Source organism: Tachyglossus aculeatus, chromosome 7 (assembly GCF_015852505.1).
Source record: "Tachyglossus aculeatus isolate mTacAcu1 chromosome 7, mTacAcu1.pri, whole genome shotgun sequence".
Taxonomy (NCBI): domain Eukaryota; kingdom Metazoa; phylum Chordata; class Mammalia; order Monotremata; family Tachyglossidae; genus Tachyglossus; species Tachyglossus aculeatus.
Genome location: NC_052072.1, coordinates 45,504,457 through 45,622,075, shown reverse-complemented (window position 1 = coordinate 45,622,075; position 117,619 = coordinate 45,504,457). Strand labels below are relative to the sequence as shown.

Here is a 117,619-nt window from a genome sequence, read left to right as displayed (position 1 = left end):
GCGCTTAGAACAGCGCTTGGCACATAGTAAGCGCTTAACAAATGCCATCATTGTTATTTATGATTCCGGCCGTGGAGGGGAGGTGCTGGGGAACTACAACTCCCAGAGGTCCCCGCGGCTCCGCGCAGGCGCACGAGGGAGGGGGGTCCTTCGGGCTCGGCGCTCTCGGGCGGAGCCTCCTGATTGGCCGACGCCCACCGAGGCCGGGCTTCTGATTGGCCGGCGGGGATACGGCCAAGACTTCCGGAAGGGGGAGCGCAGCATCATGGCGGCGGAAGGGGGTTCGGGCCAGCAACAGCCGCAGGAGATGATGGAGGGTGAGTGGGCCACGACAGGCCGGGACAGGGAGGAAAGGCACATCATCCACATACCCACTTACCCACCCATCCAACCATCCACCCTGGAGGGCTCCCCGAGCTCTGGGTGAACAGCTGCTGCCACAGGACCAGTCCTGGCCAGGGCCCCTCAGGGGGGCAGGGATTGGATCCCAGAGGCCTCTCGGCTTCGGGGGGCCGTGAGCATCACCATGGTCGTCACCATGGTGATGATCATGGTGATCGTCGTGGTGATGATGATTGGGAGAAGCAGCGTGATGGTGCTGATCATTGGGATCATCATGATGATCATCATGGTGATGGTGATTTGGAGAAGCAGCGTGATGGGGGTGATCATGGGGATCATCATGATGATGATGGTGAGCATGATGGTCGTCATGGTGATGATGATTTGGAGAAGCAGCGTGATGGGGGTGACCGTGGGGATCATCATGATGATCATCGTGGTGATGGTGATTTGGAGAAGCAGCGTGATGGTGGGGATCATCATGATGATCATGGTGATGATGATGATCGTGAGCATGATGGTCGTCATGGTGATGATGATTTGGAGAAGCAGCGTGATGGGGGTGATCATGGTGATCATCATGGTGGTGATGATGATCGTGAGCATGATGATCGTCGTGGTGATAATTTGGAGAAGCAGCGTGATGGTGGTGATCATGGGGATCATCATGGTTATGATGATCGTGAGCATGATGATTGTCATGGTGATGGTGATCATCATGGTGATGATGATTTGGAGAAGCAGCGTGATGGTGGTGATCATGGTGATGATGATGATCATGAGCATGATGATCATCGTGGTGATGATGATCATCATGGTGATGATGATTTGGAGAAGCAGCATGATCATGGTGATCATCATGATGATCATCATGGTGATGATGATTTGGAGAAGCAGCGTGATGGTGGTGATCATCATGGTGATGATGATGATCGTGAGCATGATGGTCATCATGGTGATGGTGATTTGGAGAAGCAGCGTGATGGTGGTGATCATGGGGATCATCATCGTGATCATCATGGTGATGATGATGATGATCGTGAGCATGATGATCATCATGGTGATGATTTGGAGAAGCAGCGTGATGGTGGTGATCATGGGGATCATCTTGATGATCATCATGGTGATGATGATCATGAGCATGATGATCATCGTGGTGATGGTGATCATCATGGTGATGATGATTTGGAGAAGCAGCGTGATGATGATGGTATGTGCTAAGCGCTTATTATGTGCCAAGCACTGTTGGCACTAAGCGCCTGGGGAGATTCAAGGTAATTAGGTGGTCCCCCATGGGGCTCACCATCTTCATCCCCATTTTACAGAAGAGGGAACTGAGGCCCAGAGAAGTCAAGCGACTTGCCCGAAGTCACCCAGCTGATCAGTGAGGGGGCCAGGATTGGAACCCACGACCTCTGTCTCGCAAGTCTGAGCTCTTTCCACTAAGCCACGGCCATCACCGCCTTTGCTCCGGCTGGGTGGCCCCGGGCCCAGCAGGCATCAGCAGGAAAATGCCATTTATTAAGCGCCTATTAGGTGCCAAGTACCGGTCAAACCCCTGGGGGAGATACAAGGTGATCAGGTTGTCCCACGTGGGGCTTGCAGTCTCAACCCTCCATTTTCCAGACATTAATAATGCTAATAATGGCATTTGTTAAGCGCTTACTATGTACCAAGCCCTGTTCTAAGCACTGGGGTAGATACAAGGTGATCAGTTTGTCCCGTGTGGGGCTCGCCGTCTCAACCCCCCCATTTTCCAGGTAATAATAATAATAATAATAATGGCATTTGTTAAGTGCTTACTATGTGCCAAACACTGGTCGAAGTGCTGGGGTAGATACAAGGTGATCTGGTTGTCCCACGTGGGGCTGGCGGTCTCAACCCCCATTTTCCAGATAATAATAATAATAATAATGGCATTTGTTAAGCACTTACTATGTGCCAATTACCGTTCTAAGCTCTGGGGTTGATACAAGTTACCTTGTTGTCCCATGTGGGGCTCACAGTCGTAATCCCCATTTTACAGATGAAGCAGCCGAGGCACAGAGAAGTTAAGCAGCTTGCCCAAGGTCTCACAGCAGACAAGAGGCAGAGGAGGGATTCGAACCCCCATCCTTTGACTCTCAAGCCCGGGCTCTTGCCACTAAGCCACGCTGCTTAGGGTTGAGTCTGTTCCAGTCGTTTTGGATGCTTCAGGATAAGCTTTCTGAAAAATGAAGTCTTGAGGAAAAATTTGAAAAGAAAGTCAGAATTATCACAGTTTTACGAAAAAAATCTGTCACCCCCAGAACATCCTGATCTGGATTTTTATTCAAATTCGTACTTTGCCATGTCTTATTTGTCAAAAGACCTGGTTTCTTCAGGCACACATTTTTGAGGAACTACCTTTGGCAGCCTTCTTTTCAAAGTTCAGATTTTAGTGCTGTATGTTTGTTTTTAGCACTCGTGTAATTTTTTTTTCCCTCGGCATCCTTGTCATTTACATATCTTTTAATCCAGTTGACAGGCGAATTGAGTCGGAAGAGTCAGGAGATGAAGAGGGGAAGAAGCATGGAGCTGGCTTAGTAGCAGACCTCAGTCAACAGAGTCTGAAAGATGAACAAAATGGAGAAAACCCAGCAGGTATCATCAAAATAAACGTTTATAAATTCATTGAGGGAAAGTGGACGTGCATGGGTGTGTAATGGATTTCCTGTTAGTGTAGTTGAATTCATGTTCTATATTGCCATCCTCTTTGATTTGTTATTTGATTAACTTTTAAAGCAAAGTACCTGCAACGTGTCTGTTTTTAGATGCTTAAAATCTGGCTTTAAACATTTTTATGGAATCCCTTGTAACGGGTCACTGAATTCCCCCCCCCCCACCCCACATTATCCTTTTGACTTGCCTCTTTAAGATGCTAATTTGCTTGCAACATTTTTGAACTTCCTGATCCAGCATGATTGACAAGAATGAAATGAAATGATTTAAACATTTTTATGGAATCCCTTGTAACGGGCCACTGAATTGCCCCTGCCCCCACCACAAAATTATCCTTTTGACTTGCCTGTTTAAGATGCTAATTTGTTTGCAACATTGTTGAACTTCCCGATCCAGCATGATTGACTAGAATGAAATGAAATAATTTAAACGTTTTTATGGGATCCCTTCTAACGAGCCACTGAATTGTCCCCCCACCACCACCACCAAATTATCCTTTTGACTTGCCTCTTTAAGATGCTAATTTGTTTGCAACATTGTTGAACTTCCCGATCCAGCATGATTGACTAGAATGAAATGAAATGATTTAAACATTTTTATGGAATCCCTTGTAACGAGCCACTGAATTGTCCCCCCACCACCACCACGAAATTATCCTTTTGACTTGCCTCTTTAAGATGCTAATTTGCTTGCAACATTTTTGAACTTCCTGATCCAGCATGATTGACAAGAATGAAATGAAATGATTTAAACATTTTTATGGAATCCCTTGTAACGGGCCACTGAATTGCCCCCCACCACAAAATTATCCTTTTGACTTGCCTCTTTAAGATGCTAATTTGCTTGCAACATTGTTGAACTTCCTGATCCAGCATGATTGACTAGAATTAAATGAAATGATTTTTTTTTCCGGAACTCTAAAGGGCCAACATCTATAGTGGCAGAGTTTTGTCCCAAGGAACCATGCATTTTGTAATCAATCAGTTCTATTTATTGAGCACTTAGTGTGTGCAGAGCTCTGCGCTCAGCACTTGGAAGAGTACAATATAAAAGAGTTGCAGACATGTTCCACACCCACAAGGAGTTTACAGTCTAAAGGAGTCAGACATTACAATAAATTATGGCTACGTCCATAAGTTCTCTAGGGTTGAAGGTGGGGTCAACATAGGGTGCAAATCCAAGAACAAGGGTGATGCCAAAGGGAGAGGGAATTGGGGGAGTGAGGGGTTAGTCAGGGAAGGCCTCTTGGAAGAGACGTGATTTTAATAAGGCTTTGAAGGTGGGCAGAGCGATCGTATGTACGACAAAGAGGAGGACGGCATTTCAGGCCAGAATCAGAAGGTGAGCGAGGCATCGGCGGTGAGATAGACGAGATTGTGTACAGCGAGCAGGCCAGTGTTAGAGGCAATTTGTACTTTTGAAGCGCTTAGTAGAGTGTTCTGCACACAGTAAGCGCTCAATAAATACGATTGAATGAATGAATGAATGAGTGAAGTGAGCCTGCTGGTTGTAGTAAGACATCGAAGAAGTAAGATAGGATGGGGCAAGTGATTGTGTGCTTTAAAGCCAATAGTTAGGAGTATCTGTTTGAAGGGAAGGTGGGATGGGCAACCACTGAAGCTTCTTGAGGATTGAGGAAACATGGACTGAACGGTGGGGTTCTTTGAGAAAAATGATCCGGGAGACAGTGTGGGGAGAGACAGGAGGCGGGAAGATCAGCAAGGGGGCCGATGCGGTAATCAAGGCTGGTTAGTAGAAGTGATGGGTAGCAGCAGTTTGGATGGAGAGGAAAAGGCAGATTTTAACAGTGTGGTGAAGGTAGAACCGATAGGATTTGGTGACAGATTGATTATGTGGGTTGAAAGAGAGAGATGAGTCAAGGATAATTCCAAGGTACAGGCTTGTGAGGCAGGGAAGATGTTTGCGCTGCCTACAGCAATGGGAAAGTCAGGGGGAGGGCAGAGATTGGGTGGGAAGATGAGTAGTTCTGTTTGGGACATTTTAAGTGTTCACGGAACATCGAAGTAATCGATCTATGGTATTTATCTATCGCTAACTGTGTGCAGAGCGCTCTACTAAGCCCTAGGGAGAGTACACTACAACGGAGTTGGTAGACAAATTCCCTGACATGACGAGTTCACAGTGTAGAGGGGGAGGGATGTCCCGAAGGCAGGAGGAAATACGAGACTGCAGAGAAGGAAAAACGATCAGGCCTGGAGATTAAGATTTGGGGACCATCTGCATAGAGGATGGTAGTTGGAAGCCATGGGAGCGAAAGAGTTCTCCAAGGGAGAGGGTGTAGATAGAGAATAGAAAGGGACACAGAACTGAGAATAAAGGGCGGGAGGCAGAGGAGGAGCCCGCAAAAGAGCCTGTGAATGAGCGACCCGAGAGATAGGAGGAGAACCAATAGAGGACAGTGGCAGTGAAGCCGAGGTTGGATAATATTTCCAGGAGAAGGGGGTCCTCAACAGTGTCAAAGGCAACTGAAAGGCCCAGGAAGATTAGGATGGAGTAGAGGCCGTTGGATTTGGCAAGAGGGAGATCATTGGTGACCTTTGAGCGGGCAGTTTCTATAGCGCGGAAGGGGCAGAAGCCAGATTGGAGGGGGTCGAAGAGAGAATCGGAGGAGGTTTCATTCATTCATTCATTCATTCAATCGTATTTATTGAGCGCTTACTGTGTGCAGAGCACTGTACTAAGTACAAGTTGGCAACATATAGAGACGGTCCCTACCCAACAGCGGGCTCAAAGGCTAGAAGGGGGAGACAGACAACAAAACAAAACATATTAACAAAATAAAATAAATAGAATAAATATGTACAAGTAAAATAAATAGAGTTCATTCATTCATTCAGCATTTCAGAGAGTACATTACCGGATCAGTGTGTTCCCTTTTTCAATCGAGTGGGTTAAAGGTCCTGTTTGGGAGCCAAGAATACTTCTTCAGGAAACTTTTAATGATGAAAACATATTCTCGTATCTGGGTTGCCTTAGTTCAAAAAAAGATGGGTTAGAAAAGGAGAATTTCCAACCGCTGGTTTGGGGGTTGATTTTTTCGTAAATTATCCTCATCACCCAGAATAGACTGGTAGCTCTAGCAAACCAATTTTAATACAGGGGATGATTAAAAAACCATACTAATTCATTTTGAAACTTATGCGGTAAGAATTTGTGTGTCAAGTGATGTATGGTGATGGCATGCAAGCTTTTATTAATGCCCTTTACGTGGGAAAAAGCTTAATAATTCACGGCTTCGCCCGTAAGGAGGAAAATGACTTTCTCAGATGAGTGGATTAAAGGATTTAACTTCTTGATGCAGGTAGGCATTTCTGGTTCTGATACTTTCAAAAACCTGATCTTTTCCGTTCTTCCATTTAAAATGAGTTTCAAATGCCATCAAACACATTAGTTCAAGAGGGGAGTTTTCTTAATAGCACTGAAGCTCTCTTCTCCAAGTTTCTGTACACAGTAAGCACTTAATAAATACTCAGCGCTAAGAACAGTGCATTGCACATCAACTGCAGCTCTCTTCTCCACGTTTCTGTACACAATAAGCACTTAATAAATACTAAGCGCTAAGAACAGTGCATTGCACTTAGTAAACACTTAATAAATGCCATCCTTATTATTATTATCATTACTATTACTTCTTTTACTACAGGAAAATACCTCTACTGCTCATGTAGCTTATTTGACTTGCATGTACTTAAGAGACAGATATAGAGTATTGGATTTCATAGACTGAATGCTGTGGTCACTGTTGAGACCACCGCTACAGCATTTGAAAATTAGGTAGATAATGATAAATGGTTCTTTCGAAGCTCGAGAAGCAGCGTGGCTCAGTGGAAAGAGCCCGGGCTTTGGAGTCCGAGGTCATGGGTTCAAATCCCGGCTCTGCCAACGGTCAGCCGTGTGACTTTGGGCAAGTCGCTTCGCTTCTCTGTGCCTCAGTTCCCTCCTCTGTAAAATGGGGATGAAAACTGTGAGCCCCCCATGGGCCAACCTGATCACCTTGTAACCTCCCCAGCGCTTAGAACAGTGCATTGCACATAGTAAGCACTTAACAAATACCATCATCATCCCAGACAATGACCGTGCGAGCATCGGTCCCAATCATAAAAAATTGGGTGGGGGCAAGAACCCGTGCGAAGGAATGGAACATTCACGAGAAGCAGCGTGGCTCAGTGGAAAAGAGCCCGGGCTTTGGAGTCAGAGGTCATGGGTTCAAATCCCGGCTCCACCACTTGTCAGCTGTGTGACTTTGGGCAAGTCACTTAACTTCTCTGTGCCGCAGTTCCCTCATCTGTAAAATGGGGATGAAGACTGTGAGCCCCACGTGGGACAACCTCATCACCTTGTATCCCCCCAGCGCTTAGAACAGTGCTTTGCACATAGTAAGGGCTTAATAAATGCCATCAAAAAAAACAAAACAAAACCATAGTGCAGTTGATTTGTCACCGAGCCACTCGCTTTCTCTCGTCCCTAATGATAATCGTGGTATTCTTTAAGTGCCTACTAAGTGCTAAGCACCGCCCTAAGCAGTGGGGTGGGTGCAAGATAATCAGGTCTCACGTAGGGCCCCTGTTAGTAGGAGGGAGCCAAGGAATTGAATTCGCATTTTGCAGTTGAGAGGACTGAAGCACGGAGAAACGAAGCGACTTGGCCAGAGGCACAGAGCAGGGAAGTGGCGGAAGCCGGGACTCGAACCCAGGTCTTCTGACCCCCCGGCACGTGCTCTTTCCACGAGGCCACGCTGCTTCCCTGCCAGTCCCGTTGGGGCACAGAGGACAGCAAGCGAGGAGGCAGGTAGGGGTGCATAATAATAATAATAATAATAATGGCATTTGTTAAGCGCTTGCTATGTGCAGAGCACTGTTCTAAGCGCTGGGGGTGGATACAAGGTGATCAAGTTGTCCCACATGGGGCTCACAGTCTTAATCCCCATTTTACAGATGAGGTAGCTGAGGCTCAGAGAAGTTAAGTGACTTGCCCAAGGTCACACAGCAGCCATGTGGCGGAGCTGGGATTCGAACCCATGACCTCTGACTCCAAAGCCCGTGCTCTTCTCCACTGAGCCAGGCTGCTCCTCTAATATTGCCAAGGGCATGCCATGGGAAGCAGCATAATAATAATAATAATGATGGCATTTATTAAGCGCTTACTATGTGCAAAGCACTGTTCTAAGCACTGGGCTAGTGGATAGAGCACGGGCTTGGGAGATAGAAGGAGCTGGTTTCTAATCCCAGCTCCGCCACTTGTCTGCCGTATGACCTTGGGCAAGTCACGTCATTTCTCTGCACCTCAGTGACCTCATCTGTAAAATGGGGATTAAGACTGTGAGCCCCACGTGGGACAGGGACTGTGTCCAACCTGATTAGCATGTGGTGACCACACCAAACTTATTGGGTGGCTGTAACTTCAGGAAAAAAAAAATTTTCCAAAACGGGAAAGAAAAGGGGAATTGGAAGGTGGCTGTTGACATCCCACCAGAAACGTGGTGAAGTTGTTTATCTGACTTGTAGAGAAATTGAGGAGCGACTTGTTCGAAGCCCATAAAATCTTTCTTAATGCCAAGTCTAAAAATAAATTAAAAAATGGCCTAGGCCAAACTTTCTAGTCTTCAGACTGAGATTTTTTTTGCGTGTTTTCTGGTGGGTCGAGAGAGAATGAAAAGAAAAATAAAATGCACTTACAGGATATGGAGCTTTGTCACTCGTAAAGTTTTGTCCTGTTAACCTTTTCAGTCAATTAAAAGTACTATGTATATATGTATGTTTGTACATATTTATTACTCTATTTATTTATTTTACTTGTACATATCTATCCTATTTATTTTATTTTGTTAGTATGTTTGGTTTTGTTCTCTGTCTCCCCCTTTTAGACTGTGAGCCCACTGTTGGGTAGGGACTGTCTCTATATGTTGCCAATTTGTACTTCCCAAGCGCTTAGTACAGTGCTCTGCACACAGTAAGCGCTCAATAAATACGATTGATGATGATGATGATGATGATTAAGTACTTAACCTACTGCTTTTAGTGTAACTGTCCTTGTCTTTTGTGTGGTGTATTTTGATGTTTCATCTCTCCTTACATGTCTGTGGCCTGTACCCTCTTCCTGCCTTATATTCTTTGATTGCGAACCTCTCGAGGGCCGAGAACGCTACCTAACTCTCACCTGTGTATTCTTTCCCAGCGCTTAGGTTAGTGCTGTGAACATAGCGTGCGCTTAATATGTACTCTTACTGGTCTGTGTGAAGCACTGTAGTAAGTACTGGGAAGAACACATGGGTGGCTTCAGACACATGAGGCTCATGAAGCTGTAAATCAAACTGACAGATAATAATAATAATAATGTTGGCATCTGTTAAGCGCTTACCATGTGCAAAGCACTGTATAATACACGTCCAGCGTATAGGCGATGGGGAGGCAGTGTGGCCTGGTGGAAAGAGAAAGCCTGGAAATCAGGGGACCTGGGTTCGTATCCCAGCTTCGCCACCTCTCTGCTTTAGTCATCACCTCCACCCAGCCCCACAGCACTTATGTAGTTATCCAATTTATTTATTTCTATTCTTGCCTGCCTCTCTTTCTCTAGACTAGAAGCTCGATGTGGGCAAGGAACGTGTCTGTTACATTCTTGTACTCTCCCAAGCGCCTAGCACAGTGTGCTCTGCACCACAGTGTGTGTTCAGTAAATAGGATTGACTGACTTCCTTTCTCTGTGCCTCAGTTTCCACATGAGCAAACTAGGGATGAAATACCTGTTCTTCCTTCCCCTTAGATTGTGAACTCCATGTGGGACAGGGACTGTGTCTGACCTGGCTATTTCGTAGCTACCCCAGAACTTAGAAGAGTGCCTGGCATGTAGTAAGCCCTTGAATGAGGTGAGAAGCAGCGTGGCTCAGTGGAAAAGAGCCCGGGCTTTGGAGTCAGAGGTCATGGGTTCAAATCCCGGCTCCGCCAATTGTCAGCTGTGTGACTTTGGGCTAAGTCACTTCACTTTTAGACTGTGAGCCCACTGTTGGGTAGGGACTGTCTCTATATGTTGCCAACTTGTACTTCCCAAGCGCTTAGTACAGTGCCCTGCACACAGTAAGCGCTCAATAAATACGATTGATTGATTGATTGATTGATTCACTTCTCCGGGCCTCAGTTCCCTCATCTGGAAAATGGGGATTAAGACTGTGAGCCCCCCGTGGGACAACTTGATCACCTTGTAACCTCCCCAGCCCTTAGGACAGTGCTTTGCACATAGTAAGCGCTTAATAAATGCCATTATTATTAAATACCACAACTATTATTATTATCGTTATTATTACTGCTACTATTGAAATGTTGGCTGTGTAGTGCTCTGAGCTCTAATCGTTATTCTATCACTTGAGATGCTCTGCATTCTTGAATAAACTCTCCTTTCACTATTTCTTTCTCGTGTGAGTTATTTGCAAAGCATTTCAAACAGCTTGGAAAGCATTCTGTCCTATAGAAATACCAAATAGATCAATCAGTGGACTATATTGAGCGCTTTGTGTGTGCAGAATACTGTACTAAGCGCTTGGGAGAGAACAGTACAACAGATTCCCTGCCCACAGGGAGCTTACAGTCTAGAGGGAGAAAATGTTGAGGGTGGGGAGAATATCAGGAGCTTGGTTTTGCGTAGACAACATGGGGTCGCATCATGGAGGACTCTCAATTTTGGGGTTTTACGTTAAGCAGTGCTAGGGATAATCAAGTGGCAGCTCCTGTTATTTCAACTGAGTCCTTTCAGGGGTGCAAGCCAAACCAGAAATTTGAAAATAAACTGGTAATAATAATAATAGTCGTGGTATTTGTTAAGCGCTTTCTGTGTGCCAGGTGCTATACTAAACACCGGGATGGATACAAGCAAATCGGTGTGGACATAGTCCTTGTCCCAAGTGGGGCTCACATTCTCAGTCCCCATTCTACAGATGAGGTAAGTGAGGCACAGAGAAATGAAATGAGTAGCCCAAGGTCACACAGCAAACAAATGGCAGAGCCAGGATCGGAACCCAGGACCTTCTGATTCCCAGGCCCGTGCTCTATCCACTGTGCCATGCTGCTCCTACTGTGGGGTTCGCCTGCTTCATAAAATCCGAATGTGTTTCCAGAAATATACTTTCCTAGATCCGTATTTCTAAATATACACTTTCCCAAGCGGGAAAGCTCTGTAAATCATTCAGCAGGTCGTTTGGTCACATCTGTTAAACTGCGTCTCATTTGGCTTCGTTCTGTGCCATGGGGAAACGCTGGTGAATGTCGGGATGTTTTCCAAAGTAATAGAAGGCGGGACCTAGAACATCTAATAAGCTCAACATGGTTCACAATGGAGTTTTCCTTGGGACTGTAGAATCGGGCTGCTGTGTTAATCTGTCAGAAGCCACATTTTCTGGAGAGAGTTACCCTTACCTTTGTGGGGTGGAGAATTCAGGGAAGCTGATGAAAATATCCCCTGTCAGGGTCGCACCTGGAGAGTTTCCAGTCCTCAACCAGTCTCGACTACGGGAGGTTCACAATGGAGTTTTCCTTGGGAGCGTAGAATCGGGCTCCTGTGTTATCTGTCAGTTAGAAGCCACATTTTCTGGAGAGAGTTACCCTTACCTTTGTGGGGTGGAGAATTCAGGGAAGCTGATGAAAATATCCCCTGTCAGGGTCGCGCCTGGAGAGTTTCCAGTCCTCAACCAGTCTCGACTACGGGAGGGTCACAATGGAGTTTTCCTTGGGAGTGTAGAATTGGGCTCCTGTGTTAATCAGTTATAAACCACATTTTCTGGAGAGAGTTACCCTTACCTTTGTGGGGTGGAGACTTCAGGGAGGCTGATGAAAATATCCCCTCTCAGGGTCGCACCAGGAGAGTTTCCAGTCCTCAACCAGTCTCGACTACGGGAGGGTCACAATGGAGTTTTCCTTGGGAGCGTAGAATCGGGCTCCTGTGTTAATCTGTCAGTTAGAAGCCACATTTTCTGGAGAGAGTTACCCTTACCTTTGTGGGGTGGAGCATTCAGGGAGGCTGATGAAAATATCCCCTCTCAGGGTCGCACCTGGAGAGTTTCCAGTCCTCTACAGAGGCATATCCATTCCATTCCTAGCTTGGGAAGTGGAAAGTGAGTGAAAGGCAATCTGCTACAAGCCAAAGCTCACCTGTGCTGGGCAGTGGCGGCATGGGAGAGAGTCGAGGGCAGAGACTCCAGGTTACTACGCGGAAGGCGGCGATGGGAAACCACTTCCATATTTTGACCAAGAAAACTCTATGGATCCACTACCAGAACGATTGCAGGTGGAGGTGGCGCGTTCTGGGACAGATGTGTCCTTGGAGTCGCTGTGGGTCCGCGACAACTCTGTAGCATAAGACGAGATAAAACAAGATGGAAATATGGGGATGGTTCATTTACTCTATCATATTTATCGAGTGCTGACTGTGTGCAAAGCAATATAGTAAACACTTGGGAGAGTACGATATAACAACAGACAGACACATTCCCTGCCCACAGTGAGTTTACAGTGTAGGGGGGGGAGACAGACATTGATATAAATAACTGATTAACTGGTGATTTCTGGGAAGATCAGCCAATCAGTAGTATTTATTTTTCAAGAGGCCTTCCCCAGTTAATTTCTAATCATTCCACTTTATATCCCCCAACTCCCACGTCAACCCTTAGGGAGTCACAACCCCATTGGCATTTATTCACTCTAATTTCCTCACATCTGTAATTTACTTGAATATCTGTTCCCCTCATTAGATTATACAGTCCTAGAGAGCAGAGGTCATGTGTGCTAATTCTGTCTCATTCTCCCAAGAGTATAGTGCTGTGCTGTTCACACAGGTGCTCAACAATTACTACTGATAGATTTGTATTGAGTGCCCACCATGGGCAAAAAGTTAAGGCTGATTCCTATTCTGTTCCTGATTTATATATCCAGATACGCAAAGAAAGTTCATGCTAAAATGTGTAGAGTTCAGCAGTATCAAATCTCCCTATCCTCTTTCCCTTGTCTAGTTAATTAACCTCCTGTTATCAAAAGAATACTTTCTGGGTTTGGGGGTTTTTATATATATATATATGTATATATATATGAACATTATCGCCTTGTTACAGGAGAACGAGAACAGCCAGTGGACATGGAAACCATTAGTCTGGATGGAGAAGCTGAGGTAATGCTAGCCTATCCATGCCCTTCCCTGGAAGACAGAGAAGTGGCTAGCTGTCTTAGTTAATGGAGAATCACCTAGTCTTAAATAAGTGGACTATATCTTGTTGAAAAGTCCAAATGAATGCATGATATCACTGAAAATTGTGGGCCAGAAATTAACTCAGAGTTGTTGGGTTGTCTTGCACTCCGCCACTAATTGAAATCTCATTTTTCTCTTTAACCCGCTGGAATTTTAAAATAAGCGCAAAGGCGTTTAAATCTGAGATTCTTGAGTTAGACAGTTGGATTAATATTAAGCATTACCTTTGGCTCAAAATATCTTTTGGTGCCCCTGAACTTTTCGAAAAATTGTTCAGAGCAGTAATTGGGGAAGGCTATAAGAGTCCCTAATTGGTACAGTTTTGAATTTGAGGGAAAATGAAATGTATAGCTTCCCTCTATGAAATACTCCAGCCAGAATTAGGCAGTCTTGCTTGAGTAAAATACTCCTTCAACTTTGAGTGGCGTGCTCAAGGGATTTGAGACTAAAAAAACAGTTCTTTGTAACAACCTCAATTTGAGTGTCAAGTTTACGGCGGCCCATTTGAAGCGAACAGAACAAACTGTTCTACGGCTGATGGAATAAGAACATTTCACTGTAGATCTCAAGCCCCAACTCCCTCCACCCAGCAGCCTTGTACCCATCGAGATGCAGGAGGCTGCTGAGAGAAGGCGATGGCCTTTTTAACTGCCATCCACTCCGAGGGCCTGTAATCTTCCAGGCATGGGCGAGAAAAGCCCTTTAAAATGAATCTCCGAGCCCAAGTTTCTTTGAAACCAAGCTAGGGTTTTTTTTATTATTATTATTGTTATCATTCCTTTCAGGATGTTGATCTAAATCATTACCGAATCGGAAAGATCGAGGGGTTTGAAGTGCTGAAGAAAGTAAAGGTGAGATGGGGGTGAGTGGGGCATTTAGAACAAGAGCGTACTTTGTCACACTCCTCTTCTAGACCCTACCACGTGAAGCTGGCTGTGTCGCATACACTTGCATTTCACCATCAGAAGCAGGTTCTTTTAGCTTGGGCAAGCAAAACGCCTGCCACAAGTTAAAGTAAAAACAAACTCTTACAGACATTTAGGTCATCATCATCATCAATCATATTTATTGAGCGCTTACTGTGTGCAGAGCAGTGTACTAAGCGCTTGGGAAGTACAAGTTGGCAACATATAGAGACAGTCCCTACCCAACAGTGGGCTCACAGTCTAAAAAGTGTATTCTTCAAACTCCAGCCCGTAGGGGATTCTTTCTGTGATAGGGAATGTGGGATTCTTCCTTTGATTTCAAGGGCAGGGATTGTGACTGCTCACCGTACTGTACTCTCCCATGCCTCGAGTACAGTGTTCTGCACAAAATAAATGCTCCGTGAGCACTAGTGATGACGGATTGATGACAGGACGCCACAGCCGTCCATCCTGTTCTCCCTCCTACTTAGACCGTGAACCTCCTGTGGGACAGGGACTGTATCCAGACTGATAATCTGGATCCACCCCAGTCCTTAGTACAGTGCTCGGCACATAGTAAGCGCCTAACAAATACCACAGTTATTACCCACCCACCAGGAGCAGTCGGCCTGTCCTTCACGAGGCAGGTTTGCCCCCAGGTTAGCGTACCTTGGCTGCAGCCTCTCCCCTGTTCCGGAAGGCGTCTTCAACACCAGTTTGTTGCGTTCACTCCCCACTGCTTCTCAGAGCCTCTTTCCACTTTCCTTGAATGAAGGCGGAGACTCTTTGGCGCCAAAGCAACGTGGCCTCTGTTTGGGAGGCAGAAAGGCCTGGGTTCTAGTCCTGGCTCTGCCACCTGTCTGCTGTGTGACCTTGGGCAAGTCACTTAGCTTCTCTGACCTCAGTAACCTCATCTCTAAAACGGGGATTAAGACTGAGAGCCGCACATGGGACGTGGACTGTGTCTGACCCGATTGCCCTGTATAATAATAATAATAATAATGGCATTTGTTAAGCGCTTACTATGTGCAAAGCACTGTTCTAAGCGCTGGGGGGGGAATACAATGTGATCAAGGTGTCCCACGTGGGGCTCACAGTCTTAATCCCCATTTTTACAGATGAGGTAACTGAGGCTCAGAGAAGTTAAGTGCTTGCCCAAGGTCACACAGCAGACTTGTGGTGGAGTCAGGATTCGAACCCATGACCTCTGACTCCAAAGCCCGTGCTCTTTCCACTGAGCCACACTATCTACCCCAGCGCTTAGGACAGTGCCCAGCACATAGTAAGCGCTTAATACCTTTTTTTTTTATTGTGGAAGCAGCGTGGCTCAGTGGAAAGAGCCCGGGCTTTGGATTCAGAGGTCATGGGTTCAAATCCCAGCTCTGCCACTTGTCAGCTGGGTGACTTTGGGCAAGTCACTTAACTTCCCTGGGCCTCAGTTCCCTCATCTGTAAAATGGGGATTAAGACTGTGAGCCCCCCGTGAGACAATCTGATCACCTTGTAAACTCCCCAGCGCTTAGAACAGTGCTTTGCACATAGTAAGCACTTAATAAGTACCATCATCATTATTATTATTATTATTCTCTGGGCCTCAGTTCCCTCATCTGTAAAATGGGGATTAAGACTGTGAGCCCCCCGTGGGGCAACCTGATCACCTTGTAAACTCCCCAGCGCTTAGAACAGTGCTTTGCACATAGTAAGCGCTTAATAAGTGCCATCATTATCATTATTATTATTATTATTCTCTGGGCTTCAGTTCCCTCATCTGTAAAATGGGGATTAAGACTGTGAGCCCCCCATGGGACAACCTGATCACCTTGTAAACTCCCCAGCGCTTAGAACAGTGCTTTGCTTAATAAATGCGCTTAATAAATGCCATCATTATTATAAAAAGAGAAAGCACGGCACACCATAGTGCTGGCACAAATGGTGTCATCCTGCCGCTCACCCTTTCACTCAATCATTTGTGTTCCTCTCACCTCTGTCAATTTTCTTGTTCCCCTCCCCCAGACCCTGTGTCTCCGTCAGAACTTAATTAAATGTATTGAGAACTTGGAACAGCTACAGAGCCTTCGAGAGCTGGATCTGTACGACAACCAAATCAAGAAGATTGAGAACTTAGAGGCGCTGACAGAGCTGGAGTGAGTCATGAGAAAGGAGGGAAGTCCTGGGATTGGGCTGGGAAAATCAGCTAACCTTTCCGGAGAACTGCCCCGTAAAAAATGACGCACGTTTAGGGCGAGCCACCCTCCCGTGTCCCTAAATCACCAAACCTTTCCCGCCGAGGCCTCCTCGGGGACAAGCCGGGGTTTGTCTGCATTCCTGGACTAGTCTTATTCTTCTAGAAAGTATTAACCAAATATCACTCCGATAAGAAAAGAGCAGGCTGGTCGTGGAGACCCGGCTGTCGTGAGCGGCAGGCTGCATAGCCGGCCTGTTTCATCCTTTAAGAGGCTGAGAGGCAGAGCCCCCCCCATTGCAAGAATAGATTCTGATGTAAATTGGAAATGAAAAAGAAATGTTTAGTATTTACAAATTAGTATATCTGCCCGTTTTTGTGACACTTAGCACAAAGTTTAGTCTCTTCTAACCTCTAAAAAAATCAGCCCTGTTAGGCAGCAGCTTTGTGCTTGTCAATAAACTGTCATTCCCTCCTACACCTCCCATTTCCTTTGGCTTCTTTTCTTGCTGCTTCGAATTCAGGAAGTCTGTTTTCATGTTAAAAGAAAAAAAAAAAAGAAAATCTTCTTTTTTATGCCAGGATCCTAGACATTTCTTTTAACCTGCTGAGACACATTGAGGGCCTTGACCAGCTCAGCCAGCTGAAAAAACTCTTCCTGGTCAACAATAAAATCAACAAAATTGAAAACATAAGTAACCTCCAACAACTCCAGATGTTAGAACTGGGATCCAATCGAATCCGGGTAAGTACTGACTTTACGTGGCGGGACACATGAAGCCTCTCTTCTTACCTGATGGAAGCCTTTAAAGGGCACTGAGGACAGTCTTTTGGAGAGGTGTAGCATTGCCTATTTAAAGAAAAACTGGTAAAAGTGCAGTGAAAGAGACGTGTTAGAGGAGAAATACATTCCCCCAAAATTAAGGCTTTTATTTCTACTCCATTTTGAGTCTCAGTAAGTCCACTCCAACTGGTAAATTGAATTTCTTGGAAAAATAAGGGCTGCTTTCACCAGACTAAGGAAACACCCAACAAAAACAGAAGTGTTTGTGTCTGTATTTTTTATTTATTGGTATTTTGAGAGTACAAGCTGAGGGCAGGACTCATGTAATTTATATTTTCAATTGCCTGCCCTGCACCTTGACTACTCTTAAGTGATTTCCTGATAGAGAATCCAGAAAGTTCCTTTTCTTTTTTTTTTTTTGAAAAACAGTGTTAATCTTGTGTAAGTAGACCTACTGTTCAGTGGTAGGAAAACTGAGACCCACAAAACTGGGTACAGCAAGATGAAGTTAGCGCCTTCCTCTGAAGCATCCCAGAACTCAGCTCCCCTGAAGAGTGGGCTTGAAGGGGAGCCAGAGTCTGTCCACGACCCATCAGTCAATCAATCTTGTGTACGGATACTTACATAAGTGCTGGCGGGGTGGAGGGAGGAACCAAAGTGACCAATGTGGTCAGCAGTTTTATGGTTCCACAATGTTCTCCAGGGCTATAAATCTCACCAATAAAGTCAGCCCAGGGATCATCAAACCAAAGATAAAAAGGTCCCCACAAAGAAACAGAACCATCAACAGGATATCCACAGGCAGCAAGATCAGCTGCACTGATGCCTTCAATCTGGAGCCATTTAATAAGTACCAAGTTGCAATCAGGCTATGAAACCAACCGGCTGTTCCATCATTTATCATTTTATTTAAGGATTGCATCTTCTCTGAACCAGAACCTCCTGACAGAGTAGGGATAAATTATTCAAATTGCAGTGGAAAAAAAAAAACTAAAAATGAATCACGCTGATTTTTTTAGAAAACATTCAAATAATTCAATGACTCCTTTTCCCTCCACCCCTGACTGAATGTATACTTGAACTGAAATAGGTATTTGCTAATTAAAAATCGTATCTATCTCTTCACCTTCCTACTCCTGTTTTATTTTTTGTGATATCTGTTAAGTGCTTACTGTGGATCAAGCACTGTCCCAAGTGTGGGGAAATCAAACAAGTCAGACACATTCCCCGTCCCACACGGAGCTCACAGTCTTAACTTAGGAGAGAGAACAGGCCTCGAGTCCCCATTTTGCCGTTGAGGAAACAGAGGCATAAAGAAGTTGAGTGACTTGCCGGAGGCGACCCAACAGGTGACGGGCAGAGCTGGATTAGAACTCAGGTTCTCTGATTCCCAGGGCCGTGCTCTTTTCACTAGGCCACGCTGCTTCTCCTGTGCAACTTCGTTGTTTTCTCATGAAGTGACAACAGCAGCAGACTCACAGGTACTAAAAGTTATGTCTTCCACTGAGAGATTCTACCACCTTTGAAAACTAAGGGTAAAACTAAGGCTAAAGATTGTTAGCTCCTCTTCTTCTGTAGGCCTTAAAAATCCATCTAAATAACATAAGTTTCTTCACAGTATCCCTGCAGGAGGTAGCCAGGTATTTCCAACCTTGCAGAGGGCTGGCACATTGTGGAACAGTGGCAGCAATAGGACTAGACTTCAGAAGCTTCTCATTTCTACTTCAGTGCCATAAAAAAGGATCATGTTGTGTTGACTTTTCCGGTAACGGTCCCATAATTTTTAGTGTCCCTGGTAAGACCAAAATCTATACATTCCCATATGCGTTTCCTTTTATGGGGCAATTGAACTCTATTTTTGATCTGTATCTCTGGAATGCAGATGTCTTTAAGAGAACTATATAATTTAGGTAGTCACCCAAGATCAGTAGCACTTTGTGCCAGGAGAATAGTAAGTAGTATTCGTTTTGTACCTGTTTTTATATGGGTATACTCCCGGGCAGGGAGACCAGACTTGTAAAATACTTTTCTAGGTTGGTTACTATTTTATACAGTTGCACTGAAATGGAAACACATTGTGGGCTGGGAGGAATTTGCTATTTATTCAGCCCTTTCTGTAGCCATATTTGTTTTCAAAAGAAATATTAGGTTAAGAGGAAATGATTTTATTTCCCCGGAACCCAAAATTGCCCGAGTTACCAGGGTGTCTCCAGCCCGTACATGTCCACGAGATCATTTTTTCTGCTGCATTGCCAGAGCTAATATCAGGACCGAGGGGCTCGGCAGCGAGACTTGATATACTCAGTGTTCTTCCGATTCAGAGCAAAAACAGGGACATTTGCTAGGAAAGCAACTCAGCACTTGTCAACTTGTTAAAATCATTTCCGACCTCACTTTTATTCAAGTTTTCTGTAAAGAAGCTGTGCATTCCACTTCAGACAGCCTTACAACAAAAACACTTTGAAACCACATAATCCAAATATGTCTGAGCTCTAAGCCTGTGTAAAGTACTTGAAAGCAGGCAGACTGCAGAACGAGGAAAATAGTCATCAAGTATGCCTTGCATAGTGCTTCCTTTAATAGTGCTGCTTTGAAGTTTTTGAGGGAGAAGGGAGAGAAGAATGAGGTTTTAAATCAGACATCATTTTTCTAGACGCGTCGTAGAATCTCGTCAAGTGTTTCACCTCGAAGCCTTTTTTAACTGCTGTATTCAAACCCGTTTGACCGGATGCCCAGAATGTAAAATCCTCCCTTCCCTGACACCCTCCTCATCCATATAGAGCTACACCAAAACATCTAATGTGTTTTTGCTTCTTTACCAGGGCATGTCATCTTCTCTGACATTCTGGATGCACCATCAGAGATAAATTAATTAGATGGACTCTCTGAAGTGGATCTAGTTCACTCTTCAGTTGCCACCTTTCATTCGAGGGTTTGCTCAGCCACATTATTTAACGTATTCTGAAATGATTTAAAGACTGCTGTGGCCTAAGTGAAAAGAGCCCTGGATTGAATGCCAGATGACCTGGATTCTGTTCCCGGGTCTTCCGTTGACACCGTGACCTTCAGCAAGTTCCTTGAACTTTATCCGTCCCCGGAATTGTCCCCAAAATTGTCAGTAGTCATTCCAAAGTCCTAGACGTTCCGTAGAGCAAAATGTATGAACAATTAAGGGGATTGGACATTTCTCATTGTCTTTAGTTCTTGCTATTTCTTGGTAGTTTCAGGTTTCTGTTGAGTTCCAAACTATTCATAGTCGTAGCGTACTTATTAAGCGCTTACTGTGTGTCAAGCACTGTTCTAAGTGCTGGGATCGGCACATATTAATCAGGTGAGATACGGTCCCTGTCCCACGCGGGCGTCCGCAGCCTAAGTAGGAGGGAGAGCAGGCACTGAGGCCCCATTTTGCAGATGGGGAACCTGAGGCACAGAGAAGTCAAGTGACCTGCCAAGTTCACACAGCAGGCAACTGACCTGAGTAAGGATTAGAATCCAGGTCCTCTGACCCCCAAGCCCGTGCTCTTTCCATTTAGGTCATGCTGCACCTCTTATAACAGCAACCGCTAAATGGCTGAAAGCACCGAGCGTTAATAAACCTGCTTTGTTCCTTTTACAGGCAATTGAAAATATCGATACACTGGCTAACCTTGACAGTTTGTTCTTGGGAAAGAACAAAATCACCAAACTCCAGAACCTGGATGCCTTGACCAACCTGACAGTGCTCAGTATGCAGGTACTAATTCTATAATGAACTCCCCAGTCCACCCTGAACCCCTTCGAAGGAAATAACGTGGCCAGCGTAAGGCCCACGACTCATAAAGGCCTGATCTGGGCAAGAACCAACAAGGATTTTTCACCTCTGAAGAGTCTCAGCCAAACCATCAGTGATATTAATTGAGTTCCCGATTTTTTCAGAGCACTGCTCTTGGGAGATAGAACCGAAACAGTAAACATGATTCATCCCCTCCAGAAGCTCACAACCTAGCAGAGGAGGCGGGTGAATGTGAAGTTATGAGCCTAACTGCGGTGTCTGTGTGGAGGGGGCGGAGGGTGTCCCAGGGGATAGAGGCTCAAGAGGTGAAATCCAGGAAGGCCTCCTGGAGAAGATGGGATTGAGAGTGTGGGCCCCAGATGGGACAGGGACTCTGTCCAACCTGATTAACATATAGTAAGTGCTTACTTCTCAAGCACTTAGTACAGTGCTCTGCACACAGTAAGTGCTCAATAAATACGATTGAATGAATGAATGAATGAATAATGATGGTATTTGTTAAGTGCTTACTATGTGCAAAGCACTGTTCTAAGCGCTTGGGGGATACAAGGTGATCAGGTTGTCCCACGTGGGGCTCACAGTCTTAATCCCCATTTTACAGATGAGGTAACTGAGGCCCAGAGAAGTTAAGTGACTTGCCCAAAGTCATACAGCTGACAACTGGCGGAGCTGAGATTTGAACCCATGACCTCTGAGAGAGACCATTATTATTGTAATAATAACAATTTTTACATGGGAAGCAGCATGGCTCAGTGGAAAGAGCCCGGGCTTTGGAGTCAGCGGTCATGGGTTCAAATCCCGGCTCCGCCACTTGCCAGCTGTGTGACTTCGGGCAAGTCACGTCACTTCTCTGGGCCTCAGTTCCCTCATCTGGAAAATGGGGATGAAGACCGTGAGCCCCACATGGGACAACCTGATCACCTTGTAACCTCCCCAGAGCTTAGAACAGTGCTTTGCACATAGTAAGCGCCTAATAAATACCATCATCATCATTATTATTATTACTACTATAGTTCCTCCTTGTCTTCAAATGAAATTTCCGTTATTTGTGGGGTATTTTTTCTTTTTAGACTGTGAGCCCACTGTTGGGTAGGGACTGTCTCTATATGTTGCCAACTTGTACTTCCCAAGCGCTTAGTACAGTGCTCTGCACACAGTAAGTGCTCAATAAATACGATTGATTGATTGATTATGGCACTATTCAATTAAAGCCAACCAATTATTCTTCAATAGCAGGTGGAAAACCATTCGTCCTCCTCTGTCGGCAGTGTTAAACTCACCATCCAGCCACTGTGACAAAAGCTTCCGTATACTGACATAATAGGGGTCGGAATTCAACCCACATTCTTCCTGCATCTCTACTAGGGCTGATCCTCTGCTTTTCTTGTGATTTCAGAGTAACCGACTTACCAAGATCGAAGGCCTACAGAGTCTGGTGAACTTGCGTGAGTTATACCTCAGTCACAACGGCATAGAGGTCATCGAGGGACTGGAGAATAACGTAAGATTCTCAAGAGATCCTTAGAGATGGCTGTGTGGTGCTTGAATTGGAGTCGTAACACTATTTCTGTATAAAATACTTTCCTATTCTCCCTTAAAGATTCTTATTAGAAATATTGAATGTCTTGCAAAGTATACGGCTTTCCTCTCTGTTAGCAAGCACGTGTTTGTGGCCCGTGCTCTCTCTCTGTCACTGAATCCCTGTCGGTATGACTTTTAGATGGGTGAAATTTAAGTGGTCCCCCTGAGCAAAGACACAATTTGTAGCACATTTTAGCTGGTAATTAGGGAAGTGTTCGCAGCAAATGCGGCGAGATTCCTTTCCCAGAAGTTCACTCCCAAAATGCCCTTGAACTAGTCGTGAGGTTTCTTCTCTGGAGGTAACAAGTATAGTTAATCAAAGTCAGCCTGAACTCTAAGGCGAAAGTAGTATATCTTGCCCCGGAATTGATCTGCATTGTAAAACTTTTGAATTTCTAAAGTCCGTGAGAAGGTGAGTTGATGGTATGTAACTAGAGCGAGGTGACCAAACCTCATTTACCAGAGAACCCCAATCCAAAAACCTAATGTAGGCGAGAGCCTCCAGTTGAGCTGCGGGTTGGCGGTGAACAGATATTCCCAGGTTGGGAAGGTCGGGAATGGCAAGTGGCGATGAGCAAGGGGCATTTAGGGGCAGGGCTGAGCGCCACCGCTATCTTCAGCCTGACCCTCGTGGGCAAGGATGCCACTCCAGCTAAAGCAGTGATACCCCGCAGCCCGCCGCTGCCGCAGGATCATCTCTAAACCAGAACAGCCATCAATCAATCAATCAATCAATCGTATTTATTGAGCGCTTACTTTGTGCAGGGCACTGTACTAAGCGCTTGGGAAGTACAAGTCGGCAACATATAGAGACAGCCCCTACCCAACAGTGGGCTCACAGTCTAAAAGGGGGAGACAAAGAACAAAACCAAACATACTAACAAAATAAAATAAATAGAAATTATAGAATAAATAGAATAAATTCATCCCACGAATGAACGAATTCCGGCTAACTCCAAAGCATGGGTTCGCTAGCTTTCGGCACCAAGTGTCCAGCAAATAAAGCAGAGCTCACAAGACGCGGTTTGACCACCCCTGAATTGGAGGGATAGTTTCCATTTTGAACGATCATACAGTTGGGAGGTATTGCAGGCCGCCTCTCCTTCCCCGTAACTTCTGCCCTTCCTACTCCAAAACGCACTGGTTTACGCCCCTCTTTAAGGTCATTCTAGCTCTTTTCCCCCAAATCCCTGCTCCTACATCGCCTCCACAGACCACTTCCGCTGACCCTCCTGTTCACCAGTCAGCTGTTTAAGCAGGGATCAAGCTGTTGATGGAGGTATTTTACAAACAGTTCAGCGTTCCCCTTGAAGTAACCTCCTCACTGGGCCTCGTTCTCGCCTGTCCCACCATCGACCCCCGGCCCACGTCCTTCCCCTGGCCTGGAATGCCCTCCCTCCACACATCCAAACTAAATCCCTTCCTCCCTTCAAAGCCCTACTGAGAGCTCACCTCCTCCAGGAGACCTTCCCAGACTGAGTCCCCTTTTTCCTCTCCTCCTCCCCATCTCCCCCCGCAACTCCTTCCCCTCCCCACGGCACCTGTATATGTTTATACAGATTTATTATTCTATTTATTTTACTCGTACATATTTACTATTCTATTTATTTTGTTAATGATGTGCATCTAGCTTTACTTCTATTTATTCTGACGACTTGACACCCGTCCACGTGTTTTGTTTTGTTGTCTATATCCCCCTCCTAGACTGTGAGCCCGTTGTTGGGTAGGGACCGTCTCTATATGTTGTTCACTTGTTTTACAAGTGAACAACTTGTACTTCCCAAGCGCTTAGTACAGTGCTCTGCACACAGTAAGCACTCAAGAAATACGATTGAATGAAAGCAGCAAAACTGCCGTTGGCTGGGGAGACCGCAGGGGCACCCCTTGACTTCGGCATTACTGCTGAATGGGGTTTTAGGCTAGGGACCCTCATTCATTCATTCAGTCGTATTTATTGAGCGCTTACTGTGTGCAGAGCACTGTACTAAGCGCTTGGGAAGTACAAGCTGGCGACATATAGAGGCGGTCCCTACCCAACGGGCTCACACTCTAGAAGGGGGAGACAACAAAACAAAACATGTGGACAGGTGTCAAGTCATCACAATAAACTTGCCCACACTCATAAGTCCCAGAGAGGTTCTGGAGCACTCGGGGTGGGTCTGACTCAATCAATCAATCGTATTTATTGAGCGCTTACGGGGTGCAGAGCACTGGACTAAGCGCTTGGAAAGTACAATTCAGCAACGAATAGAGACAATCCCTACCCAACAACGAGCTCACAGTCTAGAAGCAGCGTGGCTCAGTGGAACGAGCCCGGGCTTTGGAGTCAGAGTTCATGGGTTCAAATCCCGGCTCCTCCTATTGTCAGCTGTGGGACTTTGGGCAAGTCACTTCACTTCTCTAGGCCTCAGTTACCTCATCTGTAAAATGGGGATTAAGATTGTGAGCCCCACGTGGGACAACCTTGATCACCTTGTAACCTCCCCAGCGCTTAGAACAGTACTTTGCACATAGTAAGCGCTTAGTAAATGCCATCATTATTATTATTATTAGAAGGGGGGGAGACGGACATCAAAACAAGTAAACAGTCATTGATAGCATCAACATAAATAAATAGAATCATAATAATAATGGTGGCATTTATTAAGCGCTTACTATGTGCAAAGCACTGTTCTAAGCGCTGAGGAGGTTACAAGGTGATCAAGTTGTCCCACGGGGGGCTCACACTCTTCATCCCCATTTTATAGATGAGGTAACTGAGGCCCAGAGAAGCGAAGTGACTGGCCCAAAGTCACACAGCCGACAGTTGGCGGGGCCGGGGTTTGAACCCATGACCTCTGACTCCAAAGCCCGGACTCTTTCCACTGAGCTACGCTGAATCATATATATATACACATACATACATATATATATATATATATATATATATATATATATATATATATATAGTATATATATGAGATATATATATGAGATATATATATATATATATATACACACATACAAATATATATATATATATATACACATATATATATATGTACGTATATACACACAGAGAATTAACCCCAAGCCTGGTCCAGGAAGGGTCCCAGACTGAATCGACCTTCTCTAAAGTCCGGGACCAAAATGATTCTTCTTCCCAGATTGTTCCATAGAGCAGGGCTGTCTCGGGAGTTACCAAGGATGCAGCTTTTTCAGTTTAATGCACATTCAGAGCTGGAAAACCGCATTTGGCTAAGGAAAGCAAAACGATAAAAACAGCCTGATATGAGCCTGCCCCCTAAAGGGCAACGGCGGTGTGTCCCCATTCATTCATTCATTCATTCATTCATTCAGTCGTATTTATTGAGCGCTTACTGTGTGCAGAGCACTGTACTAAGCACTTGGTGAAGTACAAGTCGGCAACATCTAGAGACGGTCCCTACCCAACAGCGGGCTCACAGTCTAGAAGGGGGAGACAGAGAACAAAACAAAACATGGAGACGGGTGTCAAAATGGTCAGAACAAAAAGATGAAAGGCCTCTTGGAGGAGATTTATTCATTCATTCATTCATTCAATCGTATTTATTGAGCGCTTACTGTGTGCAGAGCACTGGAGTAAGGGTTTGGGAGGTACAAGTCGGCAACATAGAGAGACGGTCCCTACCCAACAGTGGGCTCACGGTCTAGAAGGGGGAGACGGACAACAAAACAAAACATGGAGACGGGTGTCAAAATGGTCAGAATAAATAGATGAAAGGCCTCTTGGAGGAGATTCATTCATTCATTCAATCGTATTTATTGAGCGCCTACTGTGTGCAGAGCACTGGACTAAGCGCTTGGGAAATACAAGTCGGCGCCATAGACAGACGGTCCCTACCCAACAGTGGGCTCACAGTCTAGAAGGGGGAGACAGACAACAAAACAAACCATATTAACAAAAATAAAATAAATAGAATAGATATGTACAAATAAAATAGAGTAATAAATATGTACAAACATATATGCATGTATACAGGTGCTGTGGGGAGGGGAAGGAGGTAAGGCGGGGGGATTGGGAGAGGGAGGAGGGGGAGAGGAAGGAGGGGGCTCAGTCTGGGAAATATAATATATGATTTAAAGATATGTGCATAAGTGTTTATTATTACTGCTTTTATTATTATTATTATTATTATTCCAAGGCTTATTGTTGAGCTCCTGTGGCCACCTTACAGGGTAGCAGACCCCTAGGCTACCTCTAGTCCCATGAGAAGCAGCATGGCATAGTGGATAGAGCACGGTCTTGGGAATCAGAAGGTCATGAGTTCTAATCCCGGCTCCACCACTTGTCTGCTGTGTGACCTTGGGCAGGTCACTTCACTTCCGTGGGCCTCAGTGACCTCATCTGTAAAAATGGGGATTAAGACCGTGAACCCCCCAAGGGACAGCCTGATCACCTTGTAACCTCCCCAGCGCTTAGAGCAGTGCCTTGCACATAGGAAGCGCTTAATAAATGCCGTTATTATTATTCTTCTCTGGGCATCAGTTACCTCATCTGTAAAATGGGAATTGCGACTGTGAGCCCCATGTGGGACAGGGACTGTTTCAACCTGATTTCTTGTGTCATCCACCCTAGCACTTAGTACAGTTCCTGGCACACAGTAAGCACTTAAGAAATACCACAATTATCCCTTCTAAGCTGTGAGCCCGTTGTTGGGTAGGGATTGTCTCTATTTATTGCCGAATTGTACTTCCCAAGTGCTTAGTACAGTGCTCTGCACACAGTAAGTCCTCAATAAATATGATTGAATGATTGAATTGGGGTCAGGGCAGGCCCAGCGATAATGGAACAAGCCCCCGTAGGATTTGTCCCGACTTTTCAAACCCAAGTGAAGCTTTAAATTGTGGGTAATCACTGTGTTTGCTCAAAGCAGCTTTTGTCTTTGATGCTAGGCTTGTTCATTATATTATAATTGCCGCATTTCATGCCGGGGTGATTCTCAAGACCATTTTGGACAGCCCTGAAGTGCTTTTCGAATCCTGCTACCCAAATCACACTGAGGGGTTGCTTAGAGGCAACCTTAGTTTGTAGGTCAAGGGAAATGAAGAGCTTTTTGAAATCAGTAGCTCCGAAGCGTGGATTTTTTTTGTGTCGTTGTAAAAAATTCTCCCCAAAAGTTTGAAAGATTTTTGAGCCGTAAAATTGGTTTCTTTTTTGATTCTGGGAAGATATCCAGGTGAGGTAATTAATGAGGGACTTTTGTTTCTAATAATATGTTTAGAGACTTTTCTTCCACAACATTTACAGTTCTCCAGCAAATCTAGAAGCTTGTATTCCCTAAGCCGAATACCTAGTACCTCACTAGTCGGTTATATGCACTAGTCAAATGTGTAGATATAGGTGGTAATGCCTTCACAGTCGACAGTTTGGAGGGAATAGGTATAAAATGTTGGCTTTGAAGAGGTAATCCAACTAAAAATGCCCTTCTTTATTTTAGAACAAACTCACAATGCTGGACATCGCATCTAATAGGATCAAAAAGATTGAAAACGTCAACCATCTAATAGAGCTGCAAGAATTCTGGGTAAGCCTAGGACTTTCTGGAACTGAGATTTTCGACCGAGACCGGCCGTGCTGAATAAAAGTTAAAACAAGTGATCGTGGATCTGGCTGAGGGCTCCCCTTCTTCAGACCCAGCCTTGATTAATCTGACCTCTGTTGAGATTTTGAGAGAAACTTTTCATGGTCTTTGGGTGGTTCGTTGTTTTAGGTTTCCGTAGGTGGTAAGGTTGCTAATCTCAGGCAACATTATAAAGAGCCAGTAAAATAAAAGGACGAATTACGAGATTTGAAATCCATGTACGTAAAATATTGTGGTTTGGGATGACAGATAGAGAAGGGAATCATTACATTTTGCAAAGAGTTCAGACCAGTGGACTCTCACAACTTTAGTGGAACTGATGGTGAGACCCAGGGGTAAGCAAACCAACCTAGTTCCGTTCAGGAAATCTAATCAAAGAAAGGTAGCAGACACATTAGCAGCCCATGGAGACCGACACAAGCTCAGTTCAATCCCTTAAGAGTCCCATAATATATGTCAAATCATTTTTTGTGAGCATGAATTCTGTCTTCAGTCCGAAGTGCTGTACATTTTCCGGGGGCTTGGGGCGGGCCGCTGACTGAAATATTTATTCACAAAGCATTTATGCGGAAGTTGGCTTTAACAGTAGAAAGTAAATCAAATGAAATTTAAATCTTGGCCACTGACTGAAATATTTATTCACAGAGCATTTATGTGGAAGGTTGGCTTTAACAGTAGAAAGTAAATCAAATGAAATGTAAATCTTGGTCTAGAATCTATCTTTTTAAGTCTTTTCAAACCTTGAATCAGGTGGTTACTGTGCTCGGTTCCTTTGTGACTGACCAAGAGAGAACGCTACAGATGAGTCCTCATAGACTGGCTAATGTGTGGGAGAGAGAACTGTGGGCAGGGGCCATGAAGAACTCCTAGGTGATTGAGGGGTGAAGAGGAATACCAGTTCCCTAAGGATTTCTGATGCATTAGCTAAAAAGGTCACACCACTGGAGTTGTGAGCCATCTTGATCTCGATTGCCGTGCTCTGGCCTTAGTCCTATAAACAAAGCAAATTCCGCTAATTCCTTAATTTTCTCCTCCTTCCTGCCCCCTTACATTGTGCCAGTCCACCCCTCCAAAGACGACCACTGAAGCCCATCACCGTATTTTGAAAAAGCATTCACTAGGAATCGCTATTGCGAAAGTGATATAGCACGCTTTAAAGAGTAAATGTCGTGTTTGTCGATTGATGTAGGAATCATGATTCCAGAGGCTAACGGTGGTGTGAGCCTTCAGACTTAAGCCAAGGGCCTTAATGTAAGCTCAAAGTTAATATCACCGCAGAGGTCCATAATGGCCAAAGGGGTGTTGACCAGCAAAGAATCAGAGATGTTTCTTTTTTCCCCAGGATCTTTCCCTTCCTTTTATCCAAGGCCTCGTACAAGGGACACAAGCGAAAAGCGAGGGGCTCATGTAACTGATTTGGGTGGAGAGTGATGTTCCGATCAAGACCTGCTTCAGGCCTATAGCGAGGAATTGCTGCTAGTGGAGACATTTTGGAAAGAGAAAGAACCGTCCCTGTTGGAGGACTCGTAACATATTCATACGCACGATTGCTTCCACCACAAAATTCTCTCTACCCGTTCCCCACCCTCTTTTTTAAGGGAAAATAAAAGATTATTTTTGTAAGCAGGGATAGTGGTGTATGTCAGAGTAGAAAAGGGGGTAGAGTCAGAATGAATGTCATGGGGAGAGGCTCGCGGCATAAAGTTTTCTGTTTTGAAACACATACGATGGGGTAAGAAGAGGAACGGCAGGTGAGATTTTCTGTTTTGAAACACATATGATGAGGTAAGAAGAGGAACAGCAGGGGAGGGATGTTTCAAAGTTCACAGAGTGCTTCATTGCACGCAACACTTGGAAGAGTACAATAGTGGTAAGAGCCACAATCACAGGTGCCTTTTTACCTTTCTCTCCCCTCTCTTCTTTTTTTTCCCCCTCTTCCTTTTTGTTCAGCTCCCCTTATCGCTAGACTTAATTCCCGATGAAATAACCCTTCCCCTGTTTTGGGTTTGCAAAAGTAGAGGAGTTTTTGTAAATAGAAAACGCTTAAATACTGTGTGTCTAGCACCGTTAATTGGGTTTGGAACAGTCCTCGCCCCACGTGGGGCTCACAGTCTAAGTGCAAGTTTGCGTAAATACGATATTTCATCCCGTTGGCCAGAAACGGGGAAGGAAGGCAGAGTGATGTTAAAAGACGGTGGCGTTGGTGATAGCTAATAGGTTTTGTCTCGGTAAGAAGTGGAGGTTCTAAACTGATTTCCATGAGGCTCTAATCCTAGGGACCAACCGTAAAAACTGAGAAGGGGGTATTTTGAAAGTCAGAAGTGTTGGCAGTAATAATTATGGTACTTGTTAAGCGCTTCCTTTGTGCCAGGCACTGTTTTAAGCAGTGGGGTAGATACAAGTCAGTAAGGCTGGACACAGTCCCTGTCCCATATTAGGCTTGCACTCTTAATTCCCATTGTTTACAGAAGAGGTGATTGAGGCACAGAAAAGTTGTGACATGCCCAAGGTCATGCAGCAGCAAGTGGTGAAGTCAGGATTAGAACTCGTGACTCTCATTCCCAGTCCCGTGCTCTATCCGTTACACGAGAAGCAGCGTGGCTCAATGGAAAGAGCCCGGGCTTTGGAGTCAGAGGTCATGGGTTCAAATTCTGGCTCTGCCAGTTGTCAGCTGTGTGACTTTGGGCAAGTCATTTAACTTCTCTGTGCCTCAGTTACCTCATCTGTAATATGGGGATTAAGACTGTGAGCCCCCCGTGGGACAACCTGATCACCTTGTAACCTCCCCAGCGCTTAGAACAGTGCTTTGCACATAGTAAGCGCTTAATAAATGCCATTATTATTATATGTCTACCTCCCGGTGAATTGGATAAAGTGCATGTAATATAGCCAAGAAGGAAATTATTGACATTTGGCGTTTCTGTCAATTCTGTCTTTGATTTGGAGTTTGCCCTTATTTTAGTGTAGCGTAGCGACCAGTGTCCCTGGAGTGTGCTGAACATTTTTCTTGGGACAGTTTTAGGAAACAAGTCCTACTTAAAAAAAGTAAATGGCTCCATAAGCTTTCTGATTCTAGTCTAAGGGTGACTTTGATGCTATATATACATAATAAGGGCTTTCCAAGTAAGTATAACCCAGCTGCTAATCATGTGATTTTAATTATAATTATATTATATATACTACATATAGTATAGTTATACTATATATAGTATAGTTATGTAAAATTATATTATGCACCTGTATATATGTTTGTACAGATTTATTACTCTGTTTTACTTGTACATATTTACTATTCTATTTATTTTACTTTGTTAATGTTTTGTTGTCTTTCTCCCCCTTCTAGACTGTAAGCCCGTTGTTGGGTAGGGACCATCTCTATATGTTGCCAACTTGTACTTCCCAAGCGCTTAGTCCAGTGCTCTGCACACAGTAAGCGCTCAATAAATACGATTGAAGGAATGAATGAATGAATGATCCTAGGATTTTTTTGGCAACAGCTAACTTCCATGCGTTCTGAGTCTGTTTTAAGGTTCTGTTTTCTTTAACCTGGTTTCTCCGGTGTGGGCCCTTCACAGATGAACGACAATCTTATTGAGAGCTGGAGTGACCTCGATGAGCTCAAGGGAGCCAAGAACCTGGAAACAGTCTACCTGGAGAGAAACCCGCTGCAGAAGGACCCCCAATACCGGCGGAAAATCATGCTGGCCCTTCCCACAGTCCGGCAGATTGATGCCACCTTCGTTCGGTTCTGAATGCCCCTGGATCCTCCCCACTCCGAAGCAACGTCCCAACTACGTTTTTTTTAATATCGCTCCTGAGGTCTTCAGTACGGCAACAGTCACCGATCGAACGGCCGATGAAAAAAAACAAAACACTGAATGGTAAAAACGAAATGTGTATAATGCACACATTGTTTTTGAGATGTTATTATTATTATTAATAAATCTTACAACGTGATACTTCCAAGTCGTGACGTCCCTTGTTCCAGAGGGGCGCTTGAGCAACAAAGCCTGGCCATGGTATACTGCATTATTTAGCGTCGGTTCTAATTAGGGCATCCTGTCCTTTCCAGGTCAATCAATCAATCAATCGTATTTATTGAGCGCTTACTGTGTGCAGAGCACTGTACTAAGTGCTTGGGAAGTACAAGTTGGCAACATATAGAGACAGTCCCTACCCAACAGTGGGCTCACAGTCTAAAAGGGGGAGACAGATCATTTCCATCCTAGAGAACCAGAGTTAGTCCTCGTGTTTGCAGAGGGTATCACCTTGGGGGTAACTGCATTCATGACTTACATATTATGTGTAAGTCTTCACCCCCTCTAGACTGTAAGCGCATCGTGGGCAGGGAATACGTCCGCTATACCGTACTCCCCCAAGCATTTAGTTCAGTACCAAATGCTCAATAAATACGATTGATTGATTGGTCCCCCATAGGCAAACTGTATGGGGTGGTGGAAAGTGGGAGGCAGGTAAGATGAAGAGCAAAGGACTAGATCCCCGACTGTCTCAATGAACCGGTAGGATCTCACTTTATTTTCAGTTTCACCTCATTAGTCAGTCACCCGCTGATATTTGGTAGAACTGTGAGCCCACTGTTGGGTAGGGACTGTCTCTATACGTTGCCAGCTTCCCAAGCGCTTAGTACAGTGCTCTGCACACAGTAAGCGCTCAATAGATACGATTGATTGATTGGTAGGGTTCTCGCTGTGGCTTCTTGTCAGGTCCGAAGTGGGAAATCTTGGGCATCAAACTTTTCTTGCTTCTCATTTATGCTTGCCGATTGGTTCAAGAACACCTGTGATTGACAGCTGATACGGTAGTTTGCCCAGAAGTGCTGGCGGCTGAGCCCTTCCCTCTTCCACCCTTCCTCCCATCCACCTGGGCTCTGGGGATTGCCCGGATCGGGGAACGTAACGGCCAGAGGGAAAGCCAAAGAGGTCAACGGGTCAACCTAAGTGGCAGGGATCCTGCGGACAGACTGGCAGTAATGGCCTTTGTGTCTGAGGCTGGGGCCCCAAGACCACCCACCCACTGATCCCAGAGCTCGAGCCTGGGCTGTTCAATGAGCTGGTAGCTTATCCCCTGGCCAAATTCAATTGCCAATCAAAATCCATGGCAACAGAGACCCATTAAGACATCTTCATGCTTTGGGGCATTTTTGTTCAGAGTTAATTACACAACACAAGATTCCTGGTCAAAAATGAATCATATTAGGTGTAATTTTTCCATTTATCCTTCTATTTATTTATTTATTTATCTATTTATTTATTTTACTTGTACGTATCTATTCTATTTATTTTATTTTGTTAGTATGCGTGGTTTTGTTCTCTGTCTCCCCCTTCTAGACTGTGAGCCCACTGTTGGGTAGGGACTGTCTCTATAAGTTGCCAACTTGGACTTCCCAAGTGCTTAGTACAGTGCTCTGCACACAGTAAGCGCTCAATAAATACGATTGATTGATTGATTGATTCTGGTCTGTGGGGACAGATCCCTTGTTTAAATACTGCATTACCAAAGCTAAATTAAGGTGGAATTCCTTAAATGCAAAATAGCCTCTATAAATCAAGGAGTAATAACATCAGCACTTACAGTGCGCAAAGCACTTTTCCAAGCACTGGAGCGAAATGTGTGGATAATTGATTAGGCCACGGTCCCAGGTGTACAAGAGACTCACCACCTCAAAGGGGACTGAGGGGAACAGACACGAAAAAAAGGAAAACTTTACTGACTCCTGAGCCTGTATTTTGTCTCTGTTGTCCTAATACGACCACATTGTGCCTCCGATTACAAGCTAATGATGCTTTAAATGTTTAATAATGAAGACCCTGGCTTTGGGGACACAGATATTGCCTCCCTCTTCATTGAGCACTCAGAGCGGTCATTAATCAAACTGAAAGTGAATGAACAGCCGCTGTTTCCCGGTTGCTTGGACTTGCCCTGGTGCAGTCTCACTATTTTCAGTGTTAGTTTAAGGATGAATGAAGTATTCCTTTGAAGTCTTTGGTATAAGTCTGCTGAATAATAATTGTAGTATTTAATAACAATAATAATAATGATGGCATTTATTAAGCTCTTACTACGTGCCAAGCACCGTTCTAAGCACTGGGGAGGATACAAGGTGATCAGGTTGTCCCACGTGGGGCTCACAGTCTTCATCCCCATTTTACAGATGAAGGAACTGAGGCCCAGAGAAGTGAAGTGACTTGCCCAAAGTCACACAACCAATAATAATAATGATGGCATTTATTAAGCGCTTACTATGTGCAAAGCACTGTTCTAATCACTGGGGAGGTTACAAGGTGATCAGGTTGTCTCACGGGGGGCTCACAGTCTTAATCCCCATTTCACAGATGAGGTAACTGAGGCCCAGAGAAGTTATTATTATTATTAAGGCCCAGGGTGGGCGGATGGGAGGGCACGAGGAGGAAGTGGAGGGTGGCACACATGAGGCGGAGTATGTCTGTGTGTGTGTATGTTGTGCCTCAGTTACCTCATCTGTAAAATGGGGGTTAAGACTGTGAGCCCCACGTGGGACAACCTGATCACCTTGTAACCTCCCCAGCGCTCAGAACAGTGCTTTGCAAATAATAAGTGCTTAATAAATGCCATTACTATTATTATTATTGTGACTTGCCCAAAGTCACACAGCTGACAATTGGCGGAGCCGGTATTTGAACCCATGACCTCTGACTCCAAAGCCCGTGCTCTTTCCACTGAGCCACACTGCTTCTCAATAATAATAATAATAATAAGTGCTTTAAGCACTTATTACATACCAAGCACTGTATTAACCACTGTGGTAGATAAAAACTAATCATGTCAGACACAGTCCCTGTCCCACATGGGCTCACGATCTTAAGTAGGTGGGAGAACAGATATTGAATCCCCATTTTATAGATGAAGAAATAGAGGCAAAGGAAGTTACGTGACTTGTTCATTCATTCAATCGTATTTATTGAGCGCTTATTGTGTGCAGAGCACTGGACTAAGCGCTTGGGAGGTACAAGTTGGCAACGTATAGAGATGGTCCCTACCCAGCAGTGGGCTCACAGTCTAGAAGGCCTGTTGTCAGAGGCCACACAACAGGCAAGTGTCAGAGTCAGGATTAGAATTCAGATCCTTTGATTCACTTAGAGAAGCAGCGTGGCTCAGTGGAAAGAGCCCGGGCTTTGGAGTCAGAGGTCATGGGTTCAAATCCTGGCTCTGCCAATTGTCAGCTGCGTGACTTTGGGCAAGTCACTTCACTTCTCTGTGCCTCAGTTACCTCATCTGTAACATGGGGATTAAGACTGTGAGCCCCCTGTGGGACAAACTGATTGCCTTGTAACCTCCCCAGAGCTTAGAACAGTGCTTTGCACATAGTAAGTGCTTAATAAATACCATTATTATTATTATTATTATTCCCGGGCCCATGTTCTCCCATTAGGCCGCACTGCTTCTCCTGGAAGATCCATAATCAATCAATCAATCATATTTATTGAGCACTTACTGTGTGCAGAGCACTGTACTAAGCGCTTGGGAAGTCCAAGTTGGCAACATCTAGAGACAGTCCCTACCCAACAGTGGGCTCACAGTCTAAAAGGGGGAGACAGAGAACAAAACCAAACATACTAACAAAATAAAATAAATAGAATAGATATGTACAAGTAAAATAAATAAATCAATAGAGTAATAAATATGTACAAACACCTAAGTATGTTGTGGAAGCAAAAGTGTCTCCTGACACAACTGCCTTATTCTCCCTCTGAAGGAAGCATTGCAGGAGCCTTTGAAATGGCAAGATTTTTGGGATCTAATTGAGTGTCTGTGGTGAAACACCCAGCCCAAGGAGGTGACCGAATGACTTTACACTGAGAACAGTGGATAGCTGGGACAGATTCCCCTCCAATCAATCAATCAATCAATCGTATTTATTGAGCACTTACTGTGTGCAGAGCACTGTACTAAGCGCTTGGGAAGTACAAGTTGGCAACAACCAACTCCACCAACTTCAGTGCATGTAGTAGAGAGCCAGAGTCTGGATTTTTTTTTTCATTGTATTTAAGTGTCCGTCAATTATACTTATGGAGCGCTTACTGTGTGCCGAGCACTGTACTAAGCGCTTGGGAGAGTACAATATACAGTGCTCGGCACACAGTAAGCGCTCAATAAATACGACTGAATGAATGAATGAACAATATAACAGATGTGTCAAGCATATTCTGAGTGCTGGGATAGATCAAGCAATTAATCAATAGTTCGATTGAGAAGCAGCGTGGCTCAGTGGAAAGAGTCCGGGCAATGGAGTCAGAGGTCATGGGTTCAAATCCCTGCTCCGCCAACTGTCAGCTGTGTGACTTTGGGCAAGTCACTTCACTTCTCTGGGCCTCAGTGACCTCATCTGGAAAAGGGGGATTAAGACTGTGATCCCCCATGGCACAACCTGATCGCCTTGTAACCTCCCCAGTGCTTAGAACAGTGCTTTGCACATAGTGAGTGCTTAATAAATGCCATCATTATTATTATTATTATTATTATTAATCAATCATCAATGAGCCTTTACTATGTGCAGAGCCCTGCAGTAAATGCTTCACAGAGTACAATACCACAGAATTAGCAGATCCATGGCCCTGCCCACAAAACGTTTACAAGCTAGAGGGGGAGATAGACAAAATATAAATAAATAATTTCTAATACAAGTTTATCAGGTTGGACACAGTCCCAGTCTTGCTTCGATAGTTAATTTGCCCCTGGCTCCTCCAGCCAGCCCGGTAGTTTCCTCCAAGATCCATTCATTGTCATCTGCTTAATTTCAGCCTAGGTGGGAAAGGAATGTAGCTCTCAGCTGGCATGTGGAGATCATTAGTAGTGATAGTAATAGTATTTATTAAGAGCTTACTATGCGCAGAGCACTGTATTAAGTGCTGGGAAACAAGCAGCGTGGCTAAATGGAAAAGCACAGACTTGGGAGTCAGAGGTCATTTCTAATCCCTGCTCTGCCACTTGCCTGCTGTGTGACTTTGGGCAAGTCACTTAACTTCTCTGTGCCTCGGTTCCCTCATCTGTATGATGGGGATTAATAATAATAATGGTATTTATTAAGTACGTACTATGTGCCTAGCGCCATTCTAAGCACTGGACAGTGAGCCCCACATGGGACAACCTGATTACCTTGTATCTACCCCAGTGCTTAGAACAGTGCTTGGCACATAGTAAGTGCTTAGCAAATACCCTCATTATTATTATTATACGATAAATAAATAAATACGATTATTTAAATAAATAAATACGATTATTTAAATAAATAATTTATTTAAATAAATAAATACGATTTATTATTATTATTATTATACATGACCCGCTCTTCTAGACTGTGAGCCCGCTGTTGGGTAGGGACCATCTCTATATGTTGTCAACTTGTACTTCCCAAGCGCTTAGTACAGTGCTCTGCACACAGTAAGCGCTCAATAAATACAACAATGATTGAAAGAACCATATCCCTCGGGGACTCACAATCTAGATAAAAGCGTGTGTGGGGTAAGGTATCAAACAGTGCTATTTGAATCATTGAATCTGGGGTATGTCTGCATTAGTAAATCACTTTCCTCCACCTGCTTCCCCCCATTTAGATTGCAATCAGTTGTATTTTATTGTAAGCTCCTTGAAGACAGAAATTATCCATTACATGTATTGCACTCTTCCAAGTACTTAGTTCTCTGCACCACGAACGGCAATGCTCAATAAATAAGATTGATAGTGATCGATGATGGACAGCCATAAATCCGTGCATCCATGATATGCTAGTCCCCATTAGCAGGACCTAAAATAAATCAAGTCCTTGGGACTAAGAGAAATTAATTATTCCCTACTTTTCCTTTCTATTTTTTTTTTGTGGGTTCCATGGTTTCCTTAGCTAATTATGGGGGAACTCAATATATTTGCTTTAGGGTTTCGTGGTTCCCTTCACTAGTCACGAAGGAACTCAATAGATTTGCTTCAGGATTTTCTTCCAGAGGTAAGAGGAAGAACCAAGAAGAAGGGAAATTATGAGAATTATGAGGTATGCCTAGGCAGCAAGGCCAAACAAGTCACTCACCACGGGAGTCCTGTACCGGCTATTGGAGTTCAAATCTGGGGAACTACATTCCAGGGAAGTCCAACAGCTGGGACAACACTTGGGCTGCAAACAGTAATAAGAACTTTTTTCCTGTCCTAGTATTATCTTACCTTTGACCTTTAAAACTGATTAGTAGCAAGAGACCTGGATTAAGGGCCAATCAGAGACTCAAAATTGTGCTCAGATGGCGTGGGTTTTCGTAATGACATGAATTTGGGAGTGCAAAGTCATTCCCCTTTCAAGTGGGTTCAGGATGAAAACACCCATCTCCGAAGAAGAAAGAACTAAGATAAAAACCAAGGGAGGTCCTGGCATCCCTGCTTATCCTTCAAATGGACTGGGAACATAAAAAGATATATGCAGTTCAAGGAGACGGACCAATTGAAGAAAGCAAATGATCAAATTCCCCATTTCCTCAAAGGCCTCCCAAGCAGCATGGCCTAGTGGATAGCATACGGGCCCAGGAGTCAGAAGGACCTGGGTTCTAGTCCCATCTCCGCCCCTTATCTGTTGTGTGACCTTGGACAAGTCACTTCACTTCTCTGGGCTTCAGTTACCTCATCTGTAAAATGGGGATTGAGACTGTGAGCCCCATGTGGGGCATGGACGGAGTCCAGTCTGATTACCTTGTATCTACCCCAGTGATTAATACAGCGCCTGGCACGTAGTAAGCACTGAACAAATACTATAATTTTTTTTTTTTTAAAAAAGGCATAAAATAGAAAGGATGGGAAAAACTTCTTGACGATTACAGTTGGGCTATCCTAGCAGGAGCTCTTGAGGATGGTTGTGAGCGGTCTTTTCCTAGTATCTTTAGAATAAGGTAGATTGCCAAATGCCAACTTTCCCACTCGATGGTCCACAGATTATATCACAAAACACCAATCCAACATCAGAAAAACAGCAGGTCTAACTACCCTCACCTCTCAATACCAGGCACCTCTCTTCAGAAGCCAAGTTCTTTCTCAATTAGTGAATGTTTTAAAAGCATCTGTGAGACAAGGACAGTCCACAAGTTGTTGTCATCCTAGATGTTGGTAACCTACTGAGATTATCAACTGGAAAAATCCCTTCAAATTTGTGTTCCAAGCTGAGAATGTTTAATTGGTCAAGTATGATTCCCCAGTTAGGCACAGGTTTAGCTAAAATCCTGTGGAGAAACAGTTTGCTCCTCATACTCCCCAACTTTTTAAAACTGGTACCTTAAATTCATTAGGTCTGAAACTAAATTCTTCATTTCTCCACCCCAATCTACTCCTTCTCCTAACCTTCTCATGTCTCTGAAGCCTGCCTTCCACCATCTTCTCTTGTCTTTGAGCTTTCCCATTCAGTCTCTGGCTAAATCCTGTCATTTTTTCTTCACGGCATTCCCTGGATCAGCCCAATCCTCTCTGTCCATAAGGCTAACATTATCCTGATCAAGATACTCATCATATCCTGAGTAGATTATTATGTGAGTCTCCTCACTGGTCTCCAGACTCTTCCCTCTTCATTGCTGCCCACATCATTTTCCCAAAAACAGTGTTCTGCACAAGTCTTCCCACCCCTCAAAAACCTTCAGATCTTACACATTCATCACCACATAAAGAGAAACTTCTTACCTTTGTCTTTAAGACCCTTCAGCTGTTCTCTTTCTCCTACTTATCCACTCTCTTCTTTCAGGACAACGCAGCTCTCACTCGGCAGCCCTCTCAAAATAACTTATGGTGACATCTTCATCTCTCCCAACTCTGGCCCTTTTCTCATCAATCAATTAAGCAATAAATAAATCCTATTTATTGAGAGCTTACTATGTGCAGAACACTGTACTAAGCACTTGGGAAAGTACAATATAACAGAGTTGGTAGCCATGTTCCTTCCTGTAACTCCGCCCTCTGCATACAAATTCATCAGACCAGGACAGCTCTTCCCAACTTCAAAGTCCTTCTGAAATCCCACTTCCTCTAGGGAACTTTTCCAGATTAATTTTTCTTCTCCTTTGGTCCCTCCCTCCGCACCTATAAACTCACATCCACTCATAGCATTTCTGTTCAGAGAAGCTTACACACTCTGCCATGTTAACGCTCTCATCCGCAAACCGATTTTCAGTTCTCTTCTTCTTTCTGCTTGTAATTGATTTTCCATCTGTCTTTCCTAATGGAAGCGTAGCTTTACCAGGCCAGGGATTGTGTTTTCTAACTCCTGTGTTCTCTCAACTTCTTAGATCAATGCTCTGCGTATAACAGATACTCAATAATAATAACTAGACTGTGAGCCCGCTGTTGGGTAGGGACCGTCTCTATATGTTACCTGCTTGTACTTCCCAAGTGCTTAATACAGTGCTCTGCACACAGTAAGTGCTCAATGAATACGATTGAATGAATGGATAATTGTGGTGTTTGTTAAACTCTTAGTTAAGTGACCTTGGGCAAGTCACAACTTCTCTGTGCCTCGGTACCCTCATCTGTAAAATGGGGATTAAAAAGCTGTTTTCCCTCCTACTGAGACTGTGAGCCCCATGTGTGACAGATTATCCTACCTGATTATCTGTCCCAGTGCTGAGTATCCTGCTCAATAAAATGCTAATGATTGATTTTAAGTATTTTAAAACCTTTATACCAAGCTGGGCAGATAAACCAGAATTCTGAATTTGCAAGTCTCCTTCCTTTCCTTCTCTCTTCCTTCCCCTGTTTTTAATTACTGCCAGTATTCTCTCTAAAACACCTTCACCCTTATCCTGTTCCTCAAAGACATGGTTGTAGTTCCTGAAACGTGTGGCCGTTTAAGGGTTCTTGCTACAGGGTGTTATGCTCCTCAGAGGAAAGGTGCTGAGAAATTAAAATTGATCGACCAATAAATACATTTATTTATGCAAGGTCTGATCCTTATTTCTCTGAGAGCATGAGCATACCAATTGACATTTCTGTGTTTGTATAAGCAGAAGTTAAATGTGGTTGCTTTCAGTTGCCCAAAGACATACACACACACCCCTATCTCAAATAAAGGTAGAACTGTCTCCAGCCCATTAGAATAGGCCACCTCAGACACTGGTTGATGCTCCCTGAATTTTCAGTTTCCCTTTATCCTTTCTCCTCAGGGAAATTAACTTCCTGTAGTGAGGCAAGAAAGAAGAAATGAAGTGTCTTTGGATTCTGGTCCTTTGAGAAGACAGGGGAGAAAGAAAGAGACAGACAGACAGAGAAGCCTGGATTCTTTTTTTCCTTCTCTTGGAGATTTACAGGATTAGCTCGACAAATGCAGATTGGGTGGGGCTGGCAGTAGGATCTTTGGTTTGGACAAACTGGACCCAAAAGATCCAGTAACATCACTGAGGTCACTGCATCAGGTAAGAGAACAAATTAAGCTTTTGGGGTGAAGAAAGGGTTTGGGAGAAGGTGTCAGCCCCAGGAAACTCTAGCTTGGGCCCAGAATTGAGCAAACTGAGCTCCACATCAAAGAACCCCCACCCCCAGCCAAGCCTCACATCGCCGAGATTAGCGGTTCTCCTTTTTTCTTATATTGAGTCAATCAATCAATCAATCAATTGTATTTATTGAGTGCTTACTGTGTGCAGAGCACTGTACTAAGCGCTTATAGCGGGTTTGGAAATGTTCTTGGCTGGTAGAAGCGCTGAATGAAACCTGTGTGAAGTGAGGGGAGTCAATTTGCAGCAAGTGACCAGGATTGAATCTGGTCTCCAGAACCTTCATTTATAACACGCTGCTACTCCGGAAATCTCTCATTACAGTATAAAGCTTTAGGATCAAATCCCGGTCAACATTCTGATGAGATTCCTATCCCGTAAATTTACCAGAGGAAGCACCTGACAGCAGCCACTTATAGGCTGAGAATCTATCTTCTCCAAGGATAAAATTTCTGTCTCTCTCATTTCTCCTCACCTACCTACCTGTTTCTGTCTCTCGTCATCCCCTTAAGACAGAGATCTGGAAATTTTGGGTTCCAGTGGAATTTGTGCTCTACTAAGAGATGTGAAAGGTCAAAGCGTCTCTCGGGAGCATTTCTGCCCTGGATACGTTTGACTTGAGGAGAAATCTTTCAGCAGTGGCTGCTACTAGTCTGTCTCTGATCTTTGTCATAATTATTAAAGCAAACTGCCAGAAAACAGCATGAGGTGCCTAGCTCAGGAAGCAAATTTTCTTCCTATTTGGTGAAGAACACTATATTAAAGCATTTAGAAGAGGACAATAATCAATCAGTGGTATTTATCAAGTGCAGAGCGCTATACTAAGTGCTTGGGAGAGCACAACAGAATTAGCAGACACCTTCCTTGCCCGTTAACGAGCCTGCAGTCTAGAGGGGAAGACAGATATTAACATGAATGATAAGTAATTAATAATATATAACACAATTTAAAGATATGTACACCAGTGCTGTGAAGTTGGGGTGAATATCAAAGGTCACAGATCTAAGTGCATAATAATAATAATAATAATGATGGTATTTGTTAAGCACTTACTATGTGCAAAGCACTGTTCTAATTGCTGGCAGAGATGACACAGAGGTGGGAGCGAGCTGAGGAAAAGAGGACTTTATCGGGGAAGGCCTCTCCGAGAAGGTGTGACCTTAGTAATGCTTTGAAGGTGGAAAAAGTGGAGGTCTGACGTATATGGCGGGGGGGACTGGGCTCCAGGCTAGCAGGAGGATGTGAGAAAGGGGTTGGCGGTGAGATAGACTAGATTGGGGCCCTAGAGAGTAAACTGGCACTAGAGGAGCCGAGTGTGCAGGCTGGGCCGCAGCAGGACATCAGTGAGGTGAGGTAGGATCATCATCATCATCATCAATCGTATTTATTGAGCACTTACTATGTGCAGAGCACTGTACTAAGCACTTGGGAAGTACAAATTAGCAACATATAGAGACAGTCCCTACCCAACAGTGGGCTCACAGTCTAAAAGGGGGAGACAGAGAACAAAACCAAACATACTAACAAAATAAAATAAATAGAATAGATATGTACAAGTAAAATAAATAAATAAATAAATAAATAAATAAATAAATATGTATAGGATGCGGCAAACTGATTGAGTGCTTTAAACTCATCAATGATAAGGAGTTTCTGTTGATGCGAAGGTGGAGGGGCAGCCCTTGGAGGTTCTTGAAGAGCGGGTGGACATGAACTGAACGTTTTCATTGATAAATGTTTTTGTTGTTGAAGGAGCCGCATGGCTTACTGGAAAGAGCATGAGCTTGGAAGTCAGAGTCGAGGGTTCTAATCCTGGTTTCGCCACTTGTCAGCTGTGTGACTTGGGGCAAGTCACTTAACTTCTCTGGGCTTCGGTTACCTCACCTGTATAATCATCATCGTCATCATAAATGATCCGTGGAACAGCGTGAAGTATGGATTGTGAGCCTGTTGTCGGGTAGGCGCCGTCTCTATATGTTGCCGACTTGTACTTCCCAAGCGCTTAGTACAGAGCTCTGCATACAGTAAACGCTCAATAAATATGATTGATTGAATGAATGAATGAATGGATTGGAGTGGGAGAGAAAAGAGGTCAGGAGGTCAGTGAGGAGGCAGATACAGTAGTCCAGATCAATCAATCAATCATATTTATTGAACACTTACTGTGTGCAGAGCACTGTACTAAGCACTTGGGAAGTACAAGTTGGATGGGATAGGATAAGGGCTTGGGGCAGACTGGTAGCAGTTTGGAGGGAGAGGAAAGACTGAATTTTAGCAATGTTGTGACGATGATGATGATGGCATTTGTTAAGCGCTTACTATGTGCCAAGCACTGTTCTAAGAGCTGGGGTAGATACAAGGTAATCCGGTTGTCCCATGTGGGACTCACAGTCTTAATCCCCATTTTACAGATGAGGTCACTGAGGCACAGAGAAGTTAAGTGACTTGCCCAAAGTCACACAGCTGATAAATGGCGGAGCTAGGATTAGAACCCATGATCTCCGACTCCCAAACCCGGGCTCTATCCATTAAGCCATGCTGCTTCTGATTGCGAAGGTAGAACCGACAGGATTTGGTGACAATATAGGTAAGGACATAATTCCTGTCCTCAGGGCACTTCCAAGGACAGCGATTCATTCATTCATTCAATCGTATTTATTGAGTGCTTACTGTGTGCAGAGCACTGTACTAAGCGCTTGGGAAGTACAAGGTGGCAACATATAGAGACGGTCCCTACCCAACAGTGGGCTCACAGTCTAGAAGATATCAACGCCCCATTCCACAGATGGGCATGTAACATTGTCACTTTCACCCAGCCAGTAGCAGAGTCAAGCCTAGCTGTTCAAGCTCCCAGGGTTGAACATAGTTGAATGATTTCATCATCATCATCAATTGTATTTATTGAGCGCTTACTGTGTGCAGAGCACTGTACTAAGCACTTGGGAAGTACACGTCGGCAACATATAGAGACAGTCCCTACTGCATCCCCTCAACTGGCAAGAAGAAGGATTCCCAGGCTCTCCACACATGGCAAGCATGGCTCCTGCAGCCCTGGGAACTCACACTCCACTGACTTGCTCCTCCTTTGCAGATCTCCTTCTGATGTAATGAAAGAGAAAGATGCTACGGAAAAAGACCGGCGACGATAGCACTCTCCTGATTAATGATGAACGAAAGAATAGTAACGGGGGTTACTATGGAAGTGCTAATGCAAACTCCTTTGAGTGCTCAGAGGTAGGAAATGTGAGACACACAAGCAATAATACTGGTCAAGAGTAATAATGACAATGGTATTTGTAAAGCGTTTACTATGTGCCACACGCTGTTCTAAGTGCTGGAGTAGATAGAAGGTAATCAGATTGTCCCCCGTGGAGCTCAAAGTCTTAATCCCCAATTTACAGATGAGGTAACTGAGGCACAGAGAAGTAAAGCAACTTGCCCAAGGTCACACAGCAAGACGAGTGGCAAGGCAGGGTGTAGAACTCATGTCCTCTGAATCCCAAGCCTGTGCTCTTGTCACTAGGCCACGCTGTGTGTCTGTCTCTCTCTCTCTCTTTCTATATATAGATATATATGACAGGCTAGAGAAAGGTGGTCCTTTCAGCTGTCCCCATTTTGCAGATGAGATAACTGAGACACAGATAAGTTAAGTGACTTGTCCTAGGTCATACAGTAGACAAGTGGTAGACTCAAGATTAGAATCCAGGTCTCTTGACTTCCAGTCTTGGGTTCTTTACACTGGACCACCCTGTCTTTCCATTCTCTCTTTCTTGCCTTTTTTCCCTTCTGTCCTCATCCTCTGTGCTCAGACAATTGCCCCCACTGTCTGATTTATTTTGAGCTCCAAAATTATGATCCCTTTAACTGGGTGGGGAGGAGAGATAGGCTAGGCCCATCCCAAAGCCCACCTGAGACAGATTCCCTTTGAACTAGAGAATTTAGTGATGCATTTGCTGACTTGATAAATTGACCTTAATTCATTCATTCATTCATTCGTATTTATTGAGCACTTACTGTGTGCAAAGCACTGTACTAAGAGCTTGGGAAGTCCAAGTTGGCAACATATAGAGACAGTCCCTACCCAACAGCAAGCTCACAGTCTAGAAGGGGGAGACAGACAACAAAACAAAACATGTGGACAGGTGTCAAGTCAACAGTGCTTGGCACATCGAAAGCACTTGTAAATAGCATAATTATTATTAAACGATTAAGTACAAAATACTCCTGTGGGACGGGGACTCTAACTACCTTATGTCTACCCCAGTACTTAAAGCAGTACTTGACACATAGTAAGGATTTAACTACCATGAAAAACCCTCTCAGATTCTACCCAATTCTACTTACTATACTTGGTAAACTGCTTAAACATGTCAGTCACTTGAGGTTTAAAGGTGATACTATATAAAAGAAAGTGAAAGTACTCACTGACCTTAGTGTGATATCTACCTCCTGCTAGGTAACGTTTAGTGCCAATTAGTTTAATACAGTGTTATTTAAAACCAACTGAAAACATTTTAGAAAATAAAGCATGGCTTTTTGCCCCAGAGGAGAATGCTTTCTTTTTCTCTCCCTTTCTCCCTTCCTTCCCTACTCTTTCTCCCTCTTCCTTCATCTACTTTCTAGACTGTGAGCCCACTGTTGGGTAGGAATTGTCTCTATATGGTGCCAACTTGTACTTCCCAAGCGCTTAGTACAGTGCTCTGCACACAGTAAGTGCTCAATAAATACGATTGATGATGATGATGATGATGATATAGTACGCGCTTAACAAAAACCATTGTTATTATTCTCCTTCCCCTTTCCACACTGTTCATCAAGGCTGTGTCTTGTGGGATGTCTTATTTTAGGGACACTGATGAAATTCTCTTTTCGGTTATCTGTTTTCCTTCCAGCTGAACAAACACAGGAAAGAAGTCAGTGACGCAGGCAGTAGAGTGGACTCCTTCAGTAGAGGAAACGCCAAGCAAGGTGAGATGGCAGCTTGTCCCGGCTTCCACATGGTCACACCCTTGTTGATTTTTAAGGTGGGGGTTGGGTGGAATGGATGGTGGGGCGAGGTAAGTAGATTCATGCATTCAATCACATTTATTGAGCGCTTACTGTGTGCAGAGCACTGTACTAAGCGCTTGGGAAGTACACGTTGGCAACATATAAAGACGGTCACTACCCAACAGTGGGCTCACAGTCTAGATAATAAGGGATATGCTAAGGCTGTCCTAAAGGAGTCCTCCTTTATACTGAAAGTTTCACTTCAGGTAAACAGAACCGAGGGTCCTTTAGGCTCTGAGCCCCATGAGCGATAGGGGCTGTATCTGATTATCTTGTCTCCCCCTCTAGATTTCCACCCCATCCTTCTAGACTGTGAGCGGGGATTGTCTCTGTTGCCGAACTGTACTTTCCAAGTGATTGGTAAAGCGTTCTACACATAGTAAGCACTCAATAAATATGATTGAATGAATGTAAACTCGTTGTGGGCAGGGAATGGGTGTGTTATATTGTACTCTCCCAAGTACTTACTGGGTGCAGAGCATTGTACTAAGTGCTCAATAAATGACTGATTGACTGATGTCCTGCCTCTGGCCAGGAACATCCTCCCTCTTTATATCCGACAATTCCTCTCCCCCACTTTAAAGCCTTATTGATGGCACATCTCTTCCAAGAAGCCTTCCCTGACTAAGCCCTCTTTTCCCTATCTCCCACTCCCTTCTGCCCTTCTGTGTCATCCTGACTTTCTCCCTTGATTCATCCCCCCTCCTCAGCACTTTTATGTACATATCTGAAATGTACTTATTTATACTGTCAGTCAATCATTCACTGAGTGCTTACTGTGTGTGTGGAGCACTGTACTTACTAATCGCTTGGGAGAGTACAATATAATAATAAAGCAGACACATTCCCTGCCCACAAGGAGCTTACAGTCTATGAGGGGGAGACAGACAGTGTGTATTCTTCTGTAATTAGACTATAAACTATGGATATAACACAGGCCTGGGAGTTAGAAGGATCTGGTTTCTAATCTCAGCTCTGACACTTGTCTGCTGTGTGGCCTTGGGCAAGTCTGAGCCCCAGACTGAGCCCCCTTTTTCCTCTCCTCCCCCCCATCCCCCCCCCACCTCCTTCCCCTCCCCACAGAACCTGTATATATGTTTGTACAGATTTATCACTCTATTTTACTTGTCCATATTTACTATTCTATTTATTTTGTCAATGATGTGCATCTAGCTTCAATTCTATTTGTTCTGACGACTTGACACCTGTCCACATGTTTTGTTGTCCGTCTCCTCCTTCTAGACTGTGAGCCCGTGGTTGGGTAGGGACCGTCTCTATATTTTGCCGACTTGTCCTTCCCAAGCACTTAGTACGGTGCTCTGCACACAGTAAGCGCTTAATAAATACGATCGAATGAATGAAAGTCACAACTTCTTTGGACCTCACTCATCCGTAAAATAGGGAGTAAGAATGTGATCCCCATGTGGAACAGGGATTGGGTCCAACCTGATTGGGGTGTATCTACCACAGTACTTAGAACAGTGCTTGGCACATAGTAAGTGTTTAATATGTACTTTTATTATAAACTGTATTGTACTCTCCCAAGCACTTAATACAGTGATCTGCATAGAATAAGCACTCGATAAATACCAATGATTGATTCAGTTGTGTCTGGGTCAATACCGCACTTGCCCTTTTCTCCCATCCATTTCTGGGCCTGGAAGGGGGTAACACACGCTTTGCAATGTGGACATGGAGGAAACGACTCTTTGATATACTTTAGTGTGGCTTCCAACTGCAGACAGCAGCTGGGGGCAGTTTGTTTCAATTCACCAAGGTACTTTCAACCAACACTTCCTGACCAAGAAATTAGACAGATATTTTTAAAGAGAATCCTAAACCTAGCGCAGCAATTTTTTTTTGCTCCTATCTGACCAACAGGAGGGAACCCAATTCCCTAAAGGAAAGGAACAGCTAAATGTGGAGACTCATATGTGTAGCAGATGATGATGATTCTCAGGAACAGAAAGCACAACAACAAACAGTTTGGTGCAAGTCAACCAGTCAGTGTACATCGAGTTCCACATTATGATCTGCCTGTATTGGGCTTTTTGGTTTTCCCATTAAGTAGACCTTTGGAAAACTTTGTGCCTTTTGTCCATTTCCCCTTTATTCCATTTTGTAGCTGATCTCACTGATGTTCCTTCCAGGCTAAAATTGAATTGTCCACTTTGTAAAAACTCTGACATCCTCACACCTCGGGGTTGACTTTCAAATTTGCATCTGACATCTCAACTTTCCTCTAAAGTCTTCATTGACATTAACAATGGAATCCATTGGACTCCCAACTGCACTTTCATTTCCCGAAAAACTCCGACACAGGCACACTGCATTTAAAATATTCACCCACTGAGTGACCCCCTCCCTCATTTTCACCTGCCTCCTCCATAACCCGAGAACCAGTGTTCTCACTGGGCGGCATCCCTGTCCACATGCTTTGTTTTGTTGTCTGTCTCCCCCTTCTAGACTGTGAGCCCTTTGTTGGGGTGACCGTCTCTATATGTTGCCAACTTGTACCTCCCAAGCGCTTAGTACAGAGTTCTGCACACAATAAGCGCTCAATAGACATGATTGAATGAATGAATCCCTAAACGCCGCTCAGAGCTCACCCTCTTCTCTTCCTGCTCCTTTGATATACTTGGGTGACCGTTTTTGGATAAAGAGGAAAATATACTCCCAGATCCAGATGGAAAAATGCTCCTGCAGGTTTTAGTCGCAGACCCGCCCTTTCTGAAAGTGGTATATGGAATCAGAATGGGATTTCAGAAAATGTGTTAATGACGTACTTTTCCCAGACACCACTAATATCAGCTGAACTCTGGCTCTTCTTCTCAAGTTCGAGAACAGGGCCGGAATTGATTAGGGATTTCCTAACACAAAGACAGCCGAGATTGTAGAGGGAAAGGGTGTGTGTTTTGGGGGGGAAATCTGGTCTTTATTCTTTATTTTGGTTCTTGATTTTTGTTCTTACTTTGCCCACTGGGTGGGAGTGTGGTTAGCTGCACCAACCTTGGTTAAATTTCAGTGTTGCTGACCACCTAAAACAAGAGCCTCGTCTCAGTTGGAAAAGCACCGCAATTGAGTCTTTTTCCTAGTAAGGAGGATGCTCAGCTCCCTCAGAAGTTCATTCATTCATTCAATCATATTTATTGAGAACTTACTGTGTGCAGAGCACTGTACTAAGCGCTTGGGAAATGTTAGCCCAACGAGAGAGCAAACACAAAGGATGGAGGAAATGAGGTTTGAAGAGAGGTCCTCCCTGCTCCATCACCACGGAATAACCGTTCGGGGCCTCCGCTTACCGGTTTCTGCCTCAGAAGGGACAGGCGATTGGGGAAAAAGAGTGGCCAGTTTTCTACCAGTTTGGCTTTTGACGGGTCTGCCCCCTCTCCAGTACCGGTAAGGGACCAGATTTGGTGTGTGGATTTTTTGTTTGTTTCGTTATTCCCAGTGTCAAGCCTCCTCTTCTGTGGCTCCTTCGGTCTAGTTCCACAGTCAAGAGGTGGGGCTTTTGAGGAGATTGCAAAGGCTTTGGAGCAAGCGGGATGTTTGGGAATGCCCATGGAAAGATGTGGTAGAATTGCACAAAGTGGACAAATTCTTGCAAAATAAGTGCATCCAGAGCGTCACGCAGGATGTCACAGGCAACTGCTTGTTTGGTATTCGTAGGGTGTGGGTAACCACCCTATTGAGAAATTTTGCACCTATCCTGCCCTCCCACCATACCTCATCTTACCTCAGTCTCACATCAGGTTGGGTAATAATAATTGTGGTATTTAAGCACTTACTACAGGCCAACGACTGTACCCTGGAGACTTAGATACAAAATAATCAGGTCCCACATGAGACTCACAGTTTTCGAATAGGAAGGAGCTAGGTACTGAATCCCCATTTTGCAGATGAGGCACTGAGAAGTTGAATGACGTGCCCAGCATCACACAGCAGGTAAGTGGCAGAGCCATGCTCTTTCCATTATGGCTCGCTGCTTCCCTGTTGGTATCAGTTCTTATTTTTTTCACTCCTGTGGTGGTAAAAAGTTTGAGTTTTTGCAGGTAAGAAAAATACAAAGGTCAGACCCTTGTTTCCCTAAGTCTAGTAGGGGTAATTTCAATTACTGAAGCAACCTTCACTGAACTGAAATGAATATAAAGGAACTAGCTTTCTTTGCAAAATTCTAAAGGTAAGTCATCCATTTTAGAGTACCACATAAAGAAATTATTTCTTTTCGAGCTTCCATAATGCTTAAGTAATTCATAGTACGGTATTTAAAAAAAATAGTTTCTGCTCCTGTGTGTTAGAGATAAAGGACTGAGTAACTGCAATAAACAAGAGTTGATATCTTTTTTTTTTTCCTCTCATAAGTCACTGGTTATCCCAAGAGGAATTTTTTTTAAAATGGTATTTAAGTGCTTACTATGTTCCAGGTACTGTACTAAACGCTGAGGTAGATAAAAAAAACTAAACAGGTTGGACACAGCCCATGTCCCGCATGAGGCTCATGATCTTAATCCCCATTTTACAGAAGAGGGAACTGAGACCCAGAGAAGTTGTGACTTGCCCAAGTTCACACAGCAGTCAGGTGACAGAGCCAGGAATCAAAGCCCTTCCGTCTCCCAGGCTTGTGCTGTATTCAGTAGACCATACTGCGTCTCCTCAGGTACTCCGGTACCTTCCTTTTCTACTCAGTCAGAAAATATTAAATAATATTAAAGATAGTATTAAGTGCTTACTCTGTGCAAAGAAGTATACTGATTTTAAAATAGACAAGGTTCCCGGCCTTCAAGTGGCTACTAGTCTAAGAATAAATAAGAGTTGTGGGGTAGGGAGTTTTGATGGCAGGCACACAAGAAAGATGAAACAGAAAACAACATAGAAAGACAAAGATTCACGCTTCTCACTGCGCAAAGCAGTCACAATGGCCACTGCCTCAAGAACCCCAATGCCCTAAGGATTACAAAAAGTCTGGGGCCAGTTTGTCTTTAATCTGCCATGGTGAAGAAAGTAGAATGATTCCCAGTGTCATGGGAAAAGTTGGCAGCAGGAAAGCTGGAGTTTGCTTTTTGTCCTTATCCTACTATGGGGGAGAGAACAGGGTGGCACCTAATGTCAAGATGCTTCAGCTACAAAATCAATGAATTGACTAAGGCAAGAATCTTCTAATTTACCTCCTTCCTCATTCAGCCTGTGAAAGTAAAGCCCTCCCTCCAACATTGAGAGGATTTAAAGGGATTTCCACCTGTTCCCCCCTCCTCAGCAAACTCTCTCTCTCTCTGTCTCTCTCTCAGGTTTTTTCTGTAGTTGTCTCCAATTTCTGTTTCTAGAAGCACAGAGATTATTAGCAGCATGGCTCAGTGGAAAGAGCCCGGGCTTGGGAGTCAGAGGTCGTGGGTTCTAATCCCGGCTCCCCCACATGTCTGCTGTATGATCTTGGGCAAGTCACTTCACTTCTCTGAGCCTCAGTTCCCTCATCTGTAAAAGGGGGATTAAGACTGTGAGCCCCACGTGGGACAACCTGATCACCTTGTATCCCCCCAGCGCTTAGAGCAGTGCTTTGTACATAGTAAGCACTTAACAAATGTCATTATTAGTATTAGTATTAGTGTGTGCTTCAAATGTCTGCATGATCCTGGAAGGAAAATATTTCAAAGTTCCCATGAAGTTTGTGTTTAGTTATTTCTCCTAAAACTGCTGGGAGAAAGGGCTGTAGGAGTCTCCTGTTTAAGCTAAAATTCAAAGCATTTTGCCGGAAACTGCAGATGCACTAGAACTCAAGTCTCCTTCTTTCTCCCTCCCATTTATACATCCTTTTATCCTTTGTTCCAGAACGTGCTCCAGACTATGTCCTCGTATGGGAAGATGGTCCAGACCAAGACAGACAGAAGGATAAAGTTGGAAGTGAGAGAGAAAAACGCCAAGAGCGGATCTCTAAACACCAAGCCTGGAGAGAAACGTTTTTGGACAACCTGCGAACTACCGGACTTCACGTAAAACAGGTAACCGGAGGCCGCCCTGTACTGCTTCCATCTTTACCAAAGTATAAAGAGAAGCACTGAAGCTCTGCTTACTTTAACATAGCGGTGATGTTCGAAGAGAGAGTGACAGCAAGATATTCCTACAGCTACTTTATGGAAAGCTGAAAATGTTGCCTAGGAAAAAGTTGCATCTCAGCTGAAAACTGAGAATTAACTACTCAGGAGAGCCCAGCATGGGATACGGCTATCAGTAATGGAGTGGCTCTCTGAACAAAAGCTCCATGAGGAGCCAGAGACCAGGAGAAGCAGTGCGGTCTAGTGGCTAGACCATGGGCCTAGGAGTCAGAAGGATCTGGGTTCTAATTCTGACTCTGCCACTTGCCTGCTGTGTGACTTTAGGCAAGTCACTTAACTTCTCTGATGATAATAATAAAGGTATTTGTTAAGCGCTTAGTCTGTGCCAAGCGCTGTTCATTCATTCAATTGTATTTGAGCGCTTACTGTGTGCAGAGCACTATACTAAATGCTTGGAAAGTACAATTAGGCAACAAATAGAGACAATCCCTACCCAACAATGGGCTCGCAGTCTAGAAAGGGGGAGACAGACAACAAAACAAGTAGACAGGCATCAATGCTCGTGTAAATACAAGGCAATCGGGTTGTTCCACGTGGGGCTCACAGTCTTAACCCCCATTTTTCAGATGAGGGAACTGAGGCCCAGAGAAGTTGAGTGGTTTGCCCAAGGTCACACGGCAAACAAGTGGAGGAGTCAGGATTAGAAGTCACGTCCTCCTCTAAGCCCGTGTTCTTGCCACTAAGCCACGCTCTGTGCCTCAGTTAACTCATCTCTAGACTGTAAGCCCCATAGACATGGACTGTGTTCAATCTGATTAACTTGTATCTATCCCAGTGCTTAGTAGGGTCTCTGACACATAATAAGTGTATAACAAATGCTATTCTTTAAAAAAAAAAGGGGGGGTAATAGAGAAAACAGGGCCATGTCACCTGAAGTCAGGAGGTGGATCCTAGAAGAGTTAAAATCATTTGGGAAGCAAGGGGTGGAATCCTGAAAGAGTTTTTACCAAAGAAGAAAGTGGCCTCTCCCTTGGCCACTGTTGTAAAGAACAGGTTGTCACTGAAAACCTTGGTTTGTTTGACTTCTCCTTCACTGAGGCAGGTGGTTGACTAGGGATCCTGATGTCCCATCTGGATCCTCTTTTTTTATTTTCCAGAACTGGGATCTTTGAAACATCTTTGATGATTTGCAGGCAGTTTTTGAGGACTGACATTTTGTTTTCTTAAGCTATCCTTGTGAAATTGTTAAACCTCAATCCCTCCCTCCCCTGCCCCAAAACACTCACTCCAAGGGAATTGAGAGTCCCCCCCCCCACCCCTAAAAGGCTAAAGATCTATTTATTTCTTTTGTTGTATAAATGGTCCAAGTTTTACCCAATATAAAAGCAGACTTCTAATCTCATAGAACAAATGGCATCTAAAACAAATACCATATTCATCCATGGGCACAGATCTCTTAAATTAGCTACAAGCACTTTCAGGGTTAGATGGGCCACAGAAATGAAACTATCTTAATAACAATAACAATCATGGCATTTGTTAAGCATTTACTGTGTGCTAAGCACTGTACTAAGTACTGGGGTAGATATAAAATAATCAGGTTGGGCCCAGTTCCTGTCTCATATGGGCTCACAGTCTAAGTAAGAGTGAGACCAGGTATTGAAACCCCATTTTGTAGATGAGAAAACTGAGACACAGAGAAGGTCACACGGCAGATAAGCAGCCGAGCCGGGATTAGAACCTAGGTTCTCTGATAGAAATAAAATCATCCTTTGTTGAGCAAAATTCAGAACAGAGGTTTTCCCTCTGAATGATCACTTTTCTTTCCCTTCCCTTCTTTTTAGGCTTCAGACATTTTATACTTTTCTGAAATGCCATCACTTCCACCTTGAATCCCATTCATTCAAAGGCATTTACTAAATGATTGTGTGTGGAGAGGCCTGTACTAAGCATTTAGAAGAATACAATAGCATTAGTAGACGCGATCCCTGCTCTCCAGGACTTAGTCTAGCAGGGGAGGCAAGATACTAAAATAAGTTTATAGACAGGAGGAAGTAACAGCACACTGTACCTAAGTGGAAGTTCTTATGGCAGTTTTGGGGATGTAGAGAAATTAGAAATTAATCAGAAAAGGCCTGGCTTGAAGCTGGGGTGAACTTATCCATCAGAATTAGTGACTTGTAGTCCTCAGGGTAAGAGTCCAGAGGAGAATTATTAGAAAAATGCAAACAAAAATCCGAGTTTCTGATGAAATTAACGTAGTGGAGAATAGCATCCTTCTCTGAACTTCCCGAGAAATCCCCCCCTATAAAATGAAGTCTTGAATGATAGATCAGCCTCAGGACTGGGTCCCAGGGAGAAGAACTTGGTAGTTTCACTCACACTCTCTCATTCCTGCCAGTGGTGTTCCCACTGGAGCAGTGAATGGATCAAAAACGATTCCCTAAAACGCTCTCCCAACAACACACTCCGTGCTGTCGTCCAAGGAAACTCACTTTGGCCATTACTGAAAGTAAACAACATCCTCTAGGCTGTAAGCCTGTTGTGGGCAGGGAATGTATCTACCAACTCTGTTATAGTGTACTCTCCCAGGAACTTTGTGTAGTTTTCTGCTCACAGTAAGTGCTCAATAAATATGATTAGTAGTATTGGCCCACAGATGATGGATTGTTGTTCTCTATTCCACTAGGTTGAAAAGGGGGGAATCCACTATATCCTCCTCAAGGCCTCCTGGAAGGTACTCTGTTACTATGCTGAGGATCTCAAACTGAAGCTTCCCCTGCAGGTAAAGAAGGTTTTGGGGCATTGTTCTTTCTCTGCCCTACTGGAAAGAACCATTTTATTCATTCAATTATATTTATTGAGCACTTACTGTGTGCAGAGCACTGGACTATGGCATGCCAGGACTCTCCAAAGACTATTCTCAGGAGGTTGCTACGTGAATTTCTGAATTAACAACAAGGGAGTTCCAGTTCATCACTGTATATTTTGCCCTGGCATATTTGGCTAAATTTTGTTACACATTTTAAGGGAAAAATCCATGCTCCCTGCCATATATAATAATAATAATGATGGCATTTGTTAAGTGCTTACTATGTGCAAAGCACTGTTCTAAGCACTGGGGAGGATACAAGGTGATCTGGTTGTCCCACGTGGGGCTCACAGGTGAGGTAACTGAGGCGCAGAGAAGTTAAGTGACTTGCCCAAAGTCACACAGCTGACAGTTTGGCGGAGTCAGGATTTGAACCCACGACCTCTGACTCCCAAGCCCAAGCTCTCTCCACTGAGTCCCGCTGCTCTTCAGCGTATATATGTTTGCACTATTGATGGGCTTTAACGCACTCCCACCAAAGGCAACGTGGTCACTCTCCTGTGTATGACTATTGTTTTGTGTCTTTTGCGAATCAATCAATCAATCATATTTATTGAGCGCTTACTATGTGCAGAGCACTGTACTAAGCGCTTGGGAAGTACAAATTGGCAACATATAGAGACAGTTCCTACCCAACATTGGGCTCACAGTCTAAAAGGGGGAGACAGAGAAAAAAAAAACCAAACATACTAACAAAATAAAATAAATAGAATAGATATGTACAAGTAAAATAAATAGAGTAATAAATATGTACAAACATATATACATATATACAGGATATGTGTTTTCGCTTTGGGTTTTTTTTTTTTTTCTCTGTTTTTCCCTCGTATGAAAGTTATTGAATTTAGGGTGGGGTGAGGATGAGAAGGGAGGGAGAAAAAGAATTTTCTCCTTGCTGTATGGAAGCTCCTCCTATCTATTTTCCCTCCCTTGCCTCGTTGGGCATCTCTTTCACTGTTCTCTTCTTGGTGAAACAACATTTGTCCGTCCAGGCCTTGCCACCTAATCAGGCCTCTAACTGGTCTTCCAAAATGATGAAAAAACTGGGAATTCCTGACGTACTGCAGCAAGATGTCCCTGACCTACCCCAAGAGTACTATACCTGCCAGTTCAAGGTGAACAAGCTACACAGGTAAGAGCCTGAGACTCTCGGAGCTCACGAATACACGTCCTAAAAATTCCTTGGCTTCTCATCTGAAGAAAATCAATCAGTCATATTTACTGAGCGCTGACTGTGTGCAGAGCACTGTACTTAAGCGCTTGAGAGAGTACAGTATAACATAACTGATAGACACGTTCCCTGCACGCAAGGAGCTTACAGTCTAGAGGGAGAGACAGACGTATAACGATATTATGGATTCATTCATTTGATCATTTATTGAGCACTTACTGTGTACTGAGCACTTGGGAGAATATAGTATATCAGACTTGATAGACGTGCTCCCTACCCATTTTCTATTCTATTTTGTTAATAATGTGCATCTAGTTATTTTTATTGATTCTGATGACCTGCACCTGTCCACATTCATTCATTCATTCAATCGTATTTATTAAGCGCTTACTGTGTGCACAGCACTGTACTACATGTTTTGTTGTGTTGTCTGTCTCCCCCTTCTCGACTGTGAGCCCGTTGTTGGGTAGGGACCGTCTCTATATGTTGCTAACTTGTACTTCCCAAGCGCTTAGTACAGTGCTCTGCACACAGTAAGCAATCAATAAATATGATTGAATGAATGAATTAGAGAAGCAGGTGGCTTAGAGGAAACTGCACTGTCTTGGAAGTCAGAGGTGGTGGGTTCTAATCCCGGCTCCGCCACTTGTCAGCTGTGTGACTTTGGGCAAGTCACTTAACTTCTCTATGCCTCAGTTACTTCATCTGTAAAATGGGGATTAAGACTGTGAGCCCCACGTGGGACAACCTGATAACCTTGTATCTATCCCAGTGCTTAGAACAGTGCTCGGCACATAGTAAGTGCTTAACAAATATCATCGTCATTATTATTATAGGGAGCTTGCGGTCTAGAGGGGGAGACAAACAAATAAATTATGGATTCACTCCTTCAATCTTATTTATTGAGTGCTTACCGTGTGCAAAGCACTGTACTAAGCACTTGGGAGAGTACAATATAACAATAAATAGAGACATTCCCTGCCCACTATGAGGTTACGGACTAGAGAGGGCTATATTAGAAGCAGCATGGCTCAGTGGAAAGAGCACGGGGTTGGGAGTCAGGGGACGTGGGTTCTAATCCCAGCTCCGCCATTTGTCTGCTGTGTGACCTTGGGCAAGCCACTTAACTTCTTTGTGCCTCAGTGACCTCATCTGTAAAATGAGGATTAGACAGTGAGCCCCACGAGGGACAACCTGATTACCTTGTATCTACCCCAGTGCTTAGAACAGTGCTTGGCCATAGTAAGCGTTTAACAAATACCATCATCATTATTATTATAAGGAGCTTGTGGTCTAAAGGTCATACATATAAATATACATATAAAATATATATATATATAATAAACATACTTATAAATAAATTATGGATTCACTCCTTCAATCTTATTTATTGAGCGCTTACTGTGTGCAAAGCAATGTACTAAGTGCTTGGGAGGGTACAATATAACAATAAACCGACACATTCCCTGCCCACAAGGAGGTTACAGACTAGAGGGGGATATATTTACGTAAGTGCTTTGGAAAAAGAGAAAGTGGAAGGAGACAGTAATGAACTAGAGTTTCCAGTGCTGAAGCTACTGACTTTTTCTTTTTTATTTTTTTTTGTCAGTCAACTGAGTCATACTCAGAGACTCTACAGTAAGTTTCTTCAGCTTCTAAATGTGTCAGACCATCTTGTTTGGCTGTCTGACACCCAGGGATTCCCTTTGACACTGGAGAAAATCTGACACATTGTTCCCTAAAGCCCTAAGAGAAAGGTCTCTGTCCTCTGAAGTCAGAAGATAATAATAAAATCACTGTGGTATTTGTTGAGTACTTACTGTACGCTAAACACAGTGCTAAGCCCTAGTTAGGTTGGTTGCAGTATAATCAGGTCAGACAGGCCCTGTCCCACAAAGGGATCTTCAACCAAGTTGATATGAATCAATAATCGTATTTATTGAGCGCTTACTGAATTCAGAGCACCGTACTAAGCACTTGAGAGAGCACAATAGAATGGAGATGGTAAACATGTTTCCTTCAATCAATCAATCAATCAATTGTATTTATTGAGCACTTACTGTGTGCAGAGCATTGTACTAAGCGCTTGGGAAGTACAAGATGGCAACATATACAGTCCCTACCCAACAGTGGGCTCACAGTCTAAAAGGGGGAGACAGAGAACAAAACCAAACATACTAACAAAATAAAATAAATAGAATTGATATGTACAGGTAAAATAAATAAATAAATAGAGTAATAAATATGTACAAACATATATACATATATACAGGTGCTGTGGGGAAGGGAAGGAGGTAAGATGTGGGGATGGAGTGGGGGACGAGGGGGACTGTGGGAAGCTTCCCACAGTGAGCTTACAGAGCCCACTGTTGGGTAGGGATTGTCTCTATTTGTTGCCGAATTGTACTTCCCAAGCGCTTAATACAGTGCTCTGCACCCAGTAAGCGCTCAATAAATATGATTGAATGCATGTGAAATGTGACCCAGAGGAAGGCAAATGCTTTCATTATAACCAGGCCAGCATTGCCCATGAAATTTCCAGAAGGCTCTGAAAGGAAATCAAGATGCCGGGTGGTTCCAGTTTCCTAAATGACAGGATGCCCGAGAAGAGAATTATCCTACACTGTCAAGGAAGTGGGGCTAATAGTGTCGATGTGATTGATAATAATCATAATTATTATTATAGTAATGGTATTTGTTGAGTATTTACTATGTGCCAGGCCCTGTACTAAGTGCTAGGGTGGGTACAAGCAAATTGGATTGGACATAGTCCCTGTCCCATATGGGGCTCACAGTCTCAATTGCCATTTTGCAGATGAGGTAACAGGCACAGAGAAGTGAGGTGACCTGCTCAAGGTCACACAGCAGACAAATGGCAGAGCCGGGATTAGAATCCACGACGTTCTGACTCTTAGCCCTGTTCTATTCACTACGCCATGCTGCTTCTCTAGGATCCTAGGATCATACTGCTCTGGCAGAAGGATGAGCCTTTTTCACCACTAAGTTCTTGGACGCATTTGACTGATCAAGGGTGGAGGAGAAAGTAGAAAGGACATCAGCGTGGCTCAGTGGAAAAAGCCCGGGCTTTGGAGTCAGAGGTCATGGGTTCAAATCCCAATTGTCAGCTGTGTGACTTTGGGCAAGTCACTTAACTTCTCTGGGCCTCAGTTACCTCATCTGTAAAATGGGGATTAAGACTGTAAGCCCCATGTGGGATGACCTGATCACCTTGTATCCCCCCAGTGCTTAGAACAGTGCTTTGCACATAGTAAGCGTTTAACAAATACCATTATTATTATTATTATCATCTCTTCAAAGTAGCTGAGAGATGAGTGGGGCTGGGGCTTCAGTTCAGCTGGAGTTGGAATATTTGAGTGGCGTGTATCTTGCCGATTTCAGGTTCCTGGGGAGTGATGACCACGAAACGTTTTTCAGCGACACCAAACGCCACCAAATTGTAAGTAAATGCCCCATCTAGATAGAGCTGATGCCCTGAGTAAAGACGTGAACGGGAAAAATCAGTGACATTTATTGAGCCCCTTCTGTCGGTAAAGCACTATAGTGGCCACTTGGAAGAGTACAATGTTAGTAGTAGAAGCCCAGAGTGTTCCTAGTTTGCTAACTGGTGACTTCTTGCTTTAATAGACAAAAGTCCGCAAAATAGAGAGCCGTATTCTCCCAGGTGGGCTTTTCTTTGGCCAGTGGACTCTTGATTGGCTGTTCTTGGTTAATCACATTGGACAATGGGGTCTGGTGCCCAGAGATGATATTGCTGTGAATTTACAGGGATAACTGTTTGGGGACAGGGCGGAGAAACAAGGGGGAGGGACTCAAAATTGGATCCGAAGTTGAAAGGTGAGAGAGCAGAAGCTTAGAGCCTTGCCCATCCACCACTTCATTAAAAAGAAAGTAGCTTTGCCCACTGTTGGGTAGGGACTGTCTCTATATGTTGCCAACTTGTACTTCCCAAGCGCTTAGTACAGTGCTCTGCACACAGTAAGCGCTCAATAAATACGATTGATTGATTTAAAGCACTCACTGACCTTTCCCTCCCCTCCTATCTTCCCTTGCTAATTTCCTACTTCAGCCCGGCATGCTCACCTCATTCCTCTAACAACCACCTAGTCACCGTACCTCGATCTCATCTGTCTCCCTGTCAGCGCAGCTCAGTGGAAAGAGCCCGGGCTTTGGAGTCAGAGGTCATGGGTTCAAATCCCGGCTCCGCCGATTGTCAGCTGTGTGACTTTGGGCAAGTCACTTCACTTCTCTGGGCCTCAGTGACCTCATCTGGAAAATGGGGATTAAGACTGTGAGCCCCCCGTGGGACAACCTGATCACCCTGTAACCTCCTCAGAGCTTAGAACAGTGCTTTGCACATAGTAAGTGCTTAATAAATGCCATTATTATTATTATTATTACCTCTTGCCCACATCTTTTAGACTGTGAGCCCACTGTTGGGTAGGGACTGTCTCTATATGTTGCCAATTTGTACTTCCCAAGCGCTTTGTACAGTGCTCTGCACACAGTAAGTGCTCAATAAATATGATTGATTGATTGATTGATTGATCCTGCTTCTGGGCTGAAACTCCAGCCCTTTTATTTCCAACAGACCATCACTCTCCCTCCCTTCAAAGCTTTATTAAAATCACATCTCCTTCAATGACTAAGCCCTCATTTCCCCTACTCCCTTTCCCTTCTGCATCACACTTGGATCTGTACAATTTACTCACCCCAGTCTCAGCCCCATATCACTTATTTATGTCCATATCCATAATTTATTTTAATGTCTGTCTCCCCTTCTAGACTGTAAGCCCCTTGTGGGCCAGGAATGTTTCTACCAACTCTGTTATATTATACTCTCCCAAGTGCTTAGTAGAGTGCTTTACACAGTACGCACTCAAATACGATTGATTGATTGGAGATCCTTGGACAGGGAGTAAATTGAAGCTCTGGTGGACATTTATTTTAGGATTATGTCTAGGGAACTCTGAGAAGGTCAATTTAGCAGCCGTGTTGAGAACCCTGGTTATTTATGAAGTAGAGTTAAGGAAGCCATTGTTCAGTCTGGGAAGAGACATAAAGTGCTCGAGAGTAGAGACCCTGTTTGTTTAATCTGCTTTGTACGGCGCCTGGTGTAGGAATCCGTGCATTAGGTACATAAATACAATTTGACAATTAGAAATGAGTTAACGATTCTATTTCCTTACCCATCGAACAAGAAATTTCTAGTGAATCCCTATAATAGCAGTCCTGTGGGTCAAATTCATGCCAGGTAGAGAGTCAACTCGTCCCTGATGATTCCCAGAAAGACAAAACTGAAGCAAGGCAAATTGAATCTAATAAATGCCCCATATCCATTCAAAATGAAGCAGAAGCAGTGAGGCCTAGTGGGAAGTGCATGGGCCTGGGACTCAAAGGACCTGGGTTCTAATTCCTGCTCTGCCACAGGCCTGCTGTGTGAATAATAATGATACCATTTATTAAGCGCTTACTCTGTGCAAAGCACTGTTCTAAGCGCTGGGGAGGTTACAAGGTGATCAGGTTGTCCCCTGGGGGGCTCACAGTCTTCATCCCCATTTTACAGATGAGGGAACTGAGGCCCAGAGAAGTGACATGACTTGCCCAAAGTCACACAGCTAAGTGGCGGAGCTGGGATTTGAATCCGTGACCTCTGGCTCCAAAGCCCAGGCTCTTTCCACGGAGCCATGCTGCTTCTCAAAAGTGAACTTGGACAAGTCACTTTTCTGGGCTCAGTTTCCTCACCTGTAAAGTGGGGATTAAGACTGGGAGCCCCACGTGGGACATGGACTGTGTCCAACCTGATTAGCTTGTTTCAACCCCAATGCCTAGTACAGTGTTTGGCACATAGTAAGCACTTAACAAATACCATTTAAAAATAAAAAAAACCTTTAAGCTCATCTCTCCCAGCCACACCTTGCCTGGCCAATGGCTAATGTCTATGAATTTTATATACATTTAAGACGCAGAGGGAGGGAACTTGTTTTCCTCATCCATTTGTATAGCTGACCAACAAACTTCCTTCAACATGACAATGGTATTTCATAGGTTCAGATCTGAGAAAAGTGCCTCTGCCCAGCACTCGTGCCTCAGTGGAAAGAGCCCGGGCTTTGGAGTCAGAGGTCATGGGTTCAAATCCCGGCTCTGCCAATTGTCAGCTGTGTGACTTTGGGCAAGTCACTTCACTTCTCTGTGCCTGTTACCTCATCTGGAAAATGGGGATTAAGACTGTGAGCCCCCCATGGGACAACCTGATCACCTTGTAACCTCCCCAGAGCTTAGAACAGTGCTTTGCACATAGTAAGCACTTAATAAATGCCATTATTATTATTATATATCTGTAGTTTATTTTTTCATATTAATGTCTGTCTCCCCCTGTAAGTTTACTATGGGTAGGGTTCGCCTCTACCAACTATGTCATATTGTACTCTCCCAAATGCTCAGTACAGTGTGCTGCACACAGTAAGCACTCAATAAATGTGATGGATTGACAGAGACATCAATAAATCAAGAAAAATAATCAATAAAAGTATTCCCAACAAACATGGACATTCAACAAAGGCTAATTTTTTTTTTTACGGTATGTGATAAATGTTTACTGTGGGCCAGGCACCATACTAAGCACTGGGATAGATACAGGCCAGACACAGTCCCTGTCCCACATCAGTCTCACAGTCTGTATTCCCATTTGACAGAAGAGGTAACTGAGGCCCAGAGAAGTGAAGTGACTTGCCCAGTGTTACACAGCAGACAAGTGGTGGAGTCAGGATTAGAACCCAGCTCCTTCTGACTCCCAAACCCATGTTCTGTCCACTAGGCCGTGCTTCTTCTCATTAAAGTGGGAGGGCAATGCCAGGGTTTTAGCAATCCAGAATCTGCAAATCCTGAAGTTGAATACCAATGTCCTGGGCAAACAATAACCCAGAAATACGGAATACAAATGAAAAGTTACTGAAGTCCCTCAGATTAATAATAATTATAGTATTTAAGTGCTTACTGCGTGCCAAGCACTGTACTGAGCACTCGAGTGGATACAAGGAAATCAGGTTGGACAGTGTCCCGGTCACATGTGGAACTCACAGTCTCAATCCCCATTTTACAGATGAGGTAACTGCGGCACGAAGAAGTAAAGTGACTTGCCCACGGTCACACAGCAGCCAAGTGGTAGAGCAGAGATTAGAACCCATGACCTTCTGTGTCCCAGGCTCCTGCTCTATCCCTTTCGCCATGATGCTTCCTCTTCTTTTCTCTACTGCCTCCAGAAATCCACCTCCAAATTTGGCTGAATGCCAATGAAAGCTTCCTTTACTCCAGGCTGGCTTTAATAAATCGTTGATCCTCATCATTATTTTATTTTAATGACATTCTAGCTGTGGACTCAACTCCATCTACCTCATAATTTATATACAGGCTTTGACATCTTCCAAGCTAGCTCTCTTCCTCCCTTCAAAGCCCTAGAGAAGCAGCGTGGCTAAGTGGAAAGAGCCCGGGCTTGGGAATCAGAGGTCATGGGTTCAAATCCCGGATCCGCCACTTCACAGCTGTGTGACTTTGGGCAAGTCACTTCACTTCTCTGGGCCTCAGTTACCTCATCTGTAACATGGGGATTAATACTGGGAGCCCCACGTGGTACAACCTGATCACCTTGTATCCTCCCCAGCGCTTAGAACAGTGCTTTGCACATTGTAAGCGCTTAATAAATGCCATCATATTATTATATTATGTTACTGAGAGCTCACCTTCTCCAAGGGGCCTTCCCAGACTACGTCAATCAATCAATCGTATTTATTGAGTGCTTACTGTGTGCAGAGCACTGTACTAAGCGCTTGCACTGTACTAAGCGCTTGTACTAAGTCCCCTTTTTCCTCTTCTCCTCCCCATCCTCCCTGCCCTACCTCCTTCCCCTCCCCACAGCACCTGTATATATGTTTGTACAGATTTATTATCAATCAATCAATCGTATTTATTGAGTGCTTACTGTGTGCAGAGCACTGTACTAAGCGCTTGGGAAGTACAAGTTGGCAACATATAGAGACAGTCCCTACCCAACAGTGGGCTCACAGTCTAGAACTATTTATTTTCCTTATACATATTTATTATTCTATTTATTTTGTCAATGATGTGCATCTAGCTTTAATTCTATTTGTTCTGACGACTTGACACCTGTCCACATGTTTTGTTTTGTTGTCTGTCTCCCCCTTCTAGACTGTGAGCCCACTGTTGGGCAGGGACCGTCTCTATATGTTGCCAACTTGTACTTCCCAAGCGCTTAGTCCAGTGCTCTGCACACAGTAAGCACTCAATAAATACGACTGAATGAATGAAAGGATGTGAGCTTTCCTAAAGGTTGGAGAGGGTAGCACAGTAATGTCAGAGGTCAGGACCGCCTTTTCAAAGCAGTGAGTGAGTGTAATTGGCTGCCAACTCTGTTAAACTCTACTCTTCTAAGCGCTTAGTACAGTGCTCTGCCCACAGAGAGTTCAGTAAATCCGACCGATTGACTGCTGCTCTTCCTCTTTGCCCCCCAAGCTGTATGAGATCCTGGCAAAGACACGGTACGGTCACGAGAACAGAGGCCTGTTTGGAATCGATCAGCTGCTGAACGAAGAAGTCTTCAGCGCGGCCTTCCCCCTGCATGATGTGAGTCCTTCTTTCCCCCTTAATTGTTGTTGGCCCTTCTCGCAGGCTGCACTTTGATTCTTTGATTCCTTGTTCACCTGAGTCTCTTGGGCCCTGGGACAGGGCAGCAGAACAAGAGAAGAAAACCACCCACCAGTTTTATGGTCTCTGTCCCTACCCCTGAAAGATTCCTTTAAAAAAAAAATGGTATTTGCTAAGTGTTTAATAATAATAATAATAATGATGGCATTTGTTAAGCGCTTACTATGTGCAAAGCACTGTTCTAAGCGCTGGGGAGGTTACAAGGTGATCAGGTTGTCCCCCATGGGGCTCACAGTCTTCATCCCCATTTTCCAGATGAGGTAACTGAGGCCCAGAGAAGTGACTCGCCCAAAGTCACACAGCTGACAACTGGCGGAGCTGGGGTTTGAACCCACGACCTCTGACTCCAAAGCCCGGGCTCTTTCCATTGAACCATGCTGCACCAGGCACTGTACTAAATACTAGGGTGGATATTTGCTAATCACATCGGACGCAGTCCGTGTCCCACATGAGGCTCGCGGTCTTAAACCCCATTTTACAGATGAGGTGACTGAGGTACAGAGAAGTTAAGCGACTTCCCCAGAGTCACACAGCAGAGAAGTGATGGAGCCGGGGTTAGAATCCAGGTCCTTCTGATTCCCAGGCCTGTGTCCTATTCACTGAGTCATGCTGCTTCTCAGTCATTCCTAACAGGATTTCCCTGAAGCTGCAAGAAGGAATTGAGAAGCAGCGTGGCTCAGTGGAAAGAGCACAGGCTTGGGAGTCAGAGGTCATGGGTTCTAATCCCGGCTCCACCACTTGTCAGCTGTGTGACTTTGGGCAAGTCACTTCACTTCTCTGGGCCTCAGTTACCTCATCTGGAAAATGGGGAATAAGACTGTGAGCCCCATGTGGGACAACCTGATGACCTTGTATCTCCCCCAGTGCTTAGAACAGTGCCTGGCACATAGTAAGCGCTTAACAAAAACCAACATTATTATTATTGTAAAAAGAAGGCCTTGTTTCCAGCCTCGGCCTGGACGACTCTTTCCCAGCCTCTCACTAACACTGTGCGGCTCCAAATCCAATCAGGAATATCCATCCCCCACCTCAGGCTTCTCTCATCTCCACCTCTCCTGCCCTCTGAACTGGAAGTCAGATACCACTGGTGTCTTCTTCATGGAAACAGTGAAAGCACAAATTGCTCCCATTGTTAATATATACTTAATGCCTTCATTCTCTTAATGCTTCAAACTGCCTCCTGTGGGCAGAGGGGACTCTAAAAGGAATGAAGTCCTCTTTGAGTGTGATTTTATCATTTTACTTAAAAGTAAATCAGAACCATTTTACCAATTCATGAAAAGCAATGGCCTCCTAATCCAAAGGCCAAAATGGATCCCGTCCTAACTAAAACCACCATCATCATCATCATCAATCGTATTTATTGAGCGCTTACTGTGTGCAGAGCACTGTGCTAAGTGCTTGGGAAGTACAAGTTGGTAACATATAGAGACAGTCCCTACCCAGCAGTGGGCTCACCGTCTAAAAGGGGGAGACAGAGAACAAAACCAAACATACTAACAAAATAAAATAAATAGAATAGATATGTACAAGTAAAATAAATAAATAAATAGAGTAATAGAGTAAAACCATCAGCACTAATTGTATGTGAGATGACTTCTTCCCGAGTTAAAAACACAAATGAGGTTCTGTGGCAAAACCAAATTCTGTTCTTTAAGAAAAGGGTCAAGAATATTCAACAGGGCTTGAGGTGAAAAACCCACGAAGCCTCTGGGGAAAACACTGGCCTGAACCCCAAGCTCCTGTGTAGTTCCACGACAGCCTGAAGAATTGCACTTCCTGACTTGAGGACAGAGTCCATGTTTCTGAATACATGTGTAAACCGGGCCCCACCCGAGCCAACGCATGCCCTCCCTGCCCTTTGAGCTCCTGGCAACTTCCCTGCCTATCCTCTCCAGTCCCCACATCTACACCACGCTGTCAACGCTACAGATTCCCTGCCTCTCCTCCCTTTAATAATAATAATAATTTTGGTATTTGTTAAGCGCTTACTATGTGCAAAGCACTGTTCTAAACGCTGGGGAGGATACAAGGTGATCAGGTTGTCCCATGTGGGGCTCACAATCTTAATCCCCTTTTACAGATGAGGTAACTGAGACATGGGGAAGTTAAGTGACTTGCCCAAAGTCACACAGCTGACAAGCGCTGGAGCCGGGATTTGAACCCACGACCTCTGACTCCAAAGCCTGTGCTCTTTCCACTGAGCCATGCTGCTTCTCTGTAGAGCCACAGCTGCGGCGCCTTTACTCCAAGTAGTTTAAACTATGAAGTTGATCAGCAAGTAGCCATTAAAAACCACTCTCCATTCATCAGCTTGAAGGATTTTTTGCCCGATAAACATTTCGTAAAGCAAAATGTGCCAACTGGTCGGGGACCCCCCTCCAAAATAACCCCTACCTCTCCTCCTCACTCTGCAATTTCTCCGTTCTTTTCTCTCCCTCCCGCTTCCTTCAGTTCCACCAGGGACACGCTGCCCTCAGCTTATTTTCTTTCTTGGATTCTCCACTGCCAAAGGGCTGGGGAAGGGCAGGACAGCCAGTCGGTCGATTGTATTTATCAAGCGCTTACTCTGAATAGAGCACTGTACTAAGCACTTGGGAGGGCACAGTACAATGATAAACAGACATACTCCCTGCCTACAGCGGGCTTGGGGAGGAGGCCTGTGAGATGACTCTCCCCTGATTCCATCAGAGTAAAAACAATAAAGCTTGGAGGGAAGGGGAATTCAGGATACGGAGAGCGGAGACAGAGAAACTAGGGGGAGACAGGATTTGGATCAATGATGTTTATTGAGTGCTTGCTATGTGCAAAGCACTGTACTAAGCCCTTAGGAGAGTGCAATACCAAAGAATTAGTAGATACACTCCCTGCCTTGGGAGGAGCAGGGGGACCACAGAGCCAGGGGAAAGACCAGTAAAAAGGAGGGACAAGAAATTCAAGGGGAGCTCGGGAAGAGTAAAGCTCGTATGGGCAGGGAATTTGTCCGTTTATTGTCGCATTGTACTCTCCCAAGCGCTTAGAACAGTGCTCTGCACATAGTAAGCACTCGATAGGTATGACTGAATGAATGGATAACGACGAAATGGACAGGGCTTATCTTCCGGCAGCACGGAGGCCGCGCATGATGAGCTTCATTAGTGCAGTGCCGTTTGTTTCACTTCCTATCCCATAAGCACTTTTGTTTCCTTTGCTTACTCTCTGAATCCAGGACCTCAAACAAATCCTTTTCTCAGTGGAATCTGTTTTCCCATCTGTAAAGGGGGTGCAGTCATTCTTTCTGTGGCCTGAGGAAGTCGTGGGATTCATTGGACATTGTTGGCAAGGAGGCTTTGAACATCTTGGGGAAAAAAAAGATCCTAATTTCAGTCAATTTCAGAAAGAGAGAATCTTTGGCTAAGGATTCGAAGTTACACCCCACACACGTGGCAGACTAGTGAACAACAGAAGCGCTCCTACATCCAGCTTACCACAGTGTTCTGGACACAGTAAGCACTCAATAAATACCTTTGATTGATTCCATCCTGTGGCCACCCAGGAGGTGATGTTATTACTTGTGAATAAAGAAAGTGTATCCGCTAGTAAATCCATCTATAATACTAGTCACTGAAGCACCGCTTTCCCCAGTGGGGAGAGAAAGAGCATGAAGAACGTAATGAGGAAGAGTCAGTTGAGCCAAGATGATTCTTGCTGGACAGAAACACTTCAAGATGTAGTGGGAGTTTCCCCGGTTAACAACAAAGCTATACTCTGTCTTTCTGCTGGCCCTTTCTGAGAGAGATTTCAAAGCATCTCTCAAATATGAATGAGCCCTTCTAGGAACCTTTCAAGTAGGTCAGTATTCTACAACACTCATATGACTTATTGATAATAGTAATGATGGTATTCGTTAAGTGCTTACTAGGTGCCAGGCACTATACTAAGTGCTGGGGTGGATACAAGATAGGTTGGACACAGTCCCTATCCTGCATGGGCCTTCAGTCTCAATCCTCATTTTACAGACGAGGGAACTGAGGCCCAGAGAAGTGAAGTGATTTGCCCAAGGTCACACAGCAGACAAGTAGTCCCTTTTTCCTCTCCCTCTCCCCATCCCCCCCCCGCCCTACCTCCTTTCCCTCATAGCACCCGTATATATGTTTGTACAGATTTATTACTCTATTTATTTTACTTGTACATATTTACTATCCTATTTATTTTGTCAATGATGTCCATCTAGCTTTACTTCTATTTATTCTGATGACTTGACACCTGACCACATGTTTTGTTTTGTTGTCTGTCTCCCCCTTGTAGACTGTGAGCCCGTTGTTGGGTAGGGAGCGTCTCTATATGTTGCCAACTTGTACTTCCCAAGCACTTAGTACAGTGCTCTGCACACAGTAAGCGCTCAATAAATACGATTGATTGATTGATTCCCAAGCATTTAGTACAGTGCTCTGCACACAGTAAGCGCTCAATAAATACGATTGAATGAATGAATGAATGAATGAATGAAGTGGCGGAACCACTGCTTTGTCAATGGAGATGGGAAACAGAGATGACCTCCTGACTCTTAGGCCCGGGCTCTACCCACTATGCCAGGTTGCTTCTCTAATTGTGTTATTTGTTAAGCAGTTACTAAGTGCCAAGAACTTTACTAAGCACTGGAGTAGTTACAAGATAAGCAGATCCCACATGGGGCTCACAGTCTTAGGAGTTAGGTACAGGATAAGTTAGTTACAAGACAAGAAGTTAGGAGGTAGTTATAAGATAAGCAGATCCCACATGGGGCTCACAGTCTAAGTAGGAGGGAGAACAGATATTGAATCCCCGTTTCGCAGAAGTTAGGTGACTTGCCCAAGGTCACACAGCAAATAAGTGGAGGAGCTGGGACTAGAACCCAGGGCCTCTGTCTCCCAAGCCCATGTTTTTCCCACTGGGCCATGCTGCTCTGCAAAGGCAGGACTGGCTTCAAATTATGTTGTGAGATCTTAATTATGGTATTTATGAAGTGCTTACTGTGTATTAAACACCAGGGTAGATATAAGATAATTATAATAATAATAATAATGGCATTTGTTAAGCACTTACTATATGCAAAGCACTGTCTAAGCGCTGGGGAGGTTACAAGGCGATCGGGTTGTCCCTCGTGGGGCTCACAGTCTTAATCCCCATTTTCCAGATGAGGTAACTGAGGCCCAGAGAAGTGAAGTGACTTGCCCAAAGTCACCCAGCTGACAATTGGCGGAGCTGGGATTTGAACCCATGACCTCTGACTCCCAAGCCCGGGCTCTTTCCACTGAGCCACGCTGCTTCTTTAATCATACCAGAAATGGCCTCTGTTCCACATGGGGTTCACATTCTATGAGGAAGGGAGGAGGGTTCAATTCCTAGTCCTTTAAGCCAGTAGATCGATCAATCAATCAATCAATCAATCATATTTATTGAGTGCTTACTGTGTGCAGAGCACTGTACTAAGCGCTTGGGAAGTACAAGTTGGCAACATATAGAGACAGTCTCTACCCAACAGTGGGCTCACAGCCTAGAAGGGGGAGACAGAGAACAAAACCAAATATATTAACAAAATAAAATAAATAGAATAGACATGTACAAGTAAAATAGAGTAATAAATATGTACAAACATATATACATATATACAGGTGCTGTGGGGAAGGGAAGGCGGTAAGACGGTGGGGATGGAAAAGGGGACGAGGGGGAGAGGAAGGAGGGGGCTCAGTCTGGGAAGGCCTCCTGGAGGAGGTGAGCTCTCAGTAGATCGAGTGTGGAACTGAGCAGCGACAAGAGGACTTCAAGTGAGCTACGTGGTAATCATGGAGATCGGTATAACACGCTTTTCCTCTCCCAGGTTTACACTTCAGCTTGGTGGGAATGTCAGGGAGGCAGAGAACTTGGGATGTTGTGAAGATTAATTGATGTTTATAAAGTGCTTTAATATCCTTAGATGAAAGGTGCCATATAAGTTCAAAGTATTGTTCGTCCTATTCGGACATACTTATTATCCTGATATAAAGGAGCTCAGTAAAGCTGATTCCTGGGATCACTGTTAACTCTTACTTTCCCAATCTGGCAGCTTTCTATGGTTGGAGCCCACTCACCCGTATAAAACCTCTCCTTCGTTTTACTGATCCTCGCCTGACGTACTAGTTGGAGCGCCAAAGTGGAAACCAGGCCTTTATTGGGAATTTGAATCAACTACTGCTTTTGCAGAAGGAGAAGCAGCGTGGCTTAGTGGAAAGACCAGAAGATTGGGAGTCAGAAGACTGCCGTACTAACCGCAGCTCTGCCTGTTGGGTGACTTTGGGCAAATCATTTAATTTCTCTGTGCCTCAGTTTCCTCACCTGTAAAAGAGGGATTAAGATCGTGAGTCCCATGTGGGACATGGATAGTAGTGTCCAACCTGATTATCTTGTAGCTACCCCAGGAATTAGTGTGATGCTTGGCATTTAGTAAGTACTTAACTTGGGAAGTACTTCTTAGCTTAATAAGTAACTAAGTTAGTAAGTGACTAAGTAGTAGCTTAACTTAGTAAGTACTTAAGTAATGAAGCAATTATGTGTAAAGTAATGAAGCAGCGTGGCTCAGTGGAAAGAGCCCGGGCTTGGGAGTCAGAGGTCATGGGTTCTAACCCCAGCTCTGCCACAGGTCTGCTGTGTGACCTTGGGCAAGTCACTTCACTTCTCTGAGCCTCAGTTACCTCATCTGCAAAATGGGGATTAAGACTGTGAGCCCCGCGTGGGACAACCTGATCACCTTGTAACCCCCCCAGCGCTTAGAACAGTGTTTGGCACATAGTAAGTGCTTAACAGATGCCATTATTATTATTAAGTACGTATTGGTGTTATCATTATTATTATTATCATCGGCATTACAATCATTATTTGACTGTATAGTGACCTTCCTCGCCGGGACTTCATTCATGGAGTTCATTCATGGTTTTGAGGTCCCTGGGTAGTTTCTTGGGCTCCCGTGCCATGAATCAATTCTCTGAGTCTTTTCAAGGGTTTGGCTAGAGAGAGAGAGTACGAACCCAGGATTTTCCACTTTCTGGTCCATCTCCAGGCACAGAAGGTCAGTGACCTGGTAGGAGAGGTCACTTTTCAGGCCCCGGCATTCAGGTGGATGGAGCCGCTTCTTCATGCAATTAGACTGAAAAGATTAGGACTCTAGTCTGGACAAGTGAAAACTGAGCAGTTACACGGTCAAAGTCTGCCAAATCGGGAAGAATTGGAGAAGCAGCAGAGGATAGAGCACGGGCTTGGGAGCCAGAAGGACCTAGAGGTTCTAGTCCCGGCTCTGCCACTTGTCTGCTGTGTGACCTTGGGCAAGTCGCTTCGCTTCTCTGGGCCTTAGTTACCTCAACAGTAAAATGCGGATTAAAGACTGTGAGCCCCAATTGGGACAAGGACTATGTCCAACCTGATTAGCTTGTATCTAACTCCAGTGCTTAATAATAATAATAATGATGATGATGATGGCATTTGTTAAGTGCTTATTATGTGCAAAGCACTGTTCTAAGCACTGGGGGGGGGATACGAAGTGATCAGGTTGTCCCATGGGGGGCTCACAGTCAATCCCTATTTTACAGATGAGATAACTGAGGCACAGAGAAGTGAAGTGCATATTTGTTACTCTGTTTATTTATTTATTTATTTTACTTGTACATATCTATTCTATTTATTTTATTTTGTTAGTATGTTTGGTTTTGTTCTCTGTCTCCCCCTATTAGACTGTGAGCCCACTGTTGGGTAGGGACTGTCTCTATATGTTGCCAACTTGTACTTCCCAAGCGCTTAGTACAGTGCTCTGCACACAGTAAGCGCTCAATAAATATGATTGATGATGATGATGATGATGAAGTGACTTGCCCAGAGTCACACAGTTGACAATTGGCGGAGCCGGAATTGGAACCCATGACCGCTAACTCCAAAGCCCGGGCTCTTTCCACTGAGCCAAGCTGCTTCTCTACTACAGTACAGTGCCTGGCACATAGTAAGCACTTAACAAATACCATAAAAAATAACAACAGCAAAATAAAAAAAAGGAGAAAGACAAAACTGTCATTCCCCAAATCCCGCAACACCAGGGCCTGAGGGAGCAGTGATAGGTTCAAAGCAAACAAAAGGAAATGCTTATTCCCACAGTGAATTGGGATTCCTCTTCCCAGATGAAAGTCTCCATTTAGGAAGAGGGTGTCCTGTGAGTAACCATTAAAGCCAAGTGGGTTTTGAGCCAAATGAAAGAATCAATAACAAAAAGCCACTCACATTTAATTAAGTCCACAAGAGAGCCTTGAGAGAGCAAGGCTTATTTAACACAGGAAAAGCCAGAGGAGAAGATCATGGTGGCAACAGTAATATTTGTGATCTCCAAGTTACTTTTCATTCAGGGAATTCAGTTTAGGAGGCAAGTCCTATCATCTCTTCCCTCGAAGAGCCACTTTCTGAAGCAGAACTTTAGAAAGGATGCAAAAATTCACAAAAAGACAGAGGGACCTCTGAACCCTGCAAATTACCACTCGTCCATGGCAAATTAATGCCAGGTAAGTAATAAAGAACATCCACAGAATTCTACCTAACATTGGTGTGGATATGCTCAGCGGTGAAGTACAGAGGAATCCATGTTCCGGCAGGCCTACGCCGACTGAGAAGATGTAGATCTAGGGCCAAGGGTAGTAGAGCATTTGATTATGCCTCTGTATTTTAAACACCAACCAGACTAAAATAAAGCGGGCGCCACAGCTAGAGGGCCTGAGTACTGACTTCGCTGCCAAAAAATTTGCCCAAATCACCTCACAAAGTCGTATAAAGAGAAAAACAAAAAGGGCTTTCTGTTGTGCCCTGAACGCTGTCAAATGCAATGGTTAGAGGCCAGAGGAACAATCGCATTGTTCAGGCAAACCACAACACACAAACTCTATCATTAGATGTGCTTGTAGATGATTATCTCATTGAAAGTAAGGAGGGTAAAACAGACAATAATGGCATCAGCAAAGGGAGGGCTTCCAGAGAGATTTGCTGTCCACTGGAACAATATTCTCTTGCTGCATCAGAGGACCCAAGGAGTTGGATTCATTATGGAGAAGGATGTTGTGCTGCTGGCTATCTCACCACTGATCCCTTTCCCAAATCCTCCCCCTAGTTCACCTAGGTGATGAACTCTCCTCACCTTCAAAGTGCCTCCAAGAGGCCTTCCCCCAGTAAGCCCTCTTTTCTCCTTTTCCCTCTCCCTTCTGTGTTATCCATCTATGCCGTGACCTTTGGGCACTCAATATTCCCCCCCACCCCACAGCACTAATGTACATACCTTTAAATTATATATTATCATTTTTTATACTAATATCTGGCTCTCCCTCTCGACTAATCATCATCATCATCAATCGTATTTATTGAGCGCTTACTATGTGCAGAGCACTGTACTAAGTGCTTGGGAAGTACAAATTGGCAACATATAGAGACAGTCCCTACCCAACAGTGGGCTCACAGTCTAATAATAATAATGATAGCATTTATTAAGCGCTTACTATGTGCAAAGCACTATTCTAAGCACTGGGGAGGTTACAAGGTGATCAGGTTGTCCAATTGTCGATTCAATTTCTGCTCTGATGTGGCCAAGGAGGAATGGCAGCATTGGTGCAAACCGGTACAGAGGATGGTAATCCTCCAGATCAGGGGAAAGGTGTTAAGGTGCCTTGGATTTAGGATAATAATAATAATAATAATATCATTTATTAAGCACTTACTATGTGCAAAGCACTTTTCTAAGTGCTGGGGAGGTTACAAGGTGATCAGGTTGTCCCACGGGGGGCTCACAGTCTTCACCCCCATTTGACAGATGAGGGAACTGAGGCACAGAGAAGTGAAGTGACTTGCCCAAAGCCACACAGCTGACAAGCGGCGGAGCCGGGATTTGAACCCCTGACCTGGAAGAGAGCTTAAGACTGCTGACTGCTAGTCTAGGCGTCTCCCCAGCTGGCTTTGCTGCTAACGTTAAGCTTATTTTTTCCATACGGCTCAGTTGTGAGCAGGGAACGTATCTGCTAACTCTGTTGTACTCTCCCAAGAGCTTACTATAGTGCTTTGCACATAGTAAGTGCTCAATTAATACCACTGATTGATTGATTAGAAAGCTAGGGCGCAATTTTTCCAAAGCAATGATGTTCGACGTGCACACCAGACATCGCATAATGTTGAGCTTATAATAATTACTACTGACCGATTTCTACTACAAGAACTCAATCCAATTTGGGCTGGAAACATCATCATCAAGTCTTCCTATAGCTGCTCCAAAATCAGTCCAGGAAAAGGAGAAACTGCATTTCTGATTTCATTGCCTGGGTCCTAACTAAAACTTTCTTAGCTGCCGTTCTGCTGATCTTTGCTCAGAAGTATCTAAACAGTCATTAACACATCATTAACCCAGATTTGCTCCATACATAAAGCCAGAGATAAGTGTCCATAAGTGCTACATAAGGTAGGGAGATCCAAGCCCTTAAGTTGAATTCAACCCACCTAATGGATCTCACTTTTAACAGAGAGCATCTCTCTGTGATTAACTCTACAGCTGGTTTCCCTGGGCTCACAAATAGATCATTTTCTGGCTGCAGTGTATTTCTTTAGAAAAAGGACTTTTGGTTCAAAAATTGGTTCCGAAATCTTAATGAGTCATTAAGTCGTTTCCCTTCCCACCACTAGCTCGGAGTCCTAATAATCCACAAAAGGCTGGGCCGTTTAGTTCAGTTATCACTTAATTTCAGTAAAATTTCAAAGCCTCTTCCCCTGTTTCCCACCAGGGTCCTTTCAGGGGTCCAAACAAGGACTCCCTCCCCACCAAGATGAATCAGCGCCAGGTCCTATACCAATATTGGGCCAAGTGGAAAAACTGGAACAAGTACCAGCCTCTGGATCACGTGCGAAGGTACTTCGGAGAGAAGATAGCCCTCTACTTTGCCTGGCTTGGTGAGTCACACGCTCCTCTTACCGCTTTCTCTGTTCCTGATGCCAGTCCATGCCCACCTGACCACCCCCGTCACGGTTTATCGGCAAATACAATCACCCTTATTGCAGAACTACTGAACTCTCAGATAAAAAACAATTGGATAGGTCATCCCTTTGGCCTGTTGGAGCTGATTTTCTGGCACAAGATACACCCACCCAGAGGTCTGCATAGTTCCAGGGGTATTTCAGACGCCTGTGCCCGATTTGGGGATTTAAGCCCACAGTTTCTGAGATAAAATCCAGGGTCACCTCTAGAACCAACCCTACGGTCTGGAGGTTTTTGAACAGAGGGTGACCCCCAAATCGGTCCAGACTGGAACCGAATAAACTGTAGATTGGAAGGTCCTCGAGGGTAGGGATTGTGTCTAACCAACTCTGTTGTGTTGTATTTTCCCAAGTATTCAGTACAGAGCTCTGCACACAGTACACGCTCAATAAGTAGCACTGATTGAATAGATAGAGAAGCAGAGTGGCTCAGTGGAAAGTGCCCCTTTTAGACTGTGAGCCCACTGTTGGGTAGGGACTGTCTCTATATGTTGCCAACTTGTACTTCCCAAGCGCTTAGTACAGTGCTCTGCACACAGTAAGTGCTCAATAAATACGACTGATGATGATGATGATGATGATGAAGAGCCTGGGCTTTGGAGTCAGAGGTCATAGGTTCAAATCCCGGCTAAGCCACTTGTCAGCTGTGTGACTTTGGGCTAGTCACTTCACTTCTCTGGGCCTCAGTTACCTCATCTGTAAAATGGGGATTAAGACCGTGAGACCCCCGTGGGACAAGCTGATCACTCTGTAGCCTTCCCGGCACCTAGAACAGTGCTTTGCACATAGTAAGCGCTTAATAAATGCCATCATTATTATTATTATTATCAGGGGGTGGCTTTAAGAGTACGGTGTACAGGAGCCGTAGGTCCTCCCTCCTGGGGCCACCAAACCACCTACCCCAGCTCTGCTGACACTGTTGCCGACTTGTACTTCCCAAGCGCTTAGTACAGTGCTCTGCACACAGTAAGCGCTCAATAACTACGATTGAATGAATGAATGAATGTTAGCAACAGCCTCTTCAGTACCTGCGCGTTCCTCTGAGAGTCTGAGTCAGCCTGCTGCTTGTGGTGGCTCACCAATCAGTGCTATTTACTGAACACTTACTGTGTACAGAGCACTGTACTAAGTGCTTGGGAGGGTAGAGAAGCAACGTGGCTTAGTGGATAGAGCCCAGCCCCGGGAGTCAGAGGACCTGGGTTCTAATCCTGGCTCTGCCACATAATAATAATAATAATGGCATTTATTAAGCGCTTACTATGTGCAAAACACTGTTCTAAGTGCTGGGGAGTTTACAAGGTGATCAGGTTGTCCCACGGGGGGCTCACAGTCTTAATCCCCATTTTACAGTTGAGGGAACTGAGGCCCAGAGAAGTGAAGTGAGTTGCCCAAAGTCACACAGCTGACAAGTGGCGGAGCAGGGATTTGAACCCACGACCTCTGACTCCAAAGCCCGGGCTCTTTCCACTGAGCCACACTGCTTCTCTACATGTCCATTGTCTGCGGAGTGACCTCGGACAAGTCGCCTAGCTTCTCTGTGCCTCAGTTACCTTATCTGTAAAATGGGGATTAAGACTGTGAGCCCCATGTGGGACAAGGACTGACAAGGACAACCTGAATAACGAATATCTTCCACGGCATTTAAAACAGCACTTGGCACATAGTAACTGCTTAACAAGAACCATAATTATATAAGAGAAGGAGCGTGGCTCAGTGGAAAGAGCACGGGCTTTGGAGTCAGGGGTCATGGGTTCGAATCCCGGCTCTGCCAATTGCCAGCTGTGTGACTTTGGGCAAGTCACTTCACTTCTCTGTGCCTCAGTTCCCTCATCTGTAAAATGGGGATTAAGACTGTGAGCCCCCTGTGGGACACCCTGATCTCCTTGTAACCTCTCCAGTGCTTAGAACAGTGCTTTGCACATAGTAAGCGCTTAATAAATGCCATTATTATTATTATTATTATTATTATTACAAATAACACGAGGCTGGTACAATGGGTAACTACCCCGTAAAACTGAGGGAACCTGTCCTAGGTCCCAGCAGGAGCCTGCTGGAGATGTTGACCCTCTTGGTCAGGGAGGGAGGGCCAAGGACCACTGGGTATCAGTTCTGCTAATTATTAAAAACTCCTTGGTGTGAGAGGAGCCTGGATCTCCCGAAAGCCTGGAGCCCAGCCAATTCCCCCAACACACCCCTAATTCTAGACTGTGAGCCCACTGTTGGGTAGGGACCGTCTCTATATGTTGCCAACTTGTCAATCAATCAATCGTATTTATTGAGCACTTACTGTGTGCAGAGCACTGTACTAAGCTCTTGGGAAGTACAAGTTGGCAACATAGAGAGACGGTCCCTACCCAACAGTGGGCTCACAGTCTAGCGCTTAGTCCGGTGCTCTGCACACAGTAAGCGCTCAATAAATACGATTGATTGATTGATTGATTAATCCATCTTGGACTTCACCAGTAATAATACTCTAAGAGCCCGGGCTTTGGAGTCTTGGGCCTTGGGAAGCAGCATGGCTCAGTGGAAAGAGCCTGGGCTTTGGAGTCAGAGGGCATGGGTTCAAATCCCAGCTCTGCCACTAGTCAGCTGTGTGACTTTGGGCACAGTTCCCACAGAGGACTCTGGGCCTCAGTTCCCTCATCTGGAAAATGGGGATGAAGACTGGGAGCCCCCCGTGGGACAACCTGATCACCTTGTAAGCTCTCCGGTGCTTATAACAGTGCTTTGCACATAGTAAGCACTTAATAAATCCCATTATTATTATTATTTCTTCTTATTCACGGGGCCAGACCACTCCCTAACTATGAGTCTGCACTCTCAGAACCCTTGGAAAATGGCCCTGCCTAGAAACCTGCCCTTCAAGTTCCCCTCAGCAAAGTTGTTCAGTGAAAGAGCATTTCAAGTTTTCACAGCGAGTCCTCAGGTCAGGTGATTCCTTTACGGAGCTGGGACGCGGAGGAGGCCCCGGGAGGAGAAGCAGTCCCCTCCCCACGCCCACCCACTTGCCTGCTGTGTCACCTTGGGCAGGTCACTAAGCTTCTCTGTGCTTCAGTTTCCTCATCTATTAAATAGGGACTCCATACCTGTTCTCCAGCCTACTTAGACTGGGAGTCCCATGTGAGACCGCTTTCAACCTGATTATCTTATACCTAACCCACTATTAATAATAATGATGATGGCATGTGTTAAGTGCTTACTACGTGCAAGGCACTGTTCTAAGCGCTGGAAGGGATACAAGGTGATCAGGTTGTCCCACGTGGGGCTCACAGTCTTCATCCCCATTTTACAGATGAGGGAACTGAGGCTCAGAGAAGTTAAGTGACTTCCCCGAGGTCACACAGCAGACATGTGGTGGAGTCGGGATTAGAACCCACGACCTGTGACTCCCAAGCCCGGGCTCTTTCCATTGAGCCACGCTTACAGCTTAACATAATAAGCTCTTAACAAATAAGGCCTTTATCGTCGTTATCATTAGTATTATTAGTATTAGTTTTCCCTTGCAGCCAAGTAGGTGCCGAGGGAGGATTTGTCCTGGAGTGTGGGGTGGCCGGCCTCCCTCTCTCTGTGGCGACCTCTTTAAATCCTTTCTGAAAATCGGGAAGCTTACTTTTTGAGCTATCAATCAATCAATCAATCATATTTATTGAGCGCTTACTGTGTGCAGAGCACTGTACTAAGCGCTTGGGAAGTACAATTCGGCAACACATAGAGACAGTCCCTACCCAACAGCGGGCTCACAGTCTATGAGCTGCTTCATCTAGGTTTGTCTCCATCAGTACAACTTATTCCTGTTTCTTCCTGCCGCTCTGTTCCTCTGAGACTGGCGGCTGTTTCTAGGCCTTCTCTCAGAACATCTTTCCTCCTTATTCTCGTCCCCTTAGTTCTTCCAGCCCTATTGAGGACTTCCGGTCGCCTCTGGTTACAGGAGTTCCCAAGTATTACCCCTTCGTTTTCTTTCTACGGGAGAAACAGCGTGGTTCAGTGGGAAAGAGCCCGGGCTTTGGAGTCAGAGGTCATGGGTTCGAATCCCAGCTCCGCCGCTTGTCAGCTGTGTGACTTTGGACAAGTCACTTCTCTGAACCTCTGTTACCTCATCTGTAAAATAGGGATGAAGACTGTGAGCCCCCCGTGGGACAACCTGATCACCTTGTAACCTCCCCAGGGCTTCGAACAGTGCTTTGTACATAGTAAGCGCTTAATAAATGCCATTATTATTATTTCTACAAATGAGAAAATCTTCAGGGAGCTATCAACCGCAGGATCCCAGAGGCCTAAGCACCCAGGGAAGATGTTGGGGTGCGGGTGGCTTTTCCTCCTGCCCTGGCTGACCTTCTGGGAATAGGCAGTGAGAGGCAGGGTGCCATAGTGGCTAGAGCAGGGACCTGGAGGATCAGAAGGATCTGGGCTCCTTATCTGCCGTATTCATTCAATTCAGGAAATCCCTGGCCCCGTGACTAGGAGGAAATAATAACAACATTTATTAAGCGCCTACTCTGTGCAAAGCACTGTTCTAAGCACCGGGGAGTTTACAAGGTGATCAGGTTGTCCCATGGGGGGCTCCCAGTCTTCATCCCCATTTTACAGATGAGGTAGCTGAGGCCCAGAGAAGTGAAGTGACTTGCCCAAAGTCACACAGCTGACAAGTGGCGGAGCAGCGATTTGAACCCATGACCCAAGGAGGATCAGAAGGATCTGGGTTCGTTATCTACCGTATTCATTCAATCGTATTTATTGAGCGCTTACTGTGTGCAGAGCACTGGACTAGACCCTTGGGAAGTAAGAGTCAGCACCATATAGAGACGATCCCTGTGTGACCTTGGGCAAGTCACTTCACTTCCCTGAGAAAAGGGAAGGGAAGGGAAGGGAAGGGGAGGGGAGGGGAGGGGGGAGGGGAGAGGGGGGGAGGGGAGAGGGGGGAGGGGAGAGGGGGGAGGGGAGGTGAGGGGAGAGGAGGGGAAGGGAGGGGAGGGGAGGAGAGGAGAGGAGAGGAGAGGAGAGGAGAGGAGAGGAGAGGAGAGAAGAAAAAAGAAGAGATGCAGCATGGCTCAGTGGAAAGGTGGGCTTTGGAGTCTGAGGTCATGGGTTCAAATCCTGACTCTGCCAACTGTCAGCTGTGTGACTTTGGGCAAGTCACTTCACTTCTCTGGGCCTCAGTTACCTCATCTGTAAAATGGGGATGAAGACTGTGAGCCCCCTGTGGGGAAACCTGATCACCTTGTAACCTCCCCAGTGCTTAGAACAGTGCTTTGCACATAGTAAGCGCTTAATAAATGTCATCATTATTTTTTTTTATTAGTAGTAGTAGTATTGTTCTCTGTGCCTCAGTTAAGTGCTCTAGCGCTTGGAAGAGTGCTTGGCACATAGTAAGCGCTTAACAAATACGATCATTATTATTATTACTCATCGGTAAAATAGAAATGAAGACTGTGAGCCCCCTGTGGGACATGCACTGTGTCCAACCTGATTAGCCTGTATTCCTCACAGCACTTAGTACCTAGTAAGCACTTAACAAATATCATAAAATACAAAAAAAAAAACTTTCAGGACTGGGAAAAGCCCCAGGATAGGGGAGGAGCCACTACCTACTTGTTGTTTTATGTCTCCTTTTAACAGCCTCTGACTCATCGGGGATTTGTCAGAGCCAAGGAAAAACCGAATGCATATAATCCACACGTAATCCATAAATTTAATTTTAGGGAATGGTTTCAATCTTCACCCCTACTAAGACTGATCAGCTGCTAAGGTTTGAAACAGCAACTACGCCCACATCCTTCCCCTGGCCTGGAGTGCCCTCCCTCCCTCCACACAACCACCAAATAGCTCTGTTCCTCCCTTCAAAGCCCTATTGAGAGCTCACCTCCTCCAGGAGGCCTTCCCACACTCAGCCCCTTTTTTCCTCTCCTCCTCCCCATCCCCTCCGCCCTACCTCCTTCCCCTCCCCACAGCACTTATATCTATTTGTACAGATTCATTACTCTATTTATTTCACTTGTACATATTTACTATTCTATTTATTTTGATAATGATGTGCATAGAGCTATAATTCTATTTGCTCTGACGATTTTTGACACCTGTCTACATGTTTGGTTTTGTTGTCTGTCTCCTCTCCCCCTTCTAGTCCGTGAGCCCGTCGTTGGGTAGGGACCGTCTCTAGATGTTGCCGACTTGTCCTTCCCAAGCGCTTAGTCCAGTGCTCTGCACACAGTAAGCACTCAATAAATACGATGGAATGAATGAATGAATGAATGCGTGAATGCTGAGGAAGATCTCTGCCAGTGTAGCATGAGGGTTGATGTCTGGTTGGAGGGCTCCTTCTGACCCCAATCCCTGCAGAAATCAGGGCTGGTTGGGTCAGTAGGCATCACTCCCTCCTCAGTCTCAGAGGAAACGGGGCCTGGCTCACCCCTGCCGAAGTGTTATTTCTGAGGACGAAGCGCACGCAAACACACATGTACACAATCACTCACTCACTCCTTGGCTGGAAGATGTCCCGTTTGAAGGGCCTCACTGTCTTTCTCCATCTCGATCTCTCTGCAGGGTTTTACACAGGATGGCTCCTGCCGGCAGCAGTTGTGGGGACTCTGGTCTTCCTGGTGGGCTGTGTCATGATATTCCTCGATACTCCGACGTATGTAGACCTCCTGCTTCAAGACTTGACCCCCCGCCCTCTTCAGCCTGTCCTCTGGTGGGGTTCCCAACCTCGCAGCAAGTCAATGCATTGATTCGTTCAATCGCATTATTGAGCGCTTAGTATGTGCAGAGCACTATACTTAGCACTGAGGAGAGTACAATAAACGGACACATTCCCTGACCACAGTGAGCTTACAGTGCAGAGGGCTTACATGAAATGAAGCTCTCCTGGCGAAAAGCGTTGAACGGGTGGGGTTGGGTTGCCAAGATCAGGTCTTCTCCTCAGTGTGGCTAGTGCCACGATCAGCCCTAGTTTTCTTCCCCCTGCTCAGCAATCCCTCGACCCTGACGTCTACACCTGAGGGTGCCTTTCTAATTCTTCTGAAGAGCCAACTCAGATGGTGGTTTGGTCCGGCAAGCATCCTATCCACAGAGGCTCACTGTGGGTCACCTCCACAGAGTCTGCCTGCCTTTCCCAGCCTGTTTTTTGGCATCAGTCCCATAGAAACAGCTTATCTGGGGATTAGCTGTCCCGAGGCAGCTCCTTTGCCTGAAAGAACACCCAACCTACACCCCAGGGTCCAGTGGTTCCCAAGTCCCCGAGTGCTCTTGGCCAGGCTAAATCCTGTCCTTCCATCATAGGGTTTCTCTGGATTTCCAGGATCCAAAATCCTAGGCTCCTGTGGCCCCCCAAATCTCCCTAGGATTTGGGAATGCAGCTTGGGTGAGAAGAAAGAGCTAAGCACACTTGACTTGCGTATTTGCACTTTCAAGGAGCCTTGCCCCTGAAAATGATGTCAGAGGGCACTTTGCTGCCCACTCTCCCTGGCCGTGACCTGCCTAAGGGCTGAAAACCTGATATCACATCCATGGGCCGAGAAGCAGCACTCGTGGAGTGTCAGTCAATCAATCAATGAATCGTATTTATTGAGTGCTTACTGTGTGCAGAACACTGTACTAAGTGCTTGGGAAGTACAAGTTGGCAACATATAGAGACAGTCCCTACCCAACAGTGGGCTCACAGTCTAGAAGGGGGAGACAGAGAACAAAACCAAACATATTAACTAAATAAAATAAATACAATAGATATGTACAAGTAAAATAAATAAATAGAGTAATAAATATGTACAAACATACAACAGTCCTGAGTGGGACTAGGACTGGGCCTGAGTGCTGATTATCTTCTACCTATCCCAGGGATTAGCAGAGAGTAGACATTTAATAAATACCGATTTAATTAGGAGATAGAGCCAGTCTTTCTCCTCCTTCTCTGCAGCCACCCTGAATAAACACAAAGAGACAATCCCAGTGAATTCATGGGGACCCATTCCATCCATGCCTTTACTCCCTCTCCTTCAATATACGGAGGGGCAGGGGAGAAAAAGAAGCAATTAGGGAAAAAAAAATAAAGATCCGAAATGTGTTCATACAATTTGATGCTCAAGAAGAGCATGTGGCTTGGTAAGCTGGTCCTCTAGACTGTAAGCTCACTGTGGGCAGGAAAAGTGTCTGCCAACTCTGTTATATTGTACTCTCCCAAGAGGTTAGTACAGTGTTCTTCACATAGTAAGCGCTCAATAAATACGATCGATTGATTGACTGGGAGGCAGTCCAAGGCCATGAGTTCTGATGATGACTCTTCCAGCCAAGCTATGCATCCCCTCGCTCGCCTCTGTAATGGGTGAAAATGTTCCCAAATCTTGGAATTCCAGGGCTTCCAGCCCTGAGCCGCTTAGCACAGTGGCTACGGTATGTGAATTAGCGCTGCAGTAGGAGTTCTGGGTTTTCTTTCCGCTTCTAGCCTCTCCTGGGACCTCATTGGGCAAGTCACTTAACTTCTTTGCGCCTCAGTTACCTCATCTGTAAAATGGGGATTAAGACTGTGAGCCCCACGTGGGACAACTTGATCACCTTGTATCCCCCCAGCGCTTAGAACAGTGCTCTGCACATAGTAAGCGCTTAATAAATGCCATTATTATTATTATTATGTGTCTGAGGCCCTTAGAAGAGCAGGGGTGTAGACACAGACATCAACGGAGACCGCTCGCGCCCCTTTCCTGTCGTGTCTAAGGCTAATGGTAAAACCTTGTCTGAATTTGGGAAAGAGACATGGAACGTCTAGAGTGTAAGCTCGTTGTACTCTCCCAAGTGCTTAGCACAGTGCCCCGCACACGGTAAGTGCCCAATAAATAGGATTGAATGAATGAACATGAGGGGTGAAATGCTCTAAACAGGGAGGAAATTGTTGGGAGACTCTAAGCTCACCATGGGCAGGGAATGTGCTGCCACCATGGTTATATTGTTATAGTCTACTCTCCCAAGCACTTAATACAGTTCTCTGCACACAGGAAGAGCTCAATAAATATTAGTACAGTGCTCTGCACACAGTAGGTGCTCAATAAATATGATTGAATGAAAGATTGATTGATTGCAACAGGCTGAAAGTCCAATCAATCCATGGTATTCAGTATTTACTGCCCAGAGCATTGTACTAAACACTCAGGAGAGTACAATACAACAATCGGTAGGCACGGTCCCTGCCCACAGTGACATCGATAATTAATAGATATGCAAATAAGCATTGTGAGGCTGAGGGGGAGCTTTATACCAAAGGGTGGGGTGAATCCCAATCGCGGTCCGGAATTAAGTCCCGAGCTCAGGCACTGCTGTCTCGATGACTACTTCCCTCTCTTGCCTTATTAACTTATCTCTTCTTCTCTTCCCAGGAAAGAAATCTGTAACAGCGAGGACCAGTACAGGATGTGCCCGCTTTGCAGTGATTGTCCCTACTGGAACCTGTCCAGCATCTGCACTGTTTTTAAGGTAGAGACAGTGGCGGGGCGGAATGAAATTGCTGAAGATTCACCAGACGGGCAGGGCTGGCAGGGGGGACCACTTTCTGCCTTGGTCACCTCATCTGTGAAAAGGGGATTAAATCCTATTCCCTCCTATTTAGGCGATGATAATAATGGTATCTGCTAAGCGCTTACTATGTGGCGAGCACTGTTCTAAGCGCTGGGGTAGACACCAGGTAATCAGGTTGTTCCACGTGGGGCCCACAGTCTTCATCCCCATTTTGCAGATCAGCCAACTGAGGCACAGAGAAGTGAAGTGTAAGGTTCATCTGTAAAATGGGGATTAAGATTGCGAGCCTCCTGTGGGGCAACCTGATCACCTTGTAACCACCCCAGTGCTTAGAACAGTGCTTTGCACATAGTAAGTGCTTAATAAATGCCGTCATCATCATCAAGTGACTTGCCCAAGGTCACACAGCAGACAAGTGGAAGAGCCAGAAGTAGAGCCCACAATCTCTGTGTGCTCTTTCCACTAAGCCACGTGAGCCCCATGCGAGACAGAGACTGTGTCCAACCTTATTATCTTATATCTACCAGCCTCCCCGCCGTGCTTAGGACAGTCGCTGCCACGTACGTGGTAAATGTTTAACAGATACCATTAAAAAAAGGAGACAGCAAAGGGAAGGAAGGGAAAGAGGAGAGAGTAAGAAAGGAAGTGGGAGGGGAGAAGGGAGGAGGGCAGTCTGTTAAATGAAAAAGAAAAGCACAAAAATAAATGGTTGGTGAGTTTAGTATATCACTCATATCCAAGACATCCCCCCCCCCCTCGCTCTCCCCCTCCCTCCCATCCACCCTCACACATCCATCTCCCTCTTCCAGCATGGCCCACTGGAAAGAGCCCCGGCTTTGGAGTCAAGGGTCATGGGTTCAAATCCCGGCTCCGCCAACTGTCAGCTGGGTGACTTTGGGCAAGTCACTTCACTTCTCTGGGCCTCAGTTCCCTCATCTGGAAAAGGGGGATGAAAACTGTGAGCCCCCTGTGGGACAACCTGATCATCTTCCAGCGCTTAGAACAGTGCTTTGCACATAGTAAGCGCTTAATAAATGCCATCATCATCATCATCATCGTCATCATTACTTAGACTGTGGAACTGTATCCGGCCTGATTAACAGTGCTTAGAACAGTGCTTGACACTTAGTAAGTGCTTTAAAAGTACTATTAAAAAAACTCAAAAAAACTTCAGCTGAACTCCACTTCTTGTTGAGCAAGAGCAGAGCAGAAGGAGCCTGGCCTAGGGGAAAAAGCATAGGCCGGGGTATGTCACGTCAGGCTCTGTGCCTCAGTTTTCTCATCTGTAAAATGGGGATTAAATACCTCGTCTCCCTCCCCTTTAGAGTGTGAGCTCCATTTGGCACAGGAACTAAGACCTGATTATCTTGTATCTAATGCAGACCGTAGCCCCTAGTGAAGTGTCTGACAAATATCACAATTTTTATTATTATTTTGCCCATAAAAGCCATCACCTGCTTCTAAGCTTCCATTATCTGTCCCCATTATCCTCCATAATAATAATAATAATAATAATAATAATAATAATGGCATTTATTAAGCACCTACTATGTGCAAAGCACTGTTCTAAGCGGTGGGGAGATTGCAAGGTGATCAGGTTGTCCCACGTGGGGCTCACAGTCTTAACCCCTATTTTACAGATGAGGGAACTGAGGTCTGGAGAAGTTAAGTGACTTGCCCAAAGTTACACAGCTGACAATTGGTGGAGCCGGGATTTGAACCCATGACCTCAGACTCCAAAGCCCATGCTCTTTCCACTAAGCCATAATGGCTTTACTCCCTATGGTGCTTTGAAGTACCTACAGCGCGCTAGGAAAATCCCTTCAGAGCCTCCTTCTACATCAAATCCTCCATCTGCAGGACTCATCAGTAGTTGAGGACCTTATTAAGCCAACTCCTTTTTCCAGACTCAATTTTTCCTCAAAGTTTTCATTTTCCAGCTCTCTAATGATCTTGGTGGCTCTGCTGAGCTTCTTTAACTATTTGGTGTCCCTTGTAAGTTTATGAATCCCAGGGAAGGAAGCAGAAAGATCTGAGGCCCTAGACAATCTCCCTCCAAACCCGGACAACTTATTTCAGCATCAAATTCATTCATCAGATCTATAGGATGGCCCCGCCGAACCCTATTTATTACTCTATTTATTTTACTTGTACATATTCTATTTATTTTATTTTGTTAATATGTTTTTTTCTCTGTCTCCCCCTTCTAGACTGTGAGCCCACTGTTGGGTAGGGACTGTCTGTATATGTTGCCAACCTGTACTTCCCAAGCACTTAGTACAGTGCTGTGCACACAGTAAGCGCTCAATAAATACGATTGAATGCACGAATGAATCTAATAATAATAATAATAATAGTGGCATTTATTAAGCGCTTACTTTGTGCAAAGCACTGTTCTAAGCTCTGGGGGGGAATACAACGTGATCAGGTTGCCCCACCTGGGGCTCACAGTCAATCCTCATTTTACAGATGAGGTAACTGAGGCTCAGAGAAGTTAAGTGACTTGCCCAAGGTCACACAACAGACATGTGGTGGTCGGGATTCGAACCCATGACCTCTGACTCCAAAGCTCGTGCTCTTTCCACTGAGCCACGCTGCTTCTCTAGACCATAGGCCTGAGACAACAAAGACATCCACACCCTTCTTTCACACTCTTCCTCTAGTAATGATGGCATTTTTTAAGCGCTTACTATGTGCCAAGCACTGTTCTAAGCACTGGGGGAGATACAAGGTTATCGGGTTGTCCCAGGCGGGGCTCAGTCTTAGTCCCCGTATTGCAGATGAGGGAACTGAGGCCCAGAGAAGTGAAGCGACTTGCCCAAAGTCACAGAGCTGACAAGCAGCGGAGCCGGGTTAGAACCCACGACCTCTGTTAGACTGTGAGCCCACTGTTGGGTAGGGACTGTCTCTATATGTTGCCAATTTGTACTTCCCAAGCGCTTAGTACAGTGCTCTGCACATAGTAAGCGCTCAATAAATACGATTGATGATGATACCTGGGCTCTTTCCATTAAGTTACGCTGCTTCTCTTATCCCCATTGATGTCTCCTCTTCCTCCTCCTCCTCCTTCTTCCACTATCCCCCGGGCTCCCCTCCGCAGGCAGGCCGCCTCTTTGACCACGGTGGGACGGTCTTCTTCAGCATCTTCATGTCTCTCTGGGCCGTGACCTTCCTGGAATATTGGAAACGAACGAACGCGACGCTGGCCCACCGCTGGGACTGCTCCGATTACGAGGACATCCAGGTGAGGTCCCGGCCCAAACCCTCCACCGGTGGCCGAGCGCCCTGAGCTCGCTGGGAGACAAAGCCCGGATTCTTCGTGGCTCAGTGGAAAGAGCCCGGGCTTTGGAGTCAGAGGTCATGGGTTCAAATCCCTGCTCCGCCAATTGTCAGCTGTGTGACTTTGGGCAAGTCACTTCACTTTGGCATTTGTTAAGTGCTTACTATGTGCAAAGCACTGTTCTAAGCGCTGGGGGGGGGATACAAGGTGATCAAGTTGTCCCACGTGGGGCTCACAGTCTTCATCCCCATTTTACAGATGAGGGAACTGAGGCTTAGAGAAGCTAAGTGACTTGCCCAAGGTCGCACAGCAGACATGTGGCAGAGCCGGGATACGAACCCATGACCTCTGACTCCAAAGCCCAGGCTCTTTCCACTGATTCACGCTGCTTCTCTATGCCAGTACTATTATTATTATTATTATTCTCTGTGCCTCAGTTCCCTCACCTGGAAAATGGGGATGAAGACTGTGAGCCCCCCCCGGGGGACAACCTGATCACCTTGTAACCTCTTCAGCGCTTAGAACAGTGCTTTGCACATAGTAAGAGCTTAATAAATGCCATTATTATTATTATTATTATTATTATTATTCTTTTCCAGGAGAGACCCCGGCCCCAGTTTGCCGCCAAGGCCCCAATGACAGTTCAGAACCCAGTCACGGGAGTAGAAGAACCCTACTTCCCCAAACGGAATCGCTTCAGCCGCATCGTCACGGGATCGATGGTCATCATTATGATGGTAAGGCGGGTGTGTTCTCTTAGCCTCTCTTTGGGAGGACCACACAATCCGTCTGTTGGCATATAGTAAGCGCTTAACAAATATCATTATTATTATTATTATTATTATAAAAGCAGCTTGGCCTAGTGGACAAGGCATGGGCCCGGGCGTCAGAAGGACATGGTTTCTAATCCCGGATTCACCACTTGTCTCCTGTGTGACCTCGAACAAGTCGCTTAACTTCTCTGTGCTTCCATTCCCTCATCTGTAAAATGGGGGTTAAGACCGTGAGCCCCATGTGGGACGTGGACTGTGTCCAACCCAAATACCATCATTATTAGTAGTAGCTTGCATCTACCCCAGTGCTTAGAACAGTGCCTGTCACATAGTAAACACATAACAGATACCATCAAAAATAAATGAAATAAATAAAATCTCTGGTTGCTACTGACAATATTTTTCTCTTTTCCACAGAGGCACCAAGGGGCTTAATGGGAAGCAGCATGGCCTAGTGGAAAGAGCACAGACCTGGCTGTATTTGGGTTTTAGCTTGCCTTATTCTTGCTCTTGACCCGGTTCCCCCTCCCGGTTGGTTAATTCTCCAGAGCTCTTAGTTCAAGGCCCTGCACGCAGTAGGTACTCTGTAATAAATGCTGTTGACAAGCTAAATGAATAGTGGCTTGGTTGTCTTTTCAGATTGCAGTTGTGGTGATGTTCCTAATAGCCATCATCCTGTACCGGGCAATCATTGGGATCTTGGTGTCCAAATCCCATAACTTTCTGCTAGTAGCATTGGTAAGCTTGATAAAGCCAATTCCACTCTGTCTTGTAGTTACCGCTGTCTGCCGACCCCTCTGTTCTCTTAGACGTTTGACTCTGTTTCCCTTAAGCACACCAGCCCTTCAGCAGTTATGTACATGCATATCCTTAGACTCTATAATTTCCCCTATCTGTAATTTACTGTAGACTGCAAGCTACAGGGGTCGTGTCTACCCACTCTCATATTCTATCTTTCCAACCGCTTAGTACGGTGCTCTGTACCTAGTAAATGCTCAATCAGTACCATCGATTGATGGATTAATTTGGATGTCATGTGCTAGCGCCTCTTTAATGGTCGGTTTTTCCTTTCTTTCCCTACCGCCTCATTTAGGCATCTCGTATTGCCAGCTTCACGAGCTCCGTGGTTAATCTCATCTTCATCCTCATCCTTTCCAAACTGTACATCACTCTGGCACGGATTTTGACCAGATGGGGTAAGTGGCAGAATCCGCACATCACACCATTAAATCCACCGAACAGTGCTCTGCACATAGTAAGCGCATAGCAAATGCCATCATTAATATCTTCTAATTAGGATTGATGGAGACAAAATTTTGAGCTGAAAGGAACATTGGCCTGAGCCATTATGGGATCGCTTAAGTACTGACAGTGGTGGGAAGTCCCCTAGCCAGATTGTTAAACTGTAAGACCAGGGCAAATGAAATGAATGCAGTGTCGAAAGAGGAAGAACATGATTTTGATGGAAACTGGGAAACTAGGGAAGATGGGAGGGCAAGGATAATGGATTGAAAGTGCAGTGTTGATTGGCAATCAGATGTAGATGTCGGATGGGGTGTGAGTCGAGCCTTGTTTTAGACTTGGCATTTAGGGTCACTAAAGCCATAAAAATCAAATTGCCAAAAAGGGTGATCTAACTCGGAGTTCCTGGCCTGGAATGCCCTCCCTCCACACATCATCATCATCAATCGTATTTATTGAGCGCTTACTATGTGCAGAGCACTGTACTAAGCACTTGGGAAGTACAAATTGGCAACATATAGAGACAGTCCCTACCCAACAGTGGGCTCACAGTCTAAAAGGGGGGAGACAGAGAACAAAACCAAACATACTAACAAAATAAAATAAATAGAATAGATATGTACAAGTAAAATAAATAAATAAATAAATAGAGTAATAAATATGAACAAACATATATACAGGTGCTGTGGGGAAGGGAAGGAGGTAAGATGGGGGGATGGAGAGGGGGGCGAGGGGGAAAGGAAGGAAGGGGCTCAGTCTGGGAAGGCCTCCTGGAGGAGGTGAGCTCTCAGCAGGGCCTTGAGCTCTCAGCAGGGCCTTGCCAAGCTAGCTGTCTTCCTCCCTTCAAAGCCCTACGGGGAGCTCACCTCCTCCAGGAGGCCTTTCCAGACTGAGCCCCCTTTTTCCTCTCCTCCTCCCCATCCCCCCAGCCCTACCTCCTTCCCCTCCCCACAGCACTTTTATATATATTTGTACAGATTTATTACTCTATTTTACTTGTAACATATTTGCTATTCTATTTATTTTGTTAATGATGTGCATATAGCTTTAATTCTATTTGTTCTGACGATTTTGACACCTGTCTCCATGTTTTGTTTTGTTGTCTGTCTCCCCGTTCTAGACTGTGAGCCCGTTGTTGGGTAGGGACCGTCTCTATATGCTGCCGACTTGTACTTCCCAAGTGCTTAGTCCAGTGCTCTGCACACACTAAACGCTCAATAAATACGATTGAATGAATGAATAATTGAACAAACAACTGCCGTTTCCAACCGGACTTGAGAGAGCAAAATAGCAGCACTCCAAGCCGCAGGGCCCTGAATTCCAGGGCTCCATCCTGATCCCGGCCAAGCTCAGGCCGAGGTCCCCATCTGACGCCAGGGAAGAGCCAGCACAAGGCATTGGATTTTGATCTTTCATTCATTCATTGTTACATTTATTGAGTGCCTGCGGTACGCAGAACATTGTACTAAGCCCCTGGGAGAGTACAATATGACAGACAGACACATTCCCTGCCAACAGCAAGCTTAAAGGCTAGAGAAGGAGACAGACATTAATATAAATAAATAAATTACAGGTATGTACGTAAGTGCTGTGGGGCTGAGAGTGGGGGATGAATAAAGGGAGCAGGTCAGGTCAACACAGACAGGAGAGGAAGAAGAGGAAAGGAAAGGCCTCTTGGAGGAGAAGTGCCTTCAATAAGACTTTGAAGTGGGAGAGAGTAATTGTTTGCCAGATATGAGGAGGGAGGATGTTCCAGATTAGAAGCAGGACGTGGGCAAGAGGATGGTGTTCCTCTTCCCCATCACACCACTGTGTGAATAGACAGGAAGAGGTCAGGGAGAGATTGGGGTTGTGGATAACCTTGGAAAAAAGACTCAGCTTTCTCGGCAGTTGCAGGACCACAGAATCCTAGAAGCTGAGGAGAGCTGGAGAAATAGATGTAGGGCGGGGCTTTTAACCCTGGGAACCTAAAGCAGGTTGTCAAAAACGTGCTATCCCCCTCGTCCCCCTCTCCATCCCCCCATCTTACCTCCTTCCCTTCCCCACAGCACCTGTATATATGTATATATGGTTGTACATATTTATTACTCTATTTATTTATTTATTTATTTATTTTACTTGTACATTTCTATCCTATTTATTTTATTTTGTTGGTATATTTGGTTCTGTTCTCTGTCTCCCCCTTTTAGACTGTGAGCCCACTGTTGGGTAGGGACTGTCTCTATGTGTTGCCAATTTGTACTTCCCAAGCGCTTAGTACAGTGCTCTGCACATAGTAAGCGCTCAATAAATATGATTGATCGATTGATTGATTGAAAAATAAATCAACTGGCAACAAATTTTTGAGTCAATTTTAACAACAGGGTGTTCGCCACACTGAATTTGATTTGCGGCCTCTGACATCTACAGTTCCTATGTGATTTGACTTTGGTGGTTTTGATTTTGGTCATTTAATGTTGGAACTTGGAAGAATTCAGCAGGTAAGTCCTGAAGAATTTACTAGAGAGAAGAAAAGGAGGTAGGGCAGTGATTGGACAAAATAGGCCCAGGGGATTGGGGCCCCAGGGGACTCCCCAACCATCATCATCATCATCATCAATCATATTTATTGACCGCTTACTATGTGCAGAGCACTGTACTAAGCGCTTGGGAAGTACAAATTGGCAACATATAGAGACAGTCCCTACCCAACAGTGGGCTCACAGTCTAAAAGGGGGAGACAGAGAACAAAACCAAACATACTAACAAAATAAAATAAATAGGATAGATTTGTACAAGTAAAATAAATAAATAAATAAATAGAGTAATAAATATGTAGAACCATATATACATATAGCAGGTCATTGTCAAAAGCGGGGTATATTTTCCAACCAACAGGGACCCGTGCTTCAAGGAACTGCAGGATTGATCAACAGAGTGACTCTCGGGTGACAGCAAGCCCCTTGTTCTCACACACTCCAGCCCGTAAACCCAGCCCACACTTTGTCAATCATTCAATCAGCTGAGTGCTTAGTGTGTGCAAAGCATTTGGGAGAGTACAATACGACAGAGTCGATAGACCCGTTCCCTGCCCACAGTGAAATTTCAATCCAGAGGGAGCATGTCATGTTTGGGATCTGGATGAAAAGCCTCTGGACACTTGGAACTTGTATCTTTCATAGGGTCTCTTTCTAAGCGTTGGCTTGGGTCCTGAGAATACAGGCACTCTGACATTCACACCTTTATCATCTCTTCTCAGTGCAAGCATTCCTAAAGGGACGAGTTTTTCGGCTTCTTGCGGTATCTCTAAGAGATGACTGAATCATCAGCTTCTCAAAATCCCCGAGTTTCACCAGCATTCTGCTCTTTGTGCCTTTCCAGACCCCTTCTCTAGTCTCTGGGCTGGCATCTAAACCAGATTCTGGCTGTTTTCTGGCTGGCTAGGTTTCAAGATCCTTGGTTGTCCATGGTGAAATTCAAGAGGAGTTCATTTCTTAATATTCCCTTTAGGCCAACCTAATCTGCTCTGCGTGCACACACACACATACACGGCCATCCTTGGTTGGGATGGTCATCAGCCCCCTTGGCAGGTCTGCCTTTCAGCTGCCTGCAAGTTTTGGAGATCTGGATTTAGCCCAACGCTCATAAAACAATCACCTGCAGATAAGGTGTGGACTTGGGGCAGCTAGAACAAACTGGGAAAATGTAAAAAATGAAAAATAATGCTCAAAAATTTTACATGAGTCTTCTTCGCTTGCATCAAGGATTCCAAGGTGTTTCCCTAAATGGAGAGAACAGTCGCTACTCTATTCCCTGAATCGGCAGACGCAAATTATTTATATCATCAGTCTCTCCCTCTGAATTGCAAGCTCACTGAGGGCAGGGAACTTGTTTGCCAACTCTGTTGCGTTGTACTCTCCCAAGCACTTAGTAAGTGCTCTGCACATAGTAAGCACTCAATAAATTCTAATCCCGGCTCCGCCACTTGTCTGCTTTTAGACTGTGAGCCCACTGTTGGGTAGGGACTGTCTCTATATGTTGCCAACTTGTACTTTCCAAGCGCTTAGTACAGTGCTCTGCACACAGTAAGCGCTCAATAAATATGATGGATGATGATGATGCTGTGTGACCTTGGGCACGTCACTTGACTTCTCTGTGCCTCAGTTACCTCATCTGTAAAATGGGGATGAAGACTGTGAGCCCCACATGGGCCAACCTGATTACCTTTTATCTACCCCAGCAGTTAAAACAGTGCTTGGTACATAGTAAGCGCTTAACAAATACCAACGTTATTATTATTATTACCTTTGATAATGAGGAGGCTGATAGGGATACTGACAGAGTAAAATTATTTTAGGATTTTGGGAGGTCAGAGATTCATTAACATTTTATGGGTTTTTTTCCCCCCTCAGAAATGCACCGCACCCAGAGCAGGAATGAAGATGCTTATACCTTGAAAGTGTTTGTCTTCCAGTTTGTCACCTTCTACTCCTCTCCAGCCTATATTGCGTTTTTCAAGGGGAGGTTAGTGTGTCCTCTGAGGTCAAATTTTCTAATCCCCTTTCTCATTCATATGTCAGTCATAACTTGTTCCTTCAGCTTTGTCTAATTCCTCAGAATCGTGGAGGCTCATGGCTTTACAGTCACAAGGTAGGGATGTCTCTCAGCTGCTGTGGCAGAAAGATCAGAACATCATCATCATTAATGGTGTTTGCCGAGTGCATACTATGTGCACAGCAACCAATTAATCAATCAATGGTATTCGCTGAGAGCTTACTATGTGCGGAGCACAGTTCTATGTGCTTGAGAGAATGCAACATGGTTCCTGCCCGCAATGAGCTTCCAGTTTAATAATACAGGACGCTTTATTAAAAGGTTTCTAAATCAGGCAAAATTCAGCAGGTGCCGGGTTTCAGTGCCAACTGATCATCCGGATTAACCCAATAACATTTTAAGCAAATTTTAATGGAATTTCTTGGGTCAGTGTACCAGTAGCCAAGTCCACAATTCTCCTGATCCCTAGGCTTGATTCAAGACACTCACAAATTCAAACGCAAACATTTGGCTTGGAGCCCTAGCCAGATTAACCCTGTTTTAATGGAGCAAGCCCCCTGGGCTCCAACCTCCAGAGGCCTAGGGTTAAACTGGAAAATCTCCTTGGCACAGTCATTACAGTCATACCGGTGATCGGCTCACAGAAGAGCCTTTACTTCAGCGGCACTTCTCTAACTGGCTCTGATCTGAGGAGCCACTCAGAAGCCAGGTAGGAAAGTAGCAGGGCAGAGATAAAGAAACTTCTGCTCCTCTTGCCATCCCTCTTCCCACTGCTCACCCCACTCACCTCTCCCCTGTATATTAATAATAATAATGATGGCATTTGTTAAGCACTTACTATGTGCAAAGCACTGTTCTAAGCACTGGGGAGGATACAAGGTGATCAAGGTGCCCCACGTGGGGCTCACAGTCTTCATCCCCATTTTACAGATGGGGTAACTGAGGCACAGAGAAGTTAAGTGACTCGCCCAAAGTCACATAGCTGACAATTGGCGGAGCCGGGATTTGAACCCATGACCTCTGACTCCCAAGCCCGAGCTCTTTCCATTGAGCCACACTGCTTCTCTGTATATTCTGTATATTCTGACTGCATCCAACCTGATAACCTTATATCTATCCCAGGGCTTGGAACAGTGCTTGGCACATAGTAAGTGCTTAACAAAATACCATCTTTAAAGGAAGCGGTGTGGCTTACTGGATAGATTACTGGCCTGGGAAGACCTGGGTTCTAATTCCAGCTCTGCCACTTGGCTGCTGCGTGACCTTGAGCAAGTCACTTAACTTCTCTGTGCCTCAGTTACCTCATCTGTAAAATGAGGATTAAGACTGTGAGCCCCATGAGGGACAGTATTCATTCAATCATATTTACTGAGCACTTACTGTATCTCACCTGATTAGCTGGTATCTACCCCAGCACTTAGAACAGTTCTTGACACATAATAAGCGCTAAGCAAATACCATCATTATTATTCCAGTTTAGCCCTGAGGGATTTCCAGTTGAAAGACTTTCTCCTGGCTGCAGGCAACCTTAATCCAGATGTCACAGCTGAGATTTGGGACATCAGTGTGAGATTTCAAAGCACTCCCTAATCAAAAAATCAATCATATTTATTGAGCGCTTACTGTGTGCAGAGCACTGTACTAAGCGCTTGGGAAGTACAAGTTGGCAACACTTAGAGACGGTCCCTACCCAACACTGGGCTCACAGTCTAGATGGGGGAGACAGAGAACAAAATAAAACATATTAACAAAATAAAATAGAATAGATATGTACAAGTAAAATAGAGTAATAAATACATACAAACATATATACATATGTCCCAAACCTCAGCTGAGACATTCATTCATTCATTCAATTGTATTTATTAATCAATCAATCATATTTATTGAGCGCTTACTGTGTGCAGAGTACTGTACTAAGCGCTTGGGAAGTACAAGTTGGCAACATATAGAGACAGTCCCTACCCAACAGTGGGTTCACAGTCTAGAAGGGGGAGACAGAGAACAAAACCAAACATATTAACAAAAGGAAATAAATAGAATAGATATGTACAAGTAAAATAGAGTAATAAATATGTACAAACATATATATATATATATATATATATATATATATACAGGTAGAATTTATTTATTGAGTGCTTACTGTGTGCAGAGCACTGTACTAAGCGCTTGGGAACTACAAGTCAGCGACATCTGTGCCTATGGAACTGCCAAGGTTCCAAAAATGAAACAGGAGTCAGGAGACTGAAGGGAAACCTGTTCTTTTCAGTTTCTTAAAGACGAGAAGCAACCCCAGAGTCTTTAGACCAGTTCCAATAAGGATAGACTGGAAGAGGCAGGGAATCTGATTGATTTAATTAGAACCATTTACTTCTTCAGCAGATGGAGGAAAAGAGCTGGAAGATTTCTTCCATGCCACACAGGCCTGGAAGGATCAGTAGCATTGATGTTTTTAGTTCATTCATTTGATCGTATTGAGCGCTTACTGAACAATAAACAGTGACATTCCCTGCCCACAACGAGCTCACGGTCCTGCCGAAAGTGAGTGGTGGGATATGTAGGTGGCTCCCTTGCAGAGGAAGGCCTGGACCAATCAATCAATAAATCAATGGTATTTATTGACTGCTTACTGTGTGCAGAGCACTAAGGGCTGGGGAGAACCCAATTCAATAGAGTTGGTAGACGTGATCGTGGCTTAATGGAAAGAGCCTGGGCTTGGGAGTCAGAGGTCGTGGGTTCTAATCCCAGCTCCGCTGCTTGTCAGCTGTGTGACTTGGGGCAAGTCACTTAACTTCTCTGTGCCTCAGTTACCTCATCTGTAAAGTGGGGACTAAGACCGTGAGCCCCACCTGGGACAATCTGATTACCTTGTATCTCCCACCGTGTTTGGCACATAGTAAGCGCTTAACAAATACCATCATTATTATTATTATTATGATCCCTGCCCTTGGGGAGCTTAAAATCTAGAGGAGACAGGGATTAAAATAAATTACAGATAGGGGAAGAGGCTATGTTATATTGTACTTTCCCAAGCGCCTAGTACATTGCTCTGCACACAGTTCAGTGATCAATAAATACAACTGATTGATAAAAATGATGGAAGATAAACGCAGGAGACTCAGAATTAGGGTCTCGGCCCCGCTAAGATTTAACTCTTCATATTCCTCAGATTTGTAGGTTACCCGGGACATTATCTGACCTTATTTGGAATTCGCAATGAGGAAGTGAGTATCCTGAGGGAAAGGATAAATAAGGATAAACTCTTTGGGAGGAGGAAAGCAGAATGGATGTGCTGGGAAGGAGGATGAGGCCCATCTGCCAAGAACCTGAGGGAGTTGGTGATCTTGGGGTGTGGCAAGGGCCGGGGGGCGGTTGGTACGTATCTGTCAGAGGCCAGATTCAAGCAGCCCTGAAATGCAGAGGGTCATAACACTTAGTGCTTGAGGGGTGAACTAAAAGGGTGGGGAGGGGAGCCCAAGGATACCCTTTAGCTCTCTATTTCAAAACTCCATGAGATGTTCTGATTTTGGGGAAAGGACCCACTAAGCTCAGACGTGGGGTACGTGACCTCAGGTTTGTTAGAACACAACCATGGAGGTAGTATTGCCCACCTTTCCCAGTGGGTGTAAAATTGGCCTAGTGAAAGGAGAGACCCCAATCTAAAGATAGGGTGACCCCTGAGGTGAACAATCCCTCCTCAAAGAGAAGAGGATGGTGCCCTGAGACTGCTCTCTGACTGAGGCCTCTCAGTCAATCCATGGGCCACGGGCATGGGACCCTCCCCAACTCCCCCTCGCCCATTGACAGCCAGGGTGGGCATGAGGCTGGCCAGCATGAGTACCTCCCGACTGCCCTCCCTCTCTCACAGTGTGCGGCCGGAGGCTGCCTCATTGAGCTGGCCCAGGAGCTGCTGGTCATCATGGTGGGGAAACAGATCATCAACAACGTTCAGGAAATCGCCTTCCCGTAAGTGACGCCCTCCAAAAGGGAGTCTGCCGTCAGGGCCTTGCTGAAGCCCGGAGAGAGGAACCGTGTTCCTGGGCATAGGCCTGGTACTGGGGGGAGGGCTTGGCCTTGGAAAGCCTCGGAAAGCAGACGGAATCAAACAAACATGCACTTGCTTTGTGCAGAGCTCTACACTCAGTGCTTGGGAGAGTAAAGCACAGCAGAGTTGGTAGACACGCACCCTGCCCACATCGGTCTTACTGTCTAGAGGAAGACACTAGCTTGGAAAGAGATAATCGGTAGTGAACCAAAGCAAGCTGCTGAAAAGCAGCGTGGCCTCTGAGAAGCAGCGTGACCTGGGAGCCAACAGGGCCTGCATTTTAATTCCGGCTCTGCCACTTGGCTGCTGAATCATTTCACTTTTCTGTGCTTCAGTTACCTTATCTGTAAAATGGGGATTAATACTGTGCCCCCCCCTCCCCCCCCACAGACTGTAAGCTCATTGTGGACAGGGAATGTATCTGTTTCTCACTGTGTTGCGCTCTCCCAACTGCTTAGTAAAATGCTCTGCACACAGTAAGCGCTTAATAAATATTATTAACTGACTGACATTGGATGGGGTCCAACCTGATTATCTTGTATCTACCCCAGCACTTAATCTAGTGCCTGGCAGATAGTAAGCACTTAAAATAAAATACCATAAAATAAGTAATCTTCAGCTCCCAGGATATGTACATACGAGATGGACGAAAGCTATGACAGGATCCAGCCTGAACCAAAACCCGATGAGCCTAGAATTTGTAGGGAATTTAACATTTGATGTGGTTATTCTTTTCTCCTTTCTACCCAACCATCTCTCCGCGTTCGGTTCAGCTGTTTCCCGGTTGTCAGCCTTTCCCCTGGTCCCTTCCCATCCCCTTCCTTTACCATTCCCAGTCTTCCTTGTTCCTCAGAATTTCCCTCCCCAGTTCCCTCCTCCTTCACATCACTTAAGACTCCCTATCATCTCTTTCCTTTCCTTGTGCTAGCAGTGTGTGTGTTTGGAGCGGGGCTAAAGAAAGAGTCAAGCAGTTCTGTGTCCCAGTAAAGTACTTATATAGAAAGAAAACCAGCTGACTGGGACCTAGGAATTCAGTTAAGAGGAAATGATGGGAAGCAGCCTAGTGGAAAGAGCACAGGCCTGGGAGTCTGAGGTTCTGGGTTCTAATCCTGGCTCCGCCACTTGTCTGTTGTTGCTCTTGGGTGGTCACTTTTCTGTGCTCGGTTACCACATCTAAAAAATGGGGATTAAGACTGTGAGGTCCATGGGGGACATGGAATGTGTCCAATCTTGTATCTACTCCAGCACTTAGTACAGTACCTAGCACACAGAAAACACTTGCCAAATACCACAAAAACAAAAAAAAATTTGAATTCATTCAGCGATAAATTTGTTTCTTTTTGATTTGAGAGTCTCAGGGTGTCAACAACCCCTTGCCCCGGGTTTTTCCTGAATCTCGTAGAAAAGTTTAATGACATTCCCTTCCAGGAATTAAAGAACAAAAACAATCCAGATGGGAAAAAAAACCCTTATCTACTAAGCTCATCCCTGCATGATGAGCCAACCATTTGATTTGAGGCAGGGCTCACTTAAAGGGCATAGTGTTTCGCTCAGGAGTTCAATCAGTAGGAATCTCACAGGATCTCAGATCTGGTTTCTTTTACTTGAACAGGGCAACTAGAGAGGAAAGACAGGGAAACGGGCCCTGAATAGGTTTCTGGCATCTTTGAAAAATTGTTAATCATTAAACTCCAATTTACCTTAACCATTATGCTGTGGAGTCCTTTTCTGGCCTGTGGTTCCAGCGAATACAGTCTTTTCCGTTGGATACTGAGCAGCTGAAGATTCTGGGTGGAAACACTCTCGGGAACTTGATCTGAATCTTTACTCCATTTCAGTTATAGGTGATTTCCATTTAACCCAAATAAAGGCTTTCCTGGATCTTGAGGCCCATAATTAGATATCTTTGTAACCTCCTTTTCTCAGGACTAAATGCATCTAATTTCTGAGAAGACTGTTTTCCTCCTCTAGAAATCCTAAATCAGCTTTGTTTTCCTCATCGTCATCCTATCCAGGTCCAGGAGGGCACAAAATAGCATTTCAGCAGAAGTTAGGGAGATCAAGAGAGATTAAGGGAACGAGGGAGATCCAGAAATAAGACCAGTTGTCAGGCCCTTTTAGAAAAGCACATGCCATCGCAGCTTCAAAAACGAGGAGAGGAAACACAGACACTTCATCTAGGCTCAGAATATCTGAAAAACTAAAGAAAATGAATATCGTTCTGGTGTTTGCTTCCAAGCAGGAGAATTACAATCTCTCCTGGCAGTTGGCCAAGAGCCAGGTTGGCTCCAGGCCCTCTTGACAACAGCTTCTATTACTTCAGCAGTGTTGTTGAAACTGTCCAGATACCCGCTGTGTAAAAACGTGCTAGTATAGAAACTCAAGGACTTGTTCCCAATGTAACTTGCCAGTGAGTCTAATGGTGCAAATAGGCATAAATGTCTACTTCCACAGAATCACAGATACTTATTATTATTAGTGCTACTACCAAGAATAATAGTGGTATTTGTTAAGCGCTTACCAGTGCCAGACACTGTACTGAGAGCTAGGTTGGACACAGTCCCTGTACCATATGGGGCTCACTGTCAATCACCATTTTACAGCTGAGGAAACTGAGGCACAGAGAAGCTAAGTGACTTGTCCAAGGTCACCCAGCAGACAAGTTGCAGAACGGGGATTCTGGGATTCCCAGGCCTGGGCTCTTTCCACTAGGCCATGCTGCTTCTCTTAATAAATAATCATGTAATCAAACACAGCCCTCAGTCACTCGGCATAAAGACTTCACTCTTGCTAATTCAAGAAAGCAAAGAGCTCAGAAGGAATCTTTTACAGTCTGGGCCTTTCAGGGACTTCTTCTTTTGGTCTCCAGGAAGCTGAAAGTCTGGTGGCAGAGGTATAGGCTTAATTCAAAGAAGAAAAAGGAAGAGGAATCATCAGGCGTGGTTCTGCGGGACCAGTGGGAAGAAGACTATGAGCTCCTGGAAAACGAGGGGCTATTTAACGAATACCTGGAAATGGGTAGGAAACATATTTTGGCTTCACTCCAACTCCTTTTCTGCATGGTAAGAGTGACCGGGTGGGTAGGAGGGTGAATGAGAGGGCCCAAACTGATGTTTAGGAATTACCACATCTGAACACTTTAAATGTTTCCAGCTCTGCCATTTGTCTGCTCTGTGACCTGGGGCAGGTCACTTCGCTTCTCGGGGTCTCAGTTACCTCATCTGTAAAATGGGAATTAAGAGGGTGAGCCCCATGTGGGACATGGACAGGGAATGTGTTCAACCTGTTAGCTTGTATAATAATAATGATGGCATTTGTTAAGCACTTACTATGTGCCAAGCACTGTTCCAATCGCTGGGTAATTGTACAGTGTTACTCAGTATTGTATTGTATCTACCCGAGTGCTTAGTACAGTGCCTGACATAGTAAGTACCATAACCACCACCCCCCCCAAAAAAAAAAAACAGGCCCTGCAGCCTTAGTGGGTAGGGTTTTTCTGTTTCCATTTTTTTCCCTCCAGAGAAGAATGGGTGTATTATGACCATTTTTTAATATCTACTCACAATTTTCTAATAAAACATTACAAGTGCTTAAAAAAAAACCCTCACAATTTCAAAGCCTAATTCTTTTACAATAACCACCTGGTTATCCAAACCAGTTCAGATATTTTTGTTGCTATTTTTATTATTATCATCAATAAATTTTATAGCCAAATCTAACCAAAAAAGCAATCACCTGGGATACCCGGGTCCCGTTGCGTTCAGTAATCCAAATAATTTACTATGTGAGCTAACTCCAGACCCACTTAATACTCACAAGGCTACAACATTTCAAATTTTAAAAGCTCTAGAGCAAGTTCAGTTGTGGGAGCTCACAGGGAAGGGAATGACTTTCAAATTTCTGTAAGGCTTTCTAGCCTGTGTAATCCAGAGCAGCGTGGCCTAGTGGAAAGAGCACGGGCCTGGGTGCTCTTATCCCAGTTCTGCCACTTGTGTGACCTTGGACAAGTCACTTCACTTCTTTGTGCCTCAGTTTCCTCGTATGTAAAATGGGGTCAAATACCTGTTCTCCCTCCCTTTTAGGCTGTGAGTTCCATGGTAGATGGGGAACGGTTCGGACCTGGTTCTCTTGTAATAATAATGATGGCATTTATTAAGCGCTTACCATGTGCAAAGCACTGTACTAAGCGCTGAGGAGGTTAGAAGGTGATCAGGTTGTCCCACGGGGGGCTCACAGCCTTCATCCCCATTTTACAGATGAGGTCACTGAGGCCCAGAGAAGTGAAGTGACTTGCCCAAAGTCACACAGCTGACAGGTGGCAGAGCCGGGATTTGAACCCATGACCTCTGACTCCAAAGCGTGTGCTTTTTCCACTGAGCCCCGCTGCTTCTTGTACATACCACAGTGCTTGGCACATAGCAAGTACTTAACAAATACCATGATTATGACTATTATCCAGAGGTAATTTCATCACAATCGATTCAAGGGAAGAGGATACCTATTTTTTTCTTGCAGAGTAACGCTGGCTGAAAATAGTGTGTGAAATCATCAGTCCCTGGGTGAGGCCCAGGAATAAAGGGCTTGAGGCTCCATCTGGGATTCCCTCACAGGGAATAATTCAAATGACTCTGGGCAGCCACATCTCTCAGCATCCTGCCAGGGACATGTTGCACTGGAAACTTGAATTTCCTCTGAGGCAGACAGGGAAGGGTGAAAGTGAAGCAGCGAGGCCTGGTGGATACAGCGCAGGCCGTTGAGTCAGAAAGACCTGGGTTCGTTCGCTCGTTCAATCGTATTCTAACCACAGCTCCTTCACATTTCAGCTAGGTGACCTTGGGCAAGTCACTCTACTTCTCTGTGCTCAGTTACCTCATCTCTAAACTGGAGATAGAAGCTGTGAGCCCCATGTAGTATATTAGTATGTTTGGTTTTGTTCTCTGTCTCCCCCTTTTAGACTGTGAACCCACTGTTGGGGAGGGACTGTATATGTTGCCAACTTGTACTTCCCAAGCGCTTAGTACAGTGCTCTGCACACAGTAAGCACTCAATAAATATGATTGATGATGATGATGATGTAGGAAATGGATGGAGTCTAATCTGATTAGCTTGTACCTCCCCACCACTTAGTAATAATGCCTGGCACACAGTAAGCACTTAAATACCATTTAAAACATAAAAAGTGAAAATGATTCTGAGGGTGAGGATTTGGAAGTTCATCTTCCCTGCACTCGGGTTGATTTTTAGGAGGGAAATAGCCAATCAGTATCAATTTAAACAAAAATCTAATCCAGGGATTGAACTGGTGAATGGGGTTGGACTTTGAAATAGAACAGGATCCTTACAGCAAGTTAAAAAGACACTCATGTGCACATCGGAGGCATCAACTGCCTCTGGGGCCAGCGCCTATGGCAAGTCAAATCAGTCGTCAGGCAGACTAGCCCTTCCTCTCCACCCATTTTCTTTCCATTTTGTAACCCAGCCTCGGAAACAGCTACTCACCCGGCGACCGTAAGTCACATCAGGCGAGCCTATAAGCATGATGATTCAATTCATTTTACTATGACTTGCGGGGGTGGACAGGAAAGGCAGTGTGGATTTCTTGGCCCGGTTGGCAGAGACCCCACTGTCCCTTTCTCTGCTTTTCCCCCTGACCACAGTTCTGCAGTTTGGATTCATCACCATTTTTGTGGCAGCCTGCCCCCTTGCCCCTCTCTTCGCTTTACTCAACAACTGGGTGGAGATCCGCCTCGATGCCCAGAAATTTGTCCGTGAGTATCGGCGCCCCATGGCAGAGAGGGCTCAGGACATTGGCATCTGGCTTTTTATCCTTGAGGGCATCACTCATTTGGCCGTTATTAGTAATGTGAGTATCTTGGTGGGCAGGGTGGGGGATGCAGGGGGAGAGGAAAAGGGAGACTGGAGCTGGGATTAGTAGAAGTGTGAGGAGATGGAAGAAATACAGAATTTTCTATGGCCGAGCAGGCTCTCCAAGTTTATCTAACCCTCCATCGTAAATCACAGCAAAACTTGCAGGGAGGGAGGGTTGCTAGGATCAGCCTTTGGAAAACTGTTCGGGGATTGTTAGGATGTAAAGTTTTCCTCCCTCTTACTTTCCACGCACCCATCTCAATTCTGCCTCACCTCTCCGTCTTAGCCCACTCACTCCAGATACAGGAGGTTTCGGGGTTGGTAAGGGACCGAGTACGGAGAGATTTATGTTGCTCCACTGAAGAGATGAGGTCGTATCCCCCGCTTTTTCTGGTGTTGTTCGTGACTTTGATAACACTCGGGGGTCTGGGGCCCTAAGTGGCTGTAGATAATCCAGGGGATTAAAAATAAAACCGAGAAACAAAAATGAGAGGCTGCCCCATGCCTAGGAAAATAAAGTGAGGCTTGGAAGGGTCATCCTGCTGCGTCTTTCAGAGTCGGGGCTGCAACGACTGGTCTAGCTTACAGAACATATGGGGAGAAACATCCATCTCCTCATCTTGCGTTCTCTTTCAATGGTGGGAAATTTTGAGATGACAAAGGCCGCGGTGTCTTTGTGAGTCAGTGCTAAAATGTCGTTTAACTCATTTCAGGCTTTCCTGATTGCCTTCACTTCTGATTTCCTGCCCAGAACCTACTACCAATATACTCACTCAAGTGACCTCCAGGGTTACGTTAACTTTACCCTGGCTCATGCACCCAAGATCTTTGTTTCAGAACACAATCTTACGTGCAGGTGAGTTCTCCCTGGAGACTTTGTGGCTAGTGCATCTGCTTTAAGCACAGCAGCAGTGTGGCCTAATGAAAAGAGCGGAGGCCTGGGAATCAGAGAACTGAGGTTCTAATCCTGGCTTAGCCACCTGCCCGCTATATGACCTTGGGTAAGTCACTTAACTTCTCTGTGCCTGTTTTCTCAGCTGTAAAATGGGGATTCAGTACCTGTTCTTCTGCCCCTTAGACTGCGAGACCCATCAGGGACAGGGATCGGATCTGACCTGATTATCTTATATCTCCCCCAGTGCTTGACACACACCAAGTGCTTACTATTATTATTATTCTCCAATACTGTTGCCCTTTCATGTTCCCTTGCCCAGCACTTTCTCTCTGACTCTGAAGAGGCAGCTAGAATATGGTAAGAAAGAGCAAGAAGGTGAGTGGGAGAAAAGCAGGGAGACACCGAAGAACAAGAACACAGCTTTTTGATTCCTTGAAATGAAGTGAAGTCCTCCAAAGAGTGTTTAAACACTAGTAGGAAAATTACTAGACGTTTCTAAAGAAATCAGTTTCTGGGCAGACGCTATCTGTCCTACAGCCTGGACACCATCCTAAACACAAATGAAATCAAAGCAATTTCCAAATCCAATAAAGAACTTCACAAGCAAAATCAGTCAATCTATGGCATTTTGTGCACTTGATATGTGCTCCACAATCAATCGTATTTATTGAGCGCTTACTGTGTGCAGAGCACTGTACTAAGCGCTTGGGAAGGACAAGTTGCACAAGATACAAGGACCATGTCCAATTCCCACCTATGTATTCTCTCCCATCATCATCACTGATATTCATTGAGTGCTTATTGTGTGCAGAAGCACTATACTGAAACCTTGGGAGTATACTACCGTAGAGTTAATAGACATGTTCGCTGCCCACTGAGCTTACAGCTTAGAGGAGACAGAGATTAATATAAATTTATAATGGCACTTAGTAGAGTGCTCTGCATACAGAAAGCACTTAATAAACACTATTCCTACTACCACTGTGGGCAAATCACTGTACTAAACGCTTGGGAGACAACACTATAATAGCATTGGCACACATGATCCCTGACTTCAAGACACTTACAGTCCAGGTGAGATACAATCTCGCAAACCAATGGCCCAGCCGATATTTTTCTCATCTGGGGCCCCTTTGATTTGAAGCAGCTCCGAAATGTTTTGCCTTGGACCAGTTGTAATGAGGATTTGAAATCTGCCACATTAAGCTAGTCCCAGCTTGGAAACTGCAAATGGCTTTGAGAGAGTATTGTCAGAGAAATACGTCCAAATGATTCATTCCCTCGTGCCAATTGCCAAGGCTAAAAACTGTGTGGGGAAACATAGAAATTGGGAAAGGAGGAGAGATTGTAGGATTTTTTCTAAAAAATTGTGTATATTGTGTGTGTGTGTGTTGGGGGAGGTGGTATCTTTCAAAGACTGTCTACTGAACAAATGAAATTGGTGTGTCATAAGCAACTACGGAGCTCTCGTCAAGGAGATAAGATGAAATATATATATATTTATATATGTATATAAATATATATACCTGTAAATATGTATATATGTACATATTTATTACTCTATTTATTTATTTATTTTACTTGTACATATCTATTCTATTTTATTTTGTTAGTATGTTTGGTTTTGTTCTCCATCTCCCCCTTTTAGACTGTGAGCCCACTGTTGGGTAGGGACTGTCTCTATATGTTGCCAACTTGTACTTCCCAAGCGCTTAGTACAGTGCTCTGCACACAGTAAGCGCTCAATAAATACGATTGATTGATTGATTGATGAAAAACAGAGCTCCATGCTGATATTTAACTATGTTTGTCTTTGAACTGATTCTATATCATCTTGAAGCATTTACTTTACACAAATGGGAAGCTGGGAATACAACCCCTCTGGCAAAAAACGCGGATGACATTTTTCCAATATGAACCATTATTGACTTGAACTGTATGAACAACGTTCCAGCTACATCCACACTTGGAATGAAATAAAGTCAAGCATCGTTCAATTCTACGGTTCTTATTTTCCCGAGTTGACATCATAGTTCCTTACATGTGCTTCTCTATATCTTTGCCTCTGCAGATATCAGGCTTTTAGAGAAGAGAATGGGCACTACTCTCTCACATACTGGAACCTCCTAGCAATCCGCCTGGCATTCGTCATTGTGTTTGAGGTAGAGGCCAAAACATCTTTTGTATGTCTCATCCTCAACAGTTCCTGGATTAATCATTGGTATTTATTGAAAACATAGTTAGTGCACAGCACTGTAATAAGCACTGGGCAAGGTGCAACTGTTTCTTCAGCACCTTTCGGGCCTCATCTCCCTGGAGCTTTGTCCTAAATTTGTTGAAGTTGGGTGTTGCTGCATCTTTGCAGGAGGAAGTTGGTTCGCACTGTAAGTTTCTTGCGATAGGTTGTCGGCTAAGCTCTCTCAGGTACAATGGCAGTTTTCTCCATCTCTCCCGTCCCAAAGATCACCCTCTAAAGGGTTTCCCTTCAAGGCAGGGATCGCGTCTACTATTGTACGCTTAAACACAGTGCTCTGCACAGAGTAAGTGCTCAATAAATACCATGGACTGATTGAGTTTTGTTTTGCTTCCAGCATGTTGTTTTCCTTATTGCCTGGATGATAGATCTCTTGGTGCCAGATATTCCTGAATCGGTGGAGATAAAGGTGAAACGTGAATACTATATGGCCAAGCAAGCCCTGGCTGACAATGAGGTAATCGCCAAGAGCCCCAGGTCTCATTCCTCCCAAATCCTCTGCCCATTGATATTATTATCTGAGTACTTACCTTCCGGCTCCTGGAGTCACCTTTGTATTGCTCCATCACTGCCTGGCTCTTGGGACAACAGAATGCTAGATTTTGCTAAACCCACAGTCTTGATGGTGTAATAATAATAATGATGGCATTTATTAAGCACTTACTCTGTGCAAAGAACTGTTCTAAGCGCTGCAGAGGTTACAAGGTGATCAGGTTGTCCTATGTGGGGGGGCTAACAGTCTTCATCCTCATTTTACAGATGAGGTAACTGAGGTGCAGAGAACTGAAGGAAGTAGTGTAGAAGGGGCCACTCACCATACCTTAGTCTTTTCAGACAGACACACACACCTCCTCCTCTCCACCCCCAATCAATACCATCACCTTCAAACAAGAAGGGTGAAGCTAGAGCTATTTTTTAACTTATTTCTAAAGTAATCCTTTTACCTGTACCTCAGTTGGCAACCCGGGGGGAAAGGGCACTGGCCTGGGCGTCGGGGGACGTAGATTCTAATCCTGGCTGGGCCACGTGCCTGCTGTGTGATCTTCGGCAAGTCACTCAACTTCTCTGTGCCTGTTTCCTCATCTATTAAATAATAATAATAATAATGATGGCATTTGTTAAGTGCTTACTATGTGCCAGGCACTATATGAAATACCTTTTCCCCTTAGACTGCGAGCCCCATGTACAAACATGATTATCTTGTATCTACCCCAGTGCTTAGTACAATGCTTAACCTAGAGTAAGCAAATACCTCAGTTAAGGTTATTCAGCCTTCACGTTACCCTCTATCGCAACTGGAAGGGACCAAATGAAAGCAAGGAATCCAAAAAGAAAAGAGTCCCCTATGCAAGGCTATCAATGTTAGTTCCTATTACAAGTGCATGAACTTTGGTTCTCTGTCTTAGAGCTCAATGCTTGATTCAGTTACACTTCAAGAAGTCTAAAGCCCTCTTAGTCTAAAGTATAAAAGTGAACACCACCACTCACACCAAACACTGTTCGGAAAATCCATTAAAGAGAAACTCCCGAGATCAACAACTGGGCTCTTGTTTTGAATCTTGTGCCCCTCTAGACTGTACGCTCGTTGTGGGCAAGGAATGCACTTACTATATTGTACTCTCCCAAGTGCTTGGTACAGTGCTCTCCACAAATTAGGAGTTCAATAAATGTGACTGATGGATTGCTCAGGTCTCATGAATCGTTTTCTCCTTTCTCTTCGTGTCCACCACTTTGTGGGACAGGCTCTCTTTGGTACCAATGAGGCAAGAGATCAGAGGACTCAAGATTTGGAAAGTGAACTGGATTAGTAAAAGCTGGAAAAACTGGCCCCTTCACGATGACTTGGGAGCAGCTTTGGCAAACCGGAGCACCTCTCCTTTGACTCTCATCCTTCGTTCCCCCCAGCCTGAGAACAGATCGAGGTGGAGTTATGAAGAGATGCATAATAACAGGCTATTGCTATTTACTGTAAAATTGAAATGAAAATGATTGATGCTTTCTCATTGTAAAAGAAAACAAAGGAAACCCACTGCAATTTGACCGAGACGCACTGACGCCTTTCACCGCTGGCCATTTACTCTCGGTGTTGTGTATTGTTTTTCCGTCACAGAAATTAGTTCAGAACAATAAGGCTTCCAGAGTTTTCCCCTTAAAATGGGGCTGGGGGCTTGCTTTTTCTGCGTTTAATGAGATGGCAATGCAGTTTCAAATAAATGAGTGGGGATCCTATCGTTTGATGACAGTTGATTGAACGCTGGGGAAGGATAAGCACCTTCTTGTAATAGTACAGCAAAAACTCCATGCATTTAGTATATTTAATCGGAGGGCCACTAAATTCTCATTTTAATTAACCCCACTCTGCCAGAAGAGCCGAAGGGGGCACTGACTCTTGTGACCGCCCCCCATTTGCAAAGAGGGGCTGGGAGCTAATCCTTGAGATCAACCAAGTACCACCTCACATTCCTAGAGATTCCAAAATGCCTCTTCCCCCACTGGAACCGATTAAGAGGCGACGACACGGCTACGTTAGACCACTTCCCAAAGGGAAATAATACGGATTCAATTAGGAAGCTGTGGCCGCCCAAATCCCTGGAAGCAACCCTGCATTTGAGAACACGCTCACTTCATTCCTGACTCCGTAAATAAGTGACCGTGTCTGCAGGGGACGCAGAGGGTTTTTGCGGGATCGACTTTCCTTGACCTGAATCTGCTTGGGGAGTTTCAGCGTCAGGCTAACGTGAGCACGGATTACCGCGAGTGGCAAGGCGTTAAACTGCCGGTCCCGTCTCTAAGCGGGCTCAGGGAACTGGGATCGAAAATCCACGGGTAGCTGACAGCAGGCTGATCCTACCTCCTCCTTCCCCCGCACCTGGCAGGAGTCATGCCTACCAGCTCTGCTATGTTGTACCCTCCCCCAATGCTTAATACAGTGCTCTGCGCACAGTAAGTGCTCAGTATATACCATCGATTGAGGGCAGGTCAAGCTGGGAGCCACACATGTGAGGCCTCCACATCACTGGGGCCTTGGGTTCGTGCCTGGAGTTACCTCCCTTCTCCTGCCAAACACCACTGGAGCCAAATCTGCCTTCTGGAGAGGTGGGAGCTGCTTTTTTTGTTGGGGGTTTGGCAGGCAGGGAGATGCTTTTGCCGGGAGAAACGAGGTACTTGATGACAGGCCCCCACCAAGTACTGTTTGGGTTATGAAACCTAATGCTGACCCTCTAGACTGTGAGCTCGTTGTGGGCAGGAATGATCTCTCTATCGCTGTATTGTGTTTTCCTAAGCGCTTAGTACAGTGCTCTGCACCCAGTAAGCGGTCAATAAATACGGCTGAATGAATCTTGGATTGGAAAGCTTTAACTTCCCATAATTAATGTCCCTAACATGGTTGTTCTGTGTCTGTCCTCCCCTTCCAGACTGTAAACCCCCTGTGGGACAGGGACTGTATGTTTACTCTTTGGGGCATTTATTGAATCAAAACAATTATTTTGCACTTAACCCAGAACCCAAAACAGTGATTTCTTTATTAAAGCGCTTAAGGAAACGCTAGTAATAAGAATACCTCCAAACTGCCTTCCTGGCCAATTATTTCACGCTTTCCTTCCCTCACCTCCTAGTTGTGTCCCTTCCGCCACTACTATCCTGGGGGACCACAAGGCCACCCCTAGAACCCAAGCAGGCAGCCAGAAGTGGTGGGAATAAGGGACGGTGGGGAAAGAAAAGAGCAAGGAAAAAGTAGGAAGGGAGTAGGAAGAGGTGGCAACAGACCTTGCTCCTGGCTGCCCTGCTTGGATGGAAACAGGAAAGAGATGATCAAGGAGCAAGCTGTTAAACTCGCTCTTAATCTCCTAGGATGTGAAGCAGAGAACACTCAACCTCCTAACTACTCACAACATGCAAGATGCAGAAGGTGAACAGGAAAGGACGGTGTGCTTAATTATGCCTCGTCCCCTACTCAGTCGTATTTATTGAGCGCTTACTGTGTGCAGAGCACTGCACTAAGCCCTTGGGAGAGTATAACACAACAATAAACAGACACATTCCCTGCCCATAACAAACTTACAGTCTAGTCTTCTTGCCTGTTCCTGTAGCTTCTTCCTCAGCCTCGGCACCCTGACCAAGAGCCCAGAACCTTCTGCAGAAACAGAGTGATCAGCAGTTGACTGTGACCGCCAAGGAGAGTTATTCCTAAATGTTTCAGAGAAACTGCTCCATTTCCTTCCACCTCTAGGTCATTTCTCCTGACCCGTTCCCACCAGGAGGCTGGGAATTCGTCCTCCAGAACAGGGGCTCTCGGCCCTTGCAAGTGCAGTCCCTGGTTCAGTTGGGAATACTGTTCCTCTTTCAGCCCACTTAACTGCTCCCATTTTGCATTAAGCCAACAAGGCCACAGCCAAAGGAGGCAAGTTTTACGGCTGCCACCACTTGGGAACATTCGCTACACTTCCCCACCTAACTGCCTCAACAGCTCATTTTAAGGAGTTGAGAAAGCATGGAAGGGAATAATGGAAGTTGGAGGGGCCTGCTGGTAAGGGGTAGAAACTTGGGCTGAATTTGCTTTCTTTTTTATTAATAATAATAATAATGATGGCATTTGTTAAGCGCTTACTATGTGCAAAGCACTGTTTTAAGCACTGGGGAGGATATAATAATAATAATGATAATAACGACGGCATTTGTTAAGCTCTTACTATGTGCACTGTTCAAAGCGCTGGAGTGGGATACAAGGTGATCAGGTTGTCCCACTTGGGGCTCACAGTCAATCCCCATTTTACAGATGAGGGAACTGAGGCACAGAGAAGTTAAGTGACTTGCCCAAGGTCACACAGCTTGACAGTTGGTATAGCCAGGATTTGAGCCCAAGCCTGTGCTTTCCATTGAGCCACGCTGCTTCTCTAGGGTGATCAGGCTGTCCCACGTGGGGCTCAGTCTTAATCCCCATTTTACAAATGAGGTAACAGGCCCAGAGAAGTTAGGTGACCTGCACAAAGTCACACAGCTGACAAGTGGCGGAGTCGGAATTAGAGCCCATGATCTCTGACTCCCAAGCCCGGGCTCTTTCCACTGATCCACGCTGCTTCAATAGTGTTACATCCTACAAGCCAATCAAGTCGGACATTGTGCAGGTCCTGTATCGGGGCTCACGGTCTTAATCTCCAATTCACAGGAGGTACGTGAGGTCCAGAGAAGTGACTTACCCAAGGTCACACAGCAGACAATCAGCAGAGCCAGGATTAGAACACAGGTCCTCAACTCCCAGCTTCCTCATTAAACTTGTTACAGACCTATAGCTTGTTTCCCCGGCAGCCCAGCTACACCTCACTGCCCTCTGCCCCTCAACGTCCCCCACTTCTACACCTTGTTGGCCTGCCCAAAAGGAAACCTAATACTCAACTCTAAAGTTCGGTTCAGTCCTGGAACAGCGTCACAGTTGCACGGAGGGCAAGAAATAGGGAAAGAAGGTTTGGGGGAAAAGGGGGAGAATGAAAATGAGGACCGGGACTGGGAAAAGCTTTCTCCCAGGGAAAGTGAAAAGCGGAGAATGTGGAAAAAGCTCCTTGTGTGGCTAATCGAGAGTCTCCTAAATCTAATGCCCTTCTGTCCTCTCAGCTGACTGCAACAAAATTGGTAGTTAGTACTCTGTCATTAGCTGGCTAAGGAAGCTGTTTAGAAGCATTTGCCATTTTTTCCCTCTGATTGAAGGGTTGTTTTTTTTTCTCCCTAGAGAGCCGATTCCCTTCAACAGAACCTGAGTGACCCTTTATAAGATATTAATACTTTTGAATCCCCTTCCACTAGGACCTGACTTTGGTTTACTTATTTCAGAGAACTATAAAACACTTTCAAGAAATGGGGTAGACCACAGTCAGCTGACGATCTGTGACTAAGTGCTAATGTCTGACACCCTTTAGACTGAACTTCTTGTGGGGAGAGATCATCTCTACCAACTTTACTGTACTGCTCTCTCCCAAGCTCTCAGTACAGTGCTCCACATTCAATCATGTTTATTGAGCACTTACTATGTGCAGAGCACTGTACTAAGCGCTTGGGAAGTACAAGTCGGCAACATATAGAGACGGTCCCTACCCAACAACGGGCACACGCAGTAAATGCTCAATAAATACCAATCATCGATAGATGCTCTATCCCCCTGCTACTGACCAAACCTAACCATGCCCCGATGAAAACAAGAATTGCACAAGACCACAAATATTTAAGTTCCTTCTAATGGTATGTCACCCTAAAATGTGTCTCCCAACCCGAAACACACATGCATGCAGAAAAAAAAAAGTCTCCAGCACACACTAAACTGTTTCAGGTTTTATTTTAGAATTTATAAAATTCCAGTGTCATCCATATTCATGAGCCTTTTTACATGTGTTTGCATATAATCTCCAAATTCCAAAGTTAAGGCCAAGGGATCGTTGCCATGGAAACATACGATATGGAAGACATTAAAAACAAGGAGGAAATGGGACAGACAAGCCCCAACTCCCCCAGAGTGCTTAGTGCACACCACCAGGGGCCGGGGGGGGACAAACGTACTAGGTACAATCATTTCATGACCTTCATTTAACTAAAAAAACAAACAAAAAAATCCCCCAAAAAGAACCAAAAGCCAAAAAAACCCCCAACACTTTAGGAAAGGTAAACTCACAAGTGTGTTGCTCTGAATTGTATCTCGTCTCAAAGACTTTTAGCAGTGAACGGTGACTGGTACTGGGTTTTAGTCTTGCGGATTTTTTTTTTTTTTACTGCAGGGATGGTAATTGTGGAGGATGGACCCACGGACAAGGTGACAAAGTCTGTGCACAGAAGTCAGCCAAAAAATTGCCGATGGGAAGGGGCATTGAAAAAAACAACAAAAAAACCCCTGCTCCATCTGGATAGTTAGATGGTGGGGAACACCCATTTCTCAGAAGATCAGAAACAAAAAAAAACATTGTAGGACTCAACTCCCTTCCTTCTTTTGATCGCCTTTATCTAAGGCTGTTCAGCCAAAGTTATTTCCCCTTCCTCCCCACCTTTCCAGTATCCCACCACGGCTCCAAATTCATCATCCCCAGAAATGGTCAGTTTAAGATGGTCTTAGCAAGTAGGACACTTGCCAGGGCAACTGACATTTAGATGAAAGTTACGGAATCCTTGGTAATTTTAGACACTGAGGGGAAAGATTAAACTAATTATGTTTCAGCGGTATCTTGGGGTGGGGGTGGGGGGGGGATGCTGAACACGGAAGAAACCAAGGCGATGATCTGATCCCAGTAAATATTCCAAGGAAAGAGGACCTTTCCAAGTCTCACTAGTCAGATTCTCCACAAGCTCAATTAACTGGAACGAGAGGAGTAATTATGGCTCAGTCATCTCCTTGCCGGACTACAGGCAGGGAACAGGAAGACGGACCAAACAACCTGAACAGAAGCCCGATCCCTCTCCACCCTCAGACAAGCTAGAGTTTCCACTTGCTGCATGGAGTTCTCTCCTTCTTTAAGAACAGCCTCCTAAATCACACTTAGCAGTCAACCGTGCAGGTGACCTTAGGGTACAGAGCATGACACGTGAAAGTACTCAACTGAAAAGCCCCCTTGGAAAGGGATCTCAGCACCCAGCTACGTCGCTCCCACTCTTGATTTCACCTCTCTGGATGGGGTGAAAGAGCTAGGCCACCTTAAACCGAGAGTAAAAACCACCACTCTGGTCTCTCTCAACACGTGAAGCCGATCTCTTCGGTCGGTGATTCAAACACAAGTATCACTAGCGATGGACGCCCGCCTCCCTTCCCCCCGAATCACAACTCTAAGCACACACATAAATGCTAAGCGAATCAGCCAGTTCCCAAAAGGAACCTACAGCTGGCCAGGTGCGGAACGTAAGAGTGCGTGAGTCGATGTCCCCACGATCCAGTGAGAGCCGTCCACCCACCTCTCAGAGAAGCCACAACTGCTGAAGTCACCGCCGTGCGATGAGGCAATGATGTTAATCCCCCGCTACGTTCCATCTTGGGTGTCCGGGTCAAACCCCTCCAAAATTGTAAATTAAGTTAGAAAAGTGTCTAAAATCAGAGACACCAGGTGCTGGCGGCACTAGTCTAAAGCATCGGACCACTATCACACTGGCTTTTGAGGTAGAAAGGTGGCAACAGTAAATAGTGGAAGAAACAAAAACCCAAAAATTAAAAACAAAAACGCTTTCACCCGAAGGCAGTCCGAACTAGCCAGTGTCACCACGGGAGAAGGAAAGTACTGACCCTATCTAGCGCCCTTCCCAGTCCCACGATCACCACTGCTGCTGCTCTCTCACACTCACCTGCCATCGTGTTTTCCAGGCACACTGCCATGGCAACTTCAGCTAAACTCAAACACAGCTATACCTGATAGTGCTGTCTTCTTCGGGCTCTGTACACCAGACATATTGTCTTTGGAAGAGAAGAGCAAAGGGAAATGGGAACATGGACTCTTTGTTTTTTCCTCTCCTCATGAGGAAGCTGGAGAGAGAGAGAGAGACAGAGAGACAGAGAGAAAAGGAGTTTTGTGTGTGTGAGCGTGAGAGTGTGTGAGTGAAAGAAAGAAAGAGAGAGAGAGAAAGAAAGAGAGAGAGAGCAGGCCAACGAGCAAAAATCCTGGTGCTCTCCAAACCCCAAACAGGTAGCATCATCTGTGAATCAAAGCCATTTTAACTGACCCAACATCCCTGGTGCCTT

At 45.0% G+C, this 117,619-nt stretch overlaps 2 protein-coding genes across 2 annotated transcripts; both read left to right on the top strand.

The window, feature by feature from the left end:
• The first annotated feature begins 251 nt into the window (after window positions 1-251).
• On the top strand, window positions 252-32,072 carry PPP1R7 (protein phosphatase 1 regulatory subunit 7). The gene is made up of 10 exons (XM_038749123.1): window positions 252-317; window positions 2,842-2,964; window positions 13,154-13,209; window positions 14,073-14,138; window positions 16,205-16,335; window positions 16,956-17,118; window positions 20,774-20,890; window positions 22,326-22,430; window positions 27,970-28,056; window positions 31,689-32,072. The coding sequence occupies exons 1-10, from the start codon at window positions 266-268 to the stop codon at window positions 31,863-31,865; spliced, it is 1,077 nt and encodes a 358-aa protein (XP_038605051.1). The 5' UTR covers window positions 252-265; the 3' UTR covers window positions 31,866-32,072.
• A 12,663-nt stretch (window positions 32,073-44,735) lies between these two features.
• Window positions 44,736-110,726, top strand: ANO7 (anoctamin 7). Its single transcript, XM_038748792.1, has 23 exons — window positions 44,736-44,849; window positions 46,508-46,583; window positions 52,488-52,657; window positions 55,401-55,496; window positions 56,576-56,715; window positions 60,154-60,211; window positions 65,302-65,412; window positions 76,278-76,443; window positions 83,068-83,158; window positions 85,887-85,983; window positions 89,126-89,269; window positions 89,905-90,042; window positions 90,718-90,816; window positions 91,172-91,274; window positions 95,712-95,823; window positions 99,026-99,080; window positions 99,725-99,822; window positions 102,771-102,919; window positions 105,559-105,764; window positions 106,483-106,625; window positions 108,736-108,826; window positions 109,256-109,375; window positions 110,661-110,726. Exons 1-23 carry the CDS (start codon window positions 44,736-44,738, stop codon window positions 110,724-110,726), a joined length of 2,643 nt encoding a protein of 880 aa, XP_038604720.1.
• The last annotated feature ends 6,893 nt before the right edge of the window (window positions 110,727-117,619 follow it).

What these genes read in the sequence shown, in the direction of transcription:
- PPP1R7 (XM_038749123.1), top strand. Translation starts at nt 266, where the DNA reads ATGGCGGCGGAAGGGGGTTCGGGCCAGCAACAGCCGCAGGAGATGATG. An exon ending in AAGTGCTGAAGAAAGTAAAG is followed by an intron (nt 14,139 to 16,204) that starts GTGAGATGGGGG and finishes CCCCTCCCCCAG; the next exon opens with ACCCTGTGTCTCCGTCAGAA. An exon ending in TGACAGTGCTCAGTATGCAG is followed by an intron (nt 20,891 to 22,325) that starts GTACTAATTCTA and finishes TTGTGATTTCAG; the next exon opens with AGTAACCGACTTACCAAGAT.
- ANO7 (XM_038748792.1), top strand. Translation starts at nt 44,736, where the DNA reads ATGCTACGGAAAAAGACCGGCGACGATAGCACTCTCCTGATTAATGAT. An exon ending in CGGCCTTCCCCCTGCATGAT is followed by an intron (nt 65,413 to 76,277) that starts GTGAGTCCTTCT and finishes GTTTCCCACCAG; the next exon opens with GGTCCTTTCAGGGGTCCAAA. An exon ending in CGATGGTCATCATTATGATG is followed by an intron (nt 90,043 to 90,717) that starts GTAAGGCGGGTG and finishes TTGTCTTTTCAG; the next exon opens with ATTGCAGTTGTGGTGATGTT.